Genomic DNA, 120,653 nt, shown 5'->3' on the forward strand with positions numbered 1-120,653 from the left:
AATGAAGCACCACCTGATGCCTTCTATTGTCTTTTTGTTTAAAGTGAAGAAACATGACATCATAGGCGAGGGAAAGGGTGTGTATTAGAGGGAGAATCTATGAGCTGCTTTTCTCTCTCTTCTCCCAGCTGAGACGTATAAAAAATCTGGCTATCCTTATCCTTATAGGTGTTTCCTTCACAGTCCAGTGTTGCAATTCCTCCCTTTGGAAGTCAAAGAATCTTTCTCCCTCATGACTTTTAATTAAATCTTGTTGTGATGATTTCAACACATTTTGTACCAACAATCTGTAATATTCTAGCATGTGGCTTCAATGGAAACACCTTGCACACACACAAGATGTGCATGGGCAGCTGAAAAATACCACAGAAAGCAACAAGCCTCTGAATGCCACATACAGTAACTTGGAACAAAGTTGTGGCAAAAAAATGTTGGCGGTCTACTTAATGAGACAAAGGCACCTCGAGGCACTGGCTTTGTGTTGATAGTGTGTAGCCTTTGGCACTGAATATAAAATATCAAAGAGGATCTTTTTGCATGGATTTATAGCGACTCTTATTGATGGTGCAAGATCTGATGTGATCAGCATACAGAAGAAGACTTGATGCTTGATGAGACTTGTCTGTTTCAAAGTATGTCATAACACACTGGGGTTTGTAGTGTTTTTAGGAAAACTTAGGCACAGAGTTGGGTGTAACACTTTATGACAAAGTGATGACATGGCTGTCAATCAATATTTTATTGTTAATCATCATTATTTTGTGGTCCTTGAATAAAACCTAAACTATGCTATGCGATGCTAATGCTAAACATCGGTATAACTAGTGGTGTTACGTAGCATAAAATAATCTATTCTATTGTTTTTACAGTGAATAATAGCATCTGTTGATCTTGCTTTTTATGAATCTTATCAAACTGATTTTTTTCAACCTAGCTGGCACGATTTTTTTTTTTTTTTAGCAACTCACTTTTTCCTACCCAATGATTCACGATGTGTAATATCTCAGTCAGCAATAATTATTCTGCTGGCCTGTGGTTTCACAATTAATGAATCTGATGTGACAGACATGTGACTGGGCAGAGGTGAAAGACTGACCTTTAGAATGGCTTACATCCTGCAACACATGCTGAACAATCAGTTTTTCATCTTATGATCATGAATGTGCCTGACTTTGATGGAAACCGTGGAGAGGGTCTTTAAGCGTATGCAAAATGATATAAGATAAATTAAAGTTGTGTCCCCTATAAATGTCAGTGTTTTGAAAGCAGTATTTAACCCAAACCATGATCTTCTCCTCATCTTAACCAAAGTACTTTTGTTGCATGAACATGAACACACACGGCACTCAGGATGCAAACCCTGCTCCACAGTCTCAAAGTCCTGTCCTCCCATAAATCTCTTACAGCCATCTTCTTCAGACTTGAGTAATCCAGTTTCCATTGTCATTTTTGATAAAAAGAATTACATAACATCCTCTTTTAGTTTAGTTTCGGTTTCAAATCTGCTAACTTCTGCATCGTGAGAATTTTACATCCTCTTATTATCCTTGTCCTTGCTACACTGACCTTGGGACAGGGGTTTTGTCTTGGAGATATGTGAAACAAAAGCAAATATAGACCCCCTCACAGTGCTGGGACCTGTTTTACTCGAGGAATTTGAGCCTGAAACTGACCTGAACAAGAGGATTATAGAGAGAAAGAGGACTAGTAAAGATATATCTCATATTCCACTTGCATTACGTTTCTGGTGTGCAAGGGTTATTTGGTTTGAGGCATGTAGCCTCCAAACAAAAGTACATCGACTGCTCTCAAAAGCAAAACTGTCTCCAGCTGCAGAAAACACAGAACAAACAGTACACTGAAATTCTGATATCACTCCAAACGTCTGTTGTCCTCATCAACGTTGACGTGGGTGTTTTTTGTCCATACACCTGCTGCTAACCGCCTCAGAAACATCTAGAAAAAGGATTGTTGACACGCTCTGTGCTCCATCCACGTGTGTGACGAAAGCACGCCCATTTTTATTTACTATCAGCAGCCCTCGTCCTGCATGTTCCTGGAAGTGAAAATGCACCAGAGATATGGAGATGTGTCCACTCCTCCATGGGGTCAGGAAACAGAGTGCAGCTGGGATTCCCGACCTCTCTGCATAACATCATGGGAGTATTGTGATGCAATGATCAGGAGAAAGACATGCATTGTTCTTCCAGTATGAATATATGTGTATGTGTGTGTTTGGCCCACACAATTTGTCAAGTCCTATCTCAGTGCTGGATTATTTTTTCCTGATGTTTCCTTATTAAACACATATGAAGTCCTTTGATGTTAATTAATCAGTTAGACACACAACAGTCTTTTTGTGTGCATGTATTTGTTGCTTTCCAAGAAGACCCCTGAGGGTTTACAGTGTATGTATAGGCTCTATTGTTACCATGTGGACACTTAGCCTCCAGAGTTCAGGCTATTTTCGGGGAAATTACCTCATCAACAGAAGCATTGCGAATCTGATATCTGGTTCCCTTTTTTCTGCTGCCGCCCTGAAGAATTAACTGTCATGATAAACATCTGGAGGTCTCGTTAAAGGCCTGAGTCACTACAGGCTGGGTCAGGCCTATGTATGCACAAGTGTTACAACACAGTGCCACCACAGCGCCTACAGATCTTGTGAAACATATTTCTAAGAGTCATTCAAGGTGATTCACTGGATGACTCACATACACTCCCTCATCTGGTCACTTCCTCTTTTGATTCAGGGGTCCATTAGCCCACCGCCCGCACACACACCTTCTCCCACAGATGGCTACAATCAACCTGTTGTGCATTTACTGTCAATGAAGCGTCACGGCTCTTCTATAGAACACATGAATCATCTGCTGCCAGTAGTTGTGCAAAATAGCATTCTTTACATGTTAGTACAACTGAATCAATCTTCACTTGAAGGTAAACAAAATGTACAGTGAAACCTGCAATAACGACTGAGACGGCGGGGACAATAAAACACTGTAAACATAGCCTGGAGCACCTTTCTTCAGGAGGTATCAGGTTGTGTAAGAGGTGATAAAGCCATAATTATAGTGTCGTATGAAAAGCGAACCCGCAACCCAGAACTGTCACATCTTTGTTTACAGTGCGGACAGAAACTGCCTCATAGCGTTTAATATCTTTCATGTAAGTTTGTCTGCACCTTTAAAGTTATTAGTAAGTTACTTCCTGTGTATGTTCAAGCAATTTTACATTTTTCGCCAGCCTTACCTGGCAACACTGATGAAACTGTAACAGTACCAGTCTGAAGTATGTGGCCCTGAGGCAGTTCATGTAGATTTTACAGTCCAATTTTGTGGTTTGTCTATGAGCAATATGTGAGTATACAGTATGCCTTATCTCAATAAAAAGTAGAGGGTATGTGTCTGAATACTTTCTAGTTAAATGTCTTTGTGGTTTGGCCTCCATTAACATTTTGTGAACTGATAATTAAAAAAATAAAATCTGTTAAACACGAATGGTATCGAGGAGAATGAACATATTAAAATCAAAGTTCCAGCATGTGTTGTAGCAATTAAAATTTTTTTGCAAGAACTGCAAACTGCAGTGTGAAGTCAACTCAACACCACCACCTAAAAAAGGGCAGTCACGATGGACTGAAAAAACGTTGATTTTCTTCTTTTCTGATCAGGGAATTTGGAAACTATCAAGCCACTTCTTGTGATTATTGGCTGATATTCATCAATGATCAATCAACAAGAGCATATGACATACCTGTTGGCAAATTTTCTCTACGTACTCTTCAAGTGCTATTTATTCGATATTTAAATACCTTTGTGTGGGCGATGTTCTCTTTTGTCCTGAAAGCATTTCTGGGAGCCCCGCCTTCCTCAGCCACCCCCCACCAAGTCTGCCTCTAGCTTATTGATCAACCCAGAGGGGGGTCTGTGGTACTGCACGGCACAGCTGTGTCTTTCGGGACCACCATGTCAGTCTCCTAAATATCTATTTAGAAATCTTATCCAGAAAAATGAAAAAAAAAAAAAGAAAGCTGAAATGAAAGCACACTTTCAGTAATAACGAAAATAGCTGATATTTTATACATTGTGTCTTTAGTATTGCATCATATATAAAACATCTTTCCGGCAGACTGAAGCATATATACATAAGAGTGTTAAGGTTGAGGTTGGAAAGGAAGAGATGTTATAAAATAGAGGCTGATGTTGTAACCAGTTTCAAGACAAGTGACAGAAAACATCTGTAATATTTTGAACATTCAGAGTATTTGGCCTCCCTAGGACACCTGCCAAAAGTTCACCTCCAGAGGCTACTCTGTAAGCTTCTAGAAGCTGGGAGGTCTTCCAAAGGTTATCCCATAATTTCCTGTGATATGCAATTCATGACCACTAGATGGTGGACAGGAGGTCAGCAACACTGACCGCTACTACTGGAGAAGGACAAGTAGATTTGACCCTGAGGCGAGAAAAGCTGTTAGTGAAAGTGACAGTGGAAAAAAAATAGAAGTAGAAGACAGGCATTAGAGCGACGATAGATGTGTCTGTGTGCAAAAAAGCATTTCACTTTCAGATTCCAGGAGGAGGTTCAAGTGATAAGGAGAGGAAAGGCATGAAGAGATAGCAAACCTGTGGGAGTCATAGAGACAGAAATGTGTGTGGATAGAGAGAGAGAGAGAGAGAGAGAGAGAGAGAGAGAGAGAGAGTGAGAGAGGGAGGGACAGAGCACAGATTTGAGCAGGAGGCAGTGAAGGGGACAGGGCAGAGAGTGAAGGGGGGTTTGATGGGGGTGGGGAGTGGTTAGCTCTTGCTGACTGCCTGTATATAGAGAAGACGGAGTCTGACAGAGCAGATCCTGTGAGAGAGTGAGGAACAAACTTTTACTCCAGCCTTCTCTACCTGTTAAACTTCCTGAGCAAAACATCGGCAAAGCTCTGCTGGTTTTCTATCGGATTACAAACCCAGGATTTCTCTCTGTAACTCAAGGTAACAGCACTTTTTTTCTTTTTTTTTCTTTTTTTTACTTTCCTCCCTCTTCAGCAGCAGCACTCTTTTATTCCAGGCAGGTGCAGTCTGGCTGAAAGTCACAGCCTGTTTATACTGATCTCATGTTACCCAAAATATCTGTCTGATTTATGGAAACTCTTTAAGCTCTTTTGATGTATACGTTTGCTAATAATTATTTTTCTGAGATCAGAACTAGTTCCTCTGTGAACCTCTTTATTTAGCCAAAGTCACTGAACTTAAGTTCATGAAGCAGTCACTGCGCTATTTACCTTCTGGGTGTGGGATTGTAGGACACAATATTCCAGATGTTATTAATAGGTTCAAGAATATGAGTGGTAGGAGACTGGTTAGATTTTTTTTTTTAATTTTTTTTTACAAGAGGTCACTAAGTCCAGTGAGTTTGTGGCTGCTCCTCTTGTGTAAGACAACCACCAGTTATCCCATCACTCACCTGCTGTGGTGCAGGTCTTATTAGACACCTGTACAGTATTATGTGTCCTCTGTTCTCCACTGCTTTCCCCTGATGGGTGTTTTAAAAATAGAGCTTGAAAGATAATCAAGGACTGCGTGACACAGAGGGAAAGAAAGATTTTATACAGATATATGTCTGCATTATCTGATGGGTGGTGCAGTGATAATTCAAAGTTCAGCTGTGTAAAAGGAAAGTGAAAGAGTGGGGTCATAGAAAATGTGCTTTGGTATTCTCTTACTTACCTCTAGAAGCCGCATGCAGGTAGTTTTGATTCTGTCCAACAGATCTGCCTCCACCACGATATAATATAGTTTAACATAATCATATAATTTCTAGTGCCCACAGCCTTGATAAATTATATTCAAAATGCTGTTAAAAGTTTGTGCAGAGACAGTTTCTTCAGTAGAAAGTAATTTCAAAGTGTTCAAAGTGAGATCTGCATATTATCAAGATAGACGTGCGCACAGCTGCTGCTGACTTCAATCTTAATATATCAAAACCTGGTCGAATAAAAAACAAAACTGCAAATTGCAAGACTAGACACGGCCAGAGGTAAGAGAGAAAATAAAGGAAGAGCTGTGTTTTTCATACAGTCAGTGATTCCTCAACTCAAACAGGTTTAGGCTGTGAACATGGTCCTGAAGCTGTGATGCGGGTCCAGATGAGAGGGGGCATGCAGTTCTTCATTGAGTAATAAGTGTGTGAGTGTGGTTCATCTGTCCTGTGTCTGCAGTCTGGGATGAGTAGCTACATCTGTCTGGAGCACTGATGAGCCATATGGCACCTTCTGTGACACTGCAAAACACTTAATACGAGTGAAAGGAGCTGAAACATCAGTGTATTATGTCTTTAAAGCTTTAGACATGTCATACTGTTATTTATTTACCTATTTTTATGAATATGTTTAAAATAATGCATTTCACATGATAGTTTGGACTCTAGCTCCAGCTAAAATAATCAATATTGTCCGACTTCAGCTGAGAAATATACGATAAAAATAATCAAATATTTTCCTATACTGAAATCCTTTTTTCTACAAGAACTAAGTTGCTCTTTTTTATAATAATATTGATTAGGGTTTTGTCGAAACTAAGTGTTTGTGACACTTTGACCTGGAGCGCTCAGCAGCTCATTGAGCAGACTGGTGGGTGTTTTATTGCACTGCTGCACAGAGTCTGCCAAAACAAAACACTTGTGTAGGGAGGAGTCCTGCCCATCCCATGCTGCCATATGCTGCTACTGTGTGTGTGTGTGTGTGTGTGTGTGCATTTCAACTAAAGACACAGTCATGCAGAAAACAGCACAGCAAAGATCTTTTCCGGAGCCCCACGTCCTGTGCAGAGTGTCTATTGTGCTCTGAGATCTAATTGGTTAATTAATAATGCCATTTATGTAAGCAGAGGGGCCAGCCGTTGTCTTTGTCTGACCTCACATTTACTCACTCATCCAGTAACCTGAGACCAAAATGCACACACACATCCACACAAACAAGCATGCATGTGGGTGGTTGTTTGACCTTTCGGTAAGCCCCCCGGTCACTGAAAGTCTTACATGTGCATATAGAGAATAAATAGTGTGACAATTAAATGGAGCTGTAATAATGTGGCCATTTGGAAATTTACTTTCTTGCATTTAAGAACACAAAAATCTAACTTTACAGCAGCATATAAAAAAGAACAGGTGACATAGCAGTCTGTAAATTATTAAAACCTCCATTAACACTCAGACTGATTATTCCCACATATCTTCTTTTGTTCTAAAATGCTTCTTGTGAAACTGTTGACACCAGAGTGAGCGTGTGTGTGTGTGTGTGTGTGTGTGTGTGAGACATTTAAAGTGTGGTTATGGTTTCCCTCTGCCTGCCCTGTTACCATGCCCCAGTATGGTATTTAGATAAATTGTCTCTGAGGTCCATTAATACTGAATGTGGACTGTCTCTGCTCACCCAGACAATTTCCTCACAGATTAGCTTTGACAGCAGGACATTACTTTATTTCCGTCACTGAGATAGCATGCTAAACTCAGATGATTATTTCCCCTCCTTTATACTAGTTAGTGAGACTGACAGGTCTCTCTTAGATCATGTAAAATATTTAATTACAGATTATAGTGCAGCAGGATTTATATGTCACTGCAATGCAAACAGTGTTACATCACATACATATTCAGTGGGGTCACATAAATTGCTTTCACCTTTCACCCACAGACGTGAAGCGACCCCATCATACATGATTCAACATTTAAAGACCCCTGTGCTTCTACTGTTTTACACTTGTTTTCCATAACTTTCTTGCTGAGTGTTTTTTTCATATTTAGCTGCTGTTTGTTTTGGCAGCTTGAAAGGAAACCTGGGGAAAAAAAAAAAAAGCAGATGACCTCTGAGGATCATGTGGGTTTCTAGTCGGACCATTTGCTGCCAGCTCTGTTTAAATGTATCTTTTGTGTGTATGTGTGTGAGTGTATATGCGTCAGTGTGTATGTGAATTACACGGCAGGTGGTGGAGTGTGTTGGCAGCAGTCATACCCCAATTATGCTGCTCACAATGCAACCTCTTCACCTCTCTTCCTGTCAAGGGTGAAGCATTTGGAGTGTTTCTCTTCTTGGGAAAAACAGGCCAACTTCCTCTTCATCATATAACTGTCCACTCTCAGAATAAGGGTTATAGAAAGGCATGGATTATATAGTATTACCTTCACCTAAACATTTTGTATCCTGTTTCCTGTGCACAGATTTATCATGAAGCTCTTCCTGTTGTCGGTGGTGGTGCTGCTCCTGGTGGTGGCAGAGAGCACCGCTGAGAGAATCAAGTCTAGAAGGACCAAGAGGGAGCTTGCCAGTCCACTCCACGTTGGTGGCATCAGGGACCCATTTGGCTCGTACTGCCAGAGAAGAGGAGGATGCTGCCCCGGCAGAGACGACCAGTGCACAGTGCCGTACCTGGACACCATCTGCTACTGCGACCTGTTCTGCAACCGCACTGTCTCCGACTGCTGCCCTGACTTCTGGGGACACTGTCTAGGCGTGAAGCCACCTTTTATTGGTAATTAATGACACACGAATACGCGAATGTGTATGTGCATCAGTGAGTCTTGCAGGAGTTGTGTGTGGGCCTGTAGTTAGTTAAGCTCGGTCAGAGAGCAGCTCAGAACCCCACTGACAGAATCTGCAAAGCAGCATGACACCTGAAAATGAAAAATTAAACATGCTGAAGATTAGGGACTGTATGAAAAGATTAGAGTGGGTAGGGGAGCTGAATCTACCCCAATTTAACACCCCTCACCCTCAGACCCGGGCATGTCTACTAGCTACTTGTTGTAATTTTATTAATAAATCAAAAATAAGTAGAACTAAAATAAAAGACTCCCGAGGTTAAAAATTGAAATACGCTCCCATTTTCTGATCCACTGACATTTGCTGAAAATTTCTGTACAGTCCCTGAGTGGATATGTTCAGATTCAGCTAATTTCTCAGCTTTTCAGGTGACTAAATTTGGACTCCCCACACAGTTGTTGCACCATTTTGTCAAGGCAAAGGTGTAAAATGTGCTTGCGACAGCAGAGGCTTACCTGAGAACAGAACAGTACAGGGAACAGTAGACTTCTTATTAACCCAGACAGAGGGAGGGTGGAGGGGTGGATGGAGGGATGAATGGAGGTCAGGAGAAAGAATGTGGGCTATGTGGGGGGGGGGGGGGGGGGGACAGACAACGGGTGCAGACCGGGAGACGGGAGGGGACGGTGCAGGTATGTGTTCCCTGGACTACAAGGTAGGGGGATCACGAGAAGGGACACATGTGCAAGCGCACATACACACACACATATTCAACCACACAGTCACACAGTGTAGTGGAGAGATGCGGTGCTTCAAAGGGAAGGAGGTGACATTTTTACAATAGGTCTCTTTTCTTATCGCTGCCCTGCAGTTACAGATTGTTGTAGTCCATAGCTGTTCTATTCAGCCAGACCTTTCCCATTATGTCGTCAAAATGACTGTATATAATTTTCTAATATTCACTCAGAGGAAATAATATCACATGAAACCACATACCTTCAGCTCAACTCCACATAAAATCAATCTCTGTCAATGTGTAACATGTCACACTCTGCAGCTCTGCACTAAATGAGTTGTGACTGTATGAGACAGCTGTGAGGTGGGAAGGTTTGTATCACATAGACTTCTGTCATAAATCAGCTCTGAGGCCAGGAAACCTACTCACAGTGTACATTGTGTGCCAACTCATAGCCTAAATTCCACATGAAATTCACACTGACAGCACCTTCCACCGTAAATCAGCACGCAGATAAACCTCATTGTCAGTCTGTCACCAAGGCAATAAAGTTTTCACAATCTGTGAGCAGGCAGGGTTCAAACTTCAAGTGTAATGACTCAAGTTAAGTCAAAAGAAATGCTAATCATGTGTCGCTGCTAAATCATTTTTGTGGTTTGTGACAATGCTGAGTAGATTTGATTTCAACACCGCAGCCGACAAATGTTGGGTGCTTAATTATGGATGTAATGGACGGGTTACTTTCTGGGCTCTTTCCCTCCGTCTCAGGAGCGTAAGCTGGTTAAAGCATGACGAGGTCCCAGGAAGCCTGGGAAGGCAGGAAAGAAGCTAACGCCACATTCCTACGCTGGATTACGAGAGCTCAGAGCTCCTTAGACCTCACATATTCCTTGTGTGTACACTCGCGCACAGACCCACACACTTCACACACCGGGGAGTTACTGTTAACACTTTTTTATTGCGGTTGCAAGTGATGGAATTTGGCCTGTGTGATTGAATTATATCAAGTGTGAGTGCTTTATATGTATGTCTGTGTCTCTGTGTCTGCATCTGAGGCTGTGCATGGATTTCTTTGAGATTAGTAGTAGGATCATCATTGTTTAGCTGCATTAAACCCAGATATTTAAAGTTGCCCCTCTCTGTCTCCTCTCAGGCACCTGCGAAAGGAATGGAAACCAGTTCTTTACAGGGCAAACATACAAAGAGAACTGCAATTTATGGTATGTCAACCCCTTTTTCTAGCTCTATTTCTCTATTACTTCTTTAAATCCTGGGCTTTACCTTAAATATTCTGTTAAGTAGCCTAAAGATCGAAAAACATCTCACCTCATCCACATGCTCTCTATTGACTAGTTCTCACAGTCGACGTGAACCATTTTAACTGAGTGAAATATTCATGTTTTCTATGGGTGAATAACAAATGAAAAAAAATTGTAGATATCTTGTGCATCATATTTCTCCAAGATTCATGCTGTCGTGCAGAACTTGGCATTCTTTATACCTTTGGGATCTTTTCTGAAAACATAATTAACTTGTCTGGGCTTATGAAATGTGTTTGTGCACAGCATGTGTTTCTGATAATAAAGTCACTTGTGTGTTTATGGAGTGATATTCCATTTTTATATTCATGTTTTGTGTGGAGATCATCATACCCTTGTAAATATATATGAGCAGACAGTTCCTCTAAGCCATAACCCTTTGCCCATATTAGACCTTTTTCTCAGTTATTTTGACATGTCAGAGTAAGAAAAGTTTATCATAAAAAGAATGATGGCTGAATTCCATTAAGCTGCTTCAGTTTCAGGGTCCTGTCACACTGTCATGACTTACAGGGACACTTGAATACAACAGAGCCATTGTTAACATTATTAGTAACACCTCTGCTTTATAAACAAATCAAAATAACAGATTTTTAGTGACCCTATCTGGCCAACCCCTGCGTCACTGCAGCTAATACTGATAATGTCAGTTACTGTTTATTCCAAAGCATTCTCTGTTATGATCCGTTATGAAGTGAAGAACAGCTTTGTAGTCTGTAACAGGAGGGACAGTAGCTGCGTAACTTAAAACAGGAATAAATCAAAACCCCATGCGTGCTAATTGTTTCCATCTCCCATCTTTAGAGTTGTGCCAATCTCTCCAACAGTGTCTCTCTGACGAACAAAATTTAATCACATTTCAGAAGATGTGGAGCTTCTGACCTGCCCAGAGTGTTCCTGATATAAATAAAATAGAGTAGATTAGCTCTCAGGGACAGCATGGTCTTTCCTGTTGTCATTTTTCTGCATGATACTGACGGCAGTCAAGGAGAGGAAAAGCAGGTCCTGTGAGGCTAGAGGAAGGAGGCGGAGGAGTGAAGTGAGTGAAGGCAGGAAGGAGGAATTCCTCACCTCTCCTTCACTGTGGCTTCTAACAGTTGTGTGATCTGATGTTCCTCAAACACTCTGTATGCATTTGTACGTGTGTGAACATGCACAAATGTTGATTTAACATCCATTTGTACATCTGTATTATATTTATTTTCATGCAACAAGAATACCGTGGTTATCTTGCATGACACGTCTAACCCAAACCATGCTGACCTCCACTGACCTCAACATCCTCTGCTTTAGGCCTCACAGCTGTTTCACTCCAGTAGCTGTGCCGTGTCAAAGTAATAGGCCTGAACTATGACTTTTATCAAGTCAGCTTAATTAGTTTTGACCCCAGTGGACTGATTGGTGTGCAGATAGCTGAGAGTGGAAGTTGATAAATGGCGGGGCTGGTGTTTCTTCATGTGGCGGTTGAGCAAACACAAGCTTTGTGGTAAAAATAGCTGCCAGTGTTCCAGGTCCCCAGAAGACAGCATTTATGTGCTAACTCCCTCCCTTTCACAGACAAAACAAAAGAGTCTTGTGCACATGCACACTCACACGTGCTTGTAAGTGCTATACACATGGACGCTTGAAAAACTGCACCACAGTTTCAGCACAGAGGGACACACACTCCCATTTCCTACTCCCACTCCCTTCACTTACTAATTTCCCAAATGTGCAACCTCCCAACTCTCTGAGTGGAAGACACCGTTTCCGCTCTGAGTCGTTCATCAGCAGAGGTTGAGCCCCAACACACTCGTATCTAACCTCCTACATTCCTCTTGCTAATCACTGATTTCAGCAAAATAGGATGTTAAACAGGCAAACATTACAGATACAGTCAATGAAAACCAGCTCTATGATGTCAGTTTTTGCCTGAAATAACTCCAGAGCTGATTGTGTCATTGCTAGACAGAAACCCAGAGCAACCTGACTGAGTACGAAACACTGAATCAGTGTTTACTGTTGTGTGTGTGTGAGTGAAGATGATAACATAATATGTGTGGCTGTCCTTTGTTGTACTAATGGGATCTCCAGCTTTGCTGGCAGCCTAATAACTCTTTATCTGCTCCAATCTGATCTGATCTGAAATGTGGCGCCTCCCGCTCACATAGCCCAAAGGAGCAACAATCTCCACTCTGATTTGGCAGCAGCTCTCCCCTATCTGCTCGTACTCCAGATTGGACAACAGCCAGTGCCAGCTAGGACTTTCTAAGTTATTGTAGAGTTTCTCAGATGGTGTCGATACATCATATCTGAACACACACACACAAACAAGGCTCTGTTCCCACTGATCTGGCAGGATCCTCATCAGACCATTCACCAAGTCACACCCAGGTGTGTGTATTTGTATGGATATATGCAAGTGTGTGTACGGTCTCAGAGGGTGTTTTTGTCTAATGGGGAGCGTGGAGAGGAATGTGAAATATGGCCTCCCACTGTTCTCGCAGCCCTTGTATTACATTCTCAGTCACACTCAGTCTCCATGAGGCTGTCATTACGCCTGTCCCTGTGTGTGTGTCCAGGACTATTACTGTGTGAATTTATTGCTGGCACCGAGCTGCATGTATGAGTTCCTGCTGAAGGGCGGTAGAGGCAAAAGTTCATTGTCTCTTTCCTCCAATTAAAGCCATGCAATGGTCCCTCTGTGGGAGGCTCAGCAGACAGTCACTGGTCTGAGCTTTGCCAGTGTGTGTGTGTGTGGGTGTGTGCTTAAACATTGTGTTTGTGTCTCAGACACCCAGCAGGGAGGAGTACAGTTTGAGAGGTGATACACACTCTATAGGTTTCAGTGTGAAGCAAGGGGGAATATGGACTCTTCATCATTGTGCGCTTGTGTGTAATGGGCAGGTTCCTTCCTGTAAACATGATGTATAATGTACAGCAGACTGTATGGGTGGAAGTCTATACACGCCTGTGTGGGAAACACCCCTCGTTCTTTCTCTCCAGCTCACGCACTCATTTATTATGATATTCCCAAAACAGCCACTGACCCTGTATCTGTTATACACATTTATGGTGATTTAGTAACTGTATTAATCCAGTTTGTCTCTGTGAGAAATAAAACATCAATAAGACAGCACAAGACAGCATCAATAAACCTTTAAGATCTCTAAAGAGGAATAAATGAGTCTAACCTTAGCCCTCATTTAAAAGATATTTTGACCTTATTATCTGAATCAAGTCCTGCCAGGATGAGTGTGCACATTAGTGCGCACTTTGTTGCAGAGAGTACGATAATAAGATCGATATCACTCTCATGCCTGAAAGGAGTATCATTCCCGAAATGGCGAATTATTCTCGTACACTAAGAAATTATAGATTGGCACGACATTACAGAATGTCTACAGAATAAACAAAGACATAAAAACTCCTGTTGTTTTATAGTCTAGAGAGGTCGCATAAATCACTGTGTTGTCACTATATTTATTCAGCATTATTACAAACCGTTTGGAAAGGACAGGACGCAGGTTTGGAGTTTTGTTTTGTATAGGCAGCTGCTTTTAGTGATAGACAGTCAGAGTTTAAAACAATTGAAGTTGCAGCAATATTTTTTTTTATCATTTACTTTTAAGTATCAGTAGAAAGTCAACTGAAGTCATGAGCTTCTTATCAGTGACTGTGACTCATCTATGTGAACTTTGTGTCTGGTTCAGTTTTGAGATACTTTGCTCATTTACATGTTACACTTCTACTTCATTTCAGAGGGAATATCCCATTTCTAAAAGGAGAAGAATAACTTTATTAATCTTCTTTTTGACTCAGTTTCACATACATAGGCCTAAAATAGACACACACACACAAATGGCTTAGAGAGATGGTGGAGTGAAGCAGCCACATAGCAGCACCCTCAGTTAGAGATTCAGTACCTTGCTCAAAGGCACCTTAGCAGTGCCTAGGAGGAGAACTGGCACCTCTCCAGCTACCAGTCCACGTTCCATATTATAGTTCATGCTGAACTTGAACAAGTCACTAGTCCATTTCTCCAAACCAAGTCCTTATGTACTGAACTACTGCCGCTAACCCTAACCCTGGACAGGACTACATTTATTTTACAACTACGCTCACCAGTTATATACATTACCTTAAATTATGATGCATTATTAGATTCATTACAGTATTAGACAGTATATATTATAATCTTACATTTTGAAGGCGGACAGTCTGCATAATTATAATACTGACTGCAGGGCTTTTAAAAGTTTACTTTATGCTGTTGTATTTGTACTTTTACTTCAAAGTGAGGCATCTTGATGCTGCACACACAAACATGCACACACTCCTTCACAGTGAGTCCTCAGTATGTACACAGTGCAAGATATTTTTGGGCATCCTCAAAATAAACATAGTCATCAGCATTAATATCCTGTCCTCTTATCTCTTCTGTCATATTCTTCACTTCTTCAGTCTCTCGGCTTCCTTCTGTCTAAAAATGGATCTGTGTTCTGCAGCCTTAAAAGGCTGAATGTCTCCTTCAACATCTCCTTTAACGAATGTACTCTATTTCGTAGAGTACATTCCTTCTTTTGCGACTTAGTGACATTCTTTGTAATAAATTTCTTTTTTGGGAATTCCACTGAGTCTCTGCATATTTGTCTATGTCTCAGATGGTCTCTTCAGTTTCAGCTGTTTCAGCTTTAAAATAAATATGGAAATTGAAACTAATTCTGTGTAATTACAGCTGACTTTTATTGGTCTCATAGTTTTTTCCCTACTTTCTGTCTGTCCACTGTAGTACGTGCGGGACCACAGGACGCTGGGAGTGTGAGGCGCACGCCTGTCTGATGGACCCTGACATGATCCATGCTGTCAACAGAGGAAACTACGGGTAAAAATCAGACACGCCTCATATTTAAACACTCATATTTGATTGTATTTGACGCTATAAAATAATATCTTTTATTACACATAGTTCTAAACATGTTTTTGTGCTTTCAGGTGGAAGGCAGCTAACTACAGTCAGCTCTATGGCATGACTCTAGATGAGGGCATCCGGTACCGCCTGGGGACGCAGAGACCCTCCAAGACTATTATGAACATGAATGAGATCCAGGTACAGGACAAGTTTCATGATTCCAATTGAACATATACAAACTGCGGTGTGGATACTCTTTGGTCAAATGCCCTTCAGCATTTCATGGAATCCTTGCCGCCCTGAGTACTAGAGTTTTGTGGCTGACCTTTGACCTCTGACCTTATTTTTAAAAGCTGGCAAGAGAAAACACATTTCTGTCGAGGGATTGGAAGAATATCGTGTTATATCTTGCTAGTGGGTGTAATCTCTTAAGGCCTGGGTTTCCCCTTAAAACTGCAGTGTCACATCATATATTATACATTTGTTCAGTTTTTTGTTTTTTTGTTTTTTTACAGCTGCATCACAACAGCAAATGTAAACATTACAGATTTCTTCTGTATCATTGCGCGCCCAAAGGTCTGCCTGAAACTGTGAGATTAGATAAGATTAGTGTAAAAAAAACTTTTATGCACACAAAGTTTTATCAGTTAGCTAAGTGAAGCAGAACAGAAACGTTGAATGAAATCTCTATTTGTATTTCTTTTTAGCTGCAATCTGGAGAAATACTGTATATAAAAGCATGTTAGCAACAAAAAGAAAATCAGATATTAAGCCAAAATATTAAATAGAAAAAAAAAAATCTAAAGATTTTTTTCGTTTGAAAAAACATGAAATGAAATCGCCTCTTGTCTTTTCGGTACTGTATATAAAATCTATTTTAAGCAATAATTCTTCACCTTATATTTTTGGCATTAAATATAATTTAAAGATTGCACAATGAAAATATGATGAAAACCGTATTTAAATGTGGTGTATGTAATATATGTTCCAGTCAGAAACTAGTGTGTTGTGATTGTGTGTCACATGTACAGCACGGATGTGTGTGATGGATGGAAATATGGGAGGAAGGAAGTTTTAGTGACAGGTGAAAATGCAGAGAAAAGGTGAATTGTTACAGTTGTGTTGAGGTCTCTCACTTCTCTAAAGGCTCCTGCATACTCCCTGTGGGCTCCTGTGATTCCCTGCCAATTATAACAAGAGAACGCTGATGATCAGAATGCACTTAATTATGGTGGCTTGTTGGTATACGATGGCGTCTCTGTCTGGGACCTCAGCCCACTCTGAGCTGCTCAGTCTTTGTTTACATTTTATCCAGACAGATTACATAAGACGGAACCAAAACATCAGACAGAGAAGGTAGAGGGGATGGTGGCTGCCTGAATAAAGAGCAACCTCCTCTCCAGTCTGTACACCAACACCCCCCACCACCATCCATCCGTTCATCTATCCATCCTCACTCCCCCCCCTTGCTTACCTCTCACAGCATTCCACGACTTCTTCCACCCCCCCTCCCCCAAAAACCCTTCTTCTTCCGCTGTCAGCGTGTCCCTACCTGTGCCAGGAACCAGATCAGAGCCGTGCTGCCCATTCATAAATCTTTTTCTCCTTTCCTGTCTGTCTGAAAATTGGGAATTCCTGAATGAATTTATTACTCAACTCATTATTTGTGCAGCCATTTATTTATGTTATCACAGCTTTATGTCAGGTCATGTTAGGTCATGTGCCTGTCCTTTTGGACTCTGACCTTGCACAACAACTACAAACCTCTGACCAGCAGCACATTCCTTAGTTATGTATCAGGTGGCCATTTGTACTCTGAGTGCCTAACTATTAATCATAGGAATGAGGCGCAGGGCTGACAGACTGAGTGAGAGGGAAAGTCAGATGTTAAGTGTTATCAGACATAACTGGGAGATTAGGTGATTAGGCATCCAACCTGTGTAGAGACTCATTGATAGAGTATGTATGGTATGTGAGAACCACCTGCGAGTGAATATTTGCACTCTGGCATCACATCCTAATTTGGTTTTATCATGACAGCGATGCTGATGTTTTAAATAGAGATGGATGCCTCCATGAAGGTTAAGTTGGTTCAAATGACGCATTCGATTTAACACTGATGTAACGAGATGATTTCATGAAAAGGAATGGGATCAAAGGTTCCTGTCCGTTCTACTGCATCAGATTGACACTGGGCCAAATGGTCCTAATCGGCTGTGAATAAGTCCCTTCTTCTGAAGGGTTGATTAGCAGACTTATGTAACCTTCCAGTGATTCAATCTTGTCATACAAAGCCGTCCACAAGTATTTTAATTGTGGCCGTTAGTTTGTGTTTTGTTGTGGGCAAACAATCACTCTGTAGGTCACAGTTAAAACAAGTTCAAGATTTTACTCTCTCGCTTAGGATCAAAATAGTTTTACTAAGAAATAATGTGCTGTGCAGAAGCAACATTGATAAAGCTCTCTTAACCGTATTGTTGCAGGCCTGTAATAACTGTGCCTCTATCATTTCTCACCTTTTCTCTCCTTTACTACTCTTTTTTTCTGTCAGATGAACATGGATCCTCAGAGTGAACGTCTGCCTCTCTACTTCAACTCAGCTGAGAAGTGGCCAGGAAAGATTCATGAACCTCTGGACCAGGGCAACTGTGCTGCATCCTGGGCTTTCTCAACTGCAGGTAGAGCAAGAGAACATGTGGGACTTCATTATAAGACACAACTTTTGAAATATTTGATAAGGTGCTGGCAGGTTAACACTGCAGCATTGTTCTTAATACTTTACTTTGTTTTGGTGTTGTCATTTAAATATATCATCTATGTGTGCAGATATTTGATTTAATTGTAACATAATCAAGTGACATCTTGTTGAAAAGCTTTTTTTTGGCGTGACATTTTGTGATGTTGCCTGTCCTCTTCCCTAGCTGTGGCATCAGACAGAATCTCCATCCAGTCGATGGGTCACATGACTCCTCAGCTTTCCCCCCAAAATCTCATTTCTTGTGACACACGCAACCAGGGAGGCTGTGCTGGGGGACGCGTCGATGGAGCCTGGTGGTACCTCCGCCGTAGAGGGTAAAGACTTCATTTTATATGAACTGGGAACAAGAAACAATGCAGCATACAATACATTTCCATAACATCTTTCCACCTTTTCTTCCCGCTGTACAGAGTGGTGACAGAAAACTGTTATCCATACCGACCCCCACAGCAAACCCCAGCAGAGGTGGGCCGCTGTATGATGCAGAGTCGCTCCATTGGGCGGGGGAAGAGGCAGGCCACACAGCGCTGCCCCAACACACACAACTACCAAAACGACATCTACCAGTCCACACCGCCTTACAGGCTGTCATCCAATGTAAGCAAGGCAAAACAATACACGCATAAACAGAGGTACACACACACACACACACACCTCTCTTCCATCAGTTCAACACCAGAGCAGCATGTTCTGAAATCTCCAGTAAACAGCTTTCATAAGCTTCCTCGTGCTGCAGTAGACTGTAATCTCTCTCACGTGTTTGTTACAGTATGTGTTTTTGCACACTTTCCTCATGCATACTTGACTCTGTTGTGAATGAACATGGGAATGCACAGGATTAAGTGCTTGGCGGCGCTCTTCATTGACTGAATGAAGGGGGAGAATTTATATTTTTACCTGCATGTTTGCTGGCTTTCATGGTCCAGGTGAAATATGATACAATACAATACAATACAATAAAAAGACGTTTGTTATTCCTGTTTTGCTTGAAATATATTGGGCACAGAGGGAATAAACCAATTTACAGACTTTTATTCATGATCAAAACTCTCAACTGTATCTGGAATTAGATTTCTGTGTTTACCTGCTGATATCAAATTACTCGACTCTTATGATACTCATCATCTATTGAAAAATCAGTCGATATGAAAGCATGACCAAGAGTCCTGACTGATTGCGTAAGAAACCACAGAGAAACAACTGTCACTCACGAGTGACATTAGCATATATATATATATATATATAAATGTGGATTTATGAATGGCTGTGAAAAAAATTTATTTCAGTTTAAAGGCTGCATGACCTAAAGTCCACCTCATGTAAAAAGCACCTCTGGCCTTCCTAAGTATCATGTAACATTCACTAAAACTGTTTCCAGAAGCCATCTCTGCGTGCAACTCTGTGTATCTCCTCCAGCTCAAAAGTCAACTACTGAGCTGCAGCCGCCATGCGGTTTCATCAGGCAGCATCCATCAGTGCTAAATGACGGCTAATGCCTCTCAGAATCATTACAGCCTGTTGTTTGTGTCTCCCGATGGCCTGTGAAGTCAATAAGTCAAGCATTAAGGCCAGAGGGCCCTGCTGGACTCAATCTTGTTATCTGACTTTTAACATCCAGGGGGTTTGTTTTCATCCTCTCCTTTTTACTGACATGTAATGATCTTTCTGTCTGCCTCTCTCTGCTCTGCCTGTAACTTCTTCCTTTTATCATCTCAGGAAAAGGAGATCATGAAGGAGATCATGGATAATGGCCCCGTGCAAGGTAAGGTCAAATTTATAAATAACATTTTAGTGACAACATTTAATCCCAAGTGAGTGTTACGTTTTAAGCGCTGTTCTCCCGAGGGATACATAAATCCAAACACGTGTTCCTTGAAGCCTCGTGTTGGATAACTGACCTCGGATGATGTCATGTTTGACCTTGTCATCCTGATGATTTTGCCCCGGTTTTCAACTCTGGCCCCAGTCACCTGGTCAAAAATGATGGGCCTTCATGTCAGTGTGGTCGAACTGACCTTCTTTTACAAGCTCGCCTCTCTGTCTGGTGCCCATCTGGACCATTGTCAAGTACACTTGAATAGATGAGTCACGTGTAGGTGTATGTATTGTTTAGCAGTCCGGGAAAACTGGCTTCATGTCAAGTTTCCTTTTTGAGCTTCACTTTAACACAAAGGCACGAGGTGTGTGTGCGTGTGTGTGTGTGTGTGTGTGTCAGCATGTGTGCAAGAGTTGTTAATAAGTTCACACACTGTTCTCAACGATAGAACACTGGGTTTAGTGCAGGTACACCTCGAAAAGAAGGAATTTCTCAGCTTTCCGCTGAGTTATTCCCATTGAGCTGGAATTGGAAAGTCACACAGAGTTCACAGCTGAGCGGCACACACACACACCTACACACACACACACACACACCTACACACGCGCACACACACACTCAGCTGCCTCGTCTGATGTGTGGGTGTGTGTGACTCAGGGGAGAAATTGGAATTGTTAGATGAAATTAGAGTTAATTACATTTAAATTAATCAATGTTTGAATCTTTCAAATAGATTCAACAGCCTTTATAAAAGATAATCATATCCTGTGTGTGAATGGGTGTGTGTGGAAGTGTGTGTGTTATACACGCCTACTAATTTTTCCTGCTTATTTGTTCTTGCAGCTATTATGGAGGTCCATGAGGACTTCTTTGTCTATAAGAGTGGGATCTACAAACACACTGACGTCAGCTTCACCAAACCGCCACAAAACCGCAAACACGGCACACACTCCATCAGGATCATTGGGTAAGTTACCACTAAACAGTAACAGTGCTAAACAATTAATAACAAGACACGTGTTTTGTGAACCGGCAGTCTATTAGTCACAGCATGGCTGTAAGTAGATGTTTTACTCTTTGCACAAACCTGATTAGACTCAACATAAACACCTTGGGTTGTGCAGTTGTTACACAAACTTTGCCCTCACTTGTTAATTGAATGGGATCTGGACAAAAACATTTGTCTAAGTCTCCGTGTGTCTGGTTTCACTGTTGCTACATGCTCAACTGATGCAATTTCAGCATAAAAAGTGATTAGTAAGAATGAATCAGGTTTTTATTGAGTAGCTGCTGTGTGTGTGTGTGTGTGTGTGTGTGTGTTTGCACACAGCTAAGAGTGAACGTGTGAACGAGCTTCCCACCCAGTCTGGTGGAGACACACCTAGGCTCCACTCCTTCATCTCTCCCAGACAAGGCCCCCTTCCCCCCTTCCTCCTCTATCTAGTAACTACAGCGACCACAAATATGCAGGCGGGCAGACGGCTAACACACCTGGATTACCTGCAAACCCCCCACCCACTCTCTGTCTCTCGTTATTCCCCCGTCCTCCTCGCTTTCCTGCCACATCTCTTCTCGCTCTGTGTTGTCTCCATCGTCACTCCTCAACTGGCCGTCTGACTCACAGACCGCCCAGCTCCCTCTCATTTTTCTCCTCTCCACATCCAAGCCAAAATACTCGTCTTATCATGTCGACTTTCCTCAGACAGACAGGTGGTTGTTTGCTGCTGTTTTTATGTAGAGGTTGGAGGGGCAGTGAGAGTCCAGGAGAACCTCTGTAAAAAAAAACAACAACCAAAAAACAGGAACATCCTTCTCACTTGTAAATATTTGACAGTGCTCAGTCAACCAGCTGGTTTTGAAGTGTGTCTGTCACGACAATGATATGTTGCCTCTCACTGGTCTCACTTTTCAAATTATAGAAATGAGCAGCCACATTGTAATGGGTCTATAATGGGGGCTAAGGAATGTGTTATTTGTGAGCATTTCACTGTACCTGAGAACGTCAACGCCTGAGCTTGTCCCTATCTTGAACATCAGTTTCTAAAAAAAATAATAAAAACTCCAGACAGGGGATCTCAGTGCTATGATAAAAACAGTCTGTCTGCCTTTATCTGACTGAAGAAGACAAAACATGTCCCCTTTTTCATGTACATGTCTTGCATGCATATTATGACATGATATAGCACGTATAGGCATGTGAACAATAAACACTCGAGCCCACCGCCTCTAACCTATACTTAGCTTGTTTGAATCACAAGCTTTATAAGCATGTGCTGTTCTAAAATGTGTCTGAAAAAAACTGTGGATGCACTGTGGATATACAGTAATTACACCTACACAGCAGCCTCACGTTGTCAATATATTGTATGCACAAGAGAAATGATGCTGAGGATGAGGTTTCCCAACTTCCCTGCATGCCTCCTGCTCTTTGGCTCCTTCTACTGATGCTGTCGCTTGCTGGGCGAGTGGATGTGGATGTGGGTGTAGTGGCGACATAAGTTTAGGGACGGATGGAGGGAAGAGGGGAGGAGGGGTGAGGGGGTCATGGTGTTTTGAGCTCCAACCTGCCAGCGACAGGAATCAGTGTGTTTACATAGACCAAATCCCATAGCGATGCGTCCCTTTAAGCCCAGTGCCTGGGAAAGTTTGTGGAAAGAGCATTGAGGTCCACTGTGGTGGAAAGGGCATTGTCTGGGCTGCTGATCCTGACTGCACCGGACAGAGCTAGGGGGATCTATCCTCAGAGAGGAGGTCAGGGGTGGGCTGAGGGGTGTTGGGGATTGAGTGGGGGCACACCGGTATGCCCATCATTGTCCACGACTGAGCAAGTGCACTGATTGGATGCCAGATAAGTGATCAGCAGTGGTCCGATTCTGTCTGGCTCTGTCCATACAGATAAATATGCAGGCAGGCATAGGATCACACACACACATACACACATGCAGGTGTGTATTTGCCCTTGCTCACAAATCCCATCTCTCCAGTCTGTTTACACAGATAGTTTTAATGTGTCTGCTCCTGGTGAATGTGACGTCCGACTCCAGTCAGGGACACACTGCTAATAAAGACACTCGCTGATAGAAGGTTGGCACTATCTGCCAATGTTGTGGTGGCAGGCTACTGATTTGGCAGCGTCTCTGACCAGCTACTCTATTTCCCAGCATTCCTTTCCCTTATAAAAGATAACAAGAGATTGGGCACCAGGACTCTCTTGGGAAACGAAAGGCCTGGAGTGCAAAAACAGGATGGGAATTGGCTTTAGGAGAATGTTTTGATCATGACGAGCAGAAACGGCAGGCGTCTAAAAAAGTTGGCAGGAAGCTCAGACCAAAGTGCAAGGCATGATGGGAATTTATGATTTTTTTTGCCAAGGTTGTCTGAGAACAAAGCTGCTGGAGTTGCAGAAGGGTAAAGACAGGCCTCAAAGTTCAGATTTATGCGTGTGTGTTTTTCATCGTTAGTGTTGTTATCTGCTGTCTGTGCACTGACTGGGCTGAGGTGGTGTTCACTTCCTCATAGCCTACCCTCTCCTTCCTGCTTCACGTCTGGAGAACGGAAAAGGCAGAGGAAAAGGGAAATTCCATTTTCTTTGGATTGGAACTATGCAGGAGTGCGCCAACCAGGCGTTGTCCAGCCATAAATACTCTTTTTTTCAGGATGTTGTTAACAAGATGAAAGATTTTTTCTTTACCCCCACTTGAACGCTACCAATACTCCTTCCTGATTTTCTTCATCAATAATGCCAAGTGTGTCCTAGGTGAACACATTCCTAAGAAGTGTTTACAGCAACCATGTTTGTTGGAAAGAATCCATACTTTAAAAATAGAAGAGCAACTCTGACACAGCTGATTTGTGTTCAAGGATATGTTGTTGTTTGGCTCTTAAATACATTTTAAGTAACAATGTGTTCTGCTTTTTGCACCAGGTGGGGAGAGGAAAGAAACTATGATGGGACATCAAAAAAATATTGGGTAAGTTTTGTTCAGTGTGCAAGAACACTATGTATTTTAACAAATAGATGAAAAATGTTCAATATTAGTAGTAGTCTAAATTAGCAGTTAATTGGTTCAAATACATTTTTTTACTGAATAAAATAGAACTATTAAACAGAGTGTTTAGCAGATCTACTTTTTCATACATACATCCTCAATAAAATCAGTCTCACGTGTAATAAGTTTGATTATACTTTCTTTTTTTCAGATCGCTGCCAACTCCTGGGGAAAGAACTGGGGAGAGAACGGCTACTTCCGCATCGCTCGCGGGGACAATGAGTGTGAGATTGAAACATTTGTGATCGGTGTGTGGGGCAGGATCACGATGGAGGACATGCACAACCATCATCACCAGCACCGTCGTCGACACATTTAGAGATACAACAGATGTTAAAACTTCACCTAAACAAGACCTTTGGTTTTAATTCCACCTATAGTTGTTTTTGCTTTTTTTTTTCTACCCCAGAGGAGAACCACACCAAGAGTCTCAGAGCTTCAGCTTATTCCCTTAGCCATCAAGCTTTGGGGATCAATAAAACCTGTCTTCTCCTCCATCTTTACCCTTTTAAGAGACCAAGCCTTCCCACTCTCCCTGTAACTCAAGATTTATGGCACCAAAAACAAAGAAAAACTCAACTAAGCTAAACATCTTCTATGTTGCCTTACACTCAGGTACCTACTGATCCAAAGACCACACTTTTCAGAATCCTCAGTATAAACAGATGACCTCTGGTGAAACATGTTCATAATCTGATCTTTTTTATTCTTCCTTGTGCTTCTTTGTCAACCCGAAGCTGTAGTCTTTTTCTGACTCTAAATCTATAATCCAGACAGACCTGATTTCAGAGGGAGGATCTTGGTAAAGAGGAAATATGAGAGCCAGATTATCAGACATCAGACCCTTTCAGAGAGACACACCCAGCTGAACCATGTAACGTGATCGTATATCACAGATGACCTTCCCGTCGTTTACCTGTCACGTACACAGACACGGCTCAGCTCAGTTTTAGAGAGGACACTGGTAGAGCGTTAGGTGGTAGAGTTTCTCACACCTTCCAGTCAAAACGTAGAATCTGAGACTGGAAACAGAGAGAGATTTAATGTGGAGTTTACAAAACCTTTAGGACGATTTACAACCCCATTGGACATTTTAAAGCTATTTAATAATCTTCTATCTTCTACGTGTTTATACTGGGAAAGACAGTGTCAGTAGTTAAGATTAGACATGCATTTTCTGGTCTTATCTGCAGGTGAAATAGATAAATTTCAGTCAAACTAGATTTAAAAAGTCACCATAAACAACGATATACACATAATGAGAAGCCATGCTGCCATTTGGAAACTGTGTTATTTTGAAAAAACAAAACACTCGTGCGTTAGGGGGTAAAAAAAACAAAAAGATTGTAATGCCTTAAAGAAACATTTATTTTGACCACTGCAAAAGAAAGTATTTGTGTATAGTAGTCTTAACTTTCTCTCTTCTGTGTACACTGTTACAATTTGTGCTAAAGGTGTTATTTTTTGTGTTGCAGTTATTCTGACTGTGCTTCTACATAGTTGTAACAGTTTTGTGAGCGATGAGGATAAAGGAGGGCGGTTCTGCTGCTAAATTTCAGTCTGTGCTTCAGAATTTGACTACAGAGTCGTTAGTTTCATGCATTTCATATGTGATAAACATGTATAGAACCTTATAACTAACACACAAAAAAAACATTTTCAAGTCACACAAGTTTCAAATGATCTATCTGCCTTTTTGTTCTCGTCTGTATTGTTTTCTGCTGAAAAATGTAACATGTGTCAGCTTATCAGCTCTGTGCCTGTCTTTGCCAAAGTACCACAGCGCTTTATGATGTCTTTATTTTAACTGGTTGCAGGCTGATTGAGGGATTTTCAGATCAGAGGCACGGCCTCACTTAAAAAGGAAAGCATGAACTATTATTATCGCTTACCTTAAATTACATCCCAATGTGCTTCATCTGTAACTTCAAAAGGCTTTTTCCATTTCTATATCACCGTGTCTTGTGATCTTTAAGGTCCCTGCATCATCTCCGTCAGGCATGGATAGGCAGATAGACATAAAAGCTAAAAGCAATGTCTGGATGGAAAGGCAATGTGCAATGTGGTGAAGGGGATGTAGATAGATAAGCATTATTATTGCATGTTTTTTATGCAATGAGATGAATCATTGCTTTCATTCGAAGTGAGCGAGGGCAGGGAACGATGAAGAGCAGCCCGTCAACATAAGATGCACAACAGGTTTACAATAATGACACCAAGGACAATGTGAAACTAAGCTCTTCACTCTCTGAAGAGTGATTAATCTTCTGTCGGCAGATAGAAAGAGATTAGTCGTTTATATATTTTCATCTGTGGTTTTGTTGCTATAGCTCCTTTACAAGAGAGAAAAAGATTAATGGACAAAACTTCAGTTGCTAGATTGGTTTACGTTGTGTTGCAGTCCTCACTGAAAGTGCACAGATTTGTTTGTTTAATTACAATTTCCTCATATATTCACCAGTGAAGTTGGGAAACATTTACTATTAATTTAAGTCATTTAGGCTTGCATGATACGATGAATATATAGAAAAGAGGAGTAAAGGAAATGTTCTTAGACAACACGCGCCACATTATTTATGATCATTTTCAGATAAATGTTTAGAGGGGACCAATAAAAACCATATCACTAAAGATTTTCTGCAACACCCAGATCGGTTCCATAGAAATTGATCTCACTTTCAGCAACAGTTTTCTCTAACTACACAACCTCTCCTTCAAAGACTCACCAGGAGCTGCAGCAGACATCCACTCAGAAGTTGTGTATTTTATGTAAAATGAACCACCTCCATATTCAGTCATGTGTAGACTTTATTTATAAAAAAAAGATGTGTAAATGATATACTTTTATTCTTTGCCTGTGTAATGTTTTATTATCTCTCTGTCTCTTGTATTGTGTTCACTTGCAATACCACATTACTGTTCACCTGTGCAGCCCAATAAAGTCTTTCCAAAACCACATGGTCTCATTGTGAACACTTACAATGTTACAGTTTGTATGGTGTCACTGAAGCACTGAAATAAGGTGAGATGATCTGGAAAAAATGCCTCATATGGTCTGCATGTATGTAAGTTAGATGTGTGATTTTTAGGAACATTAGGGATCAGTGAAGCACAATGGGAGGTACTGGGTGCAGGGTCCATGGGACAAGGTCGGGTGGGATGAGGACAGTTTTTATAAGGTCTCGCTGTGTCAGCGTACTCTTCCATCACTGAGAGCAATAAGTCTGACCATCAGTCAGAAGAAGACCGGGCCAAAGAGTATACATAATTGACACCAATGATCTTTAGCTGCACAGCTGAGAGCTGGTGTCCTTCCTCTGGCCATTGAGGTGAGCAGATTCAAAATTATTCAGGCAGACACAGATTATGTAAGGTGTGTGATTTGGAAGGAGTGAAAATTGTCTTTTATACTGCACAATGTAACATTTTCTGTCATGAAATGTCTAAATAAAACATTATTCTAGAGAACAGATAATCAAAAACTGGAATAGTTGTTTAAGTTTGTTCCCTTCATCTTAAAAACCTGGAAACAATTCACTGTTTAATTGGTATTCATTCTAATTTTTCCAGTATTCCATAGTTTTACATTATCTCAGTGAGTTATGAATTCAGACAATGACGGTCCAAACATCTGATCTGACAACTGAAAATCTTTTACATATAAACACACAGCTCAGACGTATGTGATAGCTAAGTTTACAGCATCTCTTGTCATGCAAATATTCCTTTCAGCTAAATTAATTTCTCTTAATTATCAATTTCATTCCATAAATTCTCTCCACTCTTAGCACAGTCCCTACTTCTATAAATACAATTCCCTCTCCTTAAATGTGTTTTGGTGTCTTTGTGTGTTTTGCATACCCGTGCCTCTGTGTCCTACTTAAACACCTGGGTGAACATCTGCCACAGCGAGGGACAGTGTTCTCCTATTTGAAGTAAGACAAATTGCAGGTCTGTAAAAACACCCATATTGAGCAGATTGTCACATATATCAACAGCTCTGTCAGTGAAAACTACCAGGTGTTCTCGCTGACATCATGTTCAACAAACACTTTGGCTAATAGAAGGGTGAGCAGGGCTGCTGTGTCCAGCACACATGCCTTTGAGAGGTGACCATAACCTTGCATTCCTGCATCCAGTCATTCACCTATGAAACTTTGTCATGTGTGAATTCATTGAAACTCATGGTCAGTATGGGAACCTTGACTTCAAGCACACATTGGTCTGGATAGTTTTTGTTCACCTGTTTTAAAGGGGAAAATCTGTCTTGTTGTCGTATTTCTGTCAGTCTTCAGTTTTAAGATTTTTCTCAGAGCAATAGAAAAATCTTACTGCTGAGATGTGATCATTCTACATTTCAGTGAAGACTCGACTGCTGCACAATAGAGCAAAGTTAATATTGAACACAGCAGAATGAGGAAGTTGACGCTGCTATTTTTACTGCATTGATGCCAAAAAAATGTGTGTTTTTAGAGTAAACTGAGTTATGTTTTGTAAAAAAAACACTGCAACTAAAATAAGCGACGGGGAATTCACTATTTTAGATTTAAAATGTTATCCAGTATCCTCAAAGAAACTTTTGCAATGTGATTTTCTGGAATGATCAGGACTTCCCATCCTACATACGTGAAGCGATTGATGAAAGAAAATATTACACCATCCTCACTTCCTTAGTACTATAAAACCTCCATTGTAGCTTTGCAGTAACTGAATGTGACATCATTTAGTACATTTTCTAAAATGTCAAAATCTGCCAAGTTCTTCCATAAGTTATTAAGACTTGGCCTCGGTTAAAGCTTTAGAGTGGGTTATGAAAGAATCTGAAGAAAAGCATGCAATATTACAGAGCTTATCTCTTCACAGCAGCCACAGGGACCAAGTATGGAAAGTTGGATCAAGGGATCTGTCCAGTGACTGTTTACATTTCTCTCATTGTTTCTCCGTCACCAAGTAGCCAAAGCATTCATTACCTCGGCAGCTACTGCTCCTCTCCTTCCAGCTGATAGTGAGGAATGGATGAGTACCAAGAAAAAGGAGGAAGCACTTTTAAAAATTCAGGCCAGAGGAACAATCAGTAGCTGGACACCCCACCCTGGTTCTCCGGTCCAGGAACATGATCTTCTTCTCAGGTTCTATGTAGCCTGTCCTGCACAAACATGCAAACACAAACAACCTCCCCAACACTTTTCCATGCGCTGTCTGTACTTGAGTGCTCTCAGGGGATGTCAACAAACATGTTGTGGAAGATCATGCTGGCTGCCTGAGGAAAAACCCTTTCCCATGAACGACAGCCTAATAATAATATGTTTGGGGGATTCCTTGTCAAACTTACTGAAGGAGGCCAAAGTCAAACAGCTTCAGGGGGAATCCTGAGACAAACATGTGCACTATACACCTTTGATGTAATGTACTTTGCTGTGCAGACTAACACACTCCCACAGTATATTTTTTGCCAACTATAAAGCATTTCTTGAAGGGAAAACATTGTTTCATCTGTCTGTGACGCACAAAATCTTCCTATGAAAAGAGTTAGAGAGTTATGACTGAAGATAAATAATTGTTTCTCAACAGTCTGCAATCTTGTCAGACATTTGATCCTGATTAATGCGAGGCCCCCATTCCTTATCAAATCAAATCCCTGTGCTCGAGTAGTGCAGTGCTTTAGTGCTGCCATCTTGTGGCAGTCTGTCAGTACAGCTACAAAAATCACACAAATATTTGAGGACCAACTTTTATTGAATGTGCCAAAATAATCTGCTAAAGAAAGTTAAATAACACCAATATCCCATTACAATAATTAGACACGTGATTAGTTTGTTTTTCCTCTGTGATATCAGCAAGACTAATACTAGAAAAAAAAAAAAACCTTTTAGAAAAGCAGACCGTCAAAGGCCTCCAGGAGCAGCATCAGACGTCATCTCTTCAGTAGATCAGTCAAGGCTGCCTTCTGTTAGTCCTCAGTTCAAGTGGCATTGTCCTCTTTTTTTCCCCAAAACAAACTGCCTGCCTCCATCTAGCGTGTGCCAGTTCCTCTCCTGCATTCGCACATTCTGTAGGCACATATGTAGAAAATACCTGCAACAGACAAAGGTTATGTATTTTGTGACACAACTGCCAATAGGTCTTGTTAAACAACTGTGTGCAATGCGCATTTACATTCATTTAAACTTGAACTTGAAAATATATTATTATTATTATATTAAAATATTATTCATGACGTGACACTCATGATGCCAAAATGCAAAGCAAAGATGTTATTGTCCTCAATATTTGATGATAGTCTGGTTACTGCTGTTGCTGAATAATAATGGGATTCATGTCTAGACAAAGATCAGACCCCGGCCTTTCCCCTTTCTCACCTGCAAAGAAGGTCATGAGCATGCCCACCCAGCCCAGAATGTAGGACCAAGAGAAGCGCCAGTCCCCAAAGCGCCTCCCCAGGAAGTTAATTGTCACTCCAGTATAAATGGCCATACCCAGCAGAACAAAGAAAGCTAAGAGGGAGACAGGGAGGTGCATGTCAGTTATGATTAAGGTGAGGATAATGGTGAATGGTGGGTCTGCGTCAATTCAGAGAAAACAAAACTTACTGGAGACAAAAAACATGATTCCTGCAACAAAGGAGCGGTTGAACCTCTCAAAGGAGGAGAAGTGTGAAAAGGACATGATGCCAGCGATGATGCCTGCGAAACACGACATCCCTGAAAGGATCATGAAGGCCCTGGTAGCATTCCAGTAAGCTGAAAGGAAACAGATAGTCATCAGATATGCCATCCTTTTTATTTATACTGGCACAATATTTGTCAGGGACACATTTATTTCACGTCACTCAATAAGCAAAATTTGTCTGTTCAATCATTCAGAAAAATAAACCCAATCTTTGCATATTTAACACAATTCAACTGCAGAATCCAAACAGACATCCAAAGTGTCTTACCTATGCTGTCAGTCTGCATGTAGCACTTGTTGGACATGCAGTACCTCCACAGACCCTGGTGTGCATAGTTTCCAGAGAGACGGTATTGCATCCAGTAGTCGGTTGCAGTGGAGACCACCAACAGGATATTACCAACGATAGCACAGAACAGGCCCCCTCCCATGAAGCTGTACATCTTGAGCTGAGATAATGGGGCCTCTGTAGAGTAACTGCAATGAAGTGAGGAAAAATCATTGAAGTTAAGGCGACTGCAGATACTGTAAAATCATGTTTTCTACATACACATATTCACACACAAACTTACAATGTCAAGTCAAATTTAACATGGTTGTACACACATACTGTCTCAAGACCTGCATGTTAAGAGGTTGAATATATAATTGCTAAAATAAACAAATAAAACATGTTCCTGATTTGGCATTATACATAAACAATGACAAACTTTAGGTATCTTTAACATGTTCATACATACACGTCATAAAAGATCCATAAAAAAGGTTATAACATGTGAAATCAGTCAAATTAAATAGTCCAATTTGGAGCTCTGTTTGAAAATCCCATTTAATGAGAACGAAATATCTAACATGATAAGAGAAACCAGAGAAAGATTAACCAGGCAGCCAAGCTGAAAATATGGCTATGTATGATCATGTAACAAGCACATTTTAACTCAGAGTGGATTCCTACAAACGTTTTATCAACCACATTTACCTCTGCTTTAGTGGGAACATCTCTATTAGTTGAACAGGTGCAGAGCAAAACCACAGCAAAAGCTATAATGTTTCACTTTGTTGATGTTCCCCTTCCCAAACCTCATGTCACACCAGTGCTTGTTCAGCAGTAATGACGTTTTATCTGATTCGGCCAGCCTCTGTCCATTCACAGTCATCATAAATGAAAATGTATTGCTCTAGGATACACACAAAAAAGACACCCTGAAATTTGATCCCTTACCTTGTTTCTGGAAATACACCCTCTCTACTGCCCACCTTTCTGTGGTAAAGATAGAAACAGGCGGAGGGGAAACGAGAAAGAGACAGAGAGAGAGAGAGATGTTGCTCACTTGGGGGGAAAGAGAGAGAGTCACAGACAATACTACAGCCACCAAAGTTGTCCCCTCGTTTTTTTCTGTCGATGAAAGCAAAATCCTTTGCGGCAATCGGTCTCCCTGTGTGGGATGCACTTGAATGAGACACTGTAGGGGCCACAGTGCATGTGACCCTGTACATTTGAGATGTGTGTGTGTGTGTGTGTGTGTGGGTGGGTGTGCGTGTGTGTGTGTGTGCATGTGTGGGGTTTGTGAGGCTTTGGAAAAGGGGTGATGGTCCATGTTTCTTTTTTGGTGGGTTTTGTTTGTTTGTAAATGGTGTGCTCTAGAACTGGGGATATGCATAGGTATGCAGGACTGTCTGTGTCAATGCGACATGCTGAAACACACACTTTTCTTTCAGTGCTGTCACATGGTGGACACATATGGAGGGGGCGCTCTATACAGACAATGTCTATATACTATAGGATTGTCTTAACAAATCAAATATAATATATGTTTTACATCCTGAGCTCTACCTCACCTTACATATATTCAGGAACTAATGTGACTCACAAAAGAGTTTACTGCTAAACTAGAAGTATCAGATTATATAAGTAATGTGAGAGATTGTTTGTCTGCATGTGTTAAAGGTATATGTGTGAGAATAAAATACTGTAGACAGTAGTGGCCTTAAAGTTAGAGAAGTGACCCCCACTGAGGTGCCCTTGAGCAAAGTCCTTAAAGAGTTTTTAAATTATTGGTATTTTGAAAAAAGTTCATATAACCCTGTTTCCAAAGAAGTTGGCACATTGTGTAAAATGTAAATCATAACAAAATCTGATGGTGTGCAAACAATGAAACCTCATATTTAACTGTAAACAGAATGAAGACAACTTATTAAATGTTGAAACTGAGTAATGTAGTTGTTTTTGGGAAACAATTTGCCCATTTTTAATCTGATGCCGGCAAAACATTCTAAAAAAGTTGGCACAGAGTCACGTTTCCATCACTTCTCCTTTTAGCAACACTCTGTAAGTGTCTGGGAACTGAGAAGACCAATTACTGTAATCTTGAAAGCGGGATTTTTTTTTTATGTAATGCTGGCATAAATTTCAAAAAGGGCTCATAATGTTCCAAAAACAATCAGATTTCTCATGTTTAACATCTGATAAGTCGTCTTTGTGCTATTTTTAGTTAAATATGTGGTCACATTTTGTGTCTTTTTACATTTTACACAGCGTGCCAACTACTAAGTGCTACGTATCATGCATACAACCTACACTAGGTGACGGTCAACATGCCCCAAATATTTGGAGAAGTAGACAGGAATCCCGGCACATAATCAGATCAATGCATTGCTGTGGACACAGTCAGCAAAAATACAAATTTTAGCCACATAGAAAAAGTCCACCTCAAAAAAACACTATCAGTTTAAATGCACACACTACACTTGTGCATAAATACCTCATAGAACCTCACTTCAAACTATCATGTGGCCAACATATTTGACAGTGGTTGCACTGGGCAGCATCATGGTGAGTGTCGTGGCTCATCTACTGTAAAACAAAAGTAACAAAAAGCCATTACGTTTATCTGTGCTTACAGTTACTGTTAGTTTACACTCCATAGATGCTGACAATGAATAATGCAATACTTGTAATAGAGCAATTCTGATGTGATAATAACTTTATATTATTTTTCTTCTTTGTGAGGGAATTGTCTGTTCTAGCATGCCACGTATGGGGGTGAACATATGTCTTGAGGTAACTATAGTGATAGTGTAAAATCTTAAAGATTGTTACGGTTATACAGACGTCTCCCCTAGAGACACAGAGCAGCTATATGTTTGTGTTTAGGGAAGCTGGCGCCATCCTCACTCACTAAACATTAAACATATTTCCTTCCATATAGACAAGCCAGAGGGTCGGCATCATGTCATGACAAGTGTATTGATAAATTCTCCATTTTTAAGACATCTTGGACTCCTGTGAACTTTTTCTGCACTGACTGAATTGACCATTAATGAATAAAACTCTCCGCAGCACTCAGTAACGGCTCTGAGTGTGAAAATAACAGCTCAACAATGGCAGTTATTATGGATTCGACTTAAAATGTATTTGAGCCTTGTAGTTTGGTTAAAGTTGACATTGGTTATTTAAGCAGCATTAAGACAGCAGACATTGTTACAACTTTAAACTCAAATGTGAGCAAAACCTAGTGTGAAGATATGCTCAGCGACAGATTCCTGATTGCTGAGGGCACACAACATTTTTTTGTTTGAATTCATTTGATTTTGACACAAAAAAGAAATAGTAATGGCACAGGACTATTAGATTTCTGATTAATTATTCATTAATCATCAGCCTATTAAATGTGCCATGTGTCACAGTCTGAAACCCACAGATGTTTCAGCAAATCGTCACATTTGAGAAACTGAAATTACTGAAACGATTAAGGGATTATCACAAATATCTGACGATTGATTAATGGGAAAAAAATGACTTCTGTACTAGTTCCCTATAGTTAATCATATGATATACATATAATGACGCATGTTCTCACTAGACTAGACTAATCCACATTTTCAGAATGCCTCGTTACATAGTACAAATGTCCCAACGACATTCCTGTGTCGTTAAGTCATGTGTTTCATTTACTGTCAATCATTTACTGCTAGAAGTCATTTAAGCAATATAACCAGCTTCTCTGGAGATATAATCTAACAGGTATTTACGTAAACTCGAAGCAGAAACATACATTTCATTGGAAATGTGTTTTCAGACGTGTACTTTTGGGTAACCAGGCAGGGAAACTCCTGAGAGTCTTTCTGGAAAGAGGTTTGACCTCTTATGACCCGGAAGCTGACGCCAGACCCGAGCTGTTCCATCGGCGGAGTAAAGATGGCTGACCAAGGCGCCGCAGATCCTGGTAATAACAACAATAATAAGCCTGAAGCGTCGGAGGGAACTATTATCAAGGTCACAGTAAAAACCCCTAAAGACAAAGAAGAAATCGCCATCGCAGAGGATGCCTCTGTCACTCAGGTGAGCGGGTCTCGGGCTGCTCCGTCGCCGTGCTCTAACGTCATGCCCCTGCCCACAACTTCAGCTAGCAGGCTAGTTAGCCGCGTTAGCTTAGCATCGCCTCTCTTACCGGCTAACTGAGAGTGTGTGAAAACAAAGAGGTTGGGTAATATTAAAGTATTACCGCCTTGGTCAACACATAGTCGGTGTTATTGACGTTATTGACACCCAGTATGGAGATATAAGCACGTTCGTGTTTGAAACGGCTAGCCGGCTAACGGTAACAGTTAGCCACTTAGCTGGCTGAGCTAAGCGAGCTAAGCCATCGTTCAGCTCAGTATCCAGCCAAACAAGTGTCAGCTGACGGGCTACGCTCCTGCTGTGCCCACTGCAAACGAGCAACAATGGCCTGATGAGGACTGTGGAAGTGGTTAATCGCCTTCATCTTTCGTTTCCCATTTCTGTTGAGCAGCTTTCTAAATGCTAAAGCTTGCTATCAGTCTAGAACATTCTCAGTGCTGCCACTGAGTCATTCAGCTTTCTGGGGAATATACAGTATTGTCAGAAGTATTGTTGGCCTGGCGACAAACCACCATGCAATCCATGAGCCAGAATTAAATCAGACTCCTCAGCTTTGCTCAAAGCTTGTGTCTTTTTTTTTTTTTTGTCTGGCTGTGTGTGTGTGTGTGGTTCATTGCTCTGTGTTCATGTGTTTCATGTTTAAAACCTGGACCCACGTCCTCTGATTTTCAAGTACCACTGTTATCTACATGTGGTTTTATATTTCACATGTGGCACAATGAGAACATTCTGTGTCCTTAAAGCTGACAGCTAATTTGAATAACATCATCCATTGTTCTCGGCCTTTTTAATTTTGATCCCAATCAGCTACCATATAGTGGCTGCTTGTCTTCCAGGGTTGCACACAAAGCTATAATAAAAGCATATTACAAAAAGCCACACGATATCAATAGAAGAAGAAATGTAAACATCAGAAAATAAATGAAACAGCTGTGCTCGTGTAAGGAGAAGACGATCCAAAGTGTTAAGTAAATACTAAAACAAACTGTCAGAGTAAACAGTAAAGGAGTCAGGGTTTTATTTCAAGCGGACAGAGCTCTACTGAAAACGTGTCACAATCAGGTCGTAAATATCATCATAAATAACTATGTAATGCACAGTGTTTTCATTAAATTGCACATGATGGGGAACATCCTTTGTGCTCCAGCTAATTAGTTTCAGTTATTAAAATTCATATCCTGTATAATTGTTAAGATTTTATTGTGTGTGCCACAGGTAGCTGATCGGAGTACGGTGTTTAGATAAGATACTTATGAGATAAGACTTATATCTTTATTTACAGTGAAAATGAAAGATGTAACAAGCGTAAGAGCAGCTTTCTTCAGGATGAGACCGCTTTCTGTGCTAATTATATTTCACACAATAGTCAAAGATTAAGCATGATTTGGCAGATTTTGATGCTTGTTAATAGGATAAGCACAGAGGACTTCTTGGAAGTGGGAATTTAAAGCCTGAAGGTTGCAACAGAACAGAAAGGCTTTCAAGCTGCACTATTGAGATGTAAACCATCTTATTTTTTACCATTCTGACCGTTCCCACTCATTGTCCCATTTGCTTTCTATCTCCCTTTCCTTTCTTGTAGTTTAAAGAAGAGATCTCGAGGCGATTCAAAGCCAAACAGGACCAGTTGGTTCTCATTTTTGCAGGGAAGATCTTGAAGGACGGCGACAGCCTCAGCCAACACGGCATCAAGGATGGCCTGACAGTACACCTAGTCATAAAGACAGCACACAAGTAAGGCTCCATTATTATGCAAAGCATGTTGGCTCACCCAGTCATTTTGTAGCAGGCCTGTAAGAAGGATTAATTCACATTGCAACACAGTCTTTGTGTGGAATTCAATTAGTTTGCTAATTTGTTGTATTTATAATTAACCACTGAATTTCTCTACTCTCTGTAGGGCAGGAGATGGCGGTAGCACCTCGGCCTCTAGCTCAACCTCCACTCAAGCAGGCAATACCTCCACCTCGAGTCCGGGCACCATCCCCCCTCCCACAGCAGGATCTACTGGCCCTGCGGCACCACCCACACAGACGCCCAACATACTGAGTGAGTCCACCCGCGTCTTACTATTTCCATTCAAACCTTGTTTATTAACTCAGCACCACAAAGATGATGTGTATTAACCGTCGTCCACCCATCTGGCGTCCATCAGCTGGCTTCGGTGACCTGGCTGGTCTGGCTGGGCTTGGCATGGGCTCAGCTAACTTCATGGAGCTGCAGCAGCAGATGCAGAGGCAGCTCATGTCCAACCCAGAGATGCTCTCTCAGATCATGGAGAACCCGTTGGTGCAGAACATGATGTCCAACCCGGACCTGATGAGACAGATGATCATGGCCAACCCTCAGATGCAACAGCTGATGGAACGCAACCCTGAGATCTCCCACATGCTCAACAACCCTGAGCTCATGAGACAGGTAAAGGAGAGGGACTGAGTGGTAGTTAGTTGGTTGTAGGACAGTCATGACTACAGTAGATTTCCTCTGCAGTTTGGTTTGTTTATTCAGGTTTATTCTGGTTCTGTTCAACATAAACTTTCACTCACTTGCTTCCTGTGCTCTTTTATCTCAACCCGCAGACCATGGAGCTGGCCAGGAACCCTGCCATGATGCAGGAAATGATGCGGAACCAGGACCGTGCTCTGAGCAACTTGGAGAGCATCCCAGGAGGTTACAATGCCTTGCGGAGGATGTACACAGACATCCAGGAACCCATGTTCAGCGCTGCCAGGGAACAGGTATCTGACAGGGATGTTTACTGATCAAATCCTTGTTTGTTTATACTGTGATAATCCTCACTAGGACTTGTTTTTACACATTTTCTAACTCTCCTCATGGTTTTATTTGCATTTGTGTCGCATGACTAACTGTATCCGACTGTCTCGTCTATTTTCCTGTAGTTCGGTAGCAACCCATTCTCGGCTCTAGGTGGGACCTCTGATTCTGGTGTCCAGCCATCAAGGACAGAGAACCGTGAGCCCCTGCCCAATCCATGGGGGCCACCAAATTCTTCTAACCCCTCTGAGGGTGGAGGGGGCACCACAGGAAGCACTAGCACCCCTGGGGGCACCAACCCCAGTGTGTCCAACCCTCTGGGTATCAATCCTGGCAGTCTGGGCAATGGTAAGATAGAGCACGCTATGATTCTCAATACACCTGAATGCTAAGTCATTTTTATGCTTACCTACATGCACATTGCACATTATTATAAACTCCTTTCTTTTCTGTGCGTTGCAGGGATGTTCAACAGCCCGGGCATGCAGAGCCTACTGCAGCAGATCTCAGAAAACCCTCAGCTGATGCAGAACATGCTGTCTGCTCCCTACATGCGCAGTATGATGCAGTCACTGGCCCAAAACCCAGAGTTGGCATCCCAGGTAACACGTGCTACATACACCCACAGATATGGTCGTAACACAGTGCAAATCCTGGGCATTATTTAGATTCAAAGCTTTCCTCAGAACGTTTATTGTGTACGACATGCGGAATCAATTTATAATATTGAACGCAGTATGTAATGAATTGTAAATAGTAGGATGGAGCTAGGCCTGTTGTGCATTAGGCCAATAAGCCCAGCTATTTAGTGCGTTCTCAACAGAGGGGATTGTCTGTTAAGCTCACTTGCAGCAAATTGTTAGAAAGAATAAACAACACGGCTCTGACTTATTTGTTCTAATAAACAATACTGACTGAACAGCAAACCAAGTGCTGCATATGAAAGGCTTTTATTTCTTTTATTCAGCGTTTTGTTTGAAACCACTGGTAAGACCTTAATGCATGCATTATTCAAATATAAACTTTGTGTAAGTAGCATAGCCGAGCGTGGAGTAAACATTAACTTTACTGTCTGTCTCTCTCTGTCTTCCAGGTTTTGATGAATAACCCCTTGTTTGCTGGAAACCCACAGCTGCAGGAACAGTTCAGATCTCAGTTGCCCATCTTTCTGCAGCAGGTACCTCACACGTTTCAACCTGTATTTTGAAGTTTTTAAGACAGACAACGTCAGACCTGTAGTGACATAACAAAAAAAATAGTACTGAGTGGCCCATAGGGGGCAATGTACTGTAACAATCCTTGAGCCATATGTTGTGAAACTTAGTACAGATATTTATCAGCACATACTAAACATATTTGTCTCTCGGATTAAAGCAACCTTCCAAACATTTTTTGGCTACCAGTTTTGATTTATTTTTTTGATAAGCCTGTATTCATTTTTTCATTCTCACTCACGTTATCTCACTCCAAGTCACTGTTCCAGACATTTGGCAAGTAGGTATACTAAACAGGCTGCTGATTAGTTGATTGACTCTCTGTTGTCACTCTGTTTGGTTACAGATGCAGAACCCAGAAGCCCTGTCAGTCATGACCAATCCCCGGGCCATGCAAGCTCTAATGCAGATCCAACAGGGTTTACAGACACTGCAGACAGAAGCGCCAGGCCTCATGCCCAGGTTTGCTCTCACAGATATTGACATATTGCATTTTTTTTTGTAGAAGTTGTTTTTCAACTTTTTTTTCCCTTTTGGCTCAGTTTGATGTCAGGTGGGGTTCCTGGCATACCCACAGGTGGAGTTCCTGGCATACCCACAGGCGGAGTTCCTGGCATACCCACAGCAGGGGGCATGCCCACAGAGAACCCCGCCTCCTCACCCAGCAGTGCAGGAACGAACGCTGCCCAGCAGCAGCTGATGCAACAGATGCTCCAGATGTTTGCTGGTGGAGGAGGAGGAGGAGGAGGAGGAAGCGCAACGGTACACACACGCAGTGATAGTTCATCTTTTCACATCTGATTTTTTTTTTTTTTTTTTTGAAGTTTCATTACTTTCCCCTCCCCTGTAGACCCAGACCCCAGAGGTGCGGTTCCAGTCCCAGCTGGACCAGCTGAGCGCCATGGGCTTCATTAACCGCGAGGCCAACCTGCAGGCCCTCATCGCTACTGGAGGAGACATCAACGCCGCTATTGAGAGACTGCTGGGCTCACAGCCCTCGTAAAGACATACAGTACATACTGACACACAGACACGTGCATACATACATACCTGACTCATAACACACCCAGCATCTACAGAGAACCAAGAGAAATTTAAGTGTTTTGTCCCAAACTTTACAGAAGAAACGTGGGCAGGATCTGTAAGACCCTCATTCTACATCTGTTCTCAGATCATTCCCTAGTCCCCATATTTTCTCTTTTTTGGCGTCATCCAACCAGATCTCTGTCTCAGCGTGCTGCTGTAGAGCCGGACTGAACCACTCTCACCTTGAGGGGGGTGTACTGGTGCAGAGAAAAGGAGCCAAAATGTCTCCTGCAAAGGGATTCCCAACCATTTCTTCATTCATTGTTTTCTTCACATAAAACTGGAGTCGATTGTTGCAGATTACACATTTACATACAACAGATTAAACCCATGTGATGTGATTGGCTGTTGGCTCTGTTTCATGCATGGCCAGTGTGAGGCAGTTTGTTAGCATTTAACTACAAAATCAATACATGAAATCTTTCTGTTAAACAGACAAAAACAGGAAGATATGTTGTCCATACAGACGTTCAGACTCATTCCTCCCTCTTTCCCCACCGTTCACAACATTCTACAAGAATAGCTGTTTTTGCCCAACGACTTTCACTATTTATTGCAAGCGCTTAAGAAAATGACGCCCTCCACACTTCCCTAAACGTGTAATTTGTCATTCCAGATAAAAGTGCCCACACGGGTACACAGTGTCTTTCCTTCTGAGGCACCACTGCTGTGCCTTCTGTCCTTCCCTGCCCTATAAGAGCATCAATGGCAAATTACACCCCCATTCAGTCGGTTAATTAGAAAGCCCCCCCACCACCCAGTCCATACAGCATCATCCAGAACAGTAATCATAATCAAATATCACATCGTAGCAGCTCCGAAGCAGGGGGACGCTGTTAAAATGAATATGAATGAAACAAACAAGCTTTCCTTTTATTTTAATCTGATTCTTCTTTTATTCTATTTTTCTTTTTTTTTTCTTTTTTTGAGGTGCAGTTAGTACCTAGAGATAATTCTGATTTGTCTCGCATAAAATAAACATGAAATCAAATGAGTAAAGAAAAAATCTAAAAAAATAAAACAACAGAAAGGCTTTACAAACATTTATGGTATGGTGGCACCGTATGTTTCTAAAATCAAGTTCTAGGTTGTCTTATTTTGTTTCCTTTTTGAAAATCTCAGCCTTGTAGTTGTGGTAACCTTGGCAACTGCTTCTATAGCTGCTTTGTCTGTTGACCTCAGCTGAAGAAAAAAATCCATCTCCCAATTGAACATGTTGAAACTAACTTTTAACAGTACTGTACTAAAAAAAAATAAAACATGGTCAAAAACAGTCTATCCCCTGTGTCAGTTGATTACAGTCCCGGGATGGTACAAAATCACAAAATTCATTCACTTTTCTGACCTGCTATGCTCTGCTTCTGTTTGCTGTTTGATATGAAAACATTGTATATTGACAGGTAAGATTAAATAATCTGTTTTCGGGGGGAAAAATGGTCACATTGAAAGGTATGTTAGACACAGTTTGTTTGATACAGTTATGGGTAACACTTTACAGATACCAAATTTACCAATAATTTAATAAAAAGAAACAGAAAAAGTCATGTACTGCTAAATTCAGGCTGGTTAAGTGGTATTTTAGGTTATTTTACAAATGTAAAATTTGTCTACCGTTTAAAAAAGACACAAGAAGAAAACATCAACCGACCAAACTTAAATGGTAGCACTTAATTTGGCATGTTATGTCATTTCAACTGTTTTACTTTGTAAATGTCTATATTTTAGATGTTAATATAGTGTATCTGACAAATCATTAACCTAACTACACCAAGAAAGATGTTTTTGTGCCCAATCTGAACCAGACACACAGTGGTGTATCATGAGAAAATGGTTTTATTTGTGAAACAGCTGAATTTTTTATGTTGCAAATACTCATAGACTGTCTGTAGGTGAAGTGTTACCGCTAAAACAACTCCCTCTAAATGTTATTTTTATCCTAACTATAGTACCAAATGGCACACTTCTTTCCAGGAAACAAGTAATTTTGTAATTCATGTATTCACATACATGTTTTTCAGCTGCGTTCCATAATTAATAGAACATATAATCACAGTCAGACATGCAGGTCAAATCTTGGTCACTACCCGCATCCCTGAAGGCATCAGACAAATGTCAAAATGGCAGCGTGATCTGGTACACAGATACACCTGCCAGGTGAGGTTTATTGTCATACAAATGAACCGAGTCACTGAGTGAAAGGCGAGCATATGGAGGGTGGAGTCTCTTCTTGATCACTACCTCTGAGTGGTTCTACCTGTTACACCTGCTCTCCTCCCGCCCTCCAGCCTTCCCTTGGGTGTCAGCTGATGAGGGATCGGCAGGCCACACGACTCCTGCCCTGACTGCCTGCCTGTCTGTCTGTCCTGAATCAGGAGTTACCTCTTACTACCCACAGGTGAAGAAGGAAGCTCTTTGGTGCAGCTGAACCTTTTTCTCTTTTTCTCCTCAATTTTCACCTTTATTCTCTCTCCACACTGGAGGGAGAGGAAGAGGAGAGAGGCTTCATTTGTTGTTTTTAACCAACACTAGCTTCAGGATATTTACAAGCTGAAATAGGAATCCTTCGCCACTGAATGTAGCATGGGGTCAGATGAGTCATACAATTTTGTTTTCAAAGGTAAGTCATGTTTACTTAAGCTTTGATTGTGTAAGAAGAGAATAAAAAATAATGGCTTCTATAGACCTTAAAGCTGTCAGTAAATGCCTGCTCCAATTTCCAGAGAGCAGGACAGGAGAGAGAAGGAAGTAAAGCAGGAAGTGATAGCTCTCTGTCTACTTGGCTATAAACCATGTGACCTTTGACCCGTTAAAGAAACATGATCTTTCATATCCTGCCTTACTAAAGAGACATGTGCATTTGGTATGTCTATTTTCCCTGATTAAAATAAGCCGCCTGTGATTTTCCATTCCATTCATTCCAAAGTAAAGTCAGCTACAGGGTAGATGTGCCACGTTTATGTGATGTCACGGTATCTGGTGTCTTGTGAGAGTGTTACGGGAGATAAACTATCCTGATTCACTAGAGAGTTTTGACGCATTAACTGTTATATTTTTGTACTTAATGTGTCACAAAAAGCTCTAACGTTGTAATCAGATGAAGTATTTATTTTTATAAGGAGTGAAATTCTGACTTGTGCCGTCTGTGCCTGTTTAGTGGTTTTGATAGGGGAGTCCGGCGTAGGAAAGAGCAACCTTCTGTCTCGCTTCACTAAAAATGAGTTCAATCACGACAGCCGCACCACCATCGGCGTGGAGTTCAGCACGCGGACTGTTCAGCTGGAAAACTTCACCATCAAAGCCCAAATCTGGGATACAGCAGGGCTGGAGCGCTACAGGGCCATCACCTCAGCGTGGGTACAAACACTCACACATACACGCACACACATATATTTATTTAAATGGGATATGAATAATAAACATAATTAAGAGGTGTGAAATCTCACATTATGTGTGTCAGTTTAACTGTACTGAAGGACTGATTTCAATCCATGCAATTAACAGTCACACCTCCTTCACGTACCTCTTTCACACGTGTCATTTCACAGCAGCTTCCAGTCTGATTATAAGATTTGACTTGTGTGTTTGGTCTCTCTCACCTGGTGGACTTGCAGGTATTACAGAGGAGCAGTCGGAGCACTGTTGGTCTATGACATTAGTAAGCATCTGACCTATGAGAGCGCAGAGCGGTGGTTGAAAGAGCTATTCGACCATGCAGACCCTCACATCGTGGTCATGCTGGTGGGAAACAAGAGAGACTTGGAAACGCTCAGGACCGTGCCCACAGAGGAGGCCAGGGACTTTGCAGGTCAGTTAAGTTGTACTGTTTTCGTTTTCCACCAATTCTGTTATCATAAAAAGTGTATTCAATGCTCAGTATTGTACATTTTGTTCATAGAATATGTCAGTGTTCATGGATGAGCAATCTCTGCCTTCCTTGTTCTCCCCCCAGAGAAGAAAGGCCTCATGTTTATGGAGACATCAGCGTTGGACTCGACCAATGTTGAGGCTGCTTTCAATGAAGTCCTCACAGGTAGTTCAGTCAGTGTGTCTTAACATCCTTAGTTCATTTGAGTCCTCTGTATTATCAACTGTCTTCATTTTCTCCAGCGATCCAAAAGAAGGTGGCCAGCAGAGAGGTGACCCGTGGCTCCATCAGTGCCATAACACTGTCCAGCCCCATTGGACCCACCAGTGAGGTACAGGAGGAGGGCAGGAAGTGCTGCAAAAGCTCCTAACATGAATGCTGCCCTGTAGAGATTATAGATCTGCTCTGTCCGTGTTGTACCAGCTTCACACTCGACTGTTGTTCAAGCTTAAGCACCATCATTCACACCCAATTAGAAGGGTGAGGTACCTGCTTGACACTTGTCAACACACAAGCCTCTTTAAAATCTAAAATGTGTACAGTCAAAAATAATGAGAAAATCTATTTGATAAACTATTTTGCTATGCTTTCTGTTTTGGTGGCTAGTTGTTAGATAGCTGTGCTTTTTCTTCCTTTGTCATGTTCGTGTTTTTAAAGAGGCATTGTAAAGCTTTTATAAAGAATGCACTGGGATTCATTTGGAATAAATTATTTATGTTATTCTGTCTTCATGTAATTACCTCACAAAAACGTGAATGTATTATTTGTATCAGGTGCATCATTTAAACTTGATGAGGGAACAGGGGAGAGGGCTGTAAAAAAAAAAAAAAAAAGGCAGTGGTGGATTAGTATACAGTAATACAACTTGATTACCAGTAAAGGTCCAGTAAAAAAGTAACCCTGAGGTGCATATAATTACATTATCAAAGCACCAGTACTCGCTATGTAGAACCTCCCCTTTCCAAGTGTCACACTATTATTGACACATGCAACATGTGAACAGCATTTCATGTTGGAGCTTGTTGAGATGAGGCAAACTTGAACTAATTTTCATGCTGTTAGATAGTTTATTTATTTAAAAAATCCATTATATTTTAATGTTATCTATCTCAAATCTAGAGCGGCATAGTAACCAGCAATTTGAGTTGTCGAGTAGGAGTAAAAATATATTTCGTATCAGAATCAGAATCAGATACTTTATTATTCCCCGTAGGAAAATTGTTTTTGTTATCGCAGCTCCCAAACGGTAAGTGATAGCAAGAAAACATTAGTAAAAAAACAAAACTTTAACAATATACCCTATACAATATCCTATTTTAAACAATATATACACACTATATACACATGTAATTAAATAGAACCAGTAACAGTAAAAACAGTAAAAAAACAGTAAAAAAACACAAGTGGCAGTGAGGTAACAGTGAGATATGAGATAGTTTAGTTTTTTAAATAAATAACAGTTAAATAGAACCAGTAGCAGTAGATTAAAAACCAAGTAACAGTGAACTGTGCAATATGTAAATGTTGGCTTCAGCTACCTTCAAACCGCTGCCCCAGCATGCAACAGCAAAGAAGATAGCGCTGGCCACCACTGACTCGTAGAACATCTTCAGCATCGTCCCACAGATGTTAAAAGGTCTGAGCCTCCTCAGGAAATAGAGGCGGCTCTGACCCTTTTTGTAGACAGCTTCAGTGTTCTTATTCCAGTCCAGTTTGTTGTTCAAGTACACTCCCAAGTACTTGTATTCCTCCACAATGTCGACCGAGGCCCCCCGAATGGAGATAGGGGTTACCTCTGTTTTTTCCTCCTCAGGTCCAGTACCAGCTCCTTAGCTGGTAGTATGAAATGAAAATCATCATCAAGTAATGCACAGTACCTCAAAATTGTACTCAAGTACAGCAGAGGTTCTCAAACCCTGATGGAATGATTACTGATGTCGAAAATAAGAAAAACTAAAAGTCGTCCACACAATAGTTTGTTCCTGTGAAATATTGTTTAGTTTAACCTCTTCGGATGAAACAAATCACTCTGATTACATCTCGTAAACATGGACCCTTTTCTGAGTTTTAAGGGGCCACTCTCAAAAAGATAGTTGGAAACTTACTTACTATGAGTTGAAGGTGTTGTGTCCCCTCTCTGCCTGTAGATGGCAGTGCTGCTGCTGTAAAATGGGTTTAAAGCGCCAATATTGTGCAGTGCGATGCACTTGGTCCACCCTCTTATTTCCTTATTAACTCATACTATTATTCCAACCCACTGGTCATTTTAATAATGGTCACGATATTGAGCTCCCGTGGCGCTGCAGTATTGTCTCCATGGCAGCAACCTCTGATGCCCTCGTGACAAGCAAATCAGTGTTCCCATGAAGTAGGAAATTAATTTACACTTTTTCCTCACAAAGAGTAAATTCATTCACAGACTTCATGGTTTTATGTCAGCGTGTGTGTGTGTGTGTGTGTGTGTGTGTGTGTGTGTGTGTGCAGATGATCTCCAGACTATGGATTTAATTAGACAGGCTCATGTGGTACAACCGAGAGAATATAAATCTACAGCAGTGGTAGTTAATGACATTCTGAACAGATATCTCTGGCTTGCAGATGTGCATGAGGAGCCTTAACTATGGTGTGAGTGTGTGTGTGTGTGTGTGTGTGTGAAGTCCCCAAGCAAGATTTCTTTGCCGGAGATCATTTTGCAAGAGTGAAATGACCACAAATGCTTTTATTAAGTTTCTCGTATGAAAATACGATAGGGAAAGCTCTGCACCGGGCAGTAAATGTTTAATTATTTCCTGTGAATAAGGATATTTTTATAGACTGAGTAAAAGCATCTGGTGTAATAATCCACGCACGCTGAGCAGGCCGTGCAGGTTGAAAGCTTGGTCATGATATCTGTAAAGCTCTGTCCTGTGCCTAGAGGTAAGGGTTATGTTTGCAAAAAAAGAAAAAAAAAAGATTTAAATTACAAGCTCTCTGCTCTATGTTATGATTAGGACAGTTATAGATTTTCTTCTACCACTTTACAGACTCTTGCAAATTCCTCCTGGATGTGTGTACGTAGACCACTTTGTGACCTCGTCTCGAAGGTAAAGCACTCAAAGCGGTTGGAAAAACTTGGATTTAACACGTACATGTGGTGGTTATTACCCACATGCTACCTGACATGTGTAGCCTGTAAAAACTATGTCTGAAAGCAGGACTCAGCAGCAGTATACGCTTAAGTGTTGAGTGGTATGGAACCTCTGACCCCAACATGGAGCTGTTTGTCTCCCCCCATTTACGAGACCTCCTCTTTTAGCACTTTGTGGTGAATCTTGTCCTCTATAGAATTTACAGTTGCAGCATCACATCTGTGTGGGGATAATTGTGAGCTTTGTGTTCTTATGACCTTTAATCCCATGAAGGATGAAAAAAAAAAAACAACACTTATGGAATCCATCACCTCTGTGGCCTTGCAATTTCTTCTCTCCTCTCCAAGTCTTGATTTTACAGACTTTTTCCAACTTTGTTTCAGGATTTACAGAGCTGTACTCCTGCTGTTTATTTCTTTTTCTTCCTGTGTTTGTTAGTTGGTATGTGTGATTGCCAGAAACCGACATAAGACCACACAAACTTCCAAACACACAAAAGCTAAAAAAAAAAAAAAACATCCGTCCTCTCTTGCCTTTTATCTGTCTTTTTCTCTGTATGTGACTTCAACTCAAAGTCTCTCAGACCCAGAATATTCATGACACACACACACTCACACACACCACAGACTGTTCATTATTGCTATCCTGTGAATGCTTTCCACACTAAACCAATGTTGTTGTTTTTTCAGTTTAAGGACTAAGAACAGTTTCTTAGCTCATAATCCCAGTGAAACATGTCAGTACAAGGTATTCACTGGACATTAATGATGTGTGGGATATAAGATCATAAGACATACACCTGACATTGACAGCTGGAAGTAGTAGTTACAATTGTGTCAAATTTGCAATGTGTGTTGATGTGTGTGCATCCAACCACAAGGATGTGTGTGACAGCTGACATTCCTCCACCACCCTGCATCTGTCAGTGCATGTCAGCGGAGAACACAAATTTGAGATTTTCCACGTCAGCCCGACATCAACACATAAATAGAATCAAAGTCAATACACGCTGATTACCATGGTGATGTTGTTATGGCGACCAATCAAAAAGGAGAGGTGAGCTGATGGGTGGCTGTGCGCTCAGACTCCCTACCCCCCCACACCCTCCCAAAAAAAAAAAACGCACAGTCGGAAGAGAGCTGAAAACGAGCTGCGAGGTTGATTACTGCCTGGAGGTGATTGCAGAGAAAATGTTAAGAGTGTGTTTATCGCTGCTGCTTGAAGACTTCAGCTGTTTAGTCTCAGCTTGGCTTGTTATGAGATTATAATGTGCTAAAACAACTGTTTCCATCACTCTGTGAGTGTGCGTACATGCTGATGTGTTAACTGTATCACATACCTCTAGTCAATTAACTCCTTTAAAAGCCTCTAATTTCATAACAGAGTTTGTTGTGCTTGGCCATCCATATTCAGAGCCCAGCTGGGGTCACGAGATTCCTTTCCTGCGTGCAATTAAACAGGTTGTGAGCGACAAACACAGCTGAGAGCCTCAGTGTTGGTTCACTTTACATAATATTACATACCTCAGTTGCCATGACAGCCACAGTGTTTGTCTGCAAGTGTGTGATGCTAAACGGCTGCAGGTGTAAAGTGATGCAGCAGTGAGCTATTATATGAGTGCTGCTTTCAGTTGAAACCTGAGACCAGAAACAGTGCCAAATAGGACTAGTCATTAACATGTTATCCCAGGTGAGCTTTCTGCAGAGCGTAAATTTGCGCTTAAGTGGTGACATCTGGAGAGCAGGAGCAGGATGGTGACACCTTTGTCAGTCACATTAGCTTAATAAACTCTTTTATGCTCAGTCATAGCACCTGCCTTTTTCCTGGTTTCATGTAGCTGACCACAAATCCGCTGACCCAGAAATTTCTGACAGCTCGTCCAACGTTTTACTCATCAGAGCACAAGTTTCACATGGCCACTTCGATGGAACAGCTCGAGGAAAAGCTCACACCTGGCTAAAACTGGAAAAGAGCGTCCAAAAATGTGTGACTTGTGAGAGAAACTTTTCAGCTGCTCTGTTCCATGGGAGGTGGTGGGGGGGGGGGGGGGAGGCAATAATACCACCCGGCCCCTAAAAAGTGCTCTGCTCTTTCTCAGAGGAAAACAAAACGTCTGGCAATACAGTAAGTGACAAAAGGGGCGTTAAATTGAGTTTATGCGTAGATATTTCCATATGTGTATTTTCTCCTCCTCAGCTTTTGTTCCATGTGGCTCGTGGATGGAGGTACAGTCCAGATGAAATGGCTCAGAAAGGAGATACCTACTGAGCATTAAGATTTGTATAGATGCACTATTTTGACCCTGATATCATTCAATCAAATGTCCATGTAGGTCCTTGTAGTGAGGGTCCTATTTTATGCGCAACACTGATCAGAATACTTGTTAGTTCAGTGCACAGAGTGTGTGCATTTTGAGAGCACCAGTTGTTGATTTGATAGCCTTCCTGAGTTAAATCTCCCTGGAGTTGGAGATTGTGGGAAAACACATGTTGTTGTCTACTTTCCTGACACGGGGTGGAGGGAGAAACATGATTGGGCTGGAGGACAAGAAAGTTTAACAAAGGTCACTGCCAAGATATACAGAACATTTACCCTCTTCAGTTTGTGTGTGTGTGTGTGTGTGTGTGTGTGTGTGTGCAAGACCGAAAGACATAAAGTCATTTTCTTTATTGTGTTTGAGTGAGTGAGTGCATACATATATGCATAAGGCTGCATAAATGCGTGACAGTGTGTGATGTGTTTTCAGCCGGACTGTATATCGTGTGTGGTTTTCCCCTCGGTACGGTAAAAAGCTCCAGGATACATCTAAAAATACCACAGGCCAGAGAGGAAAGTGAGGATGGGAAACCAGTTACATGAGAGGAACACGGGGCTGCTTCCAAAGACATCAGCCTGGGAGTGGTGCCTGCAGAGAGGAGTTACACGGTGGCCTGGAGGGGAAGGATTTCCCCTCATTCTTTCCCCCCTTTTTTTTAACATGTTGTTTTAGATATATGTTAAATAAGTAACTTTGTTAAAGAGGAGCATGTCCTCTTTTCTGTTTATGTGGTTGAGCAACACACCGTATCAAACCCAAATGTGCCTCTTGCTCTGTGTTTGCACTAATCCAGGGTGGTACTGTACACTCATTTCCTTCTATTTACTGAATTAAAAACAGGTTTGTGGAAGATTTAGATACATGGACAGACTTGTACACGAATCATGGAGGGATGAAGGGAAAGAAGAGGAGGAGGAGGAGGAGGAGGGGGCGGGTAGTTAGGAGGAGGAGGGAATCCAGATGGGAAGGAGCAGTATCGTCGCCGCAGGAGAGAGCAGGAGAGATAGAGTGGAGAGACAGACTGTGGAGAAGACGCAAAGCCTCATCTCTGCCTGGAGATGAAACAGACTTTTATCTCACACTGAACCCGCGGATTTCACTTGGTGCAGCCATGTATTTCGGTACGTAAACGATGCGTTATGCTTTTAATCTCCAAAAAGAGTTTTTTTCTTTTTATTCTTCTCCTTCGATTGTTGATAATAACGCAGCGGAGTCACTTGTTGCTATGTTGAAATGGATGTGAAGCTTTGTGAAGTCAGTCACCTGCTCAGTGGAACAGACGGAGGCACGCAGTGATGGTGCGGCTTATTCAGAGCATCTCCTGGAAGTAAAAGCTCAGATCAGGGTCCGTGTGTTTGACTTTAGACCTCATGAGAAATAACAGAAACATTTACTTTTACTATGTAATATATAGTTTCTACAGTATATGCATGCTTATACTGTTGAGTGCCTGACACTATAAATGTCTTTGTAAACTATGAAAAACAAAGTCAAGACATATCACATGCATGATATGAAAATGATTTTAAAATTAATAAATAATTATTAAATTATTATTATTTTATGCATTTTTTAGGCTACTTAAATAAGTAGTCAGCACGTGTGTGTGTCACCTCGTCCACGTGTTTCTTGCATTTAATAAATTCCCTAAAGTTATTTCTCACAAAAGCGCATGAATATAGAAGGAGGGGCCTGTAGCTCCCCCTTCTGGACACGGTGAGAAAATATTATTATTGATAATAAAAGCATGTTCACGTGATGCGTTTTCCTGTTTGCTTTGAGTATAAAAACATGGTCAATTTGAAAAAATCACATGTCTGCTTTTCTACTGACGCGATTCTACATCAGTTAAAAGTTTAGATGAGTTGTTAAACATAACTGTCCAGAGCAGATTAATAGCGCACAATAGGATTTTTTGAAAAACAGCATCCAGACTGTGAGGCTGCTTGTTGTTTGTAACAAGCACTGGTCGGTTCTTATTGGACAAACTATAGTTTCTACTAATAATCATGCGTGTTAGACACTGAATGAAAATTGTTTATCACATTAAAACTTATCTATTAACTATTAAATGTCCTTCAAGTCCTGTTCCTCCTCCCCTGGTGTCTCCACCCTTCATCTTCCTTTTAATTATTAATTAACTCTCATCAAAAATGTTCGCGTTTTTAATTACAGTGCATTGCATTTACACAAATACAGTGCTATCGGATCGTCAACATGTCCACAGAAGTGGAAGAAGTTTCCCCTAACTCTAACCCAGTTAGTTGCCCTGTAGTCCATGTGATTGGTCATGATTTCTACAGCCCCTTGCACACAAATGATAAGTTATTCTGGTCCCACCTGGTATCCAAGTGCACCACAGGTGCGCAAGGCGAATTACCAAAGAAGCACTTGGCACGCTCACTATGCAAGGCAGGGCACACCTGGTTCATGAAAATAAAGCCTTTGGTGTCCTCCTGTGCCAACAAAGCAGCATCTAACAGATCAGACAGGATGAACACCAAAGGTATCTCAGAGATGACGACTTTTTAATATCAAATTGAATAAAATAAAACAAAATAAGTGCTAATCCTGCATGTTTAAGATTTGCTTTTTCTTTTCAGCTTTACAGTTTCGACCCATTTATTCTGCTGTAATATTATACATATATATGATAGCTACAGATATATCATGGTGCGAGTCAGCCCTGTGTTCTCATCCTCATCACACCTTCTGTCATCTTTTCTATTCCTCCTGGAAGATTTTTTTTTTTTTTTTTTTTTTTTTTTTTTTTGCATGCTTGGCAATCTCCGGCAGATATATCCAGACATCCATCATGCATTGTACCCAAGAGGGGCTTCTGATGATGGTCAGAAACTTTCCATCTCCGTAAGGAAAATCATTTCTCTGTGGGGTTGTGGACTCTCTATGAAGACTCCCTCTGTCTCTGGCTGGGTCCATGTTTCCTGAAAACTCCTTCCAAAGACATGAAATTGAAAAGGCATTATCACCTGGGTAGCTTTAAGATGTCGCTGTAGCACAATGTAGAAAATTGCAGTGTAATTTTGTGTCATGTTCAACAGTCGTAAACATGTGCAAAATTGAGTGTAAATACAGAGTTTTGGTGGCGGTTGTATCTTGAGTGAGAAAACAGCTAATGGTTTTTGAAAGCTTAAATGTATGTTGTCTCAAAGCAATGAAAAATGATAGGTCCACACTGACTGCTGCTGTGTTGACTCACTATTAAAAAATGTGTGTCAACAAAAGGAAAAAATTGTAATATGTTCGGAGATGTGATAGATGTGTGTGGATATTGCACGCCCCGCATGCAAAAGCAAATACTCAGGTCAACATCGTGTGCATACCAACACACCACGTACACACATTACTTAAGATAGTTAAAAAGCAATCAGACTAATGGCAGAGCGGATGGGTGTGTTGTGATTTTGATTATGATGATTATACATGCGGCCTGGTCCTGAATCAAACTGTAATCAAGCTCCGAGAACATGCAAACTAGAAAACAAGCTTCCATAATCAGAACTCAGCAACACAAACAAGACGCTTATCACACAGCACTTTTCATAATGGCCTCGTTGAACCAGAAGTATGATGTGGGTGATTGTTTGCTGTGTGTGTGTGTGTAGCTGTGGTTCAGCACATGTAAAACCTGACACAGCCTGAAGGTTCCAAAGAAAGCTCATGTAAAGTGTGATTTCAGATTTCATATTCTTTGAGAATCTTTGTGTTTATTCAGGAAAACACAGGTTATTAGTCTTATTTGTCATTATTTGCTTTAATGATTTAAGTCATTGTTTCACTCCCAGCTTCTCAAACATATATATTTCCAGGTTTTCTATCGTGGTGGCTTTGGACCGTTCGATAATATCTATTTTTCACTGTTATGTGTTATTTTATTGTAATAATAATGGAAGAATGGAAATTATTACTTGTATAATTAGATGCGAGAAGAGTGTAATTATGCACATTGATGTAATTATAATCAGATCAGCATAAGAACTTGATGCAAATGTACAGAATTAATATTAGAAAAATGTTTTTAACTATCGAACATGAAAGAGTAGAACATGCACAATGTTCAGCATCAGAGTGTTAGAATATTATTTATATTATATATTATTGGAATACTACTGATGGATTAATGTGCCAGCAGCTTTTTAATTTATAACAATGTATCATATTTTGTAAAGTAATCATTGTGTTTTGTGTGTAGAATATTCCTCTCTCAGACGTAGTGAAGTAGAGACACAATGTAAATAGTCAGAAATAGGGCAGCATTGAATAAATGTTTGTACTTGCCTTCTTTCTCTGCTATTACGAGTTCCACCGTCCCCTGACGATGAGGACGAATGTTTTTTTGTTTTTTTTTCAAACTAAAAGAGGATGACGTCACTGCCGGAGATTAAACATAATTTTATTTTCTTACAGTAAGCAGAGTGTGTTCTATTAATTTATGAGGAACAAAACACATTAATCATCGTAGGTATTTATTAATGGTAATGTGCCTGGGTTGGCTCCTGACACGACCAAAAACTGATAAATGGATAAGAGAGGAAAGAATTTAAGGAATCACAACAGTTTGTTCTGACGGTTTTAAACAATCTGACAAGTTTTTGAGCACTTAATGACTTCATCTTGTTCTCTCTTATGTATTAGCTTTCATCATCATCATCATCATCATCATCATCATCATCATCATATTAATATGTCCGAGACAAATCACCTCGTCTCTAACACTTCCCTCATCCATATGTTTATCTCTCTACCTGTCTCCTCCCCGCTGTGCTGCCTCCTAGGTAACGTGTGCCACAGCGTTCTGACGCCGCTATCTCGTCCCACGTTGGGCAGGACCCAGACCTCCCCTGACGCGAAACCCCTCCTCCCCTTCCACCTGCTGCCTGGATTCACTGATGTGAGTACTGTCAGTCATTATGGTTGTCATGGCAAACCACTCTCTCACTAATTTGCCAAATGTACTAATAATCAAAATTGTTCACTTCATCTTCTGCATTTTCTGCTGCAAGTGGAGGAGTTTATTTCTTGGAATAGTCTGCCTGCGTAGAGTTATTTTTCAATACACAGATGCATGAGCGAGCTGCCCACACCTTTCCAAATATATCACCTCTGATGCAGAGAGCTGTGACATTTTCCACACAACCTGGGGGTGTGGAGCTGATTCCTTGGTATTCCTCACGCACAGCTTCTGTCTGGTCTGCTGTTTGTGAAGGGTGAAGGTGGAGAGAACTAACGCTAGCCAAGTCCGAGTCCCCGATGAGAGTTGATGTGTCAGGCAGGGCTGATGTCTGACGTGTGGTTTACAGGGGAATCGTACTGTATGCCTTGATATTCTTCCCTGGCTTTATGGTGTAGGAAATCGGTTTTCCTGCCTGAATCAATGGGTCCTGTATTTACTGACAATACAGAACTGTTTCTAACACCTCTACACTAGAAGTGTCTCCGCTTGTGTGTTTGTCTCGAGCACACAAAGCCAAAAATACATGACGTGTTCTTTTTTGTCCTCACACTTTCGCTAATAGCATCCAGCTTGAAATTAAGCAGCTCTCTCTAAACTGTGATGTGCTCTTAGATGTTCAGAAGAGAGATAAATTGAGGGTCTAAAAGAAATAGAGGATTGTGTCTGCATTTATGCATCTGTGTGTGTGTTTCAGCTCTCCCTCTTCCGTTCTGCCACCTGAGGAGAAATCAGACATCAGTCTGGGTCTCTTCTCTCCAGCCTTCTCATCCATCTCTTTCACTTCCCTGTGTTGCTCTTGCTCCATCGCCCCTCGTCACTTCAGCTCTCGCATTTTCCACTTTGTCTCCTGCTGTCATCTTCCCCATCCCTCACCCTCTCACATACTTTTTTTTTTTCTTGCTTTCAGAGTCTTCTTTCCTCCCTGCCTCCGTTATCACACACAACCAACATCGAAATATTACCATTTCTGGTCAAATTTTCAAACAAGTTCTCTTGGCGTCCTCATGGTGGATGACCTTCCTCCTCATGTCAGACAAACTGCCTCACTTATAATTTACCACAGGTTGAAAGATTTCTTCAAATATCTTGCTTCACCTCCTCTCTGCTGAGTCATAGCCCCTATCATCTATTTATAACTCTCTCCATTCTTTCATTTTATTCCATTTCCAACTCTTCCCCCACTCTGCAGCCCTGTAAAAAGTCGCTGACCTTTACAATGCTCGCTTTTGGTTAGGTTGTAATTTCTGGAGGGTTAATGGATTTTAAAGTTAAGTTGGAAAAGGAGCACTGGCTATAGGGCTGACATAGAAATGCAACGTGCATATCAAAAAGCCTTTTTGCAACTTCTATAGACTTCAAGGTTGCAACTAATGATTATATTTTTATCAACTGTTATATAATAATAGTCTATAAATGTCTATTATAGTATATATGACTTCACAGAGCCTAATGTACCATATTTAGTGTCTTACCAACAGTCCAAATTGTCCAAGATTTTCAGTTTATTAACATATAGCACAAATAAAAACAGTAAATCCCAGTCTGATTAATTTTCTCTCAGTCGACTAATCCAATAATTAGCTAATCATTTCACCTCTGCTCTGTTTTATTAAAGAAATACGGGGCCGGGATAATTTGTTTCTCAGTTGCTTTTGAGATTTTAATTTAATAGAAACATTTGGTAACAAAAAAAAAACAGAAGCAGAAACATAGAAAATAATACTGTATTGGATATTTCTCCATGGTGTAAAGGGAATCTTCTCCCTCCTCTGAGTTGAACCTGTGGGTGTTAAGTAGATGGACACACAGCTGAACTGCCTTTTTTCCTGGACACTGTGTTTTATGTGTGTGTGTGTGTGGCAGGGAGTTGCGTGTCTGTGAGTGTGTATAAGCCTGCATTTTCTTCTGAATGTAGATGTTATGTGTGTTGGCTTCGCTAAAAGTGTTTGTTTAGTGCCCACATGTGGGTTGTCATAGTTACGGGGCATGTGTGTGGGGTTGTTTTGTCGTGAGCCAGGGATCCAGCCAGCGCTGCAAACGGGTTTGGCTTATAGTTTGACAGTTTTTTTTTTTTTTTTCGAATGGAAACAAAACAGTACTTTTGTTTCCAAGCAAATAATAATTTAAATGACAAAGATCCAAAGGGAGCAGCTCATTCATCATAACCCACCGCCTTTTCTTTAGGTGCTTGACGTCATGTGCTCACATGTAGTTGTCACTCTGATGCACAATGCAAATCCGGGAACATTCATCATTATAAATGTTAAGGCCTTTGACTGCGCTCCAGTTAAACGTCTGCTTTACTTCATTTTGGCCATATGTTTCTGCCATAACTCACGCCATGGAGCCGAGTATGTCTGACACGCCACCGCCGCTGAGTGTGAGGAGGTGAGAGAGACTGATTAATATTGAAGGTCTGTGGTGGGTGTCATGTCTTTATTTATACTCTTTCTTCTGATTTCACTGCTTTTACCGCTTGTAATGTCACAATAAGAAGGTGAAGTAGGTGGTTTGATTCAGGAGATGATTTGCAGGAAGAAAGGAAGATGAGGCGACTTGTAAGAAGGGTAAAATGACTTTGCCACAGGTGCTATTCCACCTGTGTGGTAGTGGGAGTAGAGTGGGAGTGAAGGGTAAGAGAGAGAGTCCAGAGGAAGGCAGGAAGGTGACTTTGATCAGACAGAGACGAAGGGAGAGTTCAGAGGGGAGCAGATGGAGAGGTGAAGGGAGGAATGTGTGATGGGAGGTCAGATGGTGATGCAGGAGCCTTGGGGCTGAGGAGGGAGGGAGGGAGGGGGCTGATACGAACATTAAAATGCTCTTTGGGAGAAACAAAGCTACACCCATGTTCTCATAAATATTAAACATTAACGTGGCCTTGTTTATATTGATGTGTGGCATTATTCACTGGTTATTACAGACATCTAAATAATGATTTGTATTTTGAATAATATGAAACAAGAACTATATTTGTTTTTTATGTGTTTGTTTGAGTTTTATATATGCAAACAGCTGCAGGGGAACAGAGAGAGATAAGACACCAAGGACTGCAGAGATACATTCCAGTGTAGCTGCCTGGAGTGACGATCAAAGAAAATGAGACACACACACACACACACCCACGCAAACACACACTTACGGATTCTGTCGCCTTCATAACATTTCAAGAGCATATTATTCATCTTTGCCACTAGAGAAACAAGCACCATCTCCTGTGCAGTGCTATACGTTCCCAGGACTTACAGAACGAGTTGGCTGACCCGTAATAACACATAAAATTTTACGTCACCTCCAGCCAGATTTCCATAAAGTCTCCCTGGTTGTGGCTGCTTATATGGCTCCCTACATTTCATCACAGGTAATAGGTTTGTTTTGCTCCACAAAGCCCAGTTGGGTTTTATTGCGCTGAGTATATGTGCTCATTAAACATTCCAGTAGGTAATGTCCAGAGGTGCACAGCTCTGTGTGGTCAGATACTGGTATAGTTATTGTGCACACATGCAAAGACACAGAGAGGTTTATGGTTTCTTATACTCGTAAATAAACCCAGTCTTGAGGTGCATAAGGTCCATAATTTTCTGCTTAGTTTTTTTTTGTGTGTGTGTGTATTTATGTTGCAACACAACACGTGATTTGTTCCTCTGAATGGTACAGTAAAATGCATTATTCTAAAAGCAGATGACACGTGAGGAATCCTTCTTAACCCCACCTTTACTACTTCATCCTTAACTGGTTGCCCACCATGAGCTGGGTTCTGCTCAACGTTTCTGCCTCTTAAAAGAAAGTTTTTCCCTTACCACCATCGCCAAGTGCTTGCTCATGGTGGAAATGGAGTCTGTAAATAATATTATATAGAATACAGTCTAGACGTCGTGCTTTATATGGAAAGTGTCACGAGATAACATCGGTTGCGATTTGGCGCTAATAAATACATTTGAATTAAAAAATTCAGCAGCAGGATCTGTGCCATGAGGTCTGGGTTAAGCGAGGTTTCGAGTGTGAAACTCTCACCCCCTGAAGATTGTGAAAGGTGGCTGTAAATCAATTCACTACTAATTGATTCTGTCTAATGAAAGAGCAGGATAGTCTAACCAGTGAACAATTATAAGATTTAATGTGGAATGTGACCTTAAACAAGTTGGTTTATTGGGATTAGTCTGGTATTAGAGCACAGGGCATGTTACCACACACTCTTTTTAATGTTGTCTCTAGTGAATGACGTGTGTGTGTGTTGTTGTGTTCATGCATGACTGGGTGCCAGACAAACACCACACCACACCTAACCTGAGATATCATAAATCTGCGTTTTCTTGAAAGGAGCATGTTATCTTGTAGACAGCTTGTGAGTTACACCTCAGGTGATCACTTTCACTACCCCCGATCCTAAACAAGTCATGACCTCCCTTCCCTGCAGATGGATCACGTCCATAAAGCTCTGATTGGCCCAAGCTTCGGGCTAACCTCACCGCTGAAGAGGAAGGCCAGCTCCTGTGGAGTCTGCCGACTGAGGTTCAACTCTGAGGTGGGTGTTGTCTTGTGGGAAACACACTTTGAATTGTTTTTACTTTCAGGGCGTTTTTATTTCTCACACACACCCTTACATGACAGTTGAGGAGGAGACTTGAGATTTGGTTGTTTTACTGGTTCTGGATGAAATGAATTGGATGAAAGGTGACCTTTAAAGTGTTGATTTTTGTGTTGACTTATTACAGAATGGCTCATAAACTGATGTATGCAATATAATAATAAAACTGTAACTGATATAAGCAAGCATAATATACATCATGTTACAAACTTTGATTTACTTGTTAGTAAATTATCAGGCATTAGTCTGTATATTTAAACACCTGTCAATCAATGTGTGAGCCAGCAGCCTTTAAAACATACATTTATATTCCCATTTCAGTCATGTGTGTTTTTTAAAATAAAAACACAGTGAGATTCACGTGGCTAAATAATTGGGTCCGTTTATTTAATACCTTCTTGTTTGCTGTTGTGTACACAGGCGCAGGCTTCTTCCCATTACAGTGGCACCAAACATGCGAAAAAGCTGAAAGCTTGGGACACCCCAGATTCAAAGATCAGGACCTCTGAACCGGTCGCTAAGGAAACCACATCGCAAATCCTCTCATCACCCTGCTCACAGCCCTCCAGCTCTGACACAACATCAGGAGGTGTGTGTCTCTGCAGGCACGCATACTCCCCCCTGTGTGTGTGTGTGTGTGTGTGTGTGTGTGTGTGTGTGTGTGTGTGTGTGTGTGTGTGTTTGAGCAGACATATGTGGCAGTTTTGGATATATAAATGTACAGCTCAACCCTTCTTTTCCCAGTCACGACTTTAACTCTTTGATGTGATAAACCTCCTGCTGCTTTGGGTTTTGCAGTAAAGAGATTAAAGGTTGAGCAATACCCTCTGCTCCTTCTTCATGTCTACATCTATGGACCTCCTCAGTGGCCTCCTGAGATCAAAAACACATCCTAAAAGCTTTGATTTTAATCCGTGGGTAACTGCATGTTCAAGCAGGAGCCTACAATATGAGATGTTCATAGCTGCACACCAGTCCTGATGTACTACTTTTGCATCTGTGTGGGCACTGAGGAATAAAAATAACACTTGCGGCGAGCTAGAGAGCAAAAAACGACTCAAGAATTGTGCCTAACGTAGCACATATGAGAGAGAAATAACAAGTGATCATTTCCAGTTTGGAGTTTCTGAAGTGGAGGAGACGACACAGGCGAGCGCTCTGAAGATTACTTGAACAAACAGCAGCCTCACGTCTCTAAGAAGAGTGAGAAATCGATGGAAACAAATAGACACCTACTCAGCTACTCTGCCTACTCGGCAGAGCTAATCATTGTTATTAGCAGAGAGTGAATCCTTAAATCAGCGCGCACTCCTCCAGGGAATCGCTTCAAGTCAGTCACACAAAAGATAAGTAGAGCCAAATGATTTCAATACAAAACTGTTCATTTAAGTGCTAGGAGGGAGCTCCCAGGAGAAATCATTGATTATTAGTGCGATTAGAGAGGTTGATAGAGCTCATAATCACATGTAGCCTGGTGAGTTTTAATCTCTGTCTCTGAGCGTGAAGCCAATTTAGTGCTTCTCATTCTAAGTAGTAGGAGTTTTATAGAAATGGAAAAAGTTAGTTTGTCTCTTTATGATCTGACTCAGTCTCCAGCTCTTTTGCTTGCTTTCGTACCACATTTCTCCCGCTAGTTATTCTGTCTCGTGCCTTACGATGCATCATCATGATCATGTTTCATCAGAACCATCAGCCTCAAACCCTACCTCAGAGGCGGCATCGTCGAGCAGCGGCCACTCTGAAACCGTGAAAGCACCGTCTGACCCGTCCCTGTCACCCAGCCCGAAGCCACCAGAGAGAGAGACACAAAGAGACGGAGAAGTGGAGGTGGCTCCAGAGGGGGAAACAGAAGAAGAGAAAGCTATACGTCTTCTTTACTGCTCCCTCTGCAAGGTGGCTGTCAACTCTGCCTCGCAGCTGCAGGCCCACAACAGTGGTGAGAAACTGAATGTGGGTTGTCAAGCTTAACTTGCTCATACCATGTTTCATATTCTGAAGTGATTTTATATCTGCTCAGGCACTAAGCACAAGACAATGCTGGAGGCGAGGAGCGGTGATGGAGCCATCAAGTCCTTCCCAAGGACGGGGGTCAAGGCCAAGTCGGCCGCGCCGCCTGAGTTGTCGACAGGACTCCAGAACAAAACTTTCCATTGTGAGATCTGCGATGTGCACGTCAACTCCGAGACTCAGCTTAAACAAGTTAGTTGCTGAAAATGCCTGAGACACAGAAACAGCCCATTACAGAGCTAAGTTTAGACCACTTTAATGCATCAGTGGAGAAACTTCAGACATACGTCAGACATACATTTTTAGATGATCCTGCATTGGAACAGACTTGTATGAACAGCTCACGGATATTTTGCATGGATGTCCCTGAATTTTATTTATGTAGAAGAAAACATGGTCTGCTGATGTTTGGCATGAACCTAAATTACAAACATGTTGAGCTAAAAAATAGACCCATTCATGTTTAATGATCACCCTGAAGAGAAAAGACTTACGTGAATTAAGGGAAATTGAAGATGAAGTCCACTTTATACTTTCATTATATGATGATTTAAGGGCTACAGTTTTTAATAACTTTTTTGTTATTCTGGCTTTCAGGCAGGGAACCTTATTTGTGTCCGATTTTATTTGCAGAGATTAGTACAGAAGAAAAAAAATCCTTGTCTGCATTGTAATGTTTTTTTAAGTTATGTTCTTGTCTGAAATTGTCCCCTGTGACTGATGTCACAGCTGGTCAACGTGACGCCAGTTTTAACTACTTTATATACAGTTAGTATGGGTCAAGAGATAAATCTGAGGAATCGTGAGGTGATTAATGGCAGAGGAAAGCAGAAAAACGTTCTGCTATTTTTTTTTTTTTTTGACTTTCCTCTAATCTTTGTTGGATTAATCTACTGTACCTCTTTGGGCCTCGAACAGTTCTTTAAATGAAACCATGTGAGAAGTTTAGAGTGGAAATCACTGTATGGTTGAACTGCTAACAACTCATAGACACTGTTGTTTTGTAAGAGGTCACAAAGCTAGAAGGTTGGAAACTACAGGTTTAATCTTAACAGTGTGCCTCGCACTGAAATGTAGTCTAGCAGAAATAACACAGCACTGCCTACAGATTCTACGTTGCTGGAGCAGAGTGAACACGGGGTAGGTGACATGAGAAACATCACACTTACTGCTCCATTCCTCTCATGAATGTAAAGCTCTGAAAAGTTCAGCTGTTGCACTGATTTGTCACTCACAGCCAGGCTGGTCAGAGGCATTGACAGAGCCATCATCACTCTCTCCATCATCCATCACAGAAGGAGCAAATTAGTCCCATGCATATTTTAATCTAAATCACAGTCACAGATCCCTCAAGATAATGAGCACAAAGATACTAAGCTGAGTCTATTTCAGCGAGGATCTGAGTATAGTTCATGATGTGCATGCACAGTGTTGGTCTTCATAACTGACTGTTTTAGAGTTAACTTTGGCCAGGTGCTCATGAATATTTAGCAGTTCACCGCTCACTATGTGCTGCCGGTGTAGCCATCTGTTTGTGCTTGTCAATCAAATCAGAAAGAGTTTCCAAACCCACCCCTCATGAATATTTTGAATCTCAGAGCCAGAGAAATATCAATATTCTGCCTGAACTTAGATGTCCTCTAATTTCCTCTTCACAGAATATTCAATCATCCAGATCAAAACGGCCGCCTTCCTTTCTTTGTCTGCTTACTTTGCTGCGTCTGTCTTGGCTCGCATTTTTCTGTGCGTTTATCTGGTTTTTCTCCTCCTTCGCAGCATATCAGCAGTCGGAGACACAAAGATAGAGCAGCAGGTAAACCAGCCAAGCCTAAGTTCAGCCCTTACACTCCCACCCAGCGTCACCAGAGTTTCCAGGCAGTGAGTACTCAGCTGTTGTTTCATTAACTTTAATCCCTCATCATTGTGTTTGTGTAAACGAGTTGATTCCCTAGAGTCTGTCTTCCAAAAAGCTCCACTCCCTACTTCCAATGAGACAAATAGTCACTGATACGGGTTGGAGACTCGTATCGTTAAATGTTATAAAGGAGGGTAGATTTGAAATTTTAGTTTGGCACTAACTGTGACAGCTCTATTGGCCAAGTAGATAATCAGACTTTCCTTGTCCTTCTCTGGTTTCTTACTTAAACTGCTTGACAAAAAAACAACCCTGATTGCAGTTTGTTTGTCCCGGTTTACCTCTTCAGATTCATCTGGCTCTACAGAAGAACCAAGATCTGACCAAACCTCTGGCCCCGTGTCTCCTGCAGCGTCAACTCTCCATTGCCGCAGCCATGGCAACGCTGCCTTCCTTCTCCCTCCGTCCTCCTTCAAACTCGAACCCGGCCATGTTTCAGAGCCAGCCCCTCCCTCAGGCACTGCTGCATCCGGCCCCCGGACCCATCTGTTCAACACATACACCGGTTCTATTTTCCCCCTACTGACCTCATTGACGTCTCAATCAGCTCTGAACGACAGTTAAAAGCAGACCTGAGAACAAGATGTGATATGAGTACTGTACTCCACGTAAGTGTGAGTGTCAAGGACCAGGACTGATGATTATTTTCCAGGGGACCATGAGTCCGGTTGGGATGGACAAAGTACAAAGCAGCAAATGAACAAAGTGTTTTTTGATGTGAGTGTGGTTGTGTATGTGTGTGTGAAGGTGTGCGAGCGCATGCACAGATATAGCCATCACAGAAGTACAACTTTGTACAACATGTTTGCTGCACTACTGCAACGTTCATCCAGTAAGAAACATATGACAATCAAGAAAGTGGATAGTTTATTTCAGTATGATAAAGATGCATCATGGTGAACTTCCATGATGACTATAACTGTGTGTGTTTGTGTGTGCAGATATGCATATAAGTATGAATGTCAATCAGAGCATGCTTGACTAAAGATGTTTATTATTTTCCAATAAACAATAGCTGTGGACACTCATATGTGATTCCTTTATTCTATAAATATGAATCTGTACAGGGCTGTTGGTGAAAATGACTCTTAACATGAATTCAACACTAGAAAACGTGCATTTTATTCAGTAAATGAAGGCAACATCCTTTCAGCATAACATGTTTATCAGATATGTCTTTGTTCCAGCAAATATAAGATGGATCTGCTGTAACAAACATCTATGTCAGTGATTTCAGCACATTGCGTACATGTTCACCCAAACAGTGCCAGAACTGCAGACACACTGAAACGCAGACAGCCCTCCCAATCCCATAACTCTCCGCATTTAGACACTGACCTAAGCTCTCTTCATCCTCCTTTGCTACTTAACAGCACACAAAAACAATCTTCCCTCAGTCTGTACTCAGGTATTTGCCTAAAAAACAAAACGTAAAAGACACATCCATAGGCTTCGGAAGACTAAGGATTTATTACTTAAGATCAGATAAACCTTTTCCTGAACCCCCTCCAGCTTCATTCTCTGAGATAAATCAAAACAGGAATGTTCTCTCTGGCTTTGTTGTCTGTCTTAGTGATGAGGTTTACTATATGACAGCCTCGAGCAATGTATAGCTCATTTTGGTGAGTTTATGTCTTAAAGGAAGTCCATTTTATCCTGATGCTTTCAGTACAGGAGCGTATCTGTGGATTTACAGTATAGTTTATAACTTACTGTAGATACATCCCAAGCAGACTTTTACAGTTTGCCTCAGGGCTTTTTCTCTCGTTTTTTGACTCTTTTTAACCGTAAACTTTAACTGTGGCCAAATTTGTGAGATTCCATGCTGATGTTATCTGAATGATGGTTAGTTTAATCTTTCTCAGAGGTCAAAGCATTAACTCCCTCCATCAAGTCAGGGGCCGTTAACTCTATATGACCTATCCCTCTTTTGGTCTTTTATCAGTCAACTGACAGCAAACTGAGTGATTAGATTTTCTTGCTTCTGCCTCCTGCAGCCACTCCAAAGTAAATAATTCCAGAGGCCAATTCGGAGAATTATCATCCAATCAGTCACTGCCTCATGATTCTCCCAGTTGTCACAGCAGTCGTATTATTATTATTATTATTAATTGTCTAGGGTGATGACTGTGAACATCTGTGTGTGGGATGCTCAATTCTCTGGAGACTATTGGAATCCAGGCCTCCTCTGGCCTCCTAAGTCCTTGGCTTATTCCCTCGCCAGCCTTCACTGCCTTTTCTTCTTCACTTTTCGTCATCTTTCTTTCGTTATCTCACAACACGTTCACGGCAACTCTCTCCACCGCCTCTCTGTCTCTATCGAAATCATGACGGGCATGTGCGCACGCACACATAAACATATGTCAGCAAAACAAAGGCCTTACTTGCCGTCCAGAGAATTTTTTTCATTCTCTGCTACCTGGAGAGAGTACAAAGGTGCAGAGCTGTGCATGCCATGTGAGGACAGCTTTTCTTGCTGTTCACAAAGACTATAATAAGCTCTTGGCTTGAGGATGAAGCATTTTGACTTCTGGAGATTACATTTCTATATTTAAATCATAAAACAAAAGTGGTCATGGATAAGAGCAATGAGAAACCAAACTGCATTTAAATAACCGCTGTATAAATCAAGTCAACTGTTACAGCTAGACTGGGTCTGTTGAAGGGTAAAACAATCCACCAAACCAACACCTCTAAAGCTCATGACACGCTATTGTTACACAAGTGTAAAAATGGTGATTTACTGAGGATAAACTATTATAAAACAAGGAGATAGTATATATGACCTCATCCACAGGTTTTGTAATAAGCCGTCATGAATCTTAGAGTATGATGGCTCTGGCTTTCGCCATCTTGGCAGTCCTGCCTCTTCCTGGCTAATCAAAAAATGAGAAAAAACGTGGATCGTGGGTGGTGCTGGAGCTGAATAACTGTAAGTCTTAATATCATTTGGTTATAACAGGCAGGGGCGGACTGGCCATCTGTGTGATCGGTACTCCAGGACAGCCGGCGGCCCACCACCAGGGGCGGACTGGCCTACGGGGGTACTGGGAGTTTCCCCGGTGGGTCAGTAGGCTACCTGCTGTAAAGGGTAGACTAATAATCATAGCTGGCTGAAAATCTCAGGACATGTGTAAAGCTCAAGCACGTGGGAGTCTCTTTTCATATTTATTATCTGACAGTACAGCTATCAAGATACAGATGAGAATAGGGCAGAAGTGGTGGAAGAAGAAAGGGCCTAAGAGGCCCATGGTGAAGTGGAAACGGCTCTTCAAAGGCTGGTCCAGGCCTAATTGAAAAAAATTATTTTGTTTTTGCTCTCCAGCCTCAGCTCCCCACTAGACCAGTTTCATACACTCCAGCCATTCTTGTCATTAAAATGATAGGAACCTCAGTCAGTACTAAATGTTTTTTTTTTTTTTAATCTGAAGCAATGTTGTCTTTTCCCTCTATTTTCTCTTCAGAGTACACCAGAATGCCTCATTTATGTGTTAAAAATTCATTTTTTGCCCACAGACCTCCTTACAGTACTTTAGTTCTCAAGTATGGTGTGTTTGAGTGAGTGAATAAAAATTCACTCCTTCATCTCACAGCCACAGAGGTTGCCACAAAGTCACACTAGTCATTTAAAGCCTAAGCCAAAGATTTATTTGTAGAACAAGCACACACATTACAGTCTACATATAGTGTTTATTTACAGGAATCCAACCTGATCGTTAGTAAGTTAGCTAGTTAGTTTTTACCTTAGTATAACTTATCCATGCTGAGAGCTTACAGAGTACTGTACATCTAGTACAAGTCTTGTACATCTAAAGGATGGCACTCTTACATCATAAGACCTATAAAAGCCTCCATTGAGAGCTGTGTTTCTCTGGATCTAGTGCATAGACAAAAGGTAAGTGGGCAGAGGAGACCTGTTACACAAGCACCTCCTCTCTGGGTCAACATACTTTTACAGTTGTGCTGAGAGCAAAGAGTTCAAAGGTCAGACACAGATGTTGATTCCAGTTCTCTACTAAGTTGCAACTGTTGCTCTTACAGCACCAGACAACTTTTTTTTTTATTCCCTGTGAGGTTTTCCAGTCCTGCAGAGACATTGCAGTAGAATGCCATGGAGTAACAGATCAGTAAATGGAGGGGATGTTGGCTGTGTGGTAAATGGCTCAGTGGGGTGTTCAAGAGCATGCTGTAGGCATAATGACCAAGCTACTCCCCACAGTGAGTTGATTGTGTGTCTGGGGCTCAGTGCTGCTGTTGTCTGGGTTTTAAAAGGGATGTGATGGAAAAGGAGTGCTCCTCCAGCTTGGTTTGTTAGCTGTCAGACATTGGTTTTCCTCACACTCATAAAAGGAAAAATGTCATATTAGAGCTCCTCTGCAATATTGAAATAAATTATGGGGGGTTCCAGTCACAGTGGATCAGTTATCTCCTGTAACTATTCTATAAATATGCCAACTTCTTCTAACACTGATTGAAGACTAAACCAGTAGTGTTGAGTTTGCCAAGGTTTAAATACTAGTACATGTTTATGTACTGCCACGAAATTCTCTGCACAATAAACTTTGTAGTAACTACTTAAATTTTGAAAGGTTTTGGACAGGAAAGGACAGGACATTTGTAAGAGTGATTGATTTCTTTGTGTGTTTGATCTGCTGAGTGATGAATGATTTCATTGGTAATGATGTATGTATTAATTGTTGGTTTGTTGGTAGTATAAGGTCTCTTAGTCTCCTGCATCTTTGCTGTCTTTACATAGAAATAAGTCTTGGACTTTACTGTGTCCTTGACACTGAACTCAACTGAACTTAACTACAAACACATGATAAAGATTTAGGTAATTACCTGGTTAGTTATCTGTCCTACAGTTTCTCATCAATCTAAGCTCCATAAAACAAGACATAATCTGGTTTCCTGAGTTGTTTTTCTCTCAAAGGTTGCTGTTAGGCTTGATTATGCAACCTGTTTTATAAATTTATTACCATAAATTGTGAGTATGGCACCAAACGCACATTTTCCATATTAAAAAGTAGGGCTGTGTACTCTTGGCCCCAGCTGAAGCGAGTGCACAGATTAGGGATAATACTTTTCATCTGGTAGAAAAGCAGATGATCTTTTTCATTGGCCAGTCAGCCTGTCTGGACAGTGATGGGTGAGCTAGAGATATGATCAGACAGAGATAAGCAAGTGACTGCTTCATGATATCAGTGCATCATTTCAGGAGATAAATAGAGGTGTACTGTTGTGCTAAAAAGGCACTGTATTCATCAGTGTTGCAGTCATCTGCCATTTATATCTCTACATTTCTCTAGCTGCCACAATGCTCACTCCATTTTTATTTTAATCAGTCTCTCCTGTCTTTTGCCTGTACTTGTGATAATAACTTTCTCTCTCTGCATCTGTCACATGAATAGGCAGTGGTGGCATGAAACGACCACATGATGGATTTTTCCATTAAAGTAAACCGACCTAAAACCTGTGGAGTCTTTCTCTCTATCTGTTTCCCTCTTTCGTTCTTCGTCTGTCTCACTCTTTTTTTTATATTTAAAAAAGCCACTCACACACAAAACACACCACTCACTATTTCCCTGCTGTGAGGCAACAGTTGTAACATTTACTTGCTTTTAGCAAGAATAATACACCTTTTAGGTAAACAGAAGTGATCTTATTATTAAAACAGTGAGTCATTACAGGTCTGTAAGTCTCAGAGCTCTCATGCCTACAACGCTTACTCAGACCCTTAATCCATACTAAAAGAGCACGCCTGTTTAAAAATGGCAACTTATGATGTTAGCTGCAGTTTAGTATAGGTGGAATATTCAACTGTAATAAAATTTTATTAATTTTGTTTGTAATAAAGCTTAACTGCTACATGTTCTTGCATACGCAATATGGAAATAATCCCACCGAGAGTGTACAAAGCGCCAAATGTTTGTAAGAGAAGTCAAACTAAATCAAGAGTTGCCTGTGTGCTTTCCTAAAGGGTTTTGCCCGAAAGAACAGGCCTGTTTCAGAGCTGGGGCACTTGGTTGAAGTCATTTGTTTTCAATGGGTGACACTGACAACACCCAAGCCATACTAAATGCCTTCTGTAGCCCCAATATGCCATTCAGTTGGCTGTCACAGACACCTTTTTTGGATCTTCACTGACAGAAAGTCCAAAATGGATGGATGGTGCATTAGTTCAAGTGCCATGCAGGAAAGGTGTTGAGTTCTTCCCTGCACACTGCCAACTACGACATGCCTGTTTGACTTTGAGTTGGGAAAGTAAATAAGATCGTGAATAAGTATTGAGTGTAATTTAATATTTACAGAACATCTATTGAGAAAAACCTGAGAAGGGTAGGAATGGACACTTATGACAGGCTCTATTTACAAAATATTGAAGAAACTCAATATTATACACACTACATGTCTTCTTCCTTGGAATCTTTCATCTTAAAGGTCCAGTGTGTAGGATTTAGTAGCACTTAGCAGTTAAGTTGTAACCAAACTGCAACCAAATGAATACTGTCCCTTGCCTCACCCTCTTCTTTGAAGCATGTAGGAAAAACTCTGGCTGCAGAATTTACATAAAAGGCAAAAGGCTAGATCAGTGTTTGGTAGGTCTGTTCTGGACTACTGTAGAAAAATGGCAGTTCAACATGGCGGACTCTGTGGAAGAAGATCCGCTCTCATTGTAGATATAAAGGGCTCATTTTAAGACAATGAAAACATAACAATTCTTATATTTAGGTGATTATACAATAATAAAAACATACAAATTAATAATATGTTCCATTCCTGCCGATAGGTACTCCTAAATCTTACACACTGGACCTTTAAACCACCAAGTTTGTACAGTAGCTCAGAACAGAGGTGAAGTGAGGGTTTTACAATCACCACTAGATAGATGCGACTAAATCCTTTACACTGGTCCATTAAGAAAGTTGTATGTATGTATGTCTCATATGTAAAACAAAAACAAATACAAGCTATGAGGCTGGACGCTAGAGCATAGTGTCATAAGACATAGCAGCTCAAATTAAAATGAGCATTCATCTAATAATTGACTTGCAGTCCAAGCATCTGTGTAATCTAATTTGGAAAAGAGCCACAAGAGTTTGAGAACAAAAACCTTAAGGAGTATGAGATTAACACAATTATCAGCTCCATCCACATGCAGCTGAGCACTTATCTTCAGCAGTCAATTATAAATACCCAATTAGACATTTTGGAGGGGTTGAATGAGGCTGACCCTGGATGAGTGTTCATCTCATTTCCATTTTTAAAGACATTTCTTATACATCTACCCCCCAGTGGTGAATGCCCTCTACTTGGCTTTGTTTGTTCCTTACAGACAGACAAGGAAACGGTGAAAAGAGGCTTACTGGGACGCCAAGAATTATAATTAGATATCTGGTGTGCTGTGTGGTGGTCCACTGTTGAGTCTCAAAGGGGAATATGCAGACGAGTAATGAATATAAATCAGTTTTCTCTGCTCTCTGCAGGGACATGTGCTGCATCTTCTTGCTGTACTTTGGCGCCATCTAGCGAGTGAACGGTCAATTTACTCTGTGGAAGTGACGTCATCTCAAAATCCCACCAATCAACGGCCGCGGCTCGAAATTCGAACGTCAACTCTCCGAAAGAGTCGGTACGCTGCTTCAAAATTCATGATTTTTCTGCGTAATTTAAGCAATTTAACGCATTTTGTAGAAGCGATACATCGTCGGAACAGATATCCTGTTGATAAACACATGCTGGTGAGTTTAATTCCACTTTGCCTGCTGAAGGTTGACTTAACGTTACATAGTTAATAGCTCATGCTAACCGTGCTAGCACGTTAGCTGAGTTTTGTTATGGTTTGTTATTATGGTGCGCTGTCGATGAGTTGGACAGCGTAAAAATAAAATCATAACTGTGAAATTAAAGATCCCGAGCCATGGGGAAAGAGCGGGCCCAGAAGAAGTCCTTCCAGCAGAGTCTGGAGGACATAAAGGAGAAAATGAAGGAGAAGAGGAACAAACGTCTAGCTACTGCTTCAGCTCCCAGCAGAGGAAGGTCCGGAAAAAACAAGAGCAGTGGTAAGGAAACAACACAGTTTTTATACTGTTAAAAACTCATTTTCTAATGTAGACTTGTGTATTTGTGACATAACATGGACAGATGTTGTTGTTGAGCAAATAACATCCTTCCCATGTTTTCTTCCAGTGGTTAACTCCACCCACACCATCCTGAAGGGTGTCCAGCTGAACAACAAGACACTGGCCGTGGCCTTGCAAGTTGAAAAGGAAAAAGTGAGGCAGTCCAACGCGGTGATCCTGCAGCTGAAGAGAGAGCAACAGGCCCTGTTCCTTCACCTTCTTCTGCTCAAGAGGAAGCTCAAAGAGCAGGAAGCTCTGGCAGGGAGTCCTTCAGAGGTACAAACAGGAGACCTGTTCGATTGTCGCTTCACTGATCCTGTCTTTGTAAAGGAAACATTTGTGTTTCTGTGTCGCTTTAGACTAAACCTCCAAATGTCATCACTGAACAACAACACCCCGTGGATTCAGCGAGGTAACGTTTCAGAACGAAAATTTATCACATAAGATTTAATGACATCCTTTCTCTCCTGAGCTTTAAGACTGTCTGGATCTATTACCTCTCAATTTACAGAAGGAAGCGGAGGAGCCAGAACCCTGATGAGCCTAATGCCTCACCAATTTGTGCAGGTAAACACACACACACAATTATATTTCAAGACTAAGGATTAGCCATGATTAACTTATTGTCAGGAGGGTATTTGTATACCATTTTGTTAATTAATTTAAATAACTGAGGAGGATTTTGCCAAGAAGTTTTCCTTAGACTGAGCCACAGAACACAAGCTAATTATTTCAAGACGTTTGCACATTATTGCATGGCAGCTGTTGTGTACTGGTCTCACTGTTTCTAAAAATGAATGCATGTGTCCTAAAAACAGTTGTATAGATAATACTTATTAATTATTAAAATTATTACTTAATTTCGTCCTCATCTTCACAGACCCTCAGCCCTCTGAAAAGAATGCCCAACCTGATTGTTGCAAGCACCTGCCATCTACAGTGGGCGTGAGGCGTCGCCATGCAGATAGAAGAAGCAGGAGGAGGTCTGAGCGTGTGCAAGAAAAGAGGACATTGAGTGAGGCGGACCCTGTCACATGCATGGATGCTTTAACAGCAAGCCCTATTTGCAGTGATGACAGAAATCAGCCACAGCAAGAAGCAGAACCAGATTTAGCAGAACCAGATTTGGCAGACCCCGTCGACACTGAGGAGTTTCAGCATTCTACTCCTGAACCTGTCCCACCCAAAAAAAACAACCAGCAGCGGCCCAGCAGGAAACAAGCCCAGCCGCAACAGCCTCCCACCAAACCAGAACCGGCTGCACGGAAACCCGAGAGAGGTCGCAAACCAGAGCGGGCAGCGTTAAAGAAACCTTGGGAGAATCCCAAACCCAGAGCCCGCTCCAAGAGTCGGGACCGGTCAGCCACACGGGCCAAAACAGCACCTCCGTCACAGGGAAATAAGCTCAACACCTCCCTGGGATTTAATGACACGTTTGACTTTGACTGTGAAGAGGCGGTCCACATCACACCATTCAAGGCCAAGGCGGAGGAAAATCTGCCTGCCGCGTCCATCAGCGTAGAGAATTCACAAGGAGGACAGGCCCAAACTGAAGCTTCCGCTGTGCTTTCCAAACACAATGAACCCAGCTCGTCATCGCCTTCTTCTGAATCAGAGGACAGCCTGTATGTCCCTAAGAAGAGCAAACGGAGACAGACTTCATCTGAAAAGACCAAAGTGATCACCACTCGTAGAGGCCGGCCCTCTAAAGTGGTCAAACAGAAAGAAAACCTCCCTCCAAAGAAGGAGATATCTGGTGAGCTTTTAGGTTCAGCACCATTACCTATGTCACGTTTCATGTGTAGTTATTCTCTTTATTAGGTTAAACATTAGAGTTAAAAAATGTTTTCATTGTTTTGTAGTCTTTACAGAGGAGTCATGTCCTAAGGACGTAGAGCCTGAAAAGGAAGAAGTTCATCTTCATCACTCCCTTAACTCTAGCTTCTCAAACAGCCCCGACCCAGCGAGGCTGGAACAGGAAAATCACCAAGGTGAGTAAATGTAGACGAACACGTTGTGCCTTCTTAAATATTATTTATAGTGCTACAGCCGAATGCCACAGGGGAGACTGAAAAGAGCACAATGCTGATATGCATTCATAGTGTATCTGCATTCTGTATTTAGGCTGTAGTCATAAGCAGCTTCATAACAAGGAACACTTTCCCTTGACGATGTGTTGTGATGTTCATTTGAACCAAATATTAAAGTATTTGTTGGATTTGTCAAAGCTACATCATGTTAATTACTAACCATTGTTAAAGAAATTATACAACATAAAAGAAGTGATAAAGTGAAGTGCTTGCCTTCAGTCAATGTGTTTATAGACATCCATCTGTTTGCCAGACGCCAGACAAGAAGCTTTTAGTCTGTCTGTCATATTCCTATTGAGTGCACGAATGGGTTTTTGTCCTCATCAAGTAATAGCATCTTATAAAATAACAAAATACATGACATATAATTAAAACACTATTTGTTTCTGGTAAAAGACTTTTTTCCTGGGTAAAGTTTTCAGCTTCATCCAGACACGTCTTTGTTAAGTGTTAACGTCATAATGAGCTGACTGATTATTTTCTGTAAACAAAAACATCATGGTTAATTGTTTGATGGCTTGATTTTCGTCAGTTTTTGCTGATGGCGGTTTGTCAATTAAAGATGGTTACATGCGGTTGTTTGTTCTGGTTTTCAGAGCCTCACAGAGGGGTTAGTGAGAAGGATTGTTTGCCCCCCGTGAGCCCTCTGGTTGAAGCTGAGATGATGAGAATAGACAACGTCCTGTCCAATTTTGGAGATTCCTCCTGTGAAGCTCCTCCTCTTGTACCCCACCAAACGCCACAGAGAGTCAAGACATGCAAGAAACGTAAGTCTGAAAATAAAATCTCACAAAAAGGCCAGTGCATTGTCACAACATCAGTGAGCACTTGGGAGACTCATCCAGATCACAATTTTCATTGTATCGTCACTTCTCTATGCGTTGGCTTTATTACACTTTGTGTTTTGTTTCTCACTGGTGTACTCGCACATCTCCTGTTTTTTTCTTTTCTTACTCTTGGATCACATCTTCCTTCACCTTTCTACAGGTGGGCTTGGTGTAAGGACAGCGGGGCGGGGCTTGAGTCTGTGTGATGTGACCAATCTGTCCCCCGCAGCCTATCGCAAGTTCTCCTGTGGTGGCTCACGCCCCTCTGATGCCCGTTGCTCCACTCCCGTTCCTACTCGCAAGCGGCGCTGCACCATGGTGGTGGACTACAAGGAACCCACGCTAAATGCGTAAGTCCACATTGATGCCGTAAATGATTTAAGATCACGTTCTGTTGTTTTGAACTGTATGAATGCTCAACATTCACATTCTCATCTTCGTAGGAAACTTCGACGTGGAGACAGGTTCACAGACTTGCAGTTCCTCCGCTCTCCTGTTTTCAAGCAGAAGTCTGACAGGAAGTCTGTGCAGAAATCAAGGGATTCTATAAGCAGCCAGCAGTCATTGGAGAAATACAATGAGTCATTTGTTGGATGTCGCTGAAAGCAGCTACCCTGACTGGCACTGTCCAAATTAATGTGATTTCTTAAGAGTTTTGACAAGTGGACATTTTGTTTTTCACCCTCGAGGTTGTATTTCTTCACGTGAGGAACTGTGATCAGTTTTAAATGTTACTTTTGTGACTTTCTTCACTGCTTATTTTGCAGAGCATTAGTCTGTCTTCATTTTCACTTATCTCGTCATTATATAATGTAGTTACGCCTATTCTTTAAGTCATCATCTTTCTTACTTCTCTATGTTTTTATTATGAGTTCTTGAATTTGAGTACATATTATTATCATCTAATAAATTTCAATGTATCTCCTGCTGTGTGATGTAACAATAAACATTATTTCTTCATTTGCCCTGTTGCTTCATACACCTTCATATTAATAGCTCTTGCAGAATGACAATGAAATCCAATTCATGATGAATTTAGACTTTATTAGAGGGAGGTTTGTTTATCCTGACAGGCTGAACACGTCAAAGTGAAGATGGAAAAGTTCAAGGTGTTCATGTCAGTCTTGAATAATTAATCCTTTGAAAATGAACTATGGCTATGGATTATAATTCTAGTAGTAATTAGACCTGAAAGGCTCCTTAAAAGAGCAGAGTGCAGGATTTAGTTTACCATGTTTTGTCGTTGCTGATTGCAACCCCCTAATTTTACCCTGAAAGAGAAGCTGCAAAACATGAAAGGTCCTATCTAGGCCAGTGTCTGGCCGTTTTGGGAATCTGTAGAAACATGGCAGATATAAAAGGCTTATTTTAAGGTAACAAAAACAAATCAATTCTTATTTTCAGGTGATTATACACGAATGAAAACATGGTTATACACATTATATTCAGTTTCTGCCATATTCTGTAAAGAATCGGACACGCTGGACCTTTGAAAGGCAAAAATAATCCAAGTGAAGAACAAGAAAACACTAAACTTTAGCCTCACTTCTGTTTTATTCTTTAGTCTATAAAATAGGCTAATACTATGTCATTTAAACCAATTGTACAAAGAGCATGAAATAATTTTTCCAGACATATTACAAAATGTATTTTCTCCCTAAAGTTTGAAAAGTACAAACACCTTTTTACAAAACAGCAAAACTACATGGTATTGCACAATCTTTTCATTTATCTCCAAAGTATAAAGTTATCAATCTCCATCTGCAGGACAAAAATAAGAAAGAATAAATTAAGACCTTGTCTTTAGCATAATTCTTTTAAATTACAGCACATAAATAAGAATAAACTCTAGATAATTGAATTAGTCCTTAGTCGACAGCGGTAATTTATATGTAAAACAAAAGAAGACGCTCTTATTTATGTTAACTAATACTTGGAAAAATAAAAGTGCATTTCGATAGTCAAACTGCCCTATGTGGCTTATTGGGAAAAAAAGATTTTTTTTTTTAGTTCTGAAACAGAAAATATATGTTATATACACATTTAAAATATACAGTGGGTATAAGTGCTTTAAAATAATTCAAATCTGTACAAATTTAAAGTACGTATTCCTCTTTTGGCAGGATGAACTCATCACAGACAAACTTTGACCTCAATAACGCTGTGCACGCTCACAGGAACAGAGTTTAACAAGATAGGAAAACCTGAACTCTCAGTCTCATTCCTCACAGGTTAACACTTTGTGTAATGACTTAATACACTGAAAGATGCGGTTAGTGCTCATGACAACTCCACCTGAGTCAACTGAGAGGTTGAGGCAAACACTCAAAAAGGCAAGGGGATGAGAGTATGAGAAGAAAGGAGTAGAGATGGAGATAGGCAATGTAAGGTGTACGGTGAATCTCCAGTCAGCTGTCATTCTGTGTTGCCTTTCAACGTCAAACACAAAAACACTTACTGAAGCTTTCTGCCCTGTTTAATATGTATTACTATGACGCCTTCCACTGTCCTGTTTTCCAGAGGACTCTGGGATATGTGATGAAATATGAAGACACAATGCTTCTTTTGCTGTAACAGTCTTATGGGCCTTCATCAAGGCCTTCCCCTTGTGGCCTATCTTTCAGTGTAAATATCAGTCTAAGCTACTGATTCAGGATCTGGGCCAGCATGCATTAGACATTAAAAGAGTGCTGATCTGACACCTGTTTGCACCTTTTCCATTAAGATTTGTTTCTGAAACCTTTCCGCTCCAGAATCAGTAGTCCTATTCTTAACGGCTCCATGCATATAGATGTCTTTTGCATCACCCATCACCTAACCTTAACCATTTATAGTCTGGGGACATCCTTTGTTAAGGTAAGAAGAAACTTCTCAGCTACTTCTCGATGAGGCCTGCTTCTTTGATTTTGGTGTAGAAGAATTTCTCCAATAAGTTGGCACACTTGTAGTACTCGCTCTCCGGAGGGTTGTATTCACGACAGTTGGTGAAGATCCGCTGCATGTCAGCCATGAACAACTTGCGCGTCGTGTAGTACCTGCTCTTCAGACGCTCGCTCATCGTTTTAAGGTCTGTGAAGAAAAAAAAAAAAGAACTCTATCGTTTATATTGCTTTTGAAAATGTATACTTTTATCTATCTACACATCATGTTCCTAATTGTTACCACTTAGATGACAGTTTTGAAGAAAAACCACTGGAATGTGCTAAATGTGATGTTCAGAGACAAAAGATCTGCTCTTTTGCTCAATATCTGACTGGACCGAAAAATATGTAGCATGGAGCACTCATACTGTAGAAACATTTAGATCCTCTGCTCTCTTGTCACATAACCGGCATCCTGCATAATGTATACATACCCATGGGGAAGCGAATGACTTGGTAGTACCCAGGCGCTTCTGTTTTCTTCACTGGCTCCATGAAAGGCCAGGCGTTCTGGTGACTCTAAGACAAAAAAAAGACCAGCCTTGTAAGAATGAAGCATGTGTGTGTGTGTGTTACAGGTACACTGCATGTGTACGTGTGTGTCCTGTATCCCACCTTCACATGTTGGAGGATGGTCTTCAGCGTGCTGTACAATTGATCTGGGTCCTTCAGTTCCTTCCTAAAGTAACAGAAAACATGCTTTATGAAGTTGTCAGTGATGACGGTAGGTGGGACCAACAAAGGTATTACAGTCAAGACGAAAGCTGTAAAAGTGTTTGTGATGCTATTAGCCAAGCCATGCCAAGACATTAATATGAGTGATTGTTCTAACCTGTTAATATTTATATGCATATTTTTAGACATTTAAGACACAATGTCAGCCTTTCTGTTCTGCTAGTTTGTATCATTGCTGACCCTAACTTAAGTTAGAAACCTGCTTCTTGCCATCATGGGAAAAACATTAGTCATTAGTCATTAGTGTGAAGGCACTCTGCTATGTTCAAATCTTGTACAGTAGTCACACTTACCCTTTGCCCACAGGCTTCCAGCCAGTTTCACCTGTTAGTATAAAGGAACAACAATAAATTTCACATATCATACTATAAAAATAAATGTAAGATATTGTAAATGTGCTGCATACTGTAAAGTCAATAGTCAACAAGTAACATACGTATGCCAGGAATGCTCTCAATGGGAATCTGCCGAACTCCTTCCTTAAAACAGGAAAGCCCTGGATAGACTTTTCTGATCTGAGCCTGCTTCCTCTCTATCAGCTTCTTGATGATCTGAGAATGAATGAAAAGTTAGTGCGTGCAGGGACTACAACAGAAAAAGACACATGCAAACAATAAATATTAAAATGCAAAAAACAAAAAACAAACACACACACACACACCTCTTTCTGCTTCTTGATAATAACAGAAAACTCCGTGTAGGGAATGCTGGGGTTAAGCTCACAGCCCATGAGTGTGGCTCCCTCATAGTCCTTGATATAACCCACATATTTGGCCTTGGGAACCTTGATGTCCTTAGAGAAACCCTGAAGAAAGAGTGAGAGAGAGAGTGACAAGTGCTGGCAAGTAGTAGTAATTCTACTTCTCTTGAGGACATTTGTAGAAACAAGTGTTAACCAAAAGGTTGGTTTTTGCAGGTCATGTAAAGGTTGACAAAGTTCAGGACAGAAGGGGGACAAAGAACACTGCATCATGTGACCAAAAATCATGTATCATGCACTTGAATGGATATAACATGTTACCTGTTTCTTGAAGTAACCGATGGCGTACTCATCAGCATAAGTGAGGAAGTTGAGGATTTCATGTTTTATGTGATATTCCTTCAGGTGATTCATTAAATGGGTCCCATATCCCTAAAAGCAAAACAATTCAAATAAAAACAAAGGTCAAAGCTGGCCAATCAGATAGCATGAACTTCAATCCATGCAAAGAAACAAGACGTGCTCTCACCTTGACCTGTTCGTTGGAGGTGACAGCACAAAAGACAATCTCTGTAAAGCCCTGTGATGGAAACATCCGAAAGCAGATCCCTCCGATCACACGTCCATCCTTGATCAGTGACAGCGTTTTGTGCTTCCTGTCAAAAAAATAAATAAACGATGAGGTCATGATGTACCTACATCTTTGAATGTGATGATAAAACATGGTTAACACTCACGGGTCAAAGACCAGCCGTGTGATGTACTCCTTGGGCATGCGGGGCAGCTGGTGAGAGAACACATTCTGGAGGCCGACGAGCCACATCAGGATCCTCTTATTGGGCTTCTGGTTTAAGGAGTTACCGATAACGTGGAATTCAATCACCCCTCTGCGCTCCTCTAGACGGGCAGCTTCGTCACGTGCAGAGTGAGCTGACAGCAGACTGGTCTGCACAGGAAGGAAGGCATAAAATAGCGATGATCACCTTTGTTCCTCATCACTGTTCCTATCCGAAAGAAGCTGTACAGAGGTCACTTTTTGGCCAGTACCACAAACAAAGAATAACTGGATACCTCTGGAATGGCAGCAGGATCAGTGATGGTTGCCATGACTTCACTGATGAGGTCCATGGGGATGTCACCCACCACCCGGGGTCTCTTGTTTTCCTCATGGGGGAGAGGCTCCGAGGGTTTGCGCTTTTCTCCAACTATGACGCACGGACACAGAGGAAGGCACTCATCCTCATTACATGTCTCTTTTACACCTTCTCACCAGTTGAGCAGTGTATCTAAACCCAAACAAGAAGTTACCCAGCATTTAAGGTCAGCTTACGACGGGTCTCATCAATCGTTGCTTATGCATGATGGCAGAACTGACTTACTTTCGGTATGTTAGGAAGTTTTGAGGTATATTTCACTTCTGTTTCTAGGCAAAAATTCTAATAAGTATTTGAGGAAATGGGTTAGATGCACCCTTTGAACATTCAATTTCTAAACAAGTTCTCTTTGAAGTAGTCAGATGGAGGAGATGAATCTGTTATCTGCTGAAGGTCAGGTGCAAATACCACTATTACACATAAACACGGTTTAAATGTGAAACACAGAACTAACTTCACCCTGCTGCACTGTTTACTGTCAGGTGTAGGTGGTTACGTAATAACCTGGATGCATTGTAACATTTCAGTAATTACAGGTGTGACTTAAATACCTGGGTTTGGCTCCAGCACAGAAGCTGTTTTCCTTGCAGGACTGACACTCCCACAGGTGGATGGATCCACTGACACAGGACTGGTGCTGTAGTACAATTGTCTGGCCACAGGGGGTGGACTGATAACTAAAGAACGACAGAGACTATATTAATACTTTGTTTTTATTCTTACATTCTTATGTCTTAAAATGGCTTTTAAAAAAAGTCAGCTTGAAGTGTGTCTCTGTGAGGGTGTGTTTCAGTTAAGCCTCAGTTAAGGGTGTGTGCTACCTGTATGGATAGGGATCTGCCCTCCTGCTGCTCCTGCCAAGAAGTCTTGGCTCCAGATTGGAGAACTGTGGCTGTACACCTCCTCCTCCAGCATAGATAAGAACCTGAGTAAACGCATAAACAAAGCAACCACAGCTTTACTATATTAAAAAGTGTGTCAAGCATGCACGCATATGTGGCCTCTGTGTGGTTTGACACTGTGTAAAAGCGTGAATCTCTGCCGTGTGGCTAATTATATGTCAGTCTGAATATAAACTTAAGTTTGTGGTGTATTTCTCGGCGTGCAATCTCAGAGTTTCTGTGTGTTTTCTTACTTGGGAAAATGAGTAAGGATGAGTGTGCGTTTCTCAGGGGGCAGCTTGTCCTTTTCCTGTCTCGCCTGTTCCAGCAGTTGCTTCCTCATCACAGTGAACACCGAACGCAGCAGCGTCCGGCCGAAGATCTGAGTGGTCTCGTACCGAGGCAGACTGTCGCAGAACTGAGGCACATTGCAGTAGCAAAGCCATCTATAGCACAGACATAACTCTGTTTAAACACTGAGCCTGTAAACAGGTGTGACGCATGTTAACAGGACATCTGCTACCTGGTGTAGTTGGCTTTGTATCCAGCTGCATCGTCGTTGGGAACCCTCTGGCGCCTCTGGGAGGGCGTCTCCAGCTGCCAGTAGTTGATCTGGTTGAGAAACATCTTGGCCAGCTCCATAATGGTTTGACGTTCCTTAGATGGCAGGTGGCTAAATTTGTATTGAACAAAATTGTTCACCCCCTATTTGAGAGTGAGAAAATAAATGAATGGGACAAACTCAAACACTCATTTGTGCTGCTTTTGTATCATAGCCTGGGCATGTGTGATCACCTGCTCTATGCTGGGTTTTTCAAATGGAGGACTCTCCTGTGCTTCTAACATCGGTTTACCCATCTGCAGGATGGATTTCCTCAACAGCTGATAGATAAGCAGAAAAGAGGTGTGTTCACGTGTACTCAGTCTGGGTTGTAAAATCCTATGTTTGTATATTTTGATAGTAAAAGCAGAGACTTACTTTGAAGAGTGAAAAGTAGACCTGTTTCGTGTCAGCATCCTCCTCTTTGTGTACACATGTGTAGAGATACTCCACATCCAGGACGATACCTAGAAGTCTGTTCATTTCCTCCTCGGAAACATTTTCTAAATGGGTTACATGATCACCTATGAAGAAAAGAGTAAACGTTAAAGTTTGCAACACAGAAAAGTTCGAAGCTAGACGCTTAACCCTCCTCAGGCTCTTCAGTTCAGATGTATTTATATAGTGCCAAATCATAACATGAGTTATGAACAGGTCCATATAGAGCAGGTCTAGAGTGTACTCATTATAATATGATTTACATTTACCCAACAATTCCCACCACGAGCAAGCACTTGGCAACAGTGGCAACAGGTAGAAACATTGAGCAGAACCCGTTCCATTGGTGGGCGGCCATCTGCCGTGAACGGTTCACTCATCAGTGGTACCACATATGCAGCATACTCTGCACTGTTTAGTATCATTATCAGCTGATGCTTCTGTCATAGACTTGCTGACGTACCCAAAGTGTGCGAGCAACTCCGGCAGGGCTCCTGCAGGTTGACTGCGCTGGACTGCTGGTCAGTTCGTGGGGGTGTAGGAGGGGGGTTCTGACTTTTCCAGCCATTGCACTTGCAGGCTCCCTCAGCCTAGGACAAAACACAGTTTAAATAAGTTAAGGCAGGACTAAAGTTGAGGTTAAATACACTTTAACCAACTTTTTAATCTGTGCAACATGGATTCAGAGTGGGCATCGATATACTGATGCAGAATTGATCTTTTTAAGGTCCAGTGTGTAAGATATAGGGGACTCTAGAAACTAAAGTAATAAATAAGAATCATCATATTTTTGTCACCTTAGAAAGATCCCAATATATCTACAAGACACTGCAGGTCAGTACACACTGGCTCTAAATAGGGACTTTTTTAGTGCATGTCACGTCCAACATAGTTTTTCCTTCACTCAAGAAATGAGGAATGGAAAAGGGGGTTGCAACTTGCAACTAAATCCTACACAGTGCTCCATTAGAGAAAAAAACAGACAGATGGATTTCTTCCTGGTTGCAAAGTTAGTTTATCTGCGTTTTAATCACAACAGTTTACAACTGGCCCTTTTAATTAAAGATGCATGATTTAATTAGACAGTGAGAGGGTAATGGCTTTTAAAACGTGACAAGACCTCTTAGGTTAATGGAGATTTGTTATGACTGGCTGGACAGTATCAGGAGGTGGGGTGCGGAGGCCTGTCACCGACAGCTGGAGGTGCCACACTGAGCATGCGCGTAAAACAACAACAAACTCCGCCCACCTAGCCCCCCCCCCTCTCAGCAGCTGTCACCCTGTCAAAACAAAGACCCCGTCCCTCTCTGCGGATGGTACCCCGCATAAACCCGATAAAACGCCCTCCGTGTAAGTCCGCGCGTTGACAGACGGCGCGAGGACACTGTAACGTTTCCCGTGGAAAGCGTTAGACCGCGCACGAGCGCACACACACGCTCGGGATGCAGCCGCTGTGCACGCACACACAGCCCGAGCTACTCCCAAGTCACAGCGCCAAGCCAATGTTTACGTTCACCAACCCCCCACCTAGACAGAAACACAGTAACATTGAGCAAACAGCTTGCAGCTGGAAGGCCAGTGCACAACGTCCCGCACTAATATTAACGTTTTCATTAACTGCATTCTTCATATCGCGTTTGAAATAATTGGTCCGTGCATGCAAAAATGAAAAAAAAAAAAAAAAAAAAAAAAAAAAAAAAAATGAAGTGCGGCAATGGCTTCCTTTGCTGCGCTTGCATTTTGTAAACTATTGCAACCAAGCTCAGGAAACACGATCAATAAACAATCAGCCCTCGAAGCCTCCGTGTTTAAAAAGTCTCATATTTGCAGGTAGAGCATACTTTGCAGGATGAATACACTCCGAGTTTTTCCAGTTTCTTTGGCCGAGGTGAAGAGCGGAGTTGCGCCTTCTTCACGGCGATTCGTGCGGATCCTCCAGCGGCGCCGGAGCCCTCCGTCCCCCCGGCTCCAGGAGCGGCCGGAACCAAGCCCGCCGCCCCGATGGCCGGCGAACCTTGCTGAATCCCAGCGCTGTCGGCCATGATTCACACCGAACCCCCGACGGGACCCCCGGCCCGGGAAATAATCGCTCTGCCCGTCCTCTCTATTCCTCAAACGGAGGATCAGACATGGCGCTCATCCTTATTTTCAATTTCTCACTGTAGGCCCATTTTCCTCCGCTAGGGGACTCAAATGGGATAGGCCAATTCTACTACAATTCAGAGAGGAGAGGTCACAAAAAGCAACCATTTGTAGCAAAATTTCAAGGTCAAATGTAATACAAAAAAATTTGGCTTGCTATACAGAGCCATGTCTGAGCACACAGTGACTGTGAATCATGGGGCTGTCATGCAATCAGTAGAATTATAATACCAGTAACTGATATTGTAGAAAATATATTAAAATGGATGTCATATTATAACATTAAAAATACAAAAAGCAACATTTTTAACAGAACAATTTGTTGAAACCCTTGAAGGAAGGAAACATGGCATCTAATCAAATTTAGACAGTCAGTTTAAAAGGTCAGACATGACCAAAAGAGGAAGAAAACGCTTTCATAAATTTAATGTTAAGTTGAGAGGAAGAGAACAAAAGTCTAATACATAACCTGAAATGAGAGAAAAACTGTTCAACAACCACCATCTGTGAGAAAAAAAAAGCCACCAAATCCACATTGCGCGCACACACGCACACGCACACACAGCCTGATTACAATAATAAATGATCAAATTTATTTCAGTATTTATTTGGTCATTACATGACAGTACTGTAAAATGCTTGCATTTAAATGTTTCTGGCTGCAATTAAGTGTTCACGGCAAAAAGAAAAACAAAACAAAAGGAAAACATACAATTTACATCCTTATTATGTGTTAAATCATTTATTCATGTATCACCATTGTGCCAGCTGATAGTTGTTACACTGTTCCTACAATATCTTCACAAGGTTACTGAGATGTTACGGAGGGGCAGACTGTTGGTTAATCAAACTGTTTTTTTGTATCTGTGTCTGACTCCTCTGGACTTTTTTACCACCAGTTCAGGTTTTTACTTCCAGGGAGGAGTAGTGGACAAGGCGTCATAGCCTGATACCACAAAAACAAAAACAAAAGAACAAATTAATGCAAGAAAGATTTAATGTTTAAAAAATAGAAACCAAAATGTTTGGAAATTATTTTTTTCTTTTGAGAAAAATGTACAAGACAGACGACTAAATAAATGCAATTTCATTTTTTTGTTTTGTTAATAACACTACATACATTTATAAAGACCACCACTGATTATAATTTAACCATTTGTGTGAAAAAAAAAGGAACAGCAACAAAATTCCAAACCCAGATTGTAGCTGAGTTTTTTTTCTGCTAACTGTACATTTCTTTTTATGATTATCTAGACAACTCCCTAACAAGCATTAGTCCTGTCACTGGTAAATCAAAAAAAAAAAAGAAAAAAGTAGACTACACTGCAACACCCTATTTACAGTATATTATTTATATATTTATATTTATATATATATTTATATTTATATCACACTGGCTGTAATTATGACAGGATATATTCATGAGCATCATTAGTGCAAGGCATGAGTAAGACAGACTTGTAAAAAGAGTTACTGACCCGATGTACTGTATGTATGTATGTGTGTGTGTGTGTGTGTGTGTGTGTGTGTGTGTGTGTGTGTGTGTGTGTGTGTCTCTGTGTGTGTGTGTTGTAACAATGTATAGTGGGGGGACGGGAAGAAAAGGGTGTGCTCAACATAGGTGCAAAGAGGTGTAACAGACTGTGTGTGTGCATTTATGTACAGTAATGTTTAGGTCTGACAGGGTTGACAAGGAAGAAGTCAACGTGTGTTCATGTGCAAATGTGTGTCCAAACACACAAAACACACACAAAAACATAAAATGGGCACGTGTGAGTGAGTCTATGGATGAAATCTGTCATCAGCCAGCCATCCCAGACCCAGTTTGTACACACTGACACACAACTGTGTCTAAAGCACTTCCTAATCAAGAGGAGACGACGAATAATTATGATTCGAAGGTGATTATGAAGCAGCCTTACATATTGCAACTCCCAACTCGCTACCGCTGCCTTTTTACCAGGTGCAAACCCAACAGCGGTCCAGCAACATTAACACAACGGAAAAGGTTCATCTACATCAACTAATTCATCCAAAGACAGAAACCAAGAGACCCCAGTATGACCACAAAGGGATGGTCTACACAAGATATATTTAAGGACGCTGCATCAGGAGATGGAGAGTTGGTGACACTTAAGTGTATCTCAGAGGGCCCTGCGCCTTGTTGTGGAGAAAGCTGGGTGGAACAGGTTTTTTTTTTTCCTTTCTTTTTTTTGCTGTGCTGCATTGGTCCTTGCAGACACTCAAGTCACAGAGTAAATACTGTGAAACATTGCACAATGCCACTAGGAACAGCTAGAAGCAGGCATGGCCCCAGAGTGGAGCCTCTGGGGTGGTGGAAGAAGAATGTACACTAGTGCTACTTTGGGTTTAGTGGGGCGGGGGCATGGACAGCAAGGGCAGGCAGACGAGATCAGAGAGAGAATCTAGAAGGACTACAGTTCATGAATGTTCTGAAACTTTAAGATAAAAGGGTCCCAGTGACAAGAGAGAGGTGTGGAGTTTAGGATTCCTCTCTTTCTCTCTCTTTCCGACTGCCATCTTTCCTTTCTCAGATTCACAAGAATACACTCTGTTTCTCTAATAGACAGTTTTTCTGTGCGACTGCAGACAAAAAGGTAAAACACAGTTTTGTTTTTCTATTTTAGGCCATGTAAGTATACAAGTATGTGCACCCATTTGACAAAGTTATAGCGATCAACAAAATTATCAAAAAAAAAAAGAAAAGAAAAAAAAAAAGAAGAACAAAAAACAAGACTGGCATTAGAAATGCAGTAGTAAAGTCTTAAGCTATTCCAGAAAAAGGGAAGTGACCACTTCCTCTAAATGAAACTCAGATCTATACGTCGGAAGGAAGATGATAGAAAGCAGGGCACATAATGTCTCTAATATCTGCTATCATTAATCTATCAATAACAACTGATAGATGTAACAAGCTTGATGGCAGAGAGTAAGTAAGAATGGTTAGGAGGCTTCACCAGGTAGCAGCAGAACTGTGACGGAGGGAAAGAGGCAGAGATCAGTGTGATGGCACTGACTTCATTACTGCAAAAAGAAAAGGGTGGAGGGGCACAGGGCGTCTTTTCTTGGTTTGCAAATGAGAGAACTGGAGATAAGAGTACAACACATTGCATTAGTAACTGCAGTGGCATTCAGGGCATCGGCCGCGTTAGTTACTGCTATACAGATTGGTTTCAGGGGGAAGGCGTTCTTCTCTTTAGTTACTGCAGCATGGAGCCTTGGCTGGCTGGGCAGCTTCTGTCAGGTCCACTCCCCTGTTCCGCCCGCTGCTGGCTCCTGCAACCTGAGGCTCACTCTTCGGCAATCTCTTTGCTGAAGGGGAAAAAAACACAAACCAAAGTAAACAACAATAAAAGAAACGTCAACTTTTCTTTGGCAGGGTACAGAAGTTAAAAAATTAAATAACTGTCATAACTTCAACCTTCCACTTAATCAAAAATAAATACTCACAATTGATCAGTTTAGTTCTTATTACCTCTCTACAACTACACTGGCAAAATGTATGAATTAAGTGTCAGAAATGACCTACCAATAGCCATAAATATCTCATTCACATTCATAGATGTCTTGGCCGACGTCTCCATGAAAAGTAAGCTGTTGTCATCTGCGTAGGACTGGGCGTCCTGTCAACACAACGTAAACACCATGTATTTTCATGTTGTCTTCACACATACATGCATTTAAGGACAAGAAAAGACATTCAGACTGCGAGTCTTGGCAGTAAAGACTTGAAATCACTTGTAATATATGTTCTGGATGTAATCATATAAAATAAAACCAAAGTCATTTAAAGTAGGAGATGAGTATTTCCAAAGAAATCCAAAAATGATCAAGACACGGTTTGTTTGCTCTGACCTGGAAGTCGACGGCTCTCTTGTTGGCTAGGTCAGCCTTGTTGCCTGACAAAGCGATGACTATATTAGGGCTAGCTTGTCTTTGCAGCTCCTTCACCCAGTTCTTTGCCCGTGCAAAGGATTCCTGCAAATAAAAAAAACAACTTGTTGTACACTGCTGAAGTAATCTGACTACATCTTGAGGGCAAGTATCTTCAGGACAACACAAAGTGAAAGTAATGTTGGGAAAATTGTATGAACAATTTAGTCAGGAGTGCATGAACGTGCCTCGTTTGTGATGTCGTAGACCACGATGGCGGCCTGTGCTCCTCTGTAATACATGGGGGCCAAACTGTGGTAACGCTCCTGACCTGCAGTGTCCCAGATTTCAAACTTCACCGTTGTGTCATCTAGACACACTGTCTGAGTGAGAAAGGCCGCTAAAAGGAGAAGATACGGTCAGAGGTGATAATCCAAATCTACACCACAGATGTAGCAATAATCACAGTGACAAAATGAAATGGTTAACTTCTGCAAAATATTTTTACTTTTGAGTTTTGTAAACACTTATTTTAAGGCACTGTTGTGACAGTAGCAAAAAACCCAATCAGCTGCAGGGAAAGACACTTGCAGCTGATTGGTCAAAGACAGAAAAACGGCAAATGGAGACACAATATACCCGTCTGATCTACAACCAACTGGCAGGTCATAAGAAAAACCCTGGTCTGTTCATTTGAAGCTTACCTCCTATTGTGCTCTCTTGGAATTCATGGAACTGACCCTTGACGAATCGCAGCACTAAGCTGGACTTCCCAACGGCTGACTCGCCCAACAGCACCAGCTTAAACTGACAGATCTTGTTCCCTGCATTGGGTCCATTGGGTCTCGAAGCGCCTCCCCGATTGGCCATGACCTAGTCAGATCCCCCGGTGTCCTGCGTGCCAAACCTCACTATCAGGACGTCTGCTGCAAGAAGAAGAAGAAGAAACAGATTTACTGACTATTATCGAGTAATGAACAAGAGCTGGACTTTTATCAGAATAAACAGAACAAAATAAATCTCCTTAGAGTGAAATATGCTCCAACATTTTAAGTAAACAGTGCAAGTTTCTTAAAAACACTGACAGTTTCTACAGCTGACATTTAGTTTCAGAGCTGTCGACAGTTGTCGACTCAAAGATGTTTTTTCCCCTTTGTTTTGATATGATGAGGGACTCTACGTGGCTCAAAATAGAACAAAATGTTTGGTTTCCGATATGACACTTGTGAAAGAATTACACTATTATACACAGAAAGTGGAAAAATAAATACAACCCAATGACTAATCAATTTTGTGTAGGCAGTTTGTAATAGTTTTAAGAAATGGATAATACTTAAAAGGGAATGTAGACCTTGATCTCCAACAAGGTTATAACATAAAATACATAAAAATAAACTTTTAACACTGGGGGGAAAAGCAGTGAGACTGAACTACTTCTGTTTAAGTGAACAGGATGATGACTGCTGTTACTCCAACAAGCCTGAAGACAACTGGAGACGAGAATGCAAACATCTGGCTCGACACAGTTTACCAAAACTAAACACAAATAGAATAATTAATTAGTAAATGTGTCATTTGGCAAATAAGAAGAGCAAGTATTTGTCACAGTTCTGTGATTATCAAGCCTTTAATTTATATTTTCCAGTATATTTACATAGTGGAGTATCATAAGAAACATTAGCCAGCACCTTTACCATCATTAGAGTCACTTTCTATTCTCTGGCATGAATACATTCTGATGATACATTTTGTACAGTAAAGTCAACTCACTACAAGGCCAGTGCATTGAAAGTGCTGAATTTCACACGCGTATCACATTCAAGCCACAGCATCACTAAAAATGCCACTTTAATTCAGTCTTTATATTATAAAATGAATTCATTGTATGATTATTCCTCAGACTATTTTGAAGTCATTTATATACAGCCGATTATCTCCATGATGAAACCTCTTTAAACATGCAAAGGCCTCATTTAACTGTACTTGTGTAACGGCTGACAGAGTTTTTCCACAGTTGGATATAGTGCCTATATGACTGACGTTATGAAAGAGGCAAAGAAATCCCATCACAACCACATACAGTAATGGTAAGCAAAGGAAGCCTTGTCAAGAGCCACAACAGTCTGAAGTGCGCTCACCCACCCACATTACTCAAATGTGTTACAACGGCTGGAACCTCTGTATGGATACATGCCACGCATTCATGCATTTCTTAGTAACTTATTTAGGGTTGAACTGCTGACTAATTTGTAAACAACAGATGGCTGTTGTCAGGAGATAATGGCGGTCTATGTTCGATTTGGCAGAGAATTTGTCCTGAGCATGATTTGAAGAATCCCATCCCTGACCACAAAAATGACTTTTCACCGTGTACCTCCCTGATCCAGGAGACAGATAATACACCTAAAACGCACATACCTTATAATTCTCACATACTGTGTGCTCTCTAATGCAATAAAGTACAGTGGCTCTGCAAAAAAATAAAAAATAAAATAAAATAAAATCTACCTTTGCAAAGCATATTAGTCACATTTTTTGCTGATACTGGGTCTCTATGATTAAGCCTGAGGCCACAGTTTATGATGGTGTTGCGCTGCATTATATTACATAAGGCACATTATGTTATATATGTTATAGGATAAGACAATACATTATTGATTGGGACAGGATGTCTGTGTCAGTCTGTCAAAGAAGTTATGTCACTGTTCAATACATCAAACCATCAATAGATTATATAATTAAGAGCTTTGGTTACACAAGAAACTTAGAAATGGGAAACATTTCTACAACAGAACAAAAGCCGATGTGTGTGTGTGTAAAACCTTTACTCGTGTTGCAACACGTGTGTTTTTGTTAAACACAAAACATATCCGGGGATGAGGAAGCTCACGGTCGTTTTTGGATGAAAAGCTCCAGCCCCATGAAAGCGACTAGTGAGGCCGTTATCGAGGTAGTTTAGGTCAAGACATGTATCTTTTTATATTTAACAAGATCTTTTAAAAAAACACACGCAAGCAATAAGAAAACAAACACGGATTAGGACACCGCTGCTGACTGCGTTTCCTCAGACTCATGACAGGGACTGTCAACAAACGCTGCGCAAAGCAACGCGCGCAGAAATATTTGCGTTTGACTGCTGTCAGTTGACTGTAAACACACTTCCTCACGTTGGCTGCTCTCATATGTCTGTTTTGATTTTTACAGAGGAGAAGAAGGAGGAGGAGAAGAAGGGGGGGACGCCATTTTCCAAATTGTTTTTGTTGTCTAGCTAGTTAGCTTACCTGCTGTTAGCCAACCGTAGCTTTTTAAACTGGCCAGTAACGTCAGTTACACTTGAAGGGAGGAAAAAGCTCATGAAAACAACACACACAGCTGTGTGAAATAAAAAACAATACAGCGGGTTAACACGCCAGTCGCTGTGTTGTTAGCTATCAAACTGAACGCTGTTATATTTAACGGGGAGTAGCCAAACCCTCAATTAAACAAACACTGACGTTAGCCTGCTAGCGCTGTTAGCATTCCACCCACTGACCTGCTTCCACCCGTTTAGCCGTTAGCTGTCACAAAGTCAGCCCGTGTGGGACAAACATCTCCAATGACACCACATGAACGCAGCCGGACACGGCAAGTCATGACAAAAGGCCTGTATTCCTGCATTAGCTATATCAAACATCAGCGACATTAGCTGGAGTCGGGCTAGCGAGACAGCGCCAGGCTAACGTTAGTTAAACGTTAGCCGCCGTTAGCCTAACGTTAGCCAGCTGGACAGCACAAGTTGTCGATTCATGTCAAGTACGCTACCTGAGAGCCAGGCGATGTTTTGAACTTTAAATACCACCGCTGTAGTATTCACACACGGACACCCAGGACACTGTGGCGAGCTGTTGTTGGGGGAACCAAGAAAATAATTTCAACAATCCCGTCACGTCTCCTCCTTTCTTTCTTTCTTCTCGCAACTTCCCCTCAGAACCAAAACACACACACAGGCTCTTCCGCCCCCCGTGCCACGTCACGCCGCGCGTCTTGCCCCTCCACGAACGAGTTTTACTGCCCACGATCATTCATGTAATTATACTGTTCATCAAATACTTGCAACGGATTGTGGACTGGCCTTGTATGCACATTATTTTATTTTATCTGATGTTTGCATTTATGTTGTGAATATGTTGTTTTATAGTTTGATCATCAGAATCAGAAATACTTTAATAATCCCAGGGGGGAAATTATTTTTGTTACAATACTACAGTTTAAGTAATCATCAATTAAGAATAAAATATAAATATAAAAACTATATAAGGTATATACAAGAACAAATTTTACATTAAATGAAAAGTAATTGTTCGTGTTTCTGTCGGAATACAGAAGGGGGGGTATCTTCTCACAGATTGTTTTTTAAAATAATATAAATATATATATATATATATAATGACCCTCATCACACATCAACACTGAGACTAGAGTGGTCATAAATTGTGAGCAGTTCAGTTAAATAATGATTTCCCCTTTCAGACTGATTCACTGGAACCTTTGTAGAGGCCTGTAGAGGTGAAGTTATCCGATATTTGACAAGCAAAAATAATTAATGTCAGAAATAAATACGATTTTGTGCAACATAAACATCCCAGCTAACAGATCACTTTCATGAGAGATTCCTATTTGGTTATATTTATAAAGCTTAAATGCATATTGTGGTCAACAACGAGAGGGGCAAATTTACTAATTTATTGCCATAGTATCATAAATGCATGTATTGTATTCTGTGGGGTGATCAGATCAGAAACTAGGTTGGGAACCAATGTTTAAAAAGAACTTTGGAGGTAAGAGCGATGTGATAATTGTATAAAATACAGAGAAAAGGGAAAGTGAAACAAACATCACAAAATCTCAGCTAAAAAAAAAAAAGAGAGAGATGACCAAATATTCTCTGGGATCTCAAGGCCTAAAAAAAGATCCTGCTTTAAATTTACCTCATGGGTTCAATAAATATTTATACAAATGTATTGTATAATATTGTATATATACATACATGATAACACATTATATAATATGTTATTGTAAAATAATTCTTGTATTTGAAAACCTTCTTACCAATAACGTGTTGTTGACAAGAGCTGACATAAGTGTAGTACCACAACCAGCCGACAGGCGGCGGTATATCGACGTCAATCAGAGGTTAGCTAAGCGATGACGAACTAAGCCCGCCCCCCTCCCTCTCCTCTTCCGGTTCAGGTCATATCAGCACATTTTATTTATTGTGGAATATATATTTTTATCTCTTGTCAGTGCCTGAGCCATATTTTATAACACGCCGACTATCTAACAGTTTCATAGCTGCCACTGAACAAAGTGAGCAAACATCCAGTCATGGAGGAGGAGACAGTGGAGACAGCAGAGGAGCGGCTGGCGAAGCAGCACCGCAAGGAGAAGAAAGACATGCAAGGTAGCCAACATGTTTTCACTCATAGTTTAATTTTCTGTCTATTTATTGGAACTGAGCACAGTGTAGCCGGGATTAAACATATCATATTTTAGGAGTCATATCTGACTGAAATGTTGGACCCATAACTAATATAATAACAATGTTATTATTCGTAAATGTCTATTTGTGCAGTGTGTTTTCACCAGTGGTTTATACGCATTGTAGTTTTAGGGCTATAATTAATTCATAAACTTTTTTTTTTTTTTTTATCTCTGATGTCAAAATATAACTGTCAAAGGCAAAATACAGGCCATGAGTAGCACAGATTGGAGATTTTACTCGTACGCTCTTAATGCCATGTTATGTAAGCTATAGTCTTTTAAATCATAGTGTAATGTAATGCATCCTTCTTTATATTGGTCATCCTGGCCCTCTGATAACTTCCAGTTTTTCTACTAAACATCCAGCACCATCTGAGAGCTGCATCATGTGTGTAGGCTGTAACACCAAAGTGTTGTTTTGTCAGACAGTCTACTCTTGTGCTCCGTTTTCAGCTAAAATCCAGAGCATGAAAAATGCTGTCCCCAAAAATGACAAGAAGAAGAGGAAACAGATGACTGAGGAGATTGCCAAACTGGAGGCTGACCTCAGCCAGAGACATGAGGAGGAAATCAGGCAACTCAAATCTGAAACTGACACGAAGGTAAGCGTCTGCGTGAAGATGATTGGTAAATCTCGTGGCTATGCATTAGGATTTTACTTAATGAGACATGGCTGCCTTAAAAATGTACCCTTTAATTAACATGGGTCATTCCAAAATGAAAATGAACATAGTTTAATTTAATTAGTTGGTACATTATGAGAAAAGCAAATTCTTTCCCATGATGATGATTCTCATTAAACATGCTTTAGATGAAGTCTGTTTATTAAGATAAATGTCATTTTGCAACACAACCTAAACTCTTTCACACTCTCACAAGGTGGAAGAGGTGGTTAACGGAGTCGAGACTATGAAGATGGAGGACGGAGAACAAGAAGAGGTCAAACAGCCGCGTGTAACAAAGGCCCAGAAGAGAAGGGTGAGCTACACGTTCCACCTCATAGCCCAGACTGGACAAACTAAACACTGCTCTAGATAAGGTGTTTCAAATTACACCACTGGATGCCACTAAATCTTACTCCTTTAAATGTTAAATGTTTACAACAATACAACTGTGATGACAGAAGCACACTTTAGGCTTATAATCGTCCTTTAATGTATGTCTCTATCTTGGACAGCGGTATGATTAATGATTGATTATTCTTTAACAATTGATGTATAACAGGTAGTTTAATAAACTGTCTGTGTTTGCTTTCCATTTTAAACTAGACTCAGTAATTGTTCTAACTACTAATTAAATCAGTTTTATTAAATGATCCTCTCCAGGACAAGAAGGCGGCCCAGGAGAAGGAGAGGGAGAACAGGATAGCAGAGGCCGAGGTGCAAAACCTGCAGGGTGTGAGGCACCAGGAGGGCTTGATGCTGGCTCAGAAACTCGCCCAGCAACAGCTTCAGATCAAGGAGATCTCGTCCGATGGCCACTGCATGTACCGCGCTGTTGAAGATCAGCTGGCACAGCGATCAAAGGTACATGTTGTTATATTAATAACTGCAGCCGCAGTTTGAATACCTAATGAGAGATGGGATAAGCAAACGTGTATCATCGATACTCTGTGCCAGTGTTGCTCTGACAAACTTAGAACATTGTTTATACATATGTTATCATTAAAGTACACATTGTGTTTTATTGTAGCCTGAGTTAGTCATGAGTGTGAAGGAACTACGGTCCCGCACAGCTGAGCACATGAGAGGCCATGCTGATGATTTCCTGCCTTTTCTCACCAATCCCAACACTGGTGACATGTACACAACAGGTAACACTCTTATGTTTGTTTTGGTTGTCGGAAAATCTGTTCTAGGCATATTAAAGAATGGTAGATATATATTCCACATGACATCTTTTGTGTGTGTTGGTTTCCAGATGAGTTTGAGAAATACTGCAGTGACGTGGAGCACACAGCAGCTTGGGGTGGACAACTTGAAGTGAGTTGTTTAAAAGTTGTGTCACAGATGTGCCGTTGCTTCTTGTACTTTTTTAATAATTATTCCCTTTTTTCTCCAACAGCTGCGAGCTTTGACTCAAGTTCTTCACTTGCCAATAGACGTGATCCAGGCCGACTCCCCGGCTATAAAAATCGGGGAGGAATTTAAGAGTGAACCCATCATCCTTGTGTACGTTGTGTAAAAGTTATTATGTTTGTTAGGAGTTTAAATTGTATTAGCATAGCTGTTAAAATAGTTCATGCAGTTAAATGAGAAGAAAAATGGTTATACAGGTTTAGACTAGACATTAGGGTTGATTTACACCTTCTGTGGCAAACCAGCCACTGTTTTTATTGCAGTTTTTGCATCCTGCAAGTTTAAATATAATCTGTAATTATGTAAAATAAGCATTTATCAAAAGCTTCTCTCATAGCGCATGCTGTTGCTCCTACCAGTTAAGATCAGTGTAAATGATATTCTATACTGTACTGTACTTGTTCATGAGGGACATAATGACACATTTGGATGCTCATATGATCACATGTAAATGTTAAGAAATTGATAACATCGTGGTTATGACACCGCACACTACAACAGCTGTAGCATAACTTGTATAACTCCAATCTATGTATGAATGACAACTTCTGTGAATATATTTTCTCTTTGTTTGCAGCTACATGCGTCATGCCTATGGACTCGGAGAGCACTACAACTCTGTGGAGCGGCTAAAGGACCCGGCCAACACCGAGGACAGCTGAGAGACGGCTCAGTCTTGGTGTGACATAAAGCAGTGTGTGTAATGCGGAGTGTTCGAACCACTCACACCAAGGGCTCCTAAATACACATGTATATGAAGGGAGACCCCTTCCCCTTCATTGAAGACATTGTTAAGCTGAGGTTAACAGAAAATGTCGCTTTAAACGCATTATAGTGCTTTTCTGTTTAGAAGTCAAAAGATATCAGCGGGGAGAGTGAAATGTAATCCATCACTTCTGAGAACAATATCATCGTGCTAATGAAAAATGGCATAGAAAGGAAATTAATGCTTTAATGGGTTTACACTTGAGTCTGTCACAATGACCTCCAGGGTTCCCTTCAGCCCATTTTGAGAGGTAGTAGTGGTGTGTGTTCACCTTTCATCCTAATCCACGATGTAAGAGCTGTTGATCATGCATGTCACTAAATGAATTGTCAGCACTGAGGGGCCGTTGGTCTTTTGCACTGTTCTTGAAATGAACTGAATTATCGAACTTGTAAATTATCAGTGCTACATAAACACATACAATACTAATAAGATATGTCACTGCTTTATTTATATTATGACAGATGAAGAAAATAATAAATACTTTTTCTCAGGACATTTTATGTCTTTAACTTCATATGATCATCAGGAGGCATACACACATCAGTTCATTGTTTGCAGGCAGGCAACAATTATCTGAAGAAGTAGCTGCACCCACTGTCTCAATCTGACCTAAATGTTTTATCTGCATGGACGTACTATTTTGATCACAAATGGTCTCCCTCAGGTTAATTTAAGTTAGTAAAATCCAGTAAAATAGGTTAAACCAAAAGTATATCTCTTCTCTGGCTGTGACAAACTGCACTTATATATAATATAATCAATTAAACAATGCAGTCACTTTCTTATTTAATAATTTGGGAAAATGCAAGTGGTAGTGCAGTCAATGCAAGTAACATTGACTGCACTACGCTTCACTACATTTCAGAGGAAAATATTGTACTTGTAATTATGTAATTATATATTTTGAATACTAACGTACAATATATATATATATATTAAGTTTAGAAAATCTGATTTATTCTAATAGATAGGCCATGGATGTACCATACAGTAGGAATTAATTGCATGTAGGAAAACAAAGTGTATAATCCATCCTGAGGTTTTTGTGTTTTTCATGTGGTTTATGTATCTTTAGCCAAGCAAACCACGGACAAAGATATCATGGCTCCTCCTGTCTCTTATGTTCTGGTAACAACAACATAAACCTTCCCAAGCCTATGCTGGTCTTATATCTGTGTACATATAAAAACCTGAAGTGCTTGAAGGAAAACGCAAAGAAATACAGTCTATAAATACGGAAGCAAATACTTAAACAAATAATAAATAGCTCCTACACTACCCAACAGTATAGAAAGTAGTGAAAACTTGCTCTACCTCGACCACCGACGTCACTTCTCATACTTCAATGCATCAGTAATAATCTTAATAGTATGTATGGCATTACTGCAAAAACAGCCATTCTGTGTAATGACTTATTTTAATACTTTAACTACATTTTACTGATAATACTGATAATACAGGGAGTATTCAGAGACTACAACACCATAAAAAATAGTCCGGCGTTGACTGTGATCAGGAGCATGTACTTAAAGTATTAAAAGTGACTGTTATATTATTTGATTACTATTATTCATGCATTCATGTAAAAGCAGTTTTTATTCTAGTGAAGTATGAAGGAGCATGACCAGAAAATACTCAAGTAAAGTACCTTAAATTCATACTTAAGTACAGTACTTGAGCAAATGTACTACATTCCACGGAAAATGCTGTGCAGTGAGCTGACATCAACACGCTGCTGTACGCAGCTGTCACCACCAGAGGCCGCTGCTGCCTCAAAGCAAGTCCTCGCCGACGAGCATCCTGTCGCCATGGAAACGTCAACGTGAGTGCCTGACGTTAGTTTTGCAAATGGCTGAGTCAGTGATGAGAGTTTTATATGGCAAAGGGACTTCTTTAAATTTGTCTTCAAGGAAAATAAACAAGGTTCCCGAGTGTGTCTCTAGACTGACAAACCTCTCAGCTCTCCTGCTGAACAACAACTCCATTACCGCCCTGCCCGCCGAGCTGCTCTCTCTACAGCACGTGAGTTTGTTTGCTCTGAGCTCATCTGTTTGCTGGAAACTTTCCAAAATGACACATTAAATGTGTTCCACAGCACGCAGATTTGTGATTAAATATTTTTTACTTATGCAATGCCTGCAAGCTGGCTGAGCTGAATTTGGGAAATAATGCCTTGAAGGAGTTTCCCGCTGTTCTGGGCCATCTGGAATCCTTGAAGAAACTGTATCTGTTCAGCAACCAAATTACAGTCGTGCCACCTGAGGTGATAGGTAGGATCTCACTGTTTTGCATGATTAGCACCTTGGAAGATTTGCTATAAAACAGAAAAACTAAAAATGAACCGCTTTATTGTAATTTATGTTTTACAGGTGGCTTACAAAACCTTGTTGTGCTCAATCTAAACCACAACCAGATTCAAAGACTTCCACCAGAGATCAAAAGGTACATTTGTGGCACCAAGAGCTCTGTACCAGCATATATAGGCTTCATAGACATGTATGTGACTGAATAATGTGTTTCTATGTCTTTCCCATCAGTTTGAGTAGGCTTCAGCGTCTCAGTTTGCTGGACAATAAGCTGGAGGAGGTCCCTGCTGAGTTGGGTCATCTCACCAAATTGTCTGAGATAAACTTGACTTCCAATCATTTGTCTCAGCTACCTCAGCAGCTGTACCAGTGTAAAGAACTAACCAAGTTGTATGTAGCCAGAAACAAGCTGAACAGCCTACCAGAGGTGGGTATTTATTTCCCCATTTTCATGTGCTAGCTTTTAGGATATGAAGCGACACACATATCAGTCAAATTCTAACTTCAGCTTTACATTATTACTGTGCTATATGTTATCTACCTGACACTTGCCTTACATTTCACTCAGGGAATTGGGATGCTAACAAAACTTAAAGTTCTGGATGTAGCTGGGAACAAGTTGTCCATGTTCCCTGTTGAGGTACATTACACAATTGTGCTATAGTGAAATCTAAAAAGTATGGGATCATAACTTCACTGTATGACAGCACGTTGCTCTGTGTAGTTTCACCTGCTGCCTCTGAACGAGCTCTTCTGTGAAGGCAACATGTTGGTGCGCTGTGAGCCGATGGCGTCAGTGCAGGATGCAGAGGTGTTTTCATTAAAGGTGAACTGTCACTGAAGCAGACAGAACAAGACTTGGTAATATTTATCATTTACCATATAAAATAGCATCTTGTTATTCTTGTTTCATCTTTGTTTCCCAGGAACTGGTTGCCAGATTTGTGTTGCGGGAGGACAGGAACAGGTCCTCTCTGGTCCACAGGATGCTTTCCCATTACCCGATCCTGACCGCCCTCTTGGCCAATGGCAGCTGTTGTGCGATCTGCCACGGCCCCTTTCTCACCATCTGGCTGGAATGTGTGCATTTTATCAGCCTGAGGAAGGTGTGAAAAGATTCAAGCTTGAGATATAAATAATATGAAAGTAATACTGCAGTGAAATAGGATAAATATGTAGCATATCATATACTTAAATATGTTTTGTCACGTTTATGTTACAGGACATGAAAATGAAGAGCACGTTGACTATTCCAGTGCGAGCCCTTCTTTGTTCATACAAGTGCTTTAATACGATTGGACACTCCTACTATGGTGTTGCAGCAAGATAAATACAGGTTCATTTAAAGGTACTAACCATGAGCTTGTTCACTAGCCCGCCCTTTTGAACTAAAACTGTGGACACAAATTTAACAATAGTCTTTATATAGGCAATGCATTTCAGGCAGTAGTTAGACATGTTAAGTATATTAATATGGTGCAGTGGTGCAAAACACATTTACTTAAGCACTGTAGTAAAGTACCATTATGACATACTTCTACATTACTTGAAGTATTTTTATTTTATACTACATTATACAGTAATTTACTTCACTACATTTATTTGACAGATATAGAGTGAAGAACATAGAGTGTAGTGATTTAAACTACAAAACAGTGTGTAAGCTAGTTTAAATTAGTTACTGCTCCACCAGCTACAACGGCGACATACTAATTACACATTGATGCATCAGTATTAGGGTGGCACACTGGTCCATCGTTAGCACTGTGACCTCTGGGTCATCATTCTGGTTCCCATGGCGGGGGAGTTTGTGGCTTAGCCTGAAACCTTTTTGTGTTCTCCGGGTGCTCCGGCTTTCTTCTACAGTCCACAGACATGCAGGTTAATTAGTTACTCTGAATTGCTGTGTCAGCCTTGCGAAGAACTGGCGATCTGTCCAGGGTGTACCACCACCACTACCCATGTACCTTGCCTCATGTGAGCTGGAAAATGGATGGATGCATTGGTATGAACTAATTTACAGTGGCGTCATTAGGCCTGTTTTAGGGGGGGCTGAAGCAGTGTGCGCTGTCTTTACCATATCTTTGGGGTGACTTCCTTCTGGAGCATCAGCTGTGTTTCTCACTTTACGCATGGATGCACACCGTGAAACAGGAGCTGAGCTCATTCACGTATGATTATCATCAGTGGGTACTAATAATAATAATAATAATTCCACTAATAATAATCACTCCACCACCCCTATTGGCCTGTAGGAGTCAGGGCAGAGGAGCACAGTGAGTGAGAGGGGAGAGACCTTTACTGGGAAGGTGAGTCTAAATGATTTTACAGAATAGAGTCATTTGTGATGCAGAATTTTATGGAACTCAATTTGAATATGAAATATGAAACATTTCAGTCAAGGTGCACCATAGAAGACTTATTTACTTATAAGACTTATTTATTACTTATTTATTTAACTTGAGCTTTTTTTTGAGAGTAATGATTAGAAAGTGGAGAAAGCCAAGTTACACACACACACACACACATATATATATACTAATAAATAACTACTAATAACTAATAAATAATTTCTATGTTCGCTCACATCCTGTGCATCTCCTTGGGGCTAAGCCCCCCTGTCCTTAAAACCTAGTGACGCCTCTGCTAATTTATTAATTATTTAAGTATTATTTTGAAATATTATCTAATAATGTCCCATGTAATAATATATCAGTCACAAGTACTTTTACCTTGATACTTTAAGTGCATTTTGCTAGTAATACTTCATAAAGTAAAGGATTTGAATACTTGTTCCATGACTGATGTTGGTGTCATTTAAATCTGTGGTCACTAGGTGGCATCAAATGAACATGGAAAATTGCTCCTCCACCGTGTTTGGAACCTCAACTGATAGCATATCATGTATAAATACTGTGCCAACCATAGCTTTTATAAAACCAACAACAACAGAATAAACATAGCAACAACTGAATACCATGTATGTACATAGTGACTTTGCTTACTACTGCTACTATTTCTAGTACTACTTCTACTTGAGTACTACCTAGAGAAAACAGTTAGCTGTAGGTGTCCACATTGGTTGGTCTGCTGATATGTAATTGGCAACCCTGTTTGTTCAACATAACACACCTTTATGGATGCTTAGGCATTACGGTTAGATTTTATTTTAATTTAAAATATTGTATTTTGTATTGCTTTATACCGCCAGATTTTTCTATTATTTTGTCCACCTCAGATTAATATAAAATTCAAAGAAACTTTAATAATGCATTATGGTTTAACATCACACCACAAACTACATCCTCTCATGATCATAAAGTTGAATCAGCACCTCTCTGAAACAGTTTTAGCAAACACTGTAACACACAAGTTTGGGATTTATTGCAGACTCGGTTGTACTTCATAAACTGTTGTATTGGTCCAGTAAAGTCACACGTTGCTGGCAAAATTCTAGTAATACCTAAATGAAAAATGTCCTTTATCTCCGACACATATTTTGGCTGTGTAAATCTAGAGGGATCCTTTTCCCCTGTCAGAGCTGTTCAAGCTGTACTGAGACTCCATAGCTACCCCATCTCTATCTCCATCTCCAGCCAGTGGCATCTGTTCCAACCTGCCAGACAAGAGAGAGATAGAGAAAGTGAGTGAGTGAGTGGAGGAGGGAGAGAAAAAGAGAGAGGGAGAACTTCATTTCTAGCAAATTAATTTCCCATCCACGCCTCCAGAGCTTGCTAGCTCGTTCACTAGCTGCTGCGGCCGCTGCTGCGTGTGTCTACTGAGTCGGAGCCTCATGCATAAGGCATCAGGTTTAATTGCAAACCCAGAAACTAATGACTTTGGACTGGTTAACAGCAGGGGAGCCATACATCTCGAGCAAACTGAATGAAAAATCAGCTCAGAGGAGAGAAAAAAAGGAGCCTAGCCCCTAATTGATGAATAATTGAAGCGGCGAGCTACAGGGCATAATTGTGACATTTTGTTTCAATCAATTTCCAAGTGGTGTGGGCGAAAGTGCACTTAAAGGGAAAAGGCAATGACAAAGAATGAGAGAGAGAGATAGAGAGAGTGGTTGGTGATGGAAATGGACATTGGGTCTTCAGTCATTGCAATGACATTTTCTGGGGCAAAAGACCAGACTCATTCAAACATAAAATGACTTTTCTCTCTATCTCCATCTCACTTTGTAGGTTTTCTGTCAAACTCCTGTTATGCTACTGTGAGGTCACTTTTTCACTCCCAGCCAGTGCATCTTTATCCTTTTAAAATGATTTCTTTTGTTCATTTTCACTCCCCACATTCATTTTTTAAAAAGTCACTCACAAAGTTACTGTCCATTTACATCACGGCAAAAACTAAAATGAGGATGCCATCTGTTTAAGTGGACGTGTTTGTGTATTTGAATTCCTTTCCTCCAGTCATCTTAGTTAGCTTACTGTCAGTTAGAGCACGAGGGCATCGGGCCAAGACAGCCAGTGTGGTGGAACTAAACACCACACCAGTCTGTCTTGGCCTCATTTGGCGTGGAGTGGACCGAGCCTCGGGGTCAATCAGACAAAGAGAAGCAGTCAGGACCACCATCTGAGTTTTGCCCTGGATTTTGAGTTTTATTTTAATTTCTAAAAATACAGGATAAACTATGACTGTACTCCAATATATGTTCACAGCATACACATACAATGTTCCATCCAAAAACAGACATTGTCTCTAACATATGGATAAAAGATCAACATTACCTAAAAGTATAGTTTGACATTTTACTTTCTTGCTGAGTTAGCTTAGCTTAGCACAATGACTGGAAATAGTAGGAAAAAGTGGGGAATTAGCTAGCTTTAGAGGTTAGTATCAGTGGTCTTTGCGCTGTTTGAACTGATTAAAGAAATTATATGTATTATGTGTTAACCGGTGAGCTTGTTGCTGGTTCTCAGTCTGCCTGTTTTCAGTCTGTATGGTAAGCTAAGCTAAGCTAACTGGCTAGCTTCATATTTACCGTACAGACATGAGAGTGGTATTGAACTTCTCACCAAACTCTTGCCAAGAAAGTGAATAAGTGTTATTTCCCAAAATGTTAAACCATGTCTTCAATGCACCTTACATTCAGAAGGATTTTTTTTTTACACCAAAAAGTAATAATAATTGCCCATTAAGTCCAGCACGGCATAGCACATCACAAGGAAATGTTGCTCGGATATATCACTCCAGACTTTGCTCTCTTGCCTCCGGCACTGGAAGAGAGCTGTATGTTCACACATTTACATTCAAACTTTTTAAAGACTTAATTACCATTACTAAGATTACAAAGACACAGTTTTGCTCAAGGGTGAATTATATCATGAATTATATATAATAATGACATAATGAACTCACAGTGGAAGTTCAGAAACTGTTTTAACGGGGTGTATATGAACATGGCTAATAAAGCACCAGACAAGTGGGCGACTACATTGCTGCTCCCTCCATCTGTGACTGTCTTACGCAACAAATGTGTGTTCAAATGACTATACTCACTAATGTTGTGCGTTGTATGTTTTTGGCGTGTTCTTAGATGATTTCAACTCGTGTAAAGTGTCCTTGAGTATCATGAAAAGCTCTCTGTGAATAAAATGTTTAATTATCATTATTATCATCACTATAAATAGGTCATTGCATTCTGCTGGCACCATTTTAATGGGTGAAAGGCCAATGTACGTGCCTTCTTGAAGGCAGCAGATGTTGGGTCCTGAAGCAGTAGAGCATCAGCAGCATCAGCCGCAGCACCACTAGCTCAGTGGCCTCAGGACTTGTCTGTTAGTCTGTCTGGTGTCTGGTGTCAAAGCAATATGCATGTATTCACACATACACACTGTAACGCACTGCAGAAAAGCAAATACAATCACTCCACCCACTCCGCATTGATGACACATAATCAAGATAATTTTGCCCCCATCGCTTTGTTTTCATCATGTCGCTTCACAAAACACATAGTCCAACCCCCACCACCATCCCAACACACACACACACACATGTGCGCACACACACACTTTTTCCATATCACTGAGCTGTCCCTCATGATTGCCATATTCAGAGAGCCCTGTGTTTTTGTACGGAATAATTCTAAAAACCACGCACAGCTTGATTGACGTGTATGGAAATGAGGAGGTTGCATCCTCAAAGGAGACACCATACGGATGGGAGCAGCACATTGACGAGAGGCATCTACAAAAGGCGCTTGTAAATTCCTGACATGCCTAGCATATGTTAATGAGCCATTCTCTCGCTCTGATATAATTACTACGAGGGGATATTGCCTTTGGTGGCTATATCTGTCTCGCAAGGCATGGCTACCTCGTGGGGGTGAAAAAAGTAAAGAATGATAAAGTAGCGGGTGCATAAATTCTCATTTACCATGCTTGGAGGTAAAGAGAGTGATGTTGGCAAATTCACTCAGGATGATGTATTGGGGAGAAGGCACCTGGGGTTCATTACATACCTCCTTTGTTAAAGCGCTTTCTGCAGTCTTGTATCGTTTGTTAGGGGGTATTTAGTCTGTCTTGTCATTTGGAGCACTTACTTAGGATGTCTTTAGAAGAGCCCATGGCTGCTTCAGCTCACATTGCATCTTGGGGCTGGAAAGGCAAGTGATATGCTGGCTGAAATCAGAAGAAAGGATGCTAGATGCAAGCTTTTTTTTGTAATGGATATAGTGAAAATGTGTGTGTGTGCCACTGAAGGTCATACTCAGGCTTGCATTTTGACTGTGGTTTTTATACCGTACTCTCTGTATCATCAAGTTTCAGCATTACGTGTTGCATGCTTATCTGTGGTTATATTTGAATCCGCACTCAGAGATCCATCAAAGCCGTGATTGCGGTCTTCACCTCAGATGAGTGATTTGACACTGGTTCACCCCGATTTCTCCTCTTCTCTCCTAAGGGCAAATGCAGAGGTGCTATTAAAATGAGTGGCATTGATTGCTGAATTAGGGGCCTTGTGACTGGAGAGGGAGAAAAACAGCCATTCGATAGCGAGCGGTAGGCCAGTGTCATAGCCAGGAGTGTGCACCACTCCAATCAGTAGAATCTATTGTTGTGCATCGCTGCCCATGACAGATCTTGGTATTGAGCCACTGGCAGAGTACCAGAGTATTGTCTGGTTGACGGCTGCACAATCAATTCTGTTGTGTTGCTAATGACTGCGGGCACTAGGGGGCAGTGTGCTTCTCTGCTGGGTCTGGAGCAGATGAGGAGAGTCGATGCACTGATGCACAACACACTGAGACATGCCTGATGAATCTGAGAGATAGAGCAGCTAATAAAAGCAAGAACAATAAGATTTTATTGGAATTCAAAGCTTAATTGAAATCTAAGCATCAGATCAGGGCAGTGTAACTCATGTGTGACTATTAAATTTAAAAAGTGCAACCAAACATGAGAATGTTGAGGGTGGATTTTGCATTCACTCACTGATGCACATCAATAGAAAGGGCCACCGGATAGACAAGACAATAACTGTACTATCACTTCATCAAAATCAACACAATTCAACAAAGGAACATCCCTAATGTTGATTCGAAGGTGGGGTAATATTCTTGAAAAACTGATTTGAAGTGCATTAGACTATAAAAAGGATGCTACAAAACAAACCCATCCAGATATTACCAGTCTAAAAAGCTTTCTCCTAGTCTCTTCTCTTCTTTTACACATCACAATGTAATATAGAAACAACAGTTGGAATACAAGCAAGTAAACAGTCTGTCTTTTGAGGTTATGAGGAAGCGATGCCATTACCGAGCCATTCCTCATTAGGGGAGTTTTTGAGACCCGAGCTTGGCCGTCAGGCCAGCAACCTCTCTCTGGCAGTTCTGGGTCAGCTTCCAACCACACTGTGAAAACACCATTACCACGCTGCATTTATCGAAAAAAAAGAAAGAAAGACAAAAACACTGCTGGAACTTCAAAAGAACAAATAAATCTTTAATCTTGAGTGTCTTTGAATCTCTTCGAAAGTTTCTTCGGATTCGGTAATGACAGGAACCGTGGAGAGGGACGCAGAATATGTGTTTCTGTTTGTTCGGTAGGCAGTGACTGTTTATTTATTCGGGGGAACAAAACTGAGAGGGAAATCAGGCTGGAAGAGATGTAGATGCTGCATTATATCTTTTGATGTTAACTTCAGATAGCTCACTCAGTAGGATGCCATGTGGAACTTTATGATGGATGTTTTGATGCTTTCATTTCCCCCAAATAATTCTTTATTGTGTGATATTAATTTCTATTATGCTAAGGTTTTCATATTACTCCTTACACTGCGGCTGACTTCTCAGTTAGAAAATGCATATGCTCTGACTGACATACATGAGTATTTCACACTTTCTTATAGCCATTTGATTCATTATTCAAAACAATCTGGCATATGAATTCAGCCTGTCAGATACACAGTGGTGAACCTGCTGAGGCGACCCTACGAAGGCTTTCAGTTCCTTCTCCACTCTATCATCAGTGTGATTGACGGCATGCAATCTCAAAACCCAGTTTGAGGTCATGTGATGGCCACTGGAGCATGCCCAGTATAACGGAGCGGCAGGCGGGTGGGACACCAGGTAGCAGCATCTGGTCTCCGGGTTTTTCTAGAACACACACTGCCTGTGGCGCTGCAGGCTTGGCTGGCCAAACATCTGTCTGCGATGTGCAGGCCGGCTGGATGAGCAGACCCACAACCCAACCAACCAGCCAAATGAACGTCCTGCACAAGTGAACGTCCTTCAGGAATAATGTGGGTTAATAACTCAATCTGACTCATACCTGTCTATGATGTGTTTTTTTTCAACCCCCATTATTTATTCCTCGTTCTGTAGCAATTCATTGAGACAAAAAACACTAAAGTTCCATGTTTAGCAATGCTTCATTAGCAAAGGTTTACTTTCAACATAACACATTTCACAAAGAAGCTGTTGCCTCAAGTGACAAAACGGAAACTATATTATGTTGGACATATTTCAGCCACATTTGTCTTTGTTGCTACAGTAAGACACTATCTATATTCTAAAGTTGTGACAATCGTTGTGACAATTTTACACCATTTTACACAACGATGCTGCATAAAAGAAATGTGCTTTTGTTGCTCAGCTGTAACTGATTTCTAACCCTTTGACCGATATGCCTGCTATTTCAAGCGCACTTGGTTTTGTAAAATGAATTTTCTCATCACAATGGATGTGGACACAGACGCTTTGCATGCATATATAGAATGTACAGGCTATCTTTTCTTTGTATACATTATTGAACAGGAGCCTACAGCCACGCTAGCAGCTTCGCCAGGCTGTCTGAAGGCAGTATGCTTTGAGCTAAATGCTAACATCAGCAGGCAAGCAGCATGCTACTGACAACATTCTGATGTTTAGCAGGTGTAATGTTTACCATATTTACCAGTTTCATTTGTTAGCATGCATTTGTTAACATTCCCTAATTAGCCTATAACACAAAGTAGCTGAGGCTGATGGGAATGCAATTACTATTTGAGTGATTAAAGTGATGATTGTGTTCGGCGAAAAGTCACCAAATCCCCCAGGATTCATCCTTATTCAAGGGGGACATGCATGTGTAAACCTAATTTCATGGCAACCCATCCAACAGTTGTGAAGATGTTTGACTAAATAACGGCCTCAAAGCAAAGGGATTCATCCTTTGGTGACCATGAACTAACACGGCAGTTGGCCCAAACACGGTTGAGATATTTCAGTCTGGACCACCAGACATTATATACAATCTCAGCAGACTTAAAATTCATAGGTTGCAGCAGCGTAGGTAGAAAAAAAAGAGTTTAGCATTTCTGTGTTCGGAATGACAAGGACCTGCTGCGAATCAAGAGGCAGCAATCGTAACCTTGCCAGGATAATTGAAGAAACTTTGCTGCCACTGTCATGTCAATCAAGCGTTCAATGTGCTGTCTCCCTGTGAAGAGGGGTAAACATTTCCAAGATAATTAGGAGAGAGTTCAGTTTGACAAAAGCCAACCGTTTGCATGTGGCTTTAATGAATCCAAAACATTTTGTACAGTATGGGACATTGCTTTTGCGTAATTAGCACAAGTTGAATGAAAAAAAAAAAGTGTTGAGTGCCCTCGAGAGGCGCTACAATTACTTTTAACATTGTAACAACGACTTCACAGTTGCATTTGTAGCTTTTTGGATGCAAAATGAAGTTAAACTTTTTTTTTTCCTGTAGCTGTATTGTTTCAGCTGAGTAACACCAAAAGGGAGTGAGAGCAACTGAAACACCTTAACAACACAACACTTCACACAGCTCAGACCAACAGAAAAGAGCAGCATGATGCATCATGCCCGCTTGCCCCCTTCCAATCCAGCCTTGCCGACAACAGATGGCCGTCTCTCCCACAATGCCGTGCGGTCGCAGATGCCAACAGAAGAGGTGACAAACACTCTGCAGGTGTCTGTCCCTCTGCGTCCGCGGTGTGTGCGCGCATTATGTGTGTGTGTGCGTGCGACGCGGGACAAAGAGCATCTTTCTTGCAGGGAAAGAAGAGTGTAATTGATAGCAGAGGACAACCTGCAGGAAGGAAGTGCCATCGTATGCTAAATGGATTGGGTTGGCACAGACTGGCACAAACTGTTGGGACAGGTGCAGCAGAAGTCAACATTACTCATTATGAAATCTTATAGGAGTATGTCAAGAGCCTCGTTTCTTAACAAATAATGAGCGGAGCATTGTTTCCAAAAGTGCTGACATCTGCCTGATGATATTTGAAAATCAACATTATCGACATCATCTCTCAAAAACATCACATTCACACTTTACGTATGTGTATCGATGCATTATTTCATGCTACAATACAGAACTGCTTTTGGCTGCACTCTGCAATCTGTTCCCTCTCTCCCTGTGTGCCGGTCAGGCCAGGTGTGGTGGTTGGCAGGGGCTAGCAGAGCCAGGTGAGCAAGCTGCTGGCCAGGTGCCCTCCAGAGGCTCGCTAGACTGACCAGATACCAGATGGCTGTGGAGCACCAGCAGGCAGGCAGGTACACCAACACACACACACACACACACACACACACACACACACACACACACACACACACACACACATGAGAACACACACTACTCAGGTACTCACGTACTTTATACACGTGCACTCTGTTGTGTGCCATAAAAAGAGCATTAGGAAACATTGCAGCCCTCCGGTGAGTATGGAAGTGAAATGCTTAATGTGTTTTTACTGTACTTCTGTCCCAGCGGCATGAGCTCTAACTCATGCACAACACAGCGATATACAACTCACTCCACCTCCGAGCACACATAAATGTCACTCATAAAGTCTAAACCTGGATTAGATCAGGATGAATTTTCAGGAGTTTATGGGACTCCATTTTTGGTGCTTAAAAGCATACTTTGGCATGTCAGTTCAGCTACTAATGGAAACTTTGATAATCCAAACAAAGAAATTACGCTTTTCTTAAAATATGTGTCTGTTAGCAATTGAGCTGTTAGTGCATAACCATGATATACTGTGTGTGAAACATGATCTGATGTGGATTGAGGTTTTTTTCACTTTTGATTTGCAGTACATGAAGATTTCTCTGCAGAGTTTAACCACCTGCCAGCCACAAGTCTCGTTTTTACATCATATTAAGGACTTTGCATGTGCAGATATAGTAATTGCATACCAGTAGTTCATCATAACTAGCCTTGCAGCACCTCTGTTTCCACATAGCCGCCCACGCCGGTAATAGACTGCTTTGGATTTAGGGGTTTTTAATCTAGAGCTTTGAATCTCGGCCCAAACGCGATTAGCCTGACTCTTTGGATTTGGCTTGATTCAGGATCTAATTCCCTCCGGCTCGAATTAGGTCAGGTTTAATTTTATTCATCATTTCCTCCTAAATTGGAGCACAATTTATTTGTGTTTGTTCATTTTAAATTTATGGAAGTATATTTTCAATGAAGTTAACAGCATTCTTCATCTGATGTTGTTTGTTAATAATAACTAGCATGCCGGTAATCAGCCTACTGAGGAGCCGTCTAGCACTCTACAGTTAAGAAATAGCTCTTACTTTAATAACATGGTCATTTTACAATGATCTAAATAGCAAATCAGGATTAAAGTGGATATTATTGTAATTCCACACCAGGTCAAGGATTATTGGTTATTTTAGAGCAGAGTTTTAAAACTTTAATATATTCCATTTACCTTTGCTGGTATCCACCACATCAGATAAGACCTGACAGCATTATCTTTACAGGTTAACGAAGTTTCAAGAACCTGTTCAAACTCAGATCAAATTTTATCCAGGCTTACTGCAGACACTGGCGTGTATTAATGCAGCAGTATCTTAACACTTGAAATACCACATAGCTAGTTGTAATACATAAATACATACATGTATAATATCCAGCCTCCATACAGAAACAATGACAGGCATTTCTTCCGAATTAACTGACGGTTCATAAATCACACTTGTGGGCCTGGCCGGGAGAAGACGGATCGGCCATCTGTAAATATTTATTCAGCATCTCTATAATTAAACAGAGCCAATGCATCATGTCAGGCATACATGTCTGATGACGCTGGCTCACACACAGCGCTGAATAATACAGTGTGGAACAGCTTGGTCAAACATTTGTTGTAGATCTGAGAGACAGAGAGACAGGACAGATGAGTCCAACATGTTAGAATAGTAAAGATGTCATTTGTGAAGAGTGAAAGCAGAAGAACTGGGAAGAAAGATGAGCAGCAAGGAAAGATGAATCCAAAAGAAAGATCTGATGGAGGGAATACTTTTATGATGTGATTTATGATTTGAAACCAGCACTGATGAAGGCAGATGAGTTGGAACCAGACTTCACTGGGATCTTATCTACCTCATTCTCTGGATATTACCACTTGGAAGAAAGTTAAAGTTGTGTACTGATGTGAGCTTAAATGATGATAAAATCATGACAGCAGTAGGCTATAATGTGTGGGTGTTTGTTGGTGGGAAACAGAAGAGCAAAAGTTCAAAAAGTTTGACTTAGATAGAGAGATAAAATATGTTGAAGTGCAGGCTAACAAACTTTAGCAAGTCTTAGCTGGCAGGAGTGGTACAAAGAGTAACTGAGCAGAAGCTGGAGAAGAGTTAGAGAGACGTTAGAGAGGGCCCGTATGAAAGCAAATTCTAATTTTCCTCTTGGTCGTGTCAGATTGAGTCCTCTCCGTAGGCCAAACTAAGTCAAACAACAACAGCAGCGCATATCTACAAGTGAAGTGGGTTACTTGTCATCATATACATTTAGCACAGCAAGTTTTAATAATTAATAGATAGAGTATCATTACAATCTATGATAAGCTGCGGCCTACTTTATGTTCAACCCCAGTTTGTTTACGTCAGTGTAAATATGTGTTGCTGCTATATGCATATGTATTTTACATACGCCTCTGTCCATATGCAGTTTGTTTATTAGTATGCGGATTGTGTCTGGATTTGAATCCATATGGGAGCTGCCATTTCCGATCGGAGACATTTCACGCGGATATAGAACAACGTTGCAGCCTCCCCTGGTCTCCTGACAACCAACCCCAGACAATCTTCATCCATCTTCCTCCCGTCTCACACCAGTCAAATTTGTGTGCCATGGGAAAGCAAAGAAGTCCCATGTATATTTCAACGAAATATCTCAGCCAATCTGCATTGCAAAACTGTGAATGTGACATTTAGAATGAAAAATTGATTTCACAAACAAACCATTCACCAATAAATAGCTTTTAATCAACATGATGGCTCGATGTGCCTGCAGTGCTTCTATCACATTTTAACGTTTTTATTAATACATAGCTCTGGAATAAATTCATTTTATATTGTCCACAGGGACAAACTCATGAAGTGCTCCACTATAAATATTCCAACAGTTCTGTCATGATTTCCTCAATTTTCGTCAACTCATTAATATGAAAACTTTTTTACTGACAACCAAAAAAAACATAATAGCACACTGGAGAATTATTTAGTTAGAAATGTTGGTAGCATTCATGCATTTTCTTCAGGACAGCAGGAAACCAACAATAGAAACAAATTACAGGTTGTCTTTTTACTGAATTTGTTTTAGTTTAGTTTGACTAAGATACATTTTGTGTTTAAAAATGAACCTCCACAGTGTCATATTCTTGATACGGCATGCTTGCCAGTGCAGACTCAAGATCAACCTTCAATCAAAAACATATCCAACCAATAAAAACCAGCAAAACCACCAAAGACTACACAGTTGACCTAGTGAAGAAATTATAATTACAAAACAAAATTTCACTGATCTGGATAAATACAGAGGAATGTAGTCTGAAAATGATACTTAATTATCATTTTTACTTGACTCACTTGATTTGAACCATTCTAGGAGGAATGATATATCTTGGTGTTCTGGTGGTCCCTGACTAATTTGTAACTCTGGCATCCACGATAATTAAAAATAAAGTTTTGTAGGTTTGAACAGAGTGTTTATGTCTATATGTATGAGCAAGAGGAACAACTTAAAAGTTTTTTAATCCTCTTTTAGGCAAACACACCATGAAAATTGTATTCTAATCAGTGGTGTAACAATAACAAATATTCAAATAATTTGTGTTGTGGTAGAGATGACATGTTTCCTGTTCACTTAATTTTTCAAGCGTATCTGTGACTCTAGGCCTTATTTATGAAACTTAACATCACCTCACTCGACCGTCTCATGGATTTTGGTTCAATCATCTCTCTCACTCTCAGACTGGGTCTTCCTTGCATGCATTAGCATATTATACATTTTAGTTCACCCTTGATAGTCATGACATTTATTTAGGATTATAGACCACCATTAAATGTAGGGCCAGTGTAGCAGCACCAACCCAAAGCAATATCATTTAGTTTTATCCACAACTCAACTCCCCCCATGTCCCTTTGCTTCCTGAAAAGCTCCAGCAACCCCCAGCTGCACACACACACACACACACACACGGATGCATACACATACCTCACATGCCTCCTCAGAGAGATGGATGGCATGTATTCCCATCCCTCTCCTAGGCCAGCTTCCAGGTGCACAACAGCTGGGAAAGCCAGGGGGGAGGGTATTGGGTAAGGAGGGATGGGGGAGACAGAGGACCAGGGATGGGTGGATGGAAGTGAGGCCAGGGGGTGTAAAGGATTCTCAGGAATAAGCTATAAATTTCCTCAGGAGCGCTCTAGGTGCATTTGGCATCACCTTGTCTGTCCGGACAGCAGTGCTAATCTATGGTGTTGCTGTGGTGGTGAGCCTGGTTTCATCAGACACAATGGCACACTTGGTCACAGTTTTATATATATATATATATATTTCTACTCTGTGCTCTCTACTGTCCCTTGATAAACAGGAGTAGATCTATCTGAGTGTGTCAGGAGTAAGCAGTTTGCCAGTAGTAAACAGGAATAAAAACTAAAAAACAGGTAGAGAATGAGAGACGAGAAGTTTGTGCTGATTTACGACCCTGCTTCGGTGCTTCATTTAAGATTGTGACAGATAGATCACATGCACCCCGTAGTCCCATATTCTCTAAATGTTCAACGTGGCCAACAGTCAGTCACTTTCACATTTTGATATATTACTCAAGTGCATAATTTAGCCTAAAGTATGCAACTAATGTCTAACAGTGAACTCTACGTGCCCCCAGAATGAATTACTGGAAACCCATTACCATTCTTTGTGTATTATGTTCACAGACGAGTTTATTTATTATGTTTAGAATGCAGACAGAAAGATTAAATATGCTGAATAATGTCAAGAGTTAAAGTAAATACTGTGCGAGGTCAGAAGTGTTTTCATGACGGTTATTGATTGTATTCTAGGCAGTACTGTTATTAAACATTTATATTTAAAGCATTAACATTTTAATAAATGTCGTACGTTTTGTTATTCCTTGACAAAAATGTATTTGACTGCCATTATGTACAATTTATATTACTTTTTTATTTTGTCTTATTTCTGTCGTAGTCTTCATAAGATTAACTTACATAAACATTTCTGTTTACCTAAGTTATTTCTTAAAAAGCTGAATAAATTATGGAAATAAATCAGAAGATTAACCAGCGACAATTTTGATAATAGATTAATCTAAATGAATCTCTCTTTTATATCATTGTAAGTTGAATATTTTCATGTTTTGGACTGTATGAAAGGCGTTGCACACTATATTCTGAACTTAGATAAATTAAACTATTAACTGATCAATCAATCAAACAATGATAAAAAATAATCTTTATCTGCCGCCCTGATCACTTGTATGTTTTAAGTCATGTATGTTTTCTTACGTGCACAAACATCACTGTCAAGGTTAGGCTCTAAGGGTACGGACCAATTTATCACTGATCGGTTACCTGGAAGATAATATACGATTTCCCAGCTATCCATATGTTGCAGGGTTTATACGAGGCTTCGTGCGGTGTCTATAGGATGAGTCTGTGTGGTATTTGAATGGTATGGGATGGATCCACTGAGCAGGAAACAGTGGGGTTCAAGATGACTGATGGAGTGTGACGTCCCACTGAGTGTCATGGTAAACTGTTTTTGGATGTGATTTGGCTCAGTGGGTTTAGAGTGGAACAGAATGGCTTGTGGGAGAAAATACAACATGAGTGTGGTGATAAATGGAAATCAGCTAATGTCAGTGGTTTGCACAGTCAGAGTAAAGAGTATTACCTGGTAAATAAAAGATTGATGCACATATGAAGCAATCACAATCAAAACTGTAAATAAAGCTTTTCATGTCACGATGCACGTCTTACATTCACACATTAAAGAAGCGTGTCCACACACACTTTGATCAGTATCATGTGCATATGTGGGTACTGTAGCTCAGCGTGCGATCCATCATGTGGTAAAGCCACAGTAGGCAGTATACAGTGTGTTTGGCCTCGGCTCCTCATTCAGCCCTCATTAGGCATCAATCAACTCCTCTCTACTGGCTGCCTGCATGGGAAGAGACCTCCTGACTTCACGTCCTCGCAAGATGTTCACTTTGGCACTTAAACACCCACCTACCCCCACACGCGCACACACACACATATGCACACATATGCACAGGAGTAAAAACATATACTTGCTAGCCCCATGAAGTCAATGTCAAATATGGAGGTTGAGAGAAACGCTTACTTACTGAGAGGTTGGTCGCTGTGTGAATGCAGTGGTGGTTGTTGTTGCCAGTTCTTAAAGTTTAATCTGTTTGCAGTTTGATGAGAATTTGAAAATGTCAAATGGAGTCCTTAGTCAGCTCTGCAAAAGGGCAGCATTTTCTGCTCATTTCACGGCTATTTTTAATGATGAATCCGTAGATTGTCATGTTACTTCTCACTAGTGCGAGATGTATTGTTTGCTTTGTGTGTTCATTTCTCTGATAAACTGCATGGCAGAACTAGCACCTCTTTGAAACGTGACCGTAATTTGCAGGCTCTTTTCTTTTTGAACGAGAATGTGTGTCCGTGAATATACTCGAATCTCCATTTGTGTGAAACAACTGTGGCTGTTTCAACAAGAACAACTGCACGGTGAATTACAGGATGCTGCCGTAGCTAAGGGTGAGATTGGAGGAGGTGGGTGGGGAGCAAGTGTAAAGAAAAGGAAAAAGATTTTTTTTTTTCTTTTTCTGTTGAATCCTCTCGGTGAGTTTTCACTGTCCCCCAGGGGCGTAAGGAAGCGTAGTGTATTTTTCTCTCCACTCACCTGCTGGGCAGTGTATGGAGGCCATTACTTGACATTGATAGCTGCATGGGCTTTTGTCCTTGGCCTGTATATGCCACAGCTGAATACACTGCTGAGGAGGCGTAAGGTTATAGGGCACTCCACGCGTTTGTGGTGTTATTGCAAGTTCGCATCTGAGTTTTGTTTTGTTATTGTGTGGTATCCCTTCATCCCACTCTGTTGAACTAACTAACTACATCTAATGAAATTCTGATGTGTGACCTTCCTCAGATCAGGAGGGAATCAAAGTAGTTTAGTGGGTCACAATTCCCTACATAGAAGTGTTTTGTCGTATGCTTCCAAGGGGTCATAAATCATTTTGAACTTTGATATTTGCAGGGCATTTTTAATAAATGTCACTAATAAAAAAGAAAGCATTCAGCCTTGTATCCTTTGCCCCCGACTTCCTCACTCCTCCCCTCATCCTCTCTCAGTCTGGTTCCTCCACTCCTATCTCTTCCTCCAGCTCTCCTCATCCATCTCTGCCTCCTGTCTCTTTTGCTATTTTTCTTTTCCTCTCTACTGTTACCAGCGTGCATCTGTGAGAGAGAGGAGAGAGAGAGAGAGACGGATAGAGAGAGAGACAGAAAGAGGCCTGACACATGGGCCCAGTCCCTTAATAATGTCATTCGGTGTGAACGCTATTAGCAGATTACCCTTGGCCCAGGGCAGCCTAGCCATGTGCAGGAACTAGATAACCTTGTGTTCGGTAATTTAATATCAACACTTCCTCTCTTTTCTTACCACGCTTTACAACACACAAATACCCTGCTTGTCCCCTCCGGTGCTATTTCTTGAAGAGAGAGAGAGGGGGGAGAGAGAGAGAGAGAGAGAGAGAGAGAGCGAGGGAGGATTACAAGATAGTGACTTCTTGAAGATTCCTTTCCTCCACTGAGAAGTGTGGCAAATCGCCTCTTGTCCATGGATGTGAGAAAATACATAAACAGGCTTATAGTGAAAATTCCATCAGATTTAATGCAGTGAATTTAGCTCAGTGCAACATCAAAGGAGCCGCCCATCTTTTAAAAAGCCCTAGATGGGATAATGTCATCTCCCCCCTCCTTCTAGTCTTTTTCTCCTCGCGGGCTATCAGAGGCCTAACATTTACCACGTATCAGACCAGTATGAAAGGCGCAGAGGAAATTTCCTGTCACACAGTTTGATTTCCCCAAGAGTGTGTGAGAGAGGCACAGCCAGACTGGAAAGGGGGAGAGAGACCCTACGTTATGGAATCAAATCCCACGCTCTATCCCCCACAAGCTGAATCACAATCCTGCATTAGCTGCTATATCACAGTTCGTCCTGCTGCTGCTTTTTCTCCACGTTGCCCGTGAGCCAGAGGGCCAGACAGCATGGCCCTATCACTCACCGGCACTCCCTCACACCGGCATTACCACGCCTTTATCTCATCTCCTGCAGCCCGGCACGGCCGGCCGCCTCTCGGTCCTCTAGGCTACTTTACTAATAACCTATTCCTTATCAGTCACCGTGCACCTCTGCCTGTGATCAAAGAGCCAATTAATGGAGCGGGGAAAGGTGAAGCATTCAAATAATGGAGACAGCTGTTTTTCTCTGTTTGAGAAAATCCATTTTGTATTGTTATCGGCTCCAAGCAGTTCCCCCCCGACCAGCGCTTAATTCAAGTCGCTGTCTGCTTCTGCCTGCCTTGATAAGAGAGAGTGAGAAAAGACAGGGGGAAGAGAGAGAGAGAGAGCGAGAGAGAGAAAGAGAGACAGACAGGGAGATGATGGGGGGAGAAGAAGAAAGGGGCCCTGGCCACAATGAACTTTATGTAGAAGAATGTGGCGGGAATATCACAGCGGTCCAACTCATCCCTGAGCTTTATCAACTCCAAAGTGGTTCAACACAGAGATAAAAATGAGGGGGTGGGTGTGGGGGTCACAAAAAGGCAACGCTGATGAGCTCTGCTTCACGGCTTCGCTGTCATTCGTTTTGAAAAGGGAGCAGCAGATCTCAGCTCTTTGAGGTCCAGCACAATCACGTCAGGCAAAAAAACCTGAGGTTCGTTAGGAGGGTAATTATACTGGTGACAGAGCGGCATATAAATAGCTCCATCAAAGTGTCTTATCTTAGCAGCTTTGTTGTAATGTACGTCACACTCTTTAAATTTAACAGTTCCTCCGGCACTGTCGCCATGCTTGGTGACATTTTGAGGTGTAGGGTAAGGTTGCACTGGATGTCTAATCAGTCTTTTAAGTGTCTGAGATGCAACTTGATATAAGTCAATAGGCTGATTTGGTTCTTATATTAGTGAGCAAGAGGTTTTACATCTCTAGAAAACATGCAATGGAAGACAATCATTGCTTAAAAGGTGACACACGGGCTCTAGCTGGTTGTTATGATTGAGCTAAGTAAGCCTGCCATGCACCTTAAAAATCAGTCATTTCATTCTCATAGCTCTTTGTACTTATTACTGATAACTGATATATTTTTTTTATACATGTGACTTAAAACAGGCAATGAAATTATAGCCGGTTAGACAGGGTCATGAAATTTGAAGAGACATGTGTTGCTGTCATATTCTGTATTCAGTTTCAGACCACTTCATGTCAACATCCAAGTCAACTGTGAAAATCAGATTTTTTGTGTCCGCTCCAGTAAATCCAATTTGTTTAACAAATGCTTAACAATAAAGAAATGCAGAAAAAACATTTATTTACCCTGTATTTCTAAAAATGTTCACAACCATGGCACCTCACATCGGTTAAAGTTCATCTATAAAAGGAAATAAACCCAAATTTCATGGATGAAGTGCTATTGTATGTTGCCATTGCACATTATTTTCATCCTCACTAGACCAGCTCTAGAGTTATACAACAATCTTGACTTGTCTGATGACTTGAAACATGGAAATCTTTTCCATTGCTACCATAACCCCTAACCCTTACCTGGCTAATTTATTTAGAAAAAGTTTTCATTCAAGAAACTGTCAAGATTGCTTACCTTAAACTACACCCTATCTTAAAGAAGCAGTGTGTCATAATGTCTTTAAGGGGTTCAGTTCAACTGCATCTGTTGCAACACATAATGTGGGCACTGTGAGAGAATGACAGAAACAGGCAGCCTTTCACAGGAAATTAAGGAGTCATGGGAAAGAGCGAAAAAGAAGTACATTTCAAGTCCACGATTATTCTGTTACAGTATCAGTGATTACTGCAAAAGCTCTTCAGTAATGTCTGGAAATCTTCAGAATGAGCTCACTGAAGCACTGTCATGCTTTGAGCTTGGATTTAGGAGGCTGTATTACATCCTCACCGCAATCTGTATATACTAATTTGCTTCTGTATGTTCCAAACATTTGAACGCTACTTTAGGTTTGTGTGGCGTCAAATCGAACTTCCAACCTATCAAGTAAAAGATCAGACTTCAAACTTCAGCAATGTCTCTTGCTGGAGAATGAACAAGACATTAGGAAACACAAAGTGCCCCATAAAAAAAGACAGTAAGGTCCAACGTCTGGAAACAGCAAAAGTGTCCAGTAATGTGGAAACTTAGAAGTCATACAGCTATACAGACTTCATGACCAACAGAGTTTTGACTTCTTCTGTCTGTCTGGACGTCCACTCTACAACACCAGTGACTGAATATAGAACAAAAAAGTCACATTTTAAACTTTTTATATAATACTTTATTTGCAGTCTGAACTACAGTCTTTATCTTTTTGGAGCAAAGACTTCTTCAGCTTTAGAAACTCGCCTGTCACCACCTTCAACCAGGTTTTATTAAAACTTAGACAGCCTGCAACTTGGCCTTTTCAACATGGTGGATAATGCCTCATCTGACCTTGTGATTTTTCGGTATATATCTAGCTTTTGTTATAAGGACATTTAGAATGTGAAGGTGTGTCCTCCCAGGATTTTAGTATTTCACTGCAGTATTGCACTCACCAGACAGAGGTAAAAAGAAAGAACACAAGCTCAAGTCTCAGAGGCAGGTATTAACATATTTATTACACCGTTAAGAGAACAACAATACCAGAATTATACTGCAAAGTTTCACAGACTGACAGACCATAGTTTACAGCCCAAAAAAAGTTTGTTTTTTTTAAAAAAAGGAACAAAAAGAAAAAAAAATCAACAAGAAACCACAGTTCTGACATAGTAGACTGGAAAGCTCTCTAGAGGATACTGACCCTAGGCGATGGAAAGACCGCCCAGTGTCAGCCTACCACTAACCTGTGGTTTTCATGTCTCAATTAAGTATTGCACAACAACTTCAAATCATTTGAGCTCTTTTTTTTTTCACAATAAATTTTCTCAAGAGAACGCAAAAAAAGAAAGGCCCTCCCACCCCTGAAAGTTCAACTCACTCCCCCCAGATTAATGCTACGGCCTTCGCTGTTCACTGTTGGCCCCACACATTTCCCAAATGTTTCTTGATAAGTAGGAAATTTAAATAACATTTCCTGCTATATGAAAAACAGGCATGCCTAAATTCATAGCCTTATATATATATTTTTTTGTATTTTAGATTTTACAAGCTTTGCCTTTTGTATACCCCCCCTCCCCCTTTTTGAATTTACCCCCCGCTGACAAGTCGACAAGCACTTTAGCATGTCTTCACAACAGAGAAGAGAAGAGGAGAAAAAAGTGGAGGGGAAACAGGAGCGAAAAAAAGAGCGCGAGAGAAACAACATTTCTTATCTGTGACCTTAGCTCGTATCGTCGAAATAGGAACCGACAACACTTTTCTTTAAAATTAGCACAATTTTTAA

At 41.0% G+C, this 120,653-nt stretch overlaps 10 protein-coding genes across 16 annotated transcripts; 7 read left to right on the forward strand and 3 right to left on the reverse strand.

The window, feature by feature from the left end:
• The first annotated feature begins 4,763 nt into the window (after positions 1-4,763).
• Positions 4,764-27,052, forward strand: tinagl1 (tubulointerstitial nephritis antigen-like 1). The gene is made up of 12 exons (XM_010736122.3): positions 4,764-4,982; positions 8,206-8,516; positions 10,417-10,483; positions 15,354-15,446; positions 15,557-15,671; positions 18,025-18,151; positions 18,395-18,545; positions 18,642-18,828; positions 19,948-19,993; positions 20,891-21,014; positions 23,973-24,018; positions 24,248-27,052. Exons 2-12 carry the CDS (start codon positions 8,213-8,215, stop codon positions 24,413-24,415), a joined length of 1,428 nt encoding a protein of 475 aa, XP_010734424.2. The 5' UTR covers positions 4,764-4,982; positions 8,206-8,212; the 3' UTR covers positions 24,416-27,052.
• Positions 27,053-29,902: 2,850 nt separating this feature from the next.
• Positions 29,903-32,095, reverse strand: LOC104923122 (lens fiber membrane intrinsic protein). The gene is made up of 5 exons (XM_010736121.3): positions 31,988-32,095; positions 31,034-31,242; positions 30,687-30,836; positions 30,456-30,590; positions 29,903-30,171 (listed from the first exon to the last, which is right to left on the reverse strand). Exons 2-5 carry the CDS (start codon positions 31,206-31,208, stop codon positions 30,110-30,112), a joined length of 522 nt encoding a protein of 173 aa, XP_010734423.1. The 5' UTR covers positions 31,209-31,242; positions 31,988-32,095; the 3' UTR covers positions 29,903-30,109.
• Positions 32,096-34,916: 2,821 nt separating this feature from the next.
• On the forward strand, positions 34,917-41,520 carry LOC104923121 (ubiquilin-4). The gene is made up of 11 exons (XM_019264350.2): positions 34,917-35,107; positions 36,750-36,901; positions 37,068-37,216; positions 37,323-37,585; positions 37,747-37,905; positions 38,068-38,290; positions 38,405-38,544; positions 39,036-39,119; positions 39,503-39,618; positions 39,699-39,918; positions 40,007-41,520. Exons 1-11 carry the CDS (start codon positions 34,964-34,966, stop codon positions 40,157-40,159), a joined length of 1,803 nt encoding a protein of 600 aa, XP_019119895.1. The 5' UTR covers positions 34,917-34,963; the 3' UTR covers positions 40,160-41,520.
• A 1,004-nt stretch (positions 41,521-42,524) lies between these two features.
• LOC104923129 (ras-related protein Rab-25) lies at positions 42,525-44,827 on the forward strand. Its single transcript, XM_019264203.2, has 5 exons — positions 42,525-42,859; positions 43,397-43,592; positions 43,854-44,047; positions 44,192-44,272; positions 44,350-44,827. The coding sequence occupies exons 1-5, from the start codon at positions 42,823-42,825 to the stop codon at positions 44,475-44,477; spliced, it is 636 nt and encodes a 211-aa protein (XP_019119748.1). The 5' UTR covers positions 42,525-42,822; the 3' UTR covers positions 44,478-44,827.
• Positions 44,828-50,516: 5,689 nt separating this feature from the next.
• On the forward strand, positions 50,517-64,062 carry LOC104923120 (zinc finger protein 385D). 2 transcript variants are annotated; one of them, XR_002042292.2, is made up of 9 exons: positions 50,517-50,673; positions 54,349-54,464; positions 58,942-59,049; positions 59,533-59,701; positions 60,797-61,048; positions 61,130-61,311; positions 62,896-62,997; positions 63,324-63,617; positions 63,654-64,062. XR_002042292.2 is itself a non-coding variant. In XM_010736119.3 (8 exons), the coding sequence occupies exons 1-8, from the start codon at positions 50,664-50,666 to the stop codon at positions 63,558-63,560; spliced, it is 1,176 nt and encodes a 391-aa protein (XP_010734421.2). In that variant the 5' UTR covers positions 50,517-50,663; the 3' UTR covers positions 63,561-64,062. The 2 variants fall into 2 exon arrangements, 1 of the variants encoding a protein (XP_010734421.2); XM_010736119.3 differs by having other exon boundaries at positions 63,324-64,062.
• Positions 64,063-70,603: 6,541 nt separating this feature from the next.
• Positions 70,604-74,796, forward strand: sgo1 (shugoshin 1). Of its 2 annotated transcripts, none has more exons than XM_019264204.2 (10): positions 70,604-70,776; positions 70,946-71,097; positions 71,225-71,433; positions 71,517-71,569; positions 71,669-71,724; positions 72,038-72,913; positions 73,020-73,148; positions 73,844-74,014; positions 74,304-74,424; positions 74,518-74,796. In XM_019264204.2, exons 2-10 carry the CDS (start codon positions 70,956-70,958, stop codon positions 74,675-74,677), a joined length of 1,917 nt encoding a protein of 638 aa, XP_019119749.1. In that variant the 5' UTR covers positions 70,604-70,776; positions 70,946-70,955; the 3' UTR covers positions 74,678-74,796. The 2 variants fall into 2 exon arrangements, with proteins under 2 accessions (XP_019119749.1, XP_010734427.2); XM_010736125.3 differs by having other exon boundaries at positions 70,605-70,776; positions 74,235-74,424.
• Positions 74,797-75,697: 901 nt separating this feature from the next.
• kat2b (K(lysine) acetyltransferase 2B) lies at positions 75,698-83,677 on the reverse strand. Its single transcript, XM_010736117.3, has 18 exons — positions 83,346-83,677; positions 81,968-82,094; positions 81,445-81,590; positions 81,261-81,347; positions 80,989-81,170; positions 80,720-80,911; positions 80,406-80,509; positions 80,136-80,261; positions 79,502-79,635; positions 79,168-79,376; positions 78,960-79,086; positions 78,752-78,862; positions 78,392-78,535; positions 78,167-78,281; positions 78,024-78,054; positions 77,611-77,674; positions 77,430-77,514; positions 75,698-77,143 (listed from the first exon to the last, which is right to left on the reverse strand). The coding sequence occupies exons 1-18, from the start codon at positions 83,544-83,546 to the stop codon at positions 76,950-76,952; spliced, it is 2,379 nt and encodes a 792-aa protein (XP_010734419.1). The 5' UTR covers positions 83,547-83,677; the 3' UTR covers positions 75,698-76,949.
• Positions 83,678-84,237: 560 nt separating this feature from the next.
• rab5aa (RAB5A, member RAS oncogene family, a) lies at positions 84,238-91,570 on the reverse strand. 3 transcript variants are annotated; one of them, XM_019264259.2, is made up of 6 exons: positions 91,342-91,570; positions 88,245-88,463; positions 87,789-87,940; positions 87,523-87,645; positions 87,197-87,290; positions 84,238-86,979 (listed from the first exon to the last, which is right to left on the reverse strand). In XM_019264259.2, the coding sequence occupies exons 2-6, from the start codon at positions 88,408-88,410 to the stop codon at positions 86,864-86,866; spliced, it is 651 nt and encodes a 216-aa protein (XP_019119804.1). In that variant the 5' UTR covers positions 88,411-88,463; positions 91,342-91,570; the 3' UTR covers positions 84,238-86,863. The 3 variants fall into 3 exon arrangements, with proteins under 3 accessions (XP_019119804.1, XP_010734417.1, XP_027142054.1); XM_010736115.3 differs by having other exon boundaries at positions 88,245-88,466; positions 91,342-91,569; XM_027286253.1 differs by lacking the exon at positions 91,342-91,570 and adding an exon at positions 90,822-91,086 and having other exon boundaries at positions 88,245-88,466.
• On the forward strand, positions 90,446-96,333 carry otud6b (OTU deubiquitinase 6B). 2 transcript variants are annotated; one of them, XM_027286250.1, is made up of 9 exons: positions 90,446-90,490; positions 92,872-92,980; positions 93,514-93,662; positions 93,940-94,038; positions 94,386-94,586; positions 94,753-94,873; positions 94,981-95,042; positions 95,125-95,231; positions 95,716-96,333. In XM_027286250.1, exons 1-9 carry the CDS (start codon positions 90,461-90,463, stop codon positions 95,798-95,800), a joined length of 963 nt encoding a protein of 320 aa, XP_027142051.1. In that variant the 5' UTR covers positions 90,446-90,460; the 3' UTR covers positions 95,801-96,333. The 2 variants fall into 2 exon arrangements, with proteins under 2 accessions (XP_027142051.1, XP_027142052.1); XM_027286251.1 differs by lacking the exon at positions 90,446-90,490 and adding an exon at positions 92,706-92,769.
• Positions 96,334-97,699: 1,366 nt separating this feature from the next.
• Positions 97,700-101,186, forward strand: lrrc69 (leucine rich repeat containing 69). 2 transcript variants are annotated; one of them, XM_027286776.1, is made up of 9 exons: positions 97,700-97,929; positions 98,051-98,177; positions 98,277-98,349; positions 98,445-98,640; positions 98,782-98,853; positions 98,938-99,039; positions 99,140-99,319; positions 99,436-99,561; positions 100,469-101,186. In XM_027286776.1, the coding sequence occupies exons 1-8, from the start codon at positions 97,756-97,758 to the stop codon at positions 99,541-99,543; spliced, it is 1,032 nt and encodes a 343-aa protein (XP_027142577.1). In that variant the 5' UTR covers positions 97,700-97,755; the 3' UTR covers positions 99,544-99,561; positions 100,469-101,186. The 2 variants fall into 2 exon arrangements, with proteins under 2 accessions (XP_027142577.1, XP_010734415.2); XM_010736113.3 differs by lacking the exon at positions 100,469-101,186 and having other exon boundaries at positions 99,436-100,066.
• The last annotated feature ends 19,467 nt before the right edge of the window (positions 101,187-120,653 follow it).

Source organism: Larimichthys crocea, chromosome XIII (assembly GCF_000972845.2).
Source record: "Larimichthys crocea isolate SSNF chromosome XIII, L_crocea_2.0, whole genome shotgun sequence".
In the NCBI taxonomy this organism is placed as follows: domain Eukaryota; kingdom Metazoa; phylum Chordata; class Actinopteri; family Sciaenidae; genus Larimichthys; species Larimichthys crocea.

Coding starts and splice junctions, on each gene's coding strand:
- lrrc69 (XM_027286776.1), top strand. CDS start 97,756: ATGGCTGAGTCAGTGATGAGAGTTTTATATGGCAAAGGGACTTCTTTA. Junction 97,930..98,050: donor AGCTGCTCTCTCTACAGCAC/GTGAGTTTGTTT, acceptor AATGCCTGCAAG/CTGGCTGAGCTGAATTTGGG. Junction 98,641..98,781: donor AGCTGAACAGCCTACCAGAG/GTGGGTATTTAT, acceptor CATTTCACTCAG/GGAATTGGGATGCTAACAAA.
- LOC104923120 (XM_010736119.3), top strand. Junction 54,465..58,941: donor TGCTGCCTGGATTCACTGAT/GTGAGTACTGTC, acceptor CCTTCCCTGCAG/ATGGATCACGTCCATAAAGC. Junction 59,702..60,796: donor CTCTGACACAACATCAGGAG/GTGTGTGTCTCT, acceptor ATGTTTCATCAG/AACCATCAGCCTCAAACCCT.
- LOC104923129 (XM_019264203.2), top strand. CDS start 42,823: ATGGGGTCAGATGAGTCATACAATTTTGTTTTCAAAG. Junction 43,593..43,853: donor TACAGGGCCATCACCTCAGC/GTGGGTACAAAC, acceptor GTGGACTTGCAG/GTATTACAGAGGAGCAGTCG. Junction 44,273..44,349: donor TTTCAATGAAGTCCTCACAG/GTAGTTCAGTCA, acceptor CATTTTCTCCAG/CGATCCAAAAGAAGGTGGCC.
- kat2b (XM_010736117.3), bottom strand. CDS start 83,546: ATGGCCGACAGCGCTGGGATTCAGCAAGGTTCGCCGGCCATCGGGGCG. Junction 80,262..80,405: donor GCAGATCCCTATCCATACAG/GTAGCACACACC, acceptor GTCGTTCTTTAG/TTATCAGTCCACCCCCTGTG. Junction 77,144..77,429: donor AGTCATTCGCTTCCCCATGG/GTATGTATACAT, acceptor TTTTCTTCACAG/ACCTTAAAACGATGAGCGAG.
- rab5aa (XM_019264259.2), bottom strand. CDS start 88,410: ATGGCCAATCGGGGAGGCGCTTCGAGACCCAATGGACCCAATGCAGGG. Junction 87,291..87,522: donor AGAGAGCCGTCGACTTCCAG/GTCAGAGCAAAC, acceptor TTGTGTTGACAG/GACGCCCAGTCCTACGCAGA. Junction 86,980..87,196: donor TGAGATATTTATGGCTATTG/GTAGGTCATTTC, acceptor TTTCCCCTTCAG/CAAAGAGATTGCCGAAGAGT.
- otud6b (XM_027286250.1), top strand. CDS start 90,461: ATGAAAGCGACTAGTGAGGCCGTTATCGAG. Junction 90,491..92,871: donor CTAGTGAGGCCGTTATCGAG/GTAGTTTAGGTC, acceptor ACAGTTTCATAG/CTGCCACTGAACAAAGTGAG. Junction 94,587..94,752: donor AGCTGGCACAGCGATCAAAG/GTACATGTTGTT, acceptor GTTTTATTGTAG/CCTGAGTTAGTCATGAGTGT.
- LOC104923121 (XM_019264350.2), top strand. CDS start 34,964: ATGGCTGACCAAGGCGCCGCAGATCCTGGTAATAACAACAATAATAAG. Junction 35,108..36,749: donor AGGATGCCTCTGTCACTCAG/GTGAGCGGGTCT, acceptor CCTTTCTTGTAG/TTTAAAGAAGAGATCTCGAG. Junction 39,120..39,502: donor TGCCCATCTTTCTGCAGCAG/GTACCTCACACG, acceptor GTTTGGTTACAG/ATGCAGAACCCAGAAGCCCT.
- LOC104923122 (XM_010736121.3), bottom strand. CDS start 31,208: ATGTACAGCTTCATGGGAGGGGGCCTGTTCTGTGCTATCGTTGGTAAT. Junction 30,591..30,686: donor AATCATGTTTTTTGTCTCCA/GTAAGTTTTGTT, acceptor TCTCCCTCTTAG/CTTTCTTTGTTCTGCTGGGT. Junction 30,172..30,455: donor GCTCATGACCTTCTTTGCAG/GTGAGAAAGGGG, acceptor TGTCTGTTGCAG/GTATTTTCTACATATGTGCC.
- tinagl1 (XM_010736122.3), top strand. CDS start 8,213: ATGAAGCTCTTCCTGTTGTCGGTGGTGGTGCTGCTCCTGGTGGTGGCA. Junction 8,517..10,416: donor CGTGAAGCCACCTTTTATTG/GTAATTAATGAC, acceptor GTCTCCTCTCAG/GCACCTGCGAAAGGAATGGA. Junction 24,019..24,247: donor GGACATCAAAAAAATATTGG/GTAAGTTTTGTT, acceptor TCTTTTTTTCAG/ATCGCTGCCAACTCCTGGGG.
- sgo1 (XM_010736125.3), top strand. CDS start 70,956: ATGGGGAAAGAGCGGGCCCAGAAGAAGTCCTTCCAGCAGAGTCTGGAG. Junction 72,914..73,019: donor TCCAAAGAAGGAGATATCTG/GTGAGCTTTTAG, acceptor ATTGTTTTGTAG/TCTTTACAGAGGAGTCATGT. Junction 74,015..74,234: donor AGTCAAGACATGCAAGAAAC/GTAAGTCTGAAA, acceptor ACCTTTCTACAG/GTGGGCTTGGTGTAAGGACA.